This window comes from Ixodes scapularis, unplaced genomic scaffold (assembly GCF_016920785.2).
Source record: "Ixodes scapularis isolate PalLabHiFi unplaced genomic scaffold, ASM1692078v2 PGA_scaffold8__174_contigs__length_109621045, whole genome shotgun sequence".
NCBI lineage: Eukaryota > Metazoa > Arthropoda > Arachnida > Ixodida > Ixodidae > Ixodes > Ixodes scapularis.
The window spans coordinates 104,269,804-104,413,982 of record NW_024609883.1 but is presented as its reverse complement, the minus strand read 5'-3'; the positions used below and the strand labels follow the sequence as shown (position 1 = coordinate 104,413,982).

The following is a 144,179-nucleotide window of genomic DNA, read 5'->3' as shown; positions in this document are numbered from 1 at the left end:
CGCCGAAATTTTGTTGTAGTATATATTTAAAAAGCCGCTGACGCGCCAAAAATTGTATTTTTTTTTTTTATGCGGGGCGATTTTCGGGGGAATCAGGACACTACCCAATATATTTTTTATTGAGGGGCGTGTAGTTTTCTTTTTTTATTTCGTTTTTTTTTATGGAGCAAAAAGACGAATTTGAAACTAAAGCGCTGACGCGAGTTCACGCGGAACACTGAGGCGTCACGCGTTTTCGAAGTATATACGCGTATAATACCCAAGAGTGCACTGGCTAACACTCTGCCGGTGTCTACGCACGCCTTGACCCTGAAACAAGAGAAAAAAAAAAAAAAAGAAAACAACAACACCATGAGCCATTCCACCCTGTGAAGGTAGATGACCAGCGAAGCTGTTTAGCACACGACACAGACCCGCCCCGAAGAGCAGGAGGAAACTAGACACGCGCGACGGGACCGCCACCCGCGGAAAGTAGACACGCGCGACGGGACCGCCACATGGAGAGAACGGAAGGAAAGGAAACAAGGCACGCGAGCGCTTTCGTTACGTTTGAAAGACAACAAAGAGAGGGCGGTGCGAGCGTAGACATGATCGACGCGGGTCGCACAGCGGCAAATCTTTGAGAAACCTTTAATATCTACCCGAGAGTTTACTGATCTTGAGAATGGTGCCTATTGATAACTAACCTACTGAATAGACCTATTGCTAAATTAACCAACCATCAAGTAGAATGCAGGGAATGTCGTTCCATGCGCCGCACTTGTAGGCGTCTACAGTAGTAACTGTTCTAAAACAAGAGCCTAAAACAAACGGCATCTTGCATGCGCGTTCGTCAACGCTTTGTTTTGGCTATTCACTTCGAATCTTTTATACCGGGAAGGCGTGCGCGTACGGCACGTGCGGCGGTGCGAGCGCAAAGTTTTTGGTCACGACTCACGCACACGAAAAATCCAGGGAACCCTAGAAACAGCTTAGCTCTAAAAAAAGGAGGTAGGGGGCTGACAAACACAGTTTGAAACGCAGATGTGTTTGGAGCTTTGTGCATGTCAGTCCTTTTTTTTTAAACTTTGATATAAAAAATTACCATAAAAAATGAATAGATATAAACGTTGTACTTTGTCTTGTTCGCGTATAGTGCCTCATTTTAACCAATCATTAATTGGAACAATGAGGCATTTCGAAAATTGGCTTGTATAAGCTGTCGTTCTTGGGAAAGTGTAACATCGTCTCTGTCAACGTTAGAAACTAGATGTAGCGGTCCTTTAGAACGTACCGGCTTGGGGCTGCAGTACAAATTCTTCTTGGTATCTTCCGCGTTCTCGGAGTAAACTTTGTATCGGTGGATCGCCCAGTGATGTACCATGTGGTACTCTGCAAAGAGAACCTTACGTATCGCATCAACCACTTTTTATGAACGAGCGCTGGCCAAAGAAACGTGCTGACCGCCAATCCCCGTGCCACGGCAAGAACGAAGTGTCGTACACAAGCACGAGAAGACGTCAGGCGTGTCAAGGGGTGTCCAAACAGGACACTACAAAACGCACGACTCCGACAGATCGTGAAGGTTGAAGCGGAGGCGCCCGCTTCAATTTTCACGATTTGTCGGAGTCGTGCGTTTTGTAGTGTCCTGTTTGGACACCCCTTCACACGACACGCCGAAAAGATGGCCATGTCCATCCAATCACGGCGTCACGTGAACGACAGGAACACTGTGATTGACCAGCCACTGATCGGATTCCGACATCTTTCTCCACGCGTTGTACAAGCCGTTGGACAAGATGGCCGAAATTTGACTTTCGAGATTCCCGGTGCCGAAACAGCACACGTGTCAAACTGGTGAGCGAGTTTATACATGGCTTGCAATGACGTCACATCGGCAGCCATTGTGGTGGCGTTTCTGCTGAGCGCGTACCTCCTACACAGCACATGTTTCACACCATAAAACTTGGAGGACGTTTAAGTTTGGCTTTTGGAGTGGAACGCTAGAGATAAACATACAAGCCCCCCCTTGTGCCCGAGCCGCGTGCAAACATTGAAACGTTTTTGCGGGGTTTAGTCAGTAGCGTGTCTGGCCCGCAGCCCTGGGGTCGTGGGTTCGAAACCCGCCTGAAATTAATTTTTTTTGTTTAAGGCCGATTAATTACTTAGTACAGAGCAATCATTTGTTTCAAGCGCCTCGGTGGATCTGAGGCAAAGCACCGGCCTCCAGATCTCCAGATGGAGGGTTCGAATCCCGGCCGAGGTCCCCGCAATCCGACGGAGGCTTATTGCGAAGAAGGCGCCGCGTAACCGAGCTTTTGGTTACACATCGAAAGATCTCGAGGTGCATGGCTGAAATGAGTCCTCAGTCTTCCGCTGGGGCGTGCCAGATGCCCGTCATAGGTTTGGGGCGTAAAACCCCCAAATTTGTTTTGCATTTGAGATACTCTGCAACCTTTAATTCGCATTAAATTTTATGTTTTAATCGCTTTCATTCCACGCGAGACGTCACGTGAGCGTTTTGGATTGTTTTGAATGAGACCATGCAGGTTTTCCCCGTCACGACGCCACCGTCGCTGGCTTTCCTGCTACACGAGCTCCTTAACGCTATCGCTGTAAAATTTGTTTTTCTCTGCTAGGACAAGTAGCAATGACGACCAGTAGGTTCCGATGAGGTCACTTGCAAGCCATGTTTATGCTCAAGCACCGACAATCTTGGTAGGTTATGGCCAACATTACTACATCAATTCAGTTGTGGAACTCTCGCGTGAAGCGGGTGCCTGTAAACCTGTGTATCACATAGAGTACAATGTAGTTAAAATAGCAGCCGTTCCTAATACGGTGGTGCGTCAAACGACGTGAGCCTAATTTTTGGGTAGAGAGGAGGCGTACTGCTCATAGAAGCAATGCTCATGGGCAGTTCCGTAACTTAGTTGGTCTAATAACGCTAGCCCTGAGCACTTTTGAGACCGCGGTAAACAAACAGGTGTTCAATTACAGTGGTGTTTACCGCAGTGCCAATAATGACGTCGTAGAAGTGCTGGCTAACAGCTGGGATCGCGGCATTCGACGGCATGACGTGCCGGCTCGTGCGATGCAGTGTATTGCCACTTCGCAGCCACTTTCTATGCGTCGGTTCAACAGGACGGTGAATACACCCGGGCCGGTTTGCTGGTGAAGGCGGCAGTCTCAGCCGGCTGTTAAAACAACCGCAAAAGGAATTTCGAGGTCACGTGACAGGCTCCTTGAGAAGGAAGTACCCAACGTTCCGGCCGATTCCGCTCATCAGATGTGAGCCTCTTCTGTGGCTTTCTTCAATTGTTGCTTCACACGACCTTTCCCAGAAAAATACTTTACGGGCCGCTCTTAACCCTTTGACGGTCGTCGCCGTATACCTGTATCGCTGCGGAGAAGTGTCCAGCATTCATGACCGCCACTGTACACGTACGGCGGCGATTATATACATTGGAAGGTATTTGATCTAAATTTGTTTTATTCGCACCGTGCTTCGCTTTGCTGGCGCTATTTATTGTTTCGAAATTCGACAGTCCGCTCAAGTAATACGCCGGAAAAGACCACTTTGTGTGTCGGTTGCGCCTGCGGTATAGTGGCAAATTGGTGTGCTATAGCTGTTTCGATTAAGATTTCAAAACATTTCTCGGAATATAGATCAGTTGACGAGAACTTATCATGCAAGGCAGAGGATCTGTAAAGTACGTACGACTCAGACTCCGAGGCCGTCACAATGTTGATGGGAAGGGGAAAGGTGAAAATTAGACGAAATGAAAGGAAGGCGACAATTTTTCGTCCTCAACATTTCCTTCGGATGCTTTCTCAATCTACTGAACAGATTGAACAAAACCGTTCAGCAGATTTGGACAGCTTGCAGCATAGTACGCGCTCCCCCAAGATAATAATGAATAAAATAAATTGGTCGGTGCATAGGTGTAGTATGCTGCATACATTTCCGTAGAACTACGTGTGGGTGGCACAAGAAATGAGAGGGGGCGGGGTGGGGGGGTTAACGCTTCGCCGAGTCCCGCCTGAGAGTCGCGTGAACTGCCCGTGCAGCAGAAGACGTGAGCTCGGCCGCTATTCGGAGTGGTGAGCGAAGATTGTGGAATTACGGCTGCCGCAGTAGGCGTCTATCGCTGTTTCAATCAGGCGGGAGCACTTCACGTTGAAGCGAGCAAACGAGCAAGCCAGAAGACATTGCTGCAGAAACCGCTCTTCTTGCTTGTCTATGATTTGCGAGACCATTCGTCTAGGAGAACCTCAAAGACGACATTGAGGTCGACCCCTAGGACAACGTTTAGGGCAATCTTAATGACGATCACTAGGACGACGTCGAGGAGGACGTCTAGAACGACCTATCAGGCGATCTTAAGGGCGACCTCTAGGTCGACTGCAAGGACGACGTCGAGGATGATGTCCTAGAGGGCGACCTCTAGGATGACCTCTTGGACGACCTCGAGGACAACGTCAAGGACGACGTGAAGGTTGTCAGGTCCTGCGAAGGGTGCGAATGTGAAGGAGTGTGGGAATGTGTGCTGAAATGGTCTACTCACTACGAGGCCATAAAGTCCAAGAAATCCGGGAGAGCGGGAAGGGGCGGGGGGGGGGGGGGGTGTAGCCAAAGGATATATATATGCTGTCGCATCAAGAGGACGCGCGTGCGCACTGCGCGGTTCCCGGCAGCAGGCACGGTGCGCCGTCAGGGAACGCGGCGATGCAAACCGGTCGGCGCTCTTGTGTTATCTGTGTGACGTCACTTCCGGGCCCAAGGTTTTGTGACATCAATCTCCTAGTTTTGCACCCCTTTCCGAGTGATAAAAAACGTAGTAATACGTCAAATAAAAAAAAGAAAAACGATGTTCACTGACCTTTTTTTGTATAATGTAATCGTTTTCGACATAAAAAAGAAAACCATAAAATACGCCTTCTGAAAAAAAAAGAAAGAAATTAAAATAAAATCTTTACCTGGAAAGGCATAAGAACACCGAATACGGTTCACTCCACCAACATTTCAACCCTAGTCACAAAATGAGGACGGAGTTGCGGCATCTATTTGCCTGGAACGCTGGGATCCTTTAGTTTTCTCTTGTCGAAGCAGGTGGTCACGTGACCTAACAGTGTCTCTTGCTGCTGTTTTAAGCGCCGATAGGGATAGCCGCATTCACCAGCAAATTGGCCTGTCGAAGACGCATTCCAAGTACCACGGCTGGATCATTGTCTAAACCCCGAGACACCGATAAATAAGATAACAAACAAGACGATTTGGGGCGTTTATCGTCAATATCGTCACGTTACACCGTGGCGTCATAATCCCGTGACGTCACGGCGTCAGGTGACCTTTTTTGTTGTTTCCTTCCCCAGTGTCTCAGGGTTCAGACTGCCATCTTTCCTAACCACTTCAGCGGCTATATTAACGGCCTGAATGTATGTAGGCCCATTCACCAGCCAACCGGCCCTGTCGAAAGATATTGAGTTGGGCTAGTTGGATAAGCATGTTATAAAAATTAAATAGCACAAAGGTTAGACAAAGGACAGGGGACAGAACATGTAGACTGTACAAGAGCTAACTCACAACTGGCGCTTTAATAGAAAAGAAAAGAAGAGAAGGAAGCAGCATGTAAATACACCGAAAAAGGAAGAAAGAAGATTTATGAGAAGATAAATCTTCTTTCTTCCTTTTTCGGTGTATTTATATGCTGCCTCCTTTTGTTCTTTTCTATTAAAACGCCAGTTGTGAGTTAGCGCTTGCCCTGTCCACATGTTCTGTCCTTCGTCCTTTGTCTAACCTTTGCGCTATTTAATTTCTATAACGGCCCTATCCAAGACGCTCTCCAGGCGCCATAGCTGCTATAGCTCACCGGGTTTTCCGTAGATCGTGGTTGTGGTGCTGTTGAGTCTGGCGACGAACACGGCCGGTATGCGGACCGGGTTGCTTGCGCTCCCCTTCGTGGCCAGGGTACCCAGCTCCCTCAGGCCCGGTATGATCTGGAACTGGGCATCGCGGAACTGGGTGCCCCAGACCATTTCTCTCTGCACCGTCCTCGGCCAGTTCTTGGGGACGCTGATGACCACCTCTTTGAAGTAGAACCTGCCCCTGGTGGCTTCGAAGAGGAACTGAGAGGCCTTCCTAAATAACACCTGCGTACGCGTGAGACGAAAAAAAAAAAAACTTTGAAAAAAGGAGCAGTTGTGTGATCGATTCACAGTACAGTCGGAGCGAAAGCAGCGACACCTTTTCGCACACTAATGTACCGTTATGTGTCTTGCACTTATGTCATTTTCACCTTACGTGGGGGAGAAATCACCAATGTCTGGCGATGTCCCCGTCACCACCAAAGATGCTGTCTTTGGGCGACTTAGTAGCAATTAATCCATTCGATCAGTACAGTTCATTTATCTGCATATTTTCGACTATGAAAGTATTCAAACAGATGACATGACTACTAGCATAGTCACATGACATCACGATGTCATGTGGCACCATTTATTTTATTTATTTAGTACATACTGCAGACCCTTGAGGTCCAAGCAGGGTGGGCGGTAAACATAAATAACCGGCTACAAAAAACAATGGTTGCAGATAAAAGAAGAAAACAATGGTCGAAAAAACTGCTGCACAGAAATACAAGATATACAAAATATATATATATATATATCAAAATCTAGAAACTCACAAAGTTATAACAATGACCCATCAAAATATACAATGACAAAGATAACAATGAAACTACAAAGCTGAAAGCTCCATCAAAATATACTTTGACAAAAAGACTACAATGAAACTAAAAGCGGCGAGGGTAACTGGGATAGATAAACAAAAATTCCAATGAGGATGCAAAATCAGGTGGTGAAAATCATCATCATCATTTCATCATCATTTATTAAAAACCTTGAAGGCCATTGCTGGCATTACACAAGGTGGGTGTAACTGCTGAAGAAACATATAAAGGAACAAACAAAAAAGTGGGTTACATGCTGGAAAACATTGTTATATAAAGCAGCAAAAACAGAAAAGAAAAATAGTTCTAGGGGCGATAAATTGCACAACCTTTATTGCTCTTGGGAAATATAAAAACTTAAATGTACTTGTACGAGCGAAATAGGGCGGTTAAAGAGTAGCGGTGATTGTGTCTTGTTTGCTTGGTTGAAAGTGGACTAACATAAGAACAGGAATTTAGAGAAACCTTAGAATTGACAAGTGGGTGTACAAACTTTAAACAGGCAATCTTAAGTCGGTGTTGGAGGGTAGGTATATCGTTTGTCTGGGCATTAGTAATGATGGGGAATCGGTTCGTTTGAATTTACCATAAACAAAGCGAACAGCGCGTCTCTGAACTTTTTCTAGAATGTCGGAATGTTGTTTTTTAGATGGATCCCATATTATGGAGCAATATTCGAGTTTGGGTCGAACGAGAAAAGTGTAGTCTAACAATTTAACGTTTGGAAAAGGGGGGGGGGGGGGGGGGGGGGCGGGCGTTCTTAAGTTTATGCCGTACAAGACCAAGCTTGCGGAAGGCTCCCGAGGAAACATTATTCACGTGATCGGACCAACTCAGGGTTTTATTGATGGTAACACCAACGTATTTAAATTGATCAACTTCAGAAATGAGGAAGTCCCTAATTTAATAGGAAAACAAAAGAGGATTTGTTTTATTTGTAATACGTAAAAAAACGGTTTTGTCCAGATTTAACCTCTATACGCCAAAGGTCACACCAATCTTGAATCGCACAAAGACCTGAGTTAAGCAAGTCTTTATCAGATGATGAAGATATACTTTTAAATGACACACTTCGCGAATAACCTTATACTAAACGAAAGATCACCGGCGTTAACAATATCATTTGCATAGATTAAAAACAGTAATGGCCCCAATACGCTGCCCTGTGGTACCCCTGACGTTACATCCAGCGTTTCCGAACAACAACCCCCTATGCTGACGAATTGTTTGCGATGTAATAAGTGTGAGCAAACCCAGTTGAAGATCGGCGAAGGAAGACCATGGGAAACCCTGTAAAAAAATTTACTGAAGTCTAAGAAAAGAACATCTACCTGGCCTGCTTTATCCAGTATTTGTGCAAGCTCATGAATGGTAGTTAGTAATTGTATAGTGGTTGAAAGGCCTTTTCTAAATCCGTGTTGAAACTGGGTCACAAAATTATTTTCACATAAATGTTCTCTAATAACGTTACTAATGATGTGCTGAATTCGGTATGAATTCGGTATGCCATCTCGGCTGCACGACTTTTTTACATTTAGGTTTAACAACACTGAAAGTACGCCTTGATAAGATATAAAGTCAGCAGCCAAAAAAGAAAAGAGGTTGTCATACTCTGGAACGTCAGGGTCAGAAAAGACCGACTGAAAATACTTATTAAACTGCTGAGCAATTCCACCATGATCGGAAATCAAAACGTGATTTACTTTAATCTTATCAATTGACTTTTGTTTGTTGCCAAGGGAGCTCCAAAATTCATCTGGATCGTTTTTAATGAAGTAAGGGGCGTGAATGAAAAGTAACGTTGTCTCGCTTGTTGCACGCTCGTCCGTAATTCATTTTGAAGATCAGGAATTTTAGTTTTATTGCAATTCCCCTTTTTTCGGAGCCGCTTTATTCTACGTTTTAAGTGGATTATAGTTCGATCAATTCATTGGTCGCAACGCTTAAGGCGTTTACCTACATTAGGAACAAATGCATGAACGAAGTAATTACATGCTCGCTTAAACCTATTCCAGAGAATATTAACATCAGAGTCATTAAAATTGTCTAATGTGTCTTCTAAATGAATGATAATAAAATATTATCAGAACGAGAAAAATCTTTGACAATCTTAACTTCAGCTTTTTTGCTGGTTGACTGAATGAGTAATGAATGAGCAACGAAAGTGAACAAGTTTGTGGTCAAAAATACCCTTCTCAACCGAAACTGTATATTCTGTAATACTTCGACTAATAGAAACTAATAAAAAGTACAGAATAGAACCACAACATCCGTGTTCATGTCTTACCTCATTGACAACTTGCAAGAGGTCGAAATCAAACATGGTGTCAAAAACAATGTCAGTGTTTTCACGACAGCGAGGGCCCGTTTTCTCGAACACGAACCGTGGGTTAAAGTTAACCATTGTTTCTAGAAGGGGGAATTCTAGGTCACGTGACTGGGAGAGCAGGGGCGCCGAGGGAGGAGCAGTGCCTACAAGCAAAATGGCTGCGACGTCGCTTAATGAGGGCTAATAGTTCTTCTTGGTTCTGCTGAACATTCATTTCGATCCAGCTGTTATATTAATGACGCACCATCAACCTATTAGCAGGTCAAGAAAAGCGGTAGTTCAGAGGGACTACTAAACTAACCGACGGCAGCATTCCGCGAACGCATCACTCTTCAGCAGTCCGGGATCCAAGCCTTGCAAGTGTTTTTATGGTGAGTAAAAAAAATGTTTTTCGAACGAGTGTTGGCATATATTTTTACTAACACGTTTAATTTGTTACACTATGCACGCCAACTCGTAAGCAGCGATTACTTTGCGGAGAAAGGGGGTTATCCTCGATAAAGTCTTCGTTCCGGGTGAACAGTGTAATGGTCGCGTGGGGCCTTTATTAATGAGTGGAAAGAGACAGGAAAAGCTAGGACAAGGACAGCGCCCCGAAAGGCCTGTAGAGATGGTGAAAAGGCTTACATTGCCGGCGCGTGAGTCGCGGAGGTGCCGAGGTGCGGGGCCCAAGGCGGGAACCCCGACGAAAGAAAGAGACGTCACACCAGCTCGGAGTTTTTGCGAAGACTGTTCTATTTTCAATATGTACACATCAATCCCGAGACAGCGCGTGCCGCTGTCAAGCACGTGCACCGTCTCGTGCTAACGACACAAACCATGACTTCTTGCGCCATCTAGCTTGTTGATGGCACAATACAAACAGCTGGGACATTGTACTGTTTTTTGTTCGCAGTGCGCCAACAGTATGCCGACAGCATCGAGGTTTCTACATATCCCCGGTGGCCAGCAATTTCACGGTGACGAGAAGCTTAGCTTCTAGTCACCGGTGGATCGGTTGGGCAAACGGAAGAGAGGGCAAACAGTTGAGATCTGCAGGAATCGCAGAAACGTGCGTCGCAAGTACAGTGTTCTAGAGGGTGTAGTGGCAAGAGCGGCGCCCGCTTACAATGAAGCGCGTGAAGACGGTCGATGTAGATACCGCGAGCGGCGCTGGAGTTCTGTGCCCTAGGAGAATTAATGGCACGTGTGCAATGAACGAAGAAGACGACGAGTGTGACGCGGTATACGCTTCTCCGAAATGTAGCACCGTAGAACTTCTTTCGCAGCTATTAAGCCTGCAGCCCAAGTGATAGCGTTGGTGAACGATGTGTCAGTACTGGGGGGGGGGGGGGAGTCGATATCAATTAAATAATCTCCCTCCAAACACGGGAATATTTTAAGTAGAGGATAACACACACTCTAGAGGCATTAGTCTAAAGGCAGAACTACAATTTACTATACTTCGTTTCACCTTATGTTGTACCGCAGCGAAGGCTAGAAGCGCGAGCTCATAGCGTTGGCAGCGGCTCTTAATTCACGAGAGCGTGTGCCACCGAGATGTGCCCCAGAGCAAAGAGCTCGCGCTTGTAGTCTTTCCTGTGGTACATCATAAGGTGAAACAGAGTATACAGAACAACATCAGCAGTTGTTTCGCACCGCGAAAAGCTCCAGTCAAACCACAGTAGTAAGCGCCTAACAGCGCTGATGATGGGGCTGACGGGGGCGCGCTCCTAGGGCACAGAACAGCGGCGCCACGGTGTCGTCTACGCGCAAAATCTTCACAAAGCGGCCGCCGCTCTTGCCACTACCAGAGCCGTATATGTAGAAAGTTTGGTCAATGGGAGGCGCGGGCAGAGCCAGGGCGTGCGGCAGACTCGGAAAGGGGGCTTGGCATGCTCTCTTAACCAACCAGAAGCCGAAAAGAATCCCCTAGCGGTGGTAGCAAGAAACAGTTCTGATCAAAGGTCTATGTTCGTATATGGTTTTAATAAGCGCGTAAGAGTGAAGTGTAGTAACTCTTCGCGGTTGAATATAGGATGCACTTGTTGTTTTCATCACGATCATGCAGAAAGATGTAAGAAACGAATGCGCCGGTCAACTCTGGTTTGCGCGGACAGAGTGTGACCGCTCAGACGGCAGATTCCCGGCCCTCGGCGCTTGGCGTACGGATTATGTCTATCGTTCCGCTAGTCGCACTCGTCCACCATCATTTTGGATGAGCCTGATTGAAACATCACGTGTACCATATTTTCGGCCATCGAGAGTTACTTCAATGCAGTTATCAGGTTTTTTTTTCGCGACCACCGCCAGGGTATTATTTCCGGCTTCTGGTTGGTCACATTCGAATTTCTGAAGACGCCCTGGAACAGGCCCAGCCCGCTTTCAGCCAATGGCGCCTCCGCATTTGTCTCCTGTACTTCCCAACGAATGGCCAAACTCTCTACATATACGGCTCTGGCCACTACAACCCCCTCTAGAACACTGTAGTCGCAAGGAACAAAAGCGAGACTACAGCACCGGCGTTGCAAGACTGAAAGGCACACGGGGAAGTTATGCGTTGTTTATGGCGAAACATATTGAAGGAAATGTTTCTTACATTTTCGAATATTTGTCGACAAACTCTAGCATAGTAGCTAAAATTTCTTCGTACCATCTGAAGCAAATAAATTGGTCTTCAAGTACAAAATTACTATATTTTGACTTAAAATACCATACTAAATCGAGAACAACCCGCGGAAAAAGAGGATAAACAAAATGACTGGCTTGTTTCACCGATAGATGGCGCATCTTACTGCCCAATTAAAAATAATTATTGTTGTTCTATATCCAGCCGCTTATTACAGTACGGTATTTTTTCCTTCCTAGGCATCGTGGTTTACCAAAATGGATTTACCATCGCTTCGAGAAAACCGGCCCAGGTGACAGTTTCACCAAATGAACATTGGGTAGGTTAAAGTCACTAACAATTATTTTGTTATTGTTGCGGTGACATAATAAATGGTTGTACAATTTATGTAGAAATTCATGAGGAGAATTAGGAGGTCTGTATACAGCATCCAATATAAAAGTATTACCCCATATGCTAACTCTCAAACACAAGCTTTCATGTTCATCTGTGCGTCAGGCTCACAGAATGAATAAATAGAACACATGATCTCATCCTTTAGAATTAAAATAGAGTTCCAGAATTTAGTTGATGTAGTAATGTTGCTTGCTATGAACTCTGGTAGCAAATAATTGACACCAGGTCACGTGGCCGCTCGTTCTGGCTGCTAGTCAAGGGCTGAAGGCTGCTCGTTTTTTTCTCGAATCATTTACTTAGACTGCCGTTGCGTAGAGTGTAAGAAGTAACGCGTGTTCCGTAGGTTGTGAACGTCGAGGATTCATTCTAAGCCGTATCTACTGAAAATGAAAACATTGTTGCACAGCTTTCTTAAGAAACATTTACGCCTGTGATTTTCGGTGGCGTCGTATAAGGAGCTTAGAGGGGCGACCGGAAAAGTTTTGTAGTTTTAGCAAATACCTCTTAGAACTATTTCTTTACATTCGTACCCTGTGAAATACGCGTTAGTTTCTCTCCGGGCCATGGCAGTCGCAAACAAAATTCGAGAAAAATCTGCAGCTTTCACGTCTCCTCGATTCGCAGTCAGAACAAGTGGTGGCATAATCTGTAGCCGATTGTATTTCCTCCACTGTTTACCATAGCCACGCATGCTGGGGTTCGCAATACACATAACACACATTAAGTTCTATCCATTGTTAATTGTTAGGTTATTACCGTCATCGCAACGATTTGGCACGCCAATGTAAAGGAATTGATTGTCCCGAGCCCAAATCAATTCTCACGCTCTTATCGGGTTCGGTATGTGCCGAATTTAAATACACTCACCGCGAAGATGGCAAAGCTGGATGACAAAACCCTGGGGATCGGACATTTCACGACGCCAACAGTCTGATTCGCGCAACTTTGTCACCAAGTTTTGCGAAGGAGAGACTGAAGGAACAGCCGCCTCGGTGCCTCTGGTGCAAGGCGCCGGCCTACGGATACCTAGGTGGCGGGTTGGATCGCTGCCGAGGTGCCCGCAATCTGACGGTGGCTTACTCCGGAGAAGGCGTCGTGCTATCGAGATTTCGGTTTCACGCAAAAAGATCCCCCGATGGTCGAAATTAATTCTCAGTCCACGGCTGGGGCATGCCAGATGCCCTTCGTTGGTTTGACACGTAACCCCCCCCCCCCCCCCCCCCCCCCCCAGACACACACACAAACACACACGCACGCACGCACGCACGCACGCACTCGCACACGCACACGCACACGCACACGCACACAGTTAGTCTGATGGAAAACGTCCGATTTTATCTCTGAAATTACGCGGCCACAAAGCGTGTTTTTTGGTCAGTGGCTTTGCGTGCAAATATCCCTGGACTATTGGAACTTTGCACAAAGAGCTTGTGTAAAGTGAGGAACATTATCAGCCAATATTGTTGTTGCACGGCTCCTTTAAACGGCGGCGGAATGTCTGACGTACCCTCAGGTTGGTAAGAATGTCGATGTTGACGTTCACACTGCTGTCAATACCGACCAGGACCTGCATGTAGCCCCCGTCGGCTGGGTCTAGATGAATGGCGGTGCACGGCGACGCCATCACTGCTAGCACCAGGAATGGCAGGGCGTTCGTCATCCTCTGGAAGATTCATTTAGCTATCACAGCTTAAACAGCACTTGTTGCCTACTTTAATCAATACCCTAGAAAATTAAGGCCGGCATCTGACGTCGTCGTTGGTTTATCCCCAACCCGCCATAAGGTAAAAATATACTCTATATCTCGACGAGAGTGCTTCGCGAACAGGGAATTAAAAAGAGGCTGACAGGCCGAGAAAAATCTTTTTTTTCATTTATTGTCATTTGTTTTTTTAATGGTGTCCGGCCACTACTTAACCAATATTTTGCTGAAGAGTAAAGTATCACTTTTAATAAAGCCATAACACTCGCTGCTCCGAAACCGAAAACTGAGCACGGAGATTCATGGCCGACAACGCGCACCGAGGAGGAGGGGGAAACTTGAAGGTGCAGGAGGCAGTTGCCGGAAGTCACGTGGCTCTCGCTCCCCACCCAGTTTTTTTGTTTCTTCCGTTCCTCCGCTTCTCTGGCGTACAAAGTAGGCGGCGACGACAATGAAGTCAATTTTACCGTTTGTCGTGCAATTGTTTCGAACTTATGTCTCCTCCGCTCGCTGTTCTGTGCTTGAAGATCGATTGGCCGGTACCAAGGAGTGAACGACAGTTCCGAAGTAGCGTTCCCCCGTCCGTTGCAACGTTGGCCATCGTGCGTCGCCATCGCGTTGTCCAACACGCTGCACGTCCCCATATTGAGAATGACAAAGTACATGTACTTCCTGTGATAAGTGCATCATTTTTGTTTTTGAATCAACGTATTGGAAGTTTCTTCGAAGTCACGAAAATGTGGTTCATGTTCTTCTCCTGTTTAAATATGAATATGTGCCTTGATGGCCCGCGACTTTGAATACAATTGATACACTATAATGTAAACGCGACGTGACATTGGAATAGAGATTGAGCGCGCCCGAAACCGGCCAATTCTCGACCGGCGGTTTTTGGGCGGAAAGGAAATTAACTTCGAGCCACAAATTGTGTTCTCGGTATTTGGGCTCTTATAGATCACGTTTAAATAAAAACCTCGGCGAGCATAAGCAACTCTGTCAGTGTCCCTTTTGAAGACAGAAGCAGAATGCGGCAAATCGTAAGCGCTGACATCCTGGTCCCGAGAGAAAGAACGCGAAAGAGAGCGACAGCAAAGCGGAGAAAGAAGGCAGACGGGTAGATCAGGCGTGTTCGTTATGCTGCATCGAGTTAAAGTTGTTCGATTGCTTGTCAAATTAATTTTTATACAATGCGTAACACCAAAATTCTTTGGCATGAAAAAAAAAAAAAAGCCAGATCAACACAGAGACAGATGTCGCAAGTCTATACGTCGGCAGAAATGTGGCAGATGTCCGTGTCAATGCCACGCCGTTCCGAAACGATCGAAGTGCATGCGATCATTCCCTCTTGATCAGGGGTGCACAACATACGACCCGCGGGCACTTTCTGTGCGGCCGTGGCCCAGTAGAGCGAAGAAATTGCTCACCGTGTCATTCAATACTCCGTGGCCGTCCACTTGGCAGAAAGCATTCGAACCCGTTGACCTACTTTTCTGAAAGTCCTCCTTTCTGGTGGGGGGGGGGGGGTAACTCTGCGCCCTCAGTTTAAATATACGAAAAATATACCAGATTATTTTCGCGTCGAGAAAAGCTATAGTCGTGTTACGCTTGGAATATGAGTGCACTTCCAAAGGCGAGAAAAATTGACCAGGAAGGTCGGATATTCAGCCAAGAGTGGACATGAAGGTATTTTTAGAGCGCAGCTCTTAGGGGCCCGTTCCCGGATTGAGCAGCGTCGCCGTCGCCGTCGGCGTAACCAAGGTCAACCCAAGGTCACGCGACCCCCAAGGTCATCCCAAAGTCACGCAACCCCCAAGGTCACCGCAAGGTCACGTGACCCCCAAAGTGTGACCCCCAGAGGTCACGTGACCGTCCCAGGGTCACGTGACCCCAAGGTCACGTGACCCCCCTGAAGTCACGTGACACGCCCCCCGAGGTCACGTGACCACCCCCAGGGTCACGTGACCTCCCCAATGACGTCATCGTCACTGATGACGTCACCGGCATCCGCATCGTCATCGTCATCATCACTGATGACGTCATCAGTGACGTCACTGATGAAGTCACCGGCATCCGCACCGTCATCGTCATCGTCGCTGATGACGTCATCGGAGTCCGCATCGTCATCGTCACTGATGATGTCATCAGTGACGTCACTGATGACATCATCGGCATCGTCACGTGACCCCCAAGGTCACGTGACCATCCCCCCCCCCACGTCACTTCACCCCCCCAGTACCCTTCCCTCCTTCTCCTCAAGAGCTGCGCTCTAATTCGGTGTTACAGGGAGTTGTAAACGGCTTTCACTTTTTGCCCCATCGAGACAATACTTTTCCGGTTTTCGCACTTTCAGTGCGGAGGTGAAGTAGAACTCTAGCTTCTGCTCGGCTGAGACCACTTAGGAGGCAAGGTTGGTGCCCTGATTCTTTCGCTGGACCCAGTGATGAAATTTGTAGGTGAACTTGCTTTTGGAGCCAGCGGTCGTCTGTCGGACACTTGAGTGTCGGAGCGAAATCGTGGGCTCGAGAAGCGGGACGATCTGCTGTTTCCTTTCCGCTTACTCCCACGTGGAAGGGAACCCATTGGAAATGAACGGTGAAACCAGCGTCTTCTAGTGCATAAAGAGCTGTTCTTGTTGTTTCCACGGGTTCCCCTATTTGGGATTGCTTGCGTAGACAGAAAAGGGCTCCACGGGAGTCAGTTAGAATGACAGTAGGCTGAGGCGGATACGTCTATAGAGCCTTTAAGGCCTCAAGTATGGCACAAAGTTCGGCTGTCGTAGTGGAGACCATTCTTTCTAGCCGTCCAGCCCACTCTATGCCAAGGCTTGGATGCAGAAGGCAGAGGTGCTTCTTCTTTTGAAACGGTCAACCGATCCATCGGTATATACTCGAAGAAAATCTTTGAATTCGATCGCAACGTGTTCATCTGTACAAAATTTGAGACTCGGGGGATTTGAATTATTTTTCATTGAGAACGCATGGAAGGGCTTGTGTGTCGAGGGTCTCTGGCGGCTCCTAAAGGATACAACGTTCGACGCCACTATGAGACCAAACATGCCCGCGACTTCAGCGGTCTTTCGGATTCGGAGAGAAACACGAAGTCCGAGGACTTAAAGCTGAAGTCACAGTCTGAGCAAAGCATATTTACAAAAGCAAAAAACCCATCTGAAGCAGCCACGCGGGCGTCTTTTCGGATATCTCAACAGATCGCGCGTTTACTGATGGCGACTTCATCAAGGAATGTCTCATGGTTTATTCTGAAGAGATGGGCTCGAACAAGAAGTTGGTTTTCCGAAATTTGAGCATGTCAAGTATGACAGTATACAATAACGTGTGCATGACATTGCCGACGACCTATCAAATCAGCTGGAGAGGAGTTGCAGCTATTTTGTCTACTACTTTCTTGTTTTGGATGAGAACATATACATTGTAGTGACTGCTCAGCTGCTTGTTTGAACGAAAACTTTGAAGTAACTCAGGAGCTGGCGGACGAACTACGGGAGGAAAGGTCAGCAAGGACGTCAAAGACGTCATCGAGGAGCTCAAGTTATCATGGGAAAAACTCGCAGGTGTCTGCGCCGATGGAGTCTCAGCCATGATGGGAAAGAGAGACGGTGCCGTTGCCTTACTTCAAGCGTACAGTGTAGAATTAAAGCAATATCCCTGCGTTCAAAACCAGGAAGCCCACCGTGCCGAAGTGTGCTTCCTTGTCAACTTTATACGTGCTTGGGGATTAAAGCACACGAAGGTTCAAGAGTACATGAAAGAAATGGAGGGTGAACACTTGAACATCCATCCCGTATCACACTGAAGTTTGCTGGCTAAACCGTGAAAATGTTCTGAGTCGCTTCGTCGCGCTGAAGCACGACAACATGGCTTTCTTGCGAGAGGAAGGGGAAACACATACCAGAGCTGAAGGAAGAACAACGGTCGTGGGATTTGGCATTTCTCACCTATATTTCGAGCTATCTGAACACGCTTCAAACAGCTGTCCAAGCAAAGGTCCATTTCATTTCGGACATGGTGAGCGCAATTTTCGCGTTCACAGAGAAGCTCCGCCTGTTCAAATTGCAGCTTTGGGGGTGGAAGCATAGCTCGCTTTCTAACCCGCCGGAAGCTCTTTTCCACCGGCGAAAATCAGAAGACGATAGCTGCGACGTACGCTCCACAGGTAGAGAACCTGCTCTCAGAGTTCCAGCACCGACTCAAGGCATTCCGAAGTTAGAAGAGCAACTGCGATTTGTCCCGCGATTAGTTTTCTGTCGCACCGGAAGACAGAGATCTGACTGTGTAGCTAGAACTCATCGACCTCCAGTGCTCGCCAGGACTGAACACTATGAACCGTGAGTCTCAGCTGCTTGACTTCTACAGAAGCTTTGAAAGGAGCAAGGACGGAAATTTTGTGGAACACACATTGAAGCTTGCATCACTTTTTGGGAGCACGTATGTCTGTGAGCAGACGTTCTTACTGATGACCCTCAACAAGAACCGTCTTCGATATTCTATGGCGGACGTAACACTGCGAGATGTACTCAAGACGGCACACAGTGCGATGATGCCAGATATAGAAAACCTGTCTGCAGCAAAAAGGTGTAACGTGTCAGTCTAGGTGCGGCCCGCGCAGTTCCCAATAAATATTTTTTGGCTCGCATCATTTTTGAGTTGTGCATTCCTGCTCTAGATTATCAGATTAGCTCTATGACCGCAAGCGGTAAATGCGAGCGTCTGACGTGGCCCCGCCATGACGTCGCGTTCGTTATAAGAGACACTGCAAGACAGGCTGGCGGCGTCGCTGGCGCTAGCCATAGACGCTCCGTGGACCCACCAATGTTGACGTTTGCACGGGAAAGGCGGAGGCATTGTTTTTCCTGTGTGATGTGTGTTTACTTGGGTCTGTTATACAACAAGTTACAACCTGCCGCCGAACGCTCAGTGTTCGGCCAAATGTTGCGCTGGTAGTTCGTACCAGAGGCCAAACTCTCACAGCCTGCCTTTATCGGATACAAAAAGCTATTAGCAATATTTGAACACTTTCAGTGCAAAAATGGGGCCAGTATTTGAGTTAGCTGACGCCATTCATTTGTGTGTATTGGTGAATATCGTCTAGCGCCATTTTCTGCTCGGACATTTCTCAAAATCGCTTTTAGTTTTTGGAATCTGGTAACGGGAAGATGGGAAACTTTGTAACCTGGTTCTAACCGCTAAAGGCATATTTTGCCAGAGGCCCAGCGTTGGACAATGCGTAGTTGATAGTTGTGGTGAAAAACCAACCGTCAATCCACCTATTTTGAAATCGTGGTTGCAGAGGTCCCGCGGTAGTAAAACAGTGTTCGCATTCTATGTGGATTCACGAGCGACCATGACAGGCTTTCAAGTGGGAGGCTCGTGCTAGCGAGCATGGTGTGCGCGCACTTTCTACGTTAAAATACCTTGAAGAAAAAAAAAGTTGGACCTTTTTATTTTTACAGGGACGTCCGGTGGTTCCGTGTATTACGAGCTGTGAGCGGTGGCATGACTGGGCGAGTGGACTCTTGTGATCCGTATACGGATAGGCCATGCATAGCCGAATAACGATAGCAAGGGTTGAACTTGAAAAGCGTCAAGCTAGGAATAGATGATAACCCGCTATTCGAGCAGCATTTCAACACCCGAGAAGGTCCTTTAAAAGGGCAGTAATAAAGGGTAAAAGGCGACCTAAAGTCTACAGGACTTTTAGTTCCGCATCCCTTCGGGATTCCATGTGAACGTAGAGAACCCAAGTGTTCATTTGTGAACAAGAATCAGCTTACGTTGCTGGGGCTGGGAGTCGAGATGACCACGGCTCTGTCAGGCAGCAGATTAGAACAGCCCTGAACGAGCCGCCTCGAGACGATATGTAGAGCGTGCGCCCATGCCTTTGTACTAGTGACCTTCTTTTACCTCACCAGATGGCCAACCACAGAAATAGGCCATTACTATGTCGCACAATGCCTGCGTTGGGGACAAAAAAAAAAGTTTCAATCTTGTCGCTCCATCGCAGTGATGAATTGAAACCAACAAAAAAAAAGGAAACAAAAAGTGAGGGGCGGTGCATGCGACACCCCTGCACAGATGCTGAAAAGCCTATTTTGTACTCTGCTTAGCACGTTTTTGGAAAAATGGGAATGAGGGTATAGTATCTTCAAACTACAGTTGAAAATTTGTATTTCTTTTTGCTATCCTTGCAGTGTTGGCGGTAACGCGTTACAAGCAACGGCGTTACCGGGAACGCGTTACTTTTTTGGTACCATAGTCACGTATTACTAACCTTTTCAAAACAGTAACGAGTAATGTACTTACGTTACTTACTTTGAATTAGGTGTGACGGAATTATGTTACGTTACTTTATAGAACTAAAAAAATAAGATTTTAATTTTTTTTCGTGTTTTGAATTGCCCAGTTATAAATTGCTCAGCAAAAAAAAAAAAAAAATATGTTGCGCACCTTACATTTGTTTTACGGAAACCCCAACGCCAGGCCCATTTTCCCTGCTTCGACGAACGCTGTCGCAGTCAATGACAGGCACAATGAATAGAAGTTCCCCGAGCTCAAATCCTAATCCCCGAGGGCAGAGGGTTCAGTTTTTTCCACTGTACTTCTCTCTCTCCCTTTCGGGGTAACCCAGTGGCTTGTTTTTGTGCGAGGGTGAACCAGCAATCGTTCTGCGCCAGGGAGGGACTTCCTGGCGGTTTCTCCTGAACCGTGCTAGACGCGGATCTTCAAGGTGGCGCAGCAGTAGTAAGAGCTGAAGACGATAACCCCCAGCACCGCCCCCAGAAAAAAAAAAAAAAAGCCATTCGCAAGGAGTTGTCGTCACGTCTAGGATGGCTACGGCAAGTGCAGCTTCATCACCTTGGCCAGGACTTAATTTCGAATTGACAGAAGCCAAAGATGGCAATTTAATTTTTAAGTGCCTTCTGTGTCAGCCACAGCTAAAACCATTAAAGGAGCGCTGCAAGGACTTTTTTACTGGTTTTTAATTTGCACCGAACCTGAGCGCACTGAACGTAGTAACTTAATGATACTTTTCTTTTCTCAAATTTCGCTTTATTTTAAAAGTTATAGGCAAATTAAAATTACAAAAACAAGCAAAAAATATTTTCCTTCATGACGTCATGGGTCACTTGAGTGGCCGTGAACTGGAGGAGGGATAGTGAGCTCAGCGAACGCTCACGGCTGCCGCACTCCGTGTCGACGGCTCGAGATGGCGCCAGTAAATCATGTGCTGGATGGGCTCTATGAAGCGGGCGGCCAGTTCGGTTTTGCATTGCATTTGCTGAGCGATTAAACACTAATTTAGTGTGACACTTCATTGGCCACAAACGACAGCAAACACGGGGTAAAGATCAGTTCAGAACGGTAGCCACTTTGCGCGGCCATAACACCAGACTGCCAAACCGCAGGCCAAACCTGCTCTCCGAAGCCCTTCGGAACGCTCGGAACCGGTCGGATCGTCGAGCCCGCATACGACCGCAGCGCCGCTGTGTACATCTGGGACCTTTCTACGCTCGCCGCTCGTCGGTGCCTGATACCACCACCCCTTTCTAGTATGCGCCGCCTTTTCCACTACTTGGTGGCAAGTATGTCGACGAGTCATTTTCTATTTCCGTACTTTACAAACTGCATTTATTTCATTTCTGATCTAAAATACTGAACAAAAACTTTCATAAATAACTGAAACGGTTCGCACCACTTTTATTTTGTATATCGACTAAAAAGAAGCTTTTAGCGGCTCTGACCAGTTGTAAGGCCAGGACCAAAGACTTCACATATCGCGCGCTTTCGGCGCCGCGGGTCGCCCCCGTAAGTGGAGGAAGTTTCCGCGTCGTCCGGTTAAAATATGACACTTTCATATTTGATTACTCTCTCCATTCCGGCTGGCTTGCCCGAACCCCAAGCGATGTGGAAACCGGAAAAAATGTTGACACTTAAAGGAGCTGAGCATCGATTTTAACGTTGAAAGAATCGGCATCTTCTACTTTTGACATTGTTCATCATGTCACAAAGGACAGAAAACACATCTCCTCCCTTCGCAATGTTGCGATTCCGCCGCGTAATCGCGAGGCAAAAATCAGAATATCCCCCGACCTGCAGCCGCCAGCGGCGACCATGAGAACCACCTGGCATGACGTCAATGGGGGACTGGTAAAAAGATAGCGAGTTGTGCGAATACCTGCTCGATAAAAGGTAACTTTTTTATAAATCTCGTGGTCCCAACAGAAATATAAATTCGGCAAAAACCTGGTATCACCGACACAACTTTTATTATACGGAGTTTTTGGTGGCGCCATCTATCCTAGGTCCACAAAGCCGTCAGCTCTATCTGCTACCGCGGACAGCCGCCAGAAGCCAGACGGGGACGGGAGCAGAGTTGGACGGGGATGGCGGGACCCGGATGAGACTTTCCTCCTTTCACCATATTGTTTGAGGGGTGCGCCAGCACGTGGTCACGCGGTAGCAAGCGGATGAGTTCTCCCTGCTCACTGATGGCTCTAGAGAGAGAGAGAGAGCTTCACCAGAACCCCGCGCGACCCCCATTGACGTCACAGCGCATGTGACTCGGAAGATTGTGAAGGAGTTGAGAGGTGCGGAAACTCTCAATCTTTGTCTATTTTTAAAATAAAAACTAGGACATGCAGGCAAAAGCGGTCTTTTGTTCTTTACTTCATAAATATCGAGACACCAACTCTCAAATTATTTAAGCAAAGCACTGAATTATTTATTCTATAAGCATTTGCTATTATAAGCAAAGCACCCCCCCTATGTAATACCCTCTCACGAGGGCCTTTAGGGGTAATATGAATAAATAAATAAATAAATAAATTGTTGCACAGCTCCTTTAAGGCGGCGGTCCCACGGCCTAAACCATAATACCGGTGGCAGCAGTGCTAACGCTTCTGTTTGCGGTGCAAACGTCGTTCGTTTCGTTCTTTTTGCAAATAAATCGTTAATTCATCATCACTATTTCAGTGCAAAATATGATACGCATGTTTAAAAACGTAAAGCACAGTAAGAAAACAAAAAGTGCAAGTTTTGACAATTTTAAAGAGATACCTCTATGCATTCCAAGGTTCTAGACTTGTAATGCATCCATGACGCGTTCTTAATTTTTTATTGAACAGAAGAAGGACTTCTCTGGTTCCATGTATACGTATTTTTCTTCACGATAAGGAAAGAGGGACATTTAAGACAAACAGACAAGACAGGCTTTAGACTTTCAAGTGGTTGAAAGTCTAAAGCCTGTCTTGTCTGTTTGTCTTAAATGTCCCTCTTTCCTTATCGTGAATTATTAACCAACACGCTCAACCATCTACAGTATTTTTCTTAATTAGTCACATTTTTTTAATATTTATTCAAAAAGAGCCTTTTTTATGCGATTTTGAAACCTAGTAACTCAGTTTTACGTCGAAACGCAGCCACGAAATTTAAGTGCATGCTCTTGGTAAACATGAGAACGGAGCATATGAAATATTAGAAATGCAACGCCACCCATTTTTTTGTAAACACAACTTCATTGTGATAAAATTAAAAAAAAAAATCTCTTCACGCGTTCTTGGTTTTCTCAGACAGCGTTCTGGCATCTGATCTAATTTTTTTTCAGTTGTGTGCCAGAGGAACTGAGCCGGTTTACTATAAGCGTGATTTCTTTGTATTCATATTCAGATTTGTTTAAAATAATTTTAAATCATGGGACCTTTTTGAAGCTCGACTCAGTAAGCAAGAAACCGATTTCAAAGAAGAGGACAGCTATTTAAACAACGATTCTTTAATTAGAGGTTTCATCGTTTTAATTAAAATCACTTTCTATGATCGTAATTTTTTTGAAGCATACTAATTGTCTTGAATAATAAAAATAACCTATGTTTTAGCAGACGACGAGCACTTGCGCCATCTTTTGAAAGGTGGATGAAATTCGAGGTTGAGAACTTCAGGCAAAGTGGCGCTGATTCTGTCCCTGACGCAGAGAATTCTTCTAAATATTTCCTCGCGCTACTTTCTCGTTCTTGCAGTGAGTCACAGTTTATCTTAAAAAAAAAAAAAAACAACAGAAGCGCGTCACAAGGGTCACGAGCAAGTTCTAAAAAACACCTAGTGCCTATAAATAAGCTATTCAATGCTGCCTGCCATGTTCCGACACCACAAAAGGTGCAAATATTGAACTCCATATGATGGGGACTACGAAGGGAAATTTCTTTCCCTTCACTCCAAGATTTTTAACACACATTTTTTGTAAGGTTCCAGCTTTCCAACCGCGCTGGTTCTGTTTTGTTCGCCATCGTGGAGGGATTTAGGACTTTCAGTTTCAACGTTACTCTACTCGTAGGCAACTCAGGGAGTGTGTTATGTGCAAACTGCAGTGACTGGTCCTCATGGTAAGGCAACAAACAGTCAGTCATCGTGGCTCAAATCTGTGGCTCAGGAAAAGGGTCTGATAAACCCCCTTTGCATGAAGTGCCCCATCAAAAGCGTTGCACATGTGCGAAACCCTCACTAGGTCGTCTTTTGTTTGGATTCATTTTTATTTCATTTATTTCAATAAAAACAATGTCAGATAATCAACTTTCATGGTGTTGGTTTAATAATGCAACGACTCAAAGCTTCCTCTTTGCGTTTTACACCAACCATGGCTCTTGTCCTTTGCAACTTATTATAAGCAGCCAGGTCCGACTTGCTAGAAACAGCGTCTCAGTTGAGACAGTGGGAAAGAAATCAATGCCAAAGCCAGCGCTCGAGCTGTGCGGGACTTAAGCCGCGTCTCAAGACAGTCGCGCGCCCCACCGTTTGCACTGCTTTCTTTCACTCAGTCTCAGCTGAGACTGAGTGAAAAAAAGCAGAGCAAAGTTTGGGGCGCGCGACTGTCTTGAGACGCTGTTCTAGCAAGCCGGCCCAGGATCACAACTCGTAATGTTTCCCTGCGCTCCCCTTTCGTTTTTGGGAACCCCGCAATGAGTGTCGCGAAATAAAATCAAGCGAAATGCTCAGTGCTGCCCTGACATGTTCTTCCATGACCGGGCTAGAGAGCGGTTTCCTTGTGGCCTTCACTCTCGCCAAGGAGCAATGGGACTTCTCGAGCCGCGTGGGGGTGCGACCACACAGCCATGTCCAACGCAACCTGAGCCATTCTGAACAACTGTTCCCCGACAACTGCGATCAAAAATGTGTGGAATTATACTTGTTTGAAATAACTGTAGTGAGCCGTTTGAAATAAGTGTCGGCTTACAATAATTAAACACTTGTCAATACAAACTTGTTTCTTAAGGAGACAAAGAGAAAGACGTGTTCCGCACAAGTCCCTGAAGGCAGCCGGCCTCATGACCTGTAGGTCTGATTACTCTAGAAACTTATCCAACTCAACCCCGGAGCAAAGAGGACAGCACGGTGAGGAGGACGTGTCTCTCAGAAGGAATTAAAGCTTTGTAGGAGCGGTAGGGTTACAGCGACTCTTCCAAGCTGCCGCCGCAGAGGGCAACTACTCCCGGTGCAAGGGCCGTTAGAGATCGCGCCTGTTCACTCTAGCCGGGCCATTTCTCTTCAAACTGTTGATGGAGGCTATGTCCACTCACACAAAGATATTTGCTCATGTTTTCCTACGTTGCGTTATAGCTAGGTCTGGGCACTTGATCTAATAACCTACCAATGAATCAATTAATTATTTAATCGCGATTAAATGTTTAACCACTTAATCCTTTAAATGTTGACAAACAAAAAAGTAAACATTTAACGCTTGCACCGTACGCAGATGTGTACGAGTCCACCTGTATGAAGGCAAAATTTAGGTGAAAATTTGACTTAAAGTAAACTGTAGGGGCAAGATGTGTGACTCGAACGAAGTGGAGAAGGTTATATGTGCCTAGCCACTTCAACGCCATGCGATTGTCCGTTTAGCGCAGGTGAGCCTTTTATCGGCGAGATGTTTCGGTGGCGCCCTCGTTTGGTTACCTTTCGTGACGTCATTACCTTGTGAACAACAAGTTCAATGGTGTTTGTAATGAGCAGGTGGAAGCTTGAAATCATAGCGCTCTCAAAGCAACAGTGCCAACACCGTCAAAATTGTTCTTACATCCCTCTTATTTCCGACAATGAGACATCCTTTGCTGACTTCATAATCCGCAATCGGCCAATTGTGCCGGGCCGACTACAGCGGCGCTTTTGATCGCTCACTTCGCCAATCGATCAATTACTAAACTACCCAGCCATCAAGGAGAATGCAAGGAATGGTGTTCCAAGCGCCGCACGTGCTGGCGTCTGCGGCAGTAACTGTCCTTAAGAAAAAACCTAAAACAAATGGCACTATGCACGCGCTTTCATTAATGATTTATTTTGGTTATTTACTTCAAATCTTTTTTACGGGGAAGGCGTGCACGTGCGGTTCGTGGAACACCATTTCCTGCATTCTCCTTGATGCTTGGGTAATTTAGCAATAGGTCTATTGTGAACAATCAGAGGAGTTCCCTATTTCTGGAAAATATTAACGAACCTGTTTGCTTCTGTGGCTGAAGTAATAATTTGTGAGTGTGGCTGTCTTTCGACTGTTCTCAAAAACATATCAAATACACATCAAAAATGACGCACAGAGTAGGCACACCTTAGTCAACCAGGACCGTGAAGCTGTGTTGTCGGGGAAGCGTGCCCGCCTCGCCCCCCTGAGGCCCGGGTTTGATTCCCACCCAGACCGAAATGTACCAAAGTTTTTTTTCCAAAGCCATTCATTTACTTTGTTTGTGGGAACCTTCGTGAAAACTGTGACGTCAATCCGAGCACTTCGAACGTGTCTTTACTCTTTGCGGCGTCGGCCATTTTTGGTAACCATCGCTCGGTCATGGCGCCGACGCCGCCGCCATATTTTTGCTTAATGGGGCAAATAATCTTTTCGCATCAAAAAGTCTTCTGACCAGGCCCCAGCGTCAGCATAAAAAGCAAATATACATAAAGTAACCAAATTGACATTAGCTGAGCATCGTAGTCACAACAGTTAATGTCAACATCATCAAAGGTTTCAAAAAGAAATCATTCACATCGACATCATTTAGATCACATTCATTATAGTCGGTTGCAAGCTAAGAAAAAACCGGAAATGCCTCTCAGAGGAAAATGTAATCCTACGCCGAGAAACGCCAGCCAATCGTTTTCATGACGTCACGATTCCGTGGACCAATCGCGATCCTTTTGAAAAAAAAAAAAAGAAGCTCAACATGGCTGCTGGCTTTAGCAACGCGACGCTAGTTTCTCGTGACAATTATTCTGCTTTTTTGCACCGTGTTTTACGTGCCCGAGGTTACGCCACGAAATCTTAATGGTATCGGCTTGCGTTTGCAGCAGTGTTTGCGCGACTACGTGAAAATCCAGCGACGCTATCGCCAACGAAAATTTCGAAGCGGGCGCATGGCTTAGCACTGCTGAGAGCTGGAAGACGGTATGTTAGACAGTATCTTGGACAGAAAATGAATTGGGAAGACGGTACATTGGACATGACTTTCTTTCTTTACTAAAAAGCTATTTCGTTGACAAAAACGTATTCTAACCTATTTAAATGTCCTGAATGAATTAAATAAATATTGTAGTAGTTTAAGACACGTTTCTTGGAGGAAGAAAAAGCAACGTGGCTAGCGAACTACTTTCTCGACGGCGGAGGCACTTCAGATGGGCGCAATGCGCTTTTGGGTGGAGCTAAAAGATTGTTCTCAGGTTGCATCCGACTATAACATACAATGTCAGCGTTACTGTACAATTCTCCATTTTTGCTGCATTCAAACAGAAAATATATATATAAAGATATATGTAAGACGTTGGTATATTTCTTTAAACCTCAAATTATGAATCGACATAATTATTCATGAAAAAACTTAAAAGCACTACAAATCTGCTACCCACTCGCCTAACAAATTTTAAGTTGAGGTCACTGGGGCTAAAAAAAACGCTTTACTCTTTTCTTGAACATGCAGAATATTCGACCTCGGCGTACTATTTCAACAATATTGGGGTAGTTATTTTAAGGTCAGATAATGGTAATCAAGTTTAATCAAACTATCATCAAAATGATAAGTTATAAGAGCACCCTTCTTAACACCCGTCTTGAAAAAAAAGTCTGCTATTGCTTGTTTTATCATGAATCAAAATGCAGTCAAAGACATGAGGTACACAAGCAGAAACACGCCTACTAAAAGCGCAAGGCCATGGTGCATGGTGTCCTCGATTGCTTTGACCGGTAACAACAAACGCACTATAAGACGTTAAGCTCCGTGACATAGTGTTTTCTGGCTCTGCTTGATTGGCCTCATTGACCTATTATATCGGCTGCGCTCTGAATTACAGCGAAAATGAATTTAAAAGTTTATGTCGTGCAAAAGCTTTCATTAACGAAATGCTGACAAGGCATGTATTATATATGTTCTTTAACATTTGATAACATTCTTCACAGATTGATTGACTATGTTTTTAATTCTTGAATAGTTAAAACGATAGCTACTGTCTTGTGAGCCTCTAACGAAATCGCTTTGCCAACCCTGCAGCGCGGAACAAAGCCAGTATCATAGAACAAATTTTGCCCAGCTAGGCACTTTCAATAGGGGCGATGAGATAGCTGGGCTCCGCTTCTGTGCAAACTGGGCACTGCTAGCACCACTGGCACGTTTACTGGCATTTCTGTCAGCGGGAGTACGCGCTGACCGCTGAACGTGCAAGGACGAGCAGCAGAAAGGAAAAAAATTAAGAGTAGAGGAGAAACATCACTGCCGCGAGCCTGTTTTCTGGCCACACGGATGAGTGCCGCCATCTAGTGGTTGAACTAATGGCTTGTTCAAGATGGCCGTCGTGGGACCGCTAGGGTGAGGAGTTTTAGAATAGCGCACGCTAAAGCTTTGCGTGCGCAAGGAATAGCGTCGTCGCCACTGCGCATGCTCCGAACGCAAACCAGATTTTGCGCTTTGCGTGCGCAAATTTAGCGTGCGCTATTTCTCGGAAATAGCGTGCGTACGCAAAGATTTTTTGCGCTTCTCCAAGGAGGATTCGTGATGAGAAGTTGGCTAAAGCCAAGACGAGCAGAGTTGAAAAAAGATGGCGGCTTCCAGGATTATGTCAGCGGCTGCTTTGGCGACGTCGTGAGTGCGACGTCGGCGGCATCCTCGCGGCTGCGATTTTCAACACGGGACGGCATTGTACTCGGTTTGCTAACGATCACCGACAGCTTGATGCTTGTGACGCGCGAACATTTCTCGGCGAAGGTACGATGTGCGAAGGTCAGTACACGAGACCTCTCTTGCCGAGGCGACGCAAGCGGACACGACCGGTCAACCGCTCGCGTCGCATTCTCACGTTTAAATAAATCTAAAATATTACTCTGGACCATTGTGTCTTGGTGGCGTTGCAAGCGCGAGATGCTTGGGCTTTTGCGTCGCGACCGGAGAAACGCTATTCTAAAACTCTTTCGCGTCGCGTGCGCTAATACAAGCGCTAAATTTAGCGCTAGCGTGCGCTAAAATTGCGTACGTTATTCTAAAACTCCCTAGTATTAGCTCCGAGATGTACCGGTGGTGCCCTATGGTTTCCGTTCGTGACGTCACGACCAGGATTTGCCTCGCCGTGAATCGGCAATGGGGAAGGCACTGTCAGTGTACAAAAAGCTATGGTTTGGCCAATCCCGAATGCCGACCACAGCAACGCTTTTGGTCGCGCGTGCCGCTAATAGGTGGTGTTGAGCAGACGGAGTAGGCGGGATATCCTGCACGACCACCACATCCGCGCAATGAATAGCAAGGCGGGACAATGCGTACCGCCTGATGTTTATCCAGGCGGCAGAGACAAGGCCGGTGGGGCAAAATAATTGACAGCAATCGTTTACAGTTTTTCTATGTTAGAGCACACAATTTATTTGAGCAAACCCGATATAAAGGGGAAAGCCGCAACATAATCACCATCGTCATATTGCGAATACCCTGAAACCAACAGCAATGTCTGTGAGGATGCGCGCGCTTTAAAAAAAATAGACGAGATATGCGTCCGTATGTACCTCGCATCCTGTTAATTTATTTAAACTCTACAGACACCTACTGCGTTGTCAAGTGTAATGGCAAACTCCGCAGGTAGATGTAGAGTGGTTAAGGAGCGCCAGCAAGGAATGGTTTTGGATCACTCCAAATCTGTCTGCAAAAGTTACCACGCGACGGTAGATTCGTCGTCTTCCGATTCAGCATCGTCGTGAGAACCCGCCGCTCCCACAACACCACTTTGACTCATCAGCGCGTAGAGGGCAACCGCCACAACGACCGCCACCACGGCAACGAGGACGGCGCCCAGCAGCAGTCCACTCGAGGACTTTTCGTCTTGGCCCTTGAGTTCAGCTGGAGGCGTGGAGGGTGTGTATGGTGTGGTCGCTGCGGGTGCTACAGTGCGAGGTGAGGCCGTAGTGCGGACGGCTGGTGGCGGGTGCGCTTCGGTGGGGTCGACAACGGAGCCCCCCGACGAGGTGTCCCAGTCCAGTTGGACAAAGTTGGAGACTGCTGAGACTTGTAAGCGAGAATTGTTCGTGCGTAGCGCCAGAAAGACGCTACCTGGCGTCCCGCCCGTCCGGGAGACGAGTTCTTGAGGAATCCTGATCCGGACCGTCTGAATCCTGTGGTGGTGAAGAACACAAGAGTAACGAATAATAAAAAAATAAAGAATATTCTTTGGCACCACTTGCTGAAAACTTTATATGTTCTGAAACTGCTAACTAGTGGTCTGTGTTGTAAATTTGCGCGATGCTAGGGCGAAAACCAGTGGCAGATGGAAGCAGCAGGGATCGTGTGACCTTTAGAAACTGCGCTGTGTCGCCGGCCATGACTTGTCACCATGTTCAGTGCCACAGCGCCAACAGTTTTTAATGTCCAAACTTATTTTTAACTTGGTCTTTGGTCGGATACCCTTTGTAGGTTGCAGCGATTGATACCAACTGCTTCCAGGCTTCTCGGAGAGTGAGATTGAGGGTAAAGAAAGCGAACATATTGAAGCACTGTCGCACTCTGAAATTGCATTCATGCGATGTAAAAGATATATATATATAAAATCTTTTTATATTTGTTTCCTTGCGTTGCCTTCTAAGCACCCCCTCCCCCTTTCCCGTTTTTCTTTGTTCATGGCGCGTCCAAACTGAGTGTATTTTCCGGAAAAGGCTGCGCATTCCTTATTTCTCTATAAATCGGTGGAATTTTTAATAGTTTTCAATTATGCCCGCCATGTTTGTAATTAAATGGTACCTTTAAATTTATTAAATAGGAAGTTAATCAATAAATGTAATTATTAACCTAATTATATTCAGCACCATTTGGTTTACTAAATCTTCCCTTCGGCAGGAATCAATATTACATTAACCCTTTTTCTGTGCGACGCGTACTTTTCACAGGAGTGATTTGGCCCACGTTTCGTAAAACACACTCTGATATAGCTGAGTCATGCCCCAAGGACATGACTCATATAGAATATATTTAACAGAAATATAGACAGTGTGACCCTGCCCGTCACTGTATCAACTGTCGTGGAAACAGCCAACAACAAAAGCCCCGGGGTTATCAAGTTCTACCTGTATTCCATTGTGTACGCATGGATACATAGAAAGGGTAAGGTGGTTTGTTTGTCGCCACACGATGTTGATAAGATACCGGCTCTCCAAATATTACTTCCCTCGCCTTGTTTTTCGGGGTGATAGACCTTCCTCGTGTGAGGGCTTTGGTATTCAGAGTGATGTGCTGTGCACACAGTTCTCAACTGCCGGCAGCAGTGGCGTCAGTCGACGGCCCTTCGTGTGCTCATGGCCCGTGACGGGGATGTCTGTCTGTCGTTCTCTCTGTGTGTGCTCGTGTGTGTGCGCGTGTGTGCGCGTGTGCGTGCGTGTGTGTGTGCGTGTGTGGGTGGGTGGGTGGATGTGTGTGTGTGGGTGGATGGGAAAAGGGGAGGGGTGGGGGGTTAAAAGGCAACACATGAAAACAAATATAACACTACGCTAGGGACAGCAGGACTTTCTATTTGGATCTCCAGCCCGCCGCTCGCCCCCTCGCGGATGAACGAAGAACCAGAGGAGCGGGGATGGCGGCGGAGACGGTGGCAGGAACTACCGGCTTTGGTTCTGCTGTTATCTTATGGTTCTGGTCGGCGTGTTCGTGTGCACCATGCAGATTTAACGGAAAAGAAACGAGTGCGTTCAAATAGGGATTGTTGTTTTCCGCTTCGCAACTTTTATAAATCAACATGCTCATTTTATTAAGTCACGTAGACATCTGCGTCACCTGATATGCTCCTGCCATGACCGCTTCGTGTTTATAGTCGAATAAATTAATTTTAGCGCACTGACCAGCGTCAGCAAGCAGGCGCACGGGAAATCCCGGAGAACCTATCTCCGTCTCTTCCGCCATCTTGGCTAATATTGGCACGACTGCCCCGCCATCTATAGGACGTTGGAGTTGCAAATACTCAAACGACGCGCGGTAGAGCCCCCAAACCAGGAGAAGCTAGCTTAATTTGAGTGTAGGTTTGTTGTCGTTTCTTTCTTAAGGAGATCATAGGCCACTCAATGTTTTGCCAACACAAGTTAATTAATGTCACTGTAAACGGTTAAGGAAACTGAAAGTTGAGTTTTTCTTTTTTAAATATTGATGTGCAATATTAACAAAATGGGAAAAAATGAGTTGCTTTTCTATACTAATACTAGAATTGCAATAACGGCTAAGCAGGTTTTCCCTCTTACCTATTCGTAAAGTGCATTGAAACATGACCATTTTTATGCACTTTGCGTCGTTTTTATACGAAGTAGTTCGTTGGTAAATAATGTGTGAATCCATCTCTAAACGTGTTTTATTCGACGTGTTTCATAGATTTTTTTGTTGCATAAAACACTTTTATAGTAATCTTCAATAGTCGGCGTACTTGTCGTGAATCTTTCATAAAATGAGTAGAAAACCTTCTTACTACGTGCATGCTTCGGGGTGAGAAATCTTGGCAATCTCCACGCCTCAAGCTTCGAAATTTTTTTCTCTTAGCAAGAAACTTAACTACGGCGTTTGCTTATACCTGAATGCTCCTACCAAGAACATGAATTTAACGTATATTTGTTCACATTAATTTTTAGAAACATATCACCCGGACCATCATTGCACGATCTGACGTGGAAACATCCTGTAATCACCGAGAGCATGATCACGGTTTTTTGCTTTGGGATTTGGATCCGAGTCCTCTCCGAACGCTGACGTAGTCCTCGTGTCCAATCAGTGCTCGGAGCACGTGATCAAAAAATGGCGGACAGGCGATGGCGCGGACTTATGAAAAATGGCCTATCGGTTTGCACAAAAGCAGCATCTCGAAACCGAGTAATGATAAAGAACAATGCTAAACTTTGTTTCACCTTAGTGTCCAGACGAGCTGATGGGACCAATCAGAAAGCATCAAAAGTGCATCGTCATGTTGTTCTCCATGTTCATGTACGTACTCTATCATCGCTGACCGAATCGTAAACAGAAAAGGCCCAGTGACTTGCACTTTTGACTCTTCTTGATTGGTCCCATTTTCTCGTAGAGCATCGACTGCGTCTGTGGACTTACGCTGAAACGAAGTATAGACCAACACAAGTCGCTGACGTCACGCTTCTGCGGTGGCACTGCTGTCGGTACTGCGCATGCGCAAAAAGCGCTTCACTCCTCGTGACTTTTGGTTTGTGCGCACGCGCAGCTAGTGCCCACACCTGGTGTGGGCAAAGAGGGCCTGTTTGGAAACACTGTGTTGGTGTATACACTACCAGCGTAAGATCTCCGCGTACTTACTTTAAGGGATCCAAAGGGACCAGGGTTCCTTCCAAAAGGTTCTCCGTCGATATTTGAGTCGCCTTCTCGAATTTGCGCAGCAATACGCGTGGATCCGAGCTTGCTCTTAAATCGGTGTGATCGGCTGCAAGGAAGAAGTGCTCATTCAATACTTTGTGCAGAGACGACGTGGTGGAGTTTTGTGAGGAGTACGTGCACGAAACCAGACGGAATGATGCGTCGAAGGTTTCACGCGTCGACTTTTTCTTGACTAAAGAATATCTAATGTCGCCTTGTCGTTTACGTTGACCTACACAGCTCCGAAAATAATCGGTATTCTCTAGACTTTGTTTTCGTGTTCGGCTACTAATGTCTGGGTTTTGGACGAAACATGGAGTATATTTAAAAGAATCAAACACGGGACAATATTTCTAGCGATGGAAACAGTTTTAAAATTTGGGGGTTTTACGTGCCAAACCTACGACGGGCATCTGGCACGCCCCAGCGGAGGACTGAGGATTAATTTCGACCACCTGGGGATCTTTTGACGTGCAACCGAAAGCTCGGTTACACGGCGCCTTCTCCGCAATAAGCCCCCGTCATATTGCGGGCACCTCGGTCGGGATTCGAACCCGCCACCTGGGGATCCGTAGGGAAACAGTTTTGCGAACCTAGAAAATTGTACAGGCGTAGATACCAGTGGGAAAATTCACTGCCAATCGGAAATGTGTGAATCGTGTATCATTAACATACTTGAGCGAGCCTTGAACAAGAAGGGATAGTTATGAGTTCTTACTCATCCGAAGTTATTCATAAAATATTTGAAAGAATATCTCGCGCATGGTGGGTCTCATTTGTAAGGTCAAATGGAAATCTAAGATTCCTATATGGTAATTAGTTTTTAACATCGTGGCGGAAATGAAACATAATAGAGAGTTCTAGTGATACAATGAAGTGTGGTCACGAAACGTTTGAGAAACAAAACACGCTAAAATTAGCACTCGTTTTATATATATTATCAGTATATCAAAATATTGGAAGAGAACGTTCACCATTTTCTTAAAACACTCGAGACTGGGTGAAGATATGTGAAGCCATTAAAAGTGAAAGAAGCAGGAATAGAACAAATGAACGCAAGGTCCAAAACCTAGCTTGAGCTGAGTTTGAGACGTTGACTTCAGGCGTTCTTTCCGTGTTTCGTTTTTACCTTTGCTTGCTTTGTGTATTCTCATTTAGTCGTAAGTCTACTTTCTTAGGACCTGCGCTTACCCCGCCCACTGTCCAGATGGGCACCCATGCATGTCCACGATAGCGTGGCAGTTATATTCTTGCCATCTACTGTCACGCTGTCCACTCTCAAGTCCCGAACGTCGGCAGGGTTCAGGTCTTTTTGGGTGATGTTTCGTAGTATGTTGACTGCTCCGGCGTACACCACCATGTTAATGTCCGCTCCCTCAGGTTGCTCCTGGAACGAGACCGTCGTGGTTCATCGAATAGCGACCGTCCCGTAATCTTGGCCACAAAGCCTTCAAAACGACCGGAGGCTGGATGAATGGACAGGCATCTCAACAGAAGTCAGAAGTCAATATGAGATCGACTGAAATGTATACCCCATGCGCCACATTCTAATCTCATCTTCGGCCAACTGGAGCTGTCTTCCACAAGCATTATCGGTTGGGAAACGTGGTAGAGCTGGAGGGCTACTAGGTTGGAAATTTACATGTACATTTTAAAAGGTAACGGATGTAACGTATTAGCGTCTGATTGGTGCAGGCAATTGCCTCCACCAAGCAGACGCCAACACGCCACTCCTGTGACCTTATAAAACCTATACGTGATGTCCAACTTCGGTGCCCAGAAGCATAAAGGGAAATAGAATTGGTTTATTAGCCAGATTTTTCTTTACGTGTCTGCGACCAGTGTTTGGTGGTACATAGTCAATACTGACAGCTCAAGGTACCCGGGACGTAGCTTGTTAAGTTAATGAATCTACGGCCGCAACCTGGCGTCACGATGGTGCTCCGGTACGCGTCGCCCAGTGTTTCCTGACTGAAAGCTAATCCGCTTCTCACCCGCTAAAGAGCAGCTGATGAAATCTTTCAAATCGGTTTTAGTGGAGTATGCGGCTTCCCTTTGACGTAATATTTCGTTTCTGATCATACTTCCTGCCATTAAAGCGATGTACCTGTCATTTATTTTGGTTTCGTTTTCCACCGGAGTTGCCCTTCAGTAAAAGCAAAGCCTTGTATTGCTTTGCTTAGCAATACCACCCCAGATACAAAGCGATAAAATGAAAAGAGGTAAAACGATAGACTCTTCTGCCGTTTTATTTTCTTCTTGTTTATAGTCGGCGACATATGAAAAATGTCCAGAGCGGATTCTCTGCAATCATTCGTTACTTTTCCGTTGCACAATTGCTGCGCATGCTCCTAGGAACACAGCGTAGAGCTTTACAAGGTAGAAAACTCGGAGAGAAGGCCGAACTTGTTCTGCGTTTTGAGATACTGAGGCCTCCAAGCTTTAATGTCTGATATCTGTGGGCGGAAACTGTCATTCGGGTCTCTCATAGTCGCGAGTCCTGAACGGGTGAACTTACCGCAGAGATTTCCTGAACCGCTTGCTCAGGCTCCTCACCTGCAAGTTCGATTGGTCGCTTTTCACACTGTTCAGACTAACCCGATGATTTACACATCTTATCGTCCCTCGTTTTCTACAAAAAATAAATAGCTAAAAAGAGAACTTAAGACTATATGACGATAAATAACCTCGATCGAGGATATGCGTGCTGTAATAATTTGAACTTCTTTATATTTATTTTAGAGCGCAGCTCTTAGGGGCCCGTTTCCAGCCTGAGCGGCGTCGGCGTAACCGGGGGGGGAGGTCACGCGACCCCCCCCCCCCCCGAGGTCACCTGACCCCCCCCCCCCCCGAGCTTACGTGACCCCCCCCCCCCCCCCCCGAGATCACGTGACCCCCCCCCCCCCCCGAGGTCAGGTGACCCCCCCCCCCCCCGAGATCACGTGACCCCCCCCCCCCCCCGAGGTCACGTGACTACCCGCAGGTGACGTGATCCCCCTCAGTACCCTTCCCTACTCCTCCTCAAGAGCTGCGCTCCTATTCGTTGTTACAGGGATTTGTAAACGGCTTTCATTTTTTTTTTCAATTTTGCGTTTGATGTTTTTGAAATAAAAATGTTGAATTGCTGCAGAAATATATATATATTCGTGAGACACAAAAATGTAATTTTGATATAGATGTCTTACCGCTTGAAAGATAATGTTAGTGTAAACAATAAAGATTATTATCGCGCATACGAACTTGCAGCTTCTGATTTCAATAAACGTTGCTCAGGTTTGTCTAAAGTCAATATAAAACATAATAGCACGTTCTTTAAGAGATTTAATGGCGGGTAGTGCAATCTGTTGAGTTGTGACCAATATTGAAGAACTTTTTTTTTTTACTAAATTAAGTTACTTTTCAGTTACCGACAGCTCGTACGCTTAGTAAGAGCACCTCACGATTTTATTTTAGGTGCCGCCTTTTTGGTGCTTATTGTAAATCGGGCGCCATTTGCGATGCATGAGATATGGAAATGCGACTTTCTGGGCTATGGATAACGTGTCGAAAAACTCAAACGATAAGGCTTTTTTTTTTAATTCATGAAATGCTTTTAACGCTACTTTCCAATCCCAAAATTTTGTCCGTCCATCCGTCCCTTTAATTTATGCTCAAATTAGCTAGAAAAATGGCGTCACGTGAGGTCAAGTGACATATACACCTTGCGGAAATTGACGGCACGTGACGTCTACCTTAGCTCAGTTTCCCGGCTAGCGTTTTCGGGAAAATTAATGTCTTCTGGCCCAAACATCAATTCAGTTTTCCATTAAATTTAGCGGAATTTTGACGTCTCTTCAGCGAGACATAAATCTAATTTCCCACCTAAATTTAGCGGGAGAAGTCTCGTCACGTGCACGTGGCCTGACGTCACATGACCTACACCACCATTGTTTCCCCGCTAAACTTAGCGGGAAAATAGACTTCACGCGACGCAGCAATTCTCTCACCCCAGCCCTCTCCTCCCCTCTCCTTTTTTCTCCCCTTTCCGTTCCTAGCAACACCTTATATAGACCCTTTCTGCAAGTGCGCCGCCATCTTGAATTGACGTCACTTCCAGTATGGGTGAAAACATTGTTTTGCCTTTGCTATGCCAATAGAAGGCATTTAGGATATAAGCCTAACCGTCACACTTTGTCGTTTTGCCTCCCCTTAATTTTTTTACCATTTGCAGGTTGAAACGTTGGATTATTTTTTCGTAGCCCATAGCGGATACGCCTATTAGGTGGCTGGTGACAAGAGTACACAGAAAAGGTCTATAGACCGTTCCATTAGGGTCATAGCAGAGAGGGTAAAAAAAGGAAAAAAAAAATGCCCTCCCTTCTCGCCCGAATGTCGTCTGCTCCGCCGAGTGGGCAGTACCGAGCATCCGGCTGGCGTACAAACTCTGTTTAAAATCGCGTCATTTTGGGAATTTCAAGCGCAGATGCGCAGATTTTGGTATGCCAGTTATCGTGTATTACTATGCTAAATAAAAAAGACTAACAGAGTCCAATTGCGCTGTTATCTGCGTGCAAATAAAAAAAAAATAGGAAAAACTGTGCCAGACTGGCCGGTCTCTCCGGCGAAAAGTGAATCCGGTGGCTGTACCTTTTTTACTATACAAAGTTCGTACTGGTGTAGGCCTTTAGCGACCATGAGTGGATCTCTGAAATAATAAATAAAAACGTGCTCTCCTGCCGCAATACACGCAGTAGTTGAGGGTAGTACTGCCGGCTGACTCAACTGCTATTTAAGTAAGGGAAAAAAGATGTCGGTTGATCATTTACCGAAGTAGAACAACAGAGAGCTCTAGGCTGATTTTGGAGTAGCCTTAACTATTCTAAGAACGCGAACCACTTCACAACGGCAGCCACGAGCGAGAGTTCGATGTTCCTTACAGCCCGCCGATACAGCCCAAAGATGGAGAATGGCAACCTCCCGCTTTGTCGTCTGCTACCGGAGTCGGGCGCGTGCCCTCTTTCTCGTTTTACCCCGCCGAACCCGCTGAATTTCCCGGATGTATGGAGAGGGCGCTGCTCTCGCAAAAATGGTGCCGCCCAGAGAGCGCTAAATGGAATGGTCTATATAACCCTGGGTGTAAAAGTACTTGTTGGGCTAGTCGGTGATGACTGTTTTGAACCAAAGAGTAAAGACAAACAGAGCCCGTGATCGTCTTTTTAGCGCTTTTAACCTTGGTTTAAAAGAATCCTGGGTGATGTGGCTCCCAGGGTGCTACACAGCAATTCATCCATTAACTTTAATTGTAAAAGTCGTTCCCAATTATTTGGTCTCGAGTTTTTTATAACACTTTTAGTGGAAGAAAAAGCGTTCCTATCGCTTCCAGATAGAAATTCAGGTAAATGGCAACAATGATTGTAAGCACCAATATGGCTGAAGCATAAGAAAGGTCATGCGTTTTTTCAGTGACTATATGGCTCAGGGCGGTATATTAAGGCATATTCAGTTTCACAGTCAGCACTGCTAACACCACCTAGAATAATCGAGGCCTGCGAACACCCTCTTCTTCTACCGGACGTCACCACGCTGGAATGGCGCCAATTCAGCAATCGGACCGGAGCCGGACGCTGAGCGTCCTTCAGCACGTTGATCGAACAAAAGACCCAGCTGAACACTGACGAACTACCGGTGACTCTGTGTCCGCACTCTATCTCACTGCGATGACGTCCAAATTCTAGCGCTCACGCTTTGGTTACTTATCCTAGGTGGCGTTGACTCTGCCGCCTGGAGTGACGTCAGAAACGGGAGGCGGTGTACGGATTGGATCGCCGTTCGCTTACAAATGTTCCCCACACGCAGACGCACAAGACATCGTCATCGACACTAGTAACGTACCGGGCTCAAGCAGGCCGGCGCGAAGTCTGCCAGGCATGGCTGTAGATCTCGGGGGGGTCAGCAGCGTGTCCTCCTTGGTCGTGACGTCGGTCCTGACGCTGTACCGTCCTTGGCCGACGAGGTGCGAAAAGTAAGCCGAGTACTCGCCGTCGTTTCTCGTCTCGTCAGCTCCTGCCACAGAAAGAGAGAGTGAAACAGGAAAAAAAAAAAGAAACGCCCCATTCATTCGCGATCAGCCCCGCTTCGATGCTCAGCTCACACTTTTCGGGTGCGGTAGGCGCAGAATTACACATTATATACACCAAGGTGAGGCCCTGACGTCATGCCGCTGCGGTGGCGTTGCTGTCGAACGGCGCATGTGGAGACACTTCACTCGAAGTGAATCTGGTCTCTGCGCAATCGCAGTGGCCCCACCTGGTGTGGGAAAGCGCTGACTTGTTTGGAAACAGCGTGTCGATCTATAGACGTTTGCAAGTACGGCCTCAGGGTGCCGCCATTTTGATGCTGGTATAGGTAGATCGTCTGATAGTCAAGCATTGCAGAGGCAGTGGGTACGCCTCAACAATGCTTGACTATCAGACGATCTACCCATACCAGCAGCAATATGGCGGCGCCCAGAGGCCGTACTTACGGGACTTGGCCTATAGATGCCTTGCACTGACGGTCATATCATCCATTTCGCACCACCACGGAAGAGAGAGAGAGGGGAAAGTTGCTTATGTACGCATTTTGAGTGACGGCTTAATATTCTACTATTCGCTAGAGGGAGAATAGTGACGTCTGGGCAAGTCTGGGACACAAGAAGACTGCTAACGTGTCGGAATGCGAAAACATTCGTAAACGTAGCGTATTCCTCCAAGCTGCGCATCGCGCTGAGCCCGGCCGGGAGACCTCTCCGGATGTTGCCCGGGCTGGCTCCGCGGCCGGCCGCTCCGCAGAGCCCGGCCACCCTTTGCCTCTTACCGGCGGCAGGGCCTCTGCGCCAAGACAGTGGGGTGGCGTTCCTTAGAACTATGCCGGACGCCTGCCAATGGGAGTCTACCAATTCGCTTTTACAGACTACTGGCTTCGGTCCATCGGACAGGGGAATTTAGGCGCCGTTTGGCGCGGCTTCTAAAGCTGATGACGCCGGTTCGCTCCGTGAGACAGTTAATGATTTGGCATTAAAAGATAACCCAAATGAATGGGAAGTTCCATCCTTCCCCTCTTCTCTGCTGGTAGCCGGAGAGCTGATGGGATGATGACAAGTGCAAGGTATGTATTGTGTTTTGATAAACTTACCATTTCAGCGAGGTTACAAGGAAAGGATGTCTACTTGAACGAGCAATTTAGTTACATATCGATTCAGCCTGACATATTTTCATAAAAGACGTGTCCTCTTAGAATAGCGGAGTAAGTTTCATTCAAAGGCATTGCCTCTTGAGCTAAGCATCGTATGGCAAATCCTCGGCGGCCGTTTTGAAACCATCGAGGAATTATTCAAAGTTAATCCCACGAAGAGGCCTTTTGCAAAGCGTGCAGCGCCGTCCACGGCACCGAAAGAAATGCCGGGAACTCAAGGTAGTATCGCGGACAATTTGAGCTGAAACAGCGCTCCGGCCGGCGCACGGTACTACGTACGCCGCTTACCGCCTTGCTCCGCACATAAAGCGCACCTTGAGGCCGAGATAAATTATCCCTTGCGCTCGCTGCGGCGTTGCGCTCTTCCGGCCGTCTGCTAAAGAGACGGCGTGTGCGACAGCGGGCGTGTGCGTGGTAGGGCGGCAGGGGGACAGAAGATGACGGTTGTCGTTCCTTTTTAGAGCGCAGCTCTTAGGCGCCCGTTGAGGGGCGTCGGCGTCGCCGTCGCCATCGGCGTAACCGTGAAGTCATTTGACCCCCCCCCCCCCCCCCCCCCACCCCGAGAATACGTGACCTCAGTACCCTTTCCTCCTCCTCCTCAAGAGCTGCGCTCTAATTCGGCGTTACAGGGAGTTGTAAACGGCTTTCATTTTTTTTGCAACTGATTTACTTCAATCTATCGCGTAGAATCAAGTAGAAAAAACGCTGACTGGTGAAGAAAAAATGTTGCGCTATCTTAAATTGCAGCTGCGATTGTCGTTTCGCGAAGTCCCATCAAATTACGTTGCTGGTTGTTTTTATTTGATTAAGTGCATCTACAAAATAGGACATCGTAAAATGTAAACCAAAATCTTTTTACCGGATTTAGGCCGGCTCCAATGTGTTTCCTTCTTTTTCTTTTTCGTTGAGCACAGCTGTTTAAAAACAACGCTAGCCATGCAGGTTACTGCGAAGGTTTTGTAACCTTAATTGGAATAAAAAAGTTCAAAAAATGAAAGCCGTTTACAACTCCCTGTAACGCCGAATTTGAGCGCAGCTCTTGAGGAGGAGGAGGGAAGGGTACTGGGGGTATCAGTTGACCTCGGAAGGGGGGGGTCACGTGACCTCGGGGGTTACGTGACCCGGGAGATCACGTGACCTGGCGGTCACGTGACGATGACGTCATCAGTGATGATGACGATGCGGATGCCGATTACGTCATTGGCATCCGCATCGCCATTGTCATCATGACTGATGACGTCATCAGTGACGTCACTGATGACATCATCGGCATCGTCATCGTCATCGGGAGGACCTCGGAAGGACCTCGGGTTCCTTCGGGAGGGCCTCGGGAGGACCTCGGGCTCCTTCGGGAGGGCCTCGGGAGGACCTCGGGTTCCTTCGGGAGGACCTAGGGGGGGTCACGTGACGATGACGTCATCAGTGATGATGACGATGACGATGCGGATGCCGATGACGTCATCAGTGATGTCACTGATGACTTCATGAGTGACGATGACGATGGCGATGCGGATGCCAATGACTTCATCGGCATCCGCATCGTCATCGTCATCATCACTGATGACGTCATCGTCACGTGACCCCCCCCAGGACCTCGGGTTCCTTCGGGAGGACCTCGGAAGCACCTCGGGTTTCTTCGGGAGGACCTCGGAAGGACCTCGGGTTCCTTCGGGAGGACTTCGGAAGGACCTCGGGTTCGTTCGGGAGGACCTCGGGAGGACCTCGGGAGGACCTCGGTTCCTTCGGGAGGACCTAGGGGGGTCACGTGACCTGGGGGGTCACGTGACGATGACGTCATCAGTGATGATGACGATGACGATGCGGATTCCGATGAAGTCAATGGCATCCGCATCGCCATCGTCATCGTCACTGACGTCATCAGAAGAATCATAGCGCGCGGCCACGAAGTCTGGCTCGGCCCGAAGCCTCTCCCACTCATTCACGTCTAACCGCTTCCCACAATTCGTCTGCAGCAGCGTGGTAGAGGGGACGCAGTGACAAGGCCACCTTGATGCGCCTCCAAACGTGTTCAATGATACTCAAATCGGCTCCTTTTGGGAACCAAGGCAGCTCCGTCAGGCAGCGCTCCTCAAGGAGATACGAGCGCGACAACTCATTTTCTACTTCGGCGCTTTCTTGAAATGCACTGAAATGCAAGTTAGCTGAAAACGTGAACATTGGGCTGCACGGAACAGGCATTGTGATGGTGGTTCCGTCGGCCAATTTTTTCGCTAGCAGATGGCCGGAAGAGCGGAGCGGCGCAGGGAGCGAAATGAGAACTTATCTCGGCCTCAGGGTGCGGCGTGTTAGCGGAGCGATACGATAGGCGGCGCAAGAAGTACCGTGCATAGAGCGGAGCGCTGTTTCAGCTCATATTGTCCGCGATAGTACAAACGGCTGCAGCAGACAACAGTGGCGACCATAAAGCGGAAGGCGAGCGGGCAAACGCAGGCCAGCGACTGCGCTACCTTTTCGCTCTCTCCAGTGTCACGTGGGGCCGGCAACAAGCCGCGTACTGGAGTTCACGCGTGGCCTTCTGGAATTTTTTTTTTTAAAAAAGGCCTATTTCCAAGTTTCGACAAGGTTAAGGAGTTACACCGTGGTTGAGGCGTACCAAGCCCGTTGTCCTTGAGGTGGAGGAAGGTCGTCCCGCTCAATCCTGGCAGGGTAACGGTGGCGATGACGACCGCCCTCAGGACACCGCGGTCTCCTTTGGAAACCCTGCTGTAGATTGTGACCTGGTTTTTACTTTTGTCTTCCTTAACGAAGCTCTGGGCTCTGATTGGATGGACGCTGGGATCTCGCTGCGTCGACTGCACTGTAACAGTGACGTTGGAGACGGTACCCGCCTGTGGTATCAAAACCAGTGTCCAGAGGGTTGTCTGGAACGGGATGACGCAATATAAGCGTTTCGCTTCTGTTGAATCTTTTTGTTTTTTCTTATAAGGAGATTAGCACCTTTCTGTAAAAAAAGAAAATACTCCGTTTCGCATTAAGTCCGACCTCAGTCAAAGCTACAAGCTCACGGAGCCAACCAATCACTACTCGTGATTGGTTTAACCGGTAACGACGAGCGCCATGACAACGTAATTTTGGCGATGCTTGATTATGTCTGCCTGATTGTAGCTTCGACGTTTTTCGTTTCCTTTCGTTATCAGTCACGTGGTTCACACATCTGTCATTTTGGACAAAAAAAAAAAAAGCATGAAGACATTTCAACCTGGAATATGCGAGAAAATATGGGCGAGGAGGAATGTGTGACAATTACGCATTTTTCGTGAACACCTTCAAGCGGCGTGGAGATATCGGAACGATGTTTTAACACATATTCCACAAATGACGACGTTCAAGATTGCGGCGCCCTTGTGGAAAAGTTAGCTACGAGGGACGTGCGAATAGTAGTTGGAATCGAACAGCGCAGCGTCATCTCTACCTTGTGCACTGTTGAAACAACCGGCCTTCTTGGCTTTCCCTTCCATTGTCAAAGCTATGAATGACGCAGCGCTATTCGATTCGAACCACTAATCGCACAACCTTAGTACCTACATTCTTTGAAGCGCCAACGGCGTGACAGTGCAGGTTGTAGGAAGCGAATGGGCGGCGCACACCAGAAGACTGAACTGAATTACGCAATTTTGGTCTAGCGGAATGCGCTTCGTCATTCGTATTGGTTGTCCTTACTTGTAAAAAAGGAGTGTCGAGGGACTTTAGACGGTCTTAATGTTAAACCGAGTATGGCAGTAGCACTGCTGCAGTTTCAAGCTGTGTAAATAGTAATATCGGCAAAGGAGACTCGATATAAGGGCGAACCGTATACCGCTTCAGTCTCCGGGATGTGGATTATCTCGAGCTGGTCTCCGATCTCCTTGTTGCAGTCAGTGCAGTTCTGGCCGTTGGCGTCCTTCACATAAAAGTCGAACTTTTGAACGGATAACGATGTAATGGATATCTTTGTGTTAGCGCCGAGCTCTTGCGGGACCGTGAACGGGAATTCCTCGGCGGTCCTAAAAGACGCCGTCTTGTCCAGCAACTGGAAAAAAGAAAAGGTCGGATCGTAATTGGAGCTGTGCTGTAGAGCTTCCGTTCACCCCGCCCTCCGTCAAGCGTTGTTTTTAGAATCATCTTACATATCATCACTGTAGAGCATGACGTGAAGGTAGGGATTCCCCATTGCAGCACCTCCACTTTTAATTCCTCTTTTCTATCCCAGACTTCCATCGATTGGAATCGCCCTACCACCCCCCACATATAGTCTCAATAACTAACACTGTTGATTTTAAAAATGTTATTACCAACTTTTTAACAGATGTGTAGCGCGTTTTTTTGTTTTGCGTCACTGAATTATGTTACCCTTATCTTAACCGCCCGCTCCCCTCTTTAATGCCTTCGGGCCCTGAGGGAATAATAAATGAAATGAAATGAAATTAATTAATAAACCGTAGACTTTCCGATTCATACTTTTGAAAAAATGGGATTTGTTGTTGGTGTTTATTTGTTTTTCAAATATATGTGCATGTCGGTGATTTGTTTCGGACGGACGGAAAAGCAATAATTAGGCTATCAGTGAAAAGCAAATCATGAAGAACTCAAAGATTAGGTCAAAGAGGAAAGGGTTTAGAAAAAAAACAAAAACAACAGCCATAGCTGATGTAAAACGTTTCATAAATCGGTGTTTCTAGGTTTTAACCTATTTGATATTTTTTACACCAAGGGTCGTTTATCGGTGTTTTTCGGTTAAAACGGGAAGGTCTCTGGGTATAAAAGAAACTGAAGCGTTATTTCGTCGAACAAGACCTGTACAATTGTCCCTACGCACACTTGAAAAGTTATTAAACCTGAATGAGGGTAAAGTTTTAACCTAACCCCGGCATTTATCTTGACCTCCACAGAGCAGATTAAGCTACGTTTATGCTCAAATTAAGTTTGTGTATATGAATATATTAGAAAAATGTTCTTAAAAAGAGGTGAAAGGAATTTTCTAGATTATCCTTCCACCATTTTCCTAATGTAGTCTAGAACCTCGAACACTTTACGCGGTAGTTACTGAAAGTGCGCACTTTCGAAAAAAAAGGGACTACTTGGCGCAAGTCACCGCTCGATTCAATGGGAACAGCCTCCATGTCTGCGTCCACCCATCCACTTACTCATCCGTTTATTTAATGAACGCACCAGGTGAAGGAGTATTGATGGAGAGGACAAATTGAAGTTGAGGCTCCAGGCAGCCGGAGTTACGCTGAACCGGGATAAGTGCAAGTTTGCAGCCTCAAGGATTCGGTTCTTGGGCATGGTCTTAGATGAAAAAGGAATGTACACGGACCCAGAGGAGGTGCGAGCCATCAAGAACCTGCCCCAGCCGAAGACTACGTCGGAAGTCAGAGGATTCCTGGGGATGATCAACCACGTAGCAAGGTTCCTCCCAGAAGCCTCCGCGACGTTGGAACCTCTACGTCAACTTCTACAGAAGAACAGAGAGGTCATCTGGGACAAGCCCCAGGAAGAAGCATTCAAGAAGCTCGAAGAAGCCCTCAGCTCGGATACCTGCTTGGCAAGGTACAACCCGGAATACCCGACCATCGTATCGGCAGGCACTTCTTGTACGGAATCGGTGCAGTCATCATTCAAGACCAACCCTCGGGAGGGCGCAAGGCAGTAGCCTACGCGTCATGGGCATTGACGAAACCCGAGGTGATGTACTCGCAAATAGAAAACGAAGCTCTCCCACTAACATGGGCAGCGGAGCGCTTCGACGAGTACCTGAGAGGACTAACATTTCTTTTCGAGACCGATCACAAGCCATTGCTTCCTCTCCTGGGCCGCGATCAGATAGGCTCATTGCCACCCATAATTCAACGCTTTCGATTGCGACTTATGCGGTATTCCTTTAACATGACGCCTGTTCTAGGGAAAAGTATCGCTACGGCGTACACCTTATCCAAGTCAAGGCTCACGGATGCGGGCCACCGGGACTCCACCCTGAGAGACGCCGAAGTTTCGTCGTTCTTCGTGGGTTCTTTGCAAGCACTCTAAGCGACCGGGTCTCTGCTGGAAAAGCTGCGGCTGGAGCAGAAGGCGGATCCGGAGTTCGCGGCCCTGTTCAACGTATGCCAGGCGACGTGTCCGCCCAAAGATAAGTTCCCTTTTCTTCTCAAGCCTTATTGGCCAGAGAGGGGCGACATAACGGTCTGCGATGGACTCTTACTGAACGGCGTTAGACTGATCACCCCAAGAAGCCTCCGAAAAAAGATGCTAGGGCGCGTTCACGAGGGACATCAGGGAATCGTCCGTTGGCGCGTGAAAGCAAGGGAGTCTATCTGGTGGCCAGGCGTTAGCGCCGTTTTGGGGGAAGTTGTCGCGAAGTGCTCAAAGTGCGCCGAAGTAACAGTGCAATTTCACGAGCCCATGCTTCCGACGGCCACACCCGAACTTCCATGGCAGGAAGTGGGCGTTGACTTATTTGAACTCAAAGGCTCTCAAAACCTTTTCGTTGTTGACTACTATTCCAGATACCCCGAGCTCGCTCTGCTGGATAAAGACACAACATCAGCTCGAGTCATCGAGCGCCTCAAAAGCTTCTTCGCAAGGCACGGAATACCAGGGATCGTCTGGTCCGACAACGGGCCGCAGTTCTCCTCTTCCGCCTTCGAAGGGTTCTCGAAAGCGTACGGCTTCCGCCACGTAACGAGCAGTCCTTGATACCCTCAGTCCAACGGAGAAGCTGAGCGCGCGGTAAGGACACTGAAGACCTTACTAACGAAAACCGACGATCCTTATCTTGCCCTACTGAACTATCGAAACACACCGGGCCCGTCCGGTTACAGTTCTGCCCAGTTGTCGATGAAGAGATGTCTACGCAGTAGAGTTCCTTGTCACTCAAGTTTGCTCGGGCCTAGAACTGAGGACCATGCAGACTGGAGACTGCGTGATGAAAGAAATCCGAGAAAACAAAAAGCGGACTTCGATAAGCGCCATTCAGCGAGGTATCTGCCTAGCCTTTATGCAGGTCAGCAGGTATGGCTTCCGGAAACAAGCACCGAGGCGAGGGTGGTCCAGGCATCCTCGACCCCAAGGTCCTACTGGGTTGAGAAGGACGACAACCTTCTGCGCAGAAACCGACGCCAACTGGTTGCGGTACCAGGGGAAACAGCCGGCCAGAACGTCTTAGAGCCCCGGGTTCCTGACAAGCCATCAGGGATGGTCAAGAGAGAAGTCTTCCGTCGGCTCCATCAGAAAATCAAGTTCTCGAACATACCAGACGACTCTGGAGAGTCGGGGGTGACGCCTGTCCAGAGTCCCCAACGCCAGAGGCCGGTACCAGCCAACGCGACGCCGCCTCCGCAACGACGGCAGTCTCGCTTCGGTCGCCTAATCAAAACTCCGAAAAGGCTCGGAATTAATGATTTATTTTTTTGCGTAAGCTAACTGACTGTAAGAACGTACGTTGTTGTGAAAAGGAAAGATGTAGTGACATGATGCGGCCGCGCCGCTATCACTCTGATAACGCGACCGCGCCTATGTTTGTATTCTTTGTTTGGTTGACACGCGACTGTATAGAAGGAACGCTTGTCGAATAAAAAGGGCTTTTTTCGCCACCAACAAGACAATCCATTGGGTAACCGTGGAACGTTTGAGATTTCCTTATATGTACATTTCTTCGCTTTAATTCTTTCTTTATTGGCTTAAAAACAATGTCATAAGCGAACATGTTTCATAGAGTACGCAAATTTGATCTCCCAAACACCTTCGCTCTACTAAAATGCAATTTGAGGGCCGCCTCACAGATGGCACCACTTGCCGGTGTGAATGCTCGTCGCCAGAGATCACAACAACTTGGTCGTAAGCAAACGCAAGTGTGTGAACCGACCTTAAATATATCGTTGTAATAAAAAAAAAAACGATAAAAGGCACGACAAGGCTATCACTGAATCCAGGAGACGAAACAGAGGATGGCGACTTACAATGATCGGATGGTTTATAGTGTCCAGGTGCGACGTCACCGACACCAGAAAGGCCGAGCCCAAGGCAGCGATCGTGTTGTTCTGGAAGTCGCCGAAGTAGTAGGCCGTGCCATCCGTTTCGTCCGCGATCTGCTCCAGCTTCGTGGAGGCTTCAGGTCCGAGAGCGTACGTGTGCACTTTGATCGATTTTCTTGTGAGGCCGGGCAGGACGTCGTCAATACTGGGATCGCGGTTCTCTTCGCCGTCGGTGACCAGAATAATCGTGCTTCCGACGGAACTCGTGTTGTTGAATTCGAGCTCCTGTTAAGAAGATATTAGGGAGTTTTCGTAGATCGTTTTTGCCGTCCCGCAAGGCCCTCCGCAATCCGCTACGATAGCGGGAACTCCACAGTCAAGCCTATCGGCGCTCAGGCACAGTAGCGACTTCTTCGTTGCGGAACGCTTAGCGGAGGGGGTAGCGCGGTCTACGAAAACTCCCTATTGGTCGGTGTTCAAGGGTCTAGGACATACAGATTAAACCGATAGATTATTCTTGAAATTGGATGCTTATAGCCACTTAGTATAACACACCAACTTTCGCGATTCTTAGAGCTCTAGTAATTGCAATAATCGAACACAGGAGCTTCTGCAGCGCAAGCTTTCGCTCCACGCTACGATCTGAGACGCGTCAGCCCACCCGGCCACCGATCCCCCCGGGGGCATGTTTAAGGGTTGAAGCTGACTTTATAACGATCGCAACGTCTGTTACAGCACCTGGTGGAAGCCAGCGCTGCTGCGAGCGCGGCCATCACTGATGCACTTTTAACCGCTGTCCTGACATTCTTCCCGTTTGCATTCATTGGAAGCGTTTATATTTTCGTTTCGGTATTAACTGGGATGAAAATAACCACGTAGCACGCGCTAAAAACGTTTCCAAATAGAAGAAAGGTTTTTAGAGAGCAGATCTTAGGCCCCCGTTTCCGGCTTGAGCGGCGTCGGCGTCGGCGTAACCGCGCGGTGCATGATGGGAAACGTTCCATAATGCAACGCTCGGACCCGTCGTGACGTCACTCGTGATGTCACGAGGGTCACCGTTGACGTCACAAGGGAGACGTTTCATCAACGTGCCGCAACGTCACCGCGGTGCATAATGGGACGTTTCCCAAAATGCACCGCGCGGACGTTTCGGCATGATGACGTTTCGGCACCGCGCGGTGCATTATGAGAAACGTTCCATACTGTACCGCGGTGACGCGCACGTTGCATTATGGGACCTTTCCCATAATGCACCGCGCGGGAGGGAGGAGGAAGACGAGGGAGGAGGGGAGGGGGATAAAGAGGGAGGAGGAGAAAGGAGGAGTGGGAGGAGAAGGAAGAAGAGGGGGCGGCGAGGAGCACAGGAGGAGTAGATGAGGAGAAAGGAGGAGAGGGTACGGATAACGAGGAGGGGCATATCATCCCGTCCGTACACTCCTCCCCTCCTCCTCAAGAGCTGCGCTCTAATTCGGTATTACAGGGAGTTGTAAACATCTTTCTTTTTTCTCTTATTCGTGTTTTCTTTAAAGGGGCGATGCAACAATTTTTGTACTTTGCTCAAATACCGCTTAGAGCAGATCCCTGACGTTAATGACCTTTAAAACAAGGTTTCGTTTTTCACCCCACGCAATAGAAGTCCCAGAAAAAAAAACAAAAAAAGAAACAGCGTTTACCCCCTCAACTCGCAGCCACAACAAGCGGCCACGTGATGTGGAGCCGATGATATGCTGCCAATGTAGACCATAGCCACACGCTGGGTTTGGCAAAGCACAGGAGACGCGCTGAGTTCCGGACATTGTTATGGCTCGGCTATTGTCGCCGTTGCAGCGATTGAATACGGGCCACTATCCGAATGCTTCTCGAGCTATCAATTATCACGAGCCCAAATCGGGTGCACACGCAATGCTCGGGTCCAGTCTATGAACCGCATTCAAATATCGTCATCGGGGTGTACCGCGATCCCCACGTTACGTCATCAAATTTTGCAGGGGAGAGATTGAATGAAAATGATCACTTCTGTTCTCAAAATTACACCGCAACAAAGGAGTTTCTTGGCCAGTGGCGTTGCGTGCGAGTATCCTTGAGTCCCACTGGTGCCAGTAAACTCGTGCAAAGTGAAAAGCATTCCAATTGAATATCGTTGCACCGCCCCTTTAAAATATGTTTCTCTTTCACAAGAACCGGTTGGCAACATTGTACGACAAGCACGTTGGGTCCAGTCGGAGTTCGCGAGACGCTCATTTCTGCGATCTGAATCTGCCGCTTTGCCGTGTGTCGTGTGCTGTTCTTGTGTTCCCGTGCTGGCGTGCATAGTTATTGTTCATGCGCTGGACTCTGTGCGTGGACGTGGACTGCTCCGAGGATAGCTCCAACGAGCCGGTAATGAGCGGGCCACTCGTCACCGGATCCGCCGCTCGACGGGATGATTCGGCCGGTTCAGCGGCATGGGTTTCGCCGTCCAAGAAGCTTCGCTGCTTCGCTTCTACTTGACACTGAGAACGTCCTCTTCGCCGTCTGTTTGCGCTCGGTGGTTGAATGATTGTGACTGAGCTGTCTTTGTTCACGGCAGTGCACTGATACGACCGTTGATGGGCGACGTAAATAGTGTATCTATACAACGTGGGCAAAATGGATTGAACGCACTTCAACCCTACCACTAAAATTGGCTTCTTAACTTATTGCGCCGGGATACACTACGAAGTGCCTGAAGGTGGTGGAAGCTTTCGCTAAAATTGTGGAAAGATTGGCTCACCAGAGTAAATCAAGAAAAATTAAAATCTATGTTTTCCCAATACCTAGCACGTACGCTAAAAGAAAGTATTACATTTCTCTGGCGTTTAATTTGGCGGAATGAAGTGAAGAATAGGTAAGCTAATTCTATTTTCTTTCCCCTTTACAATTTTTTCAATCGTAGTAAACGCCAGAATAGCCCACAATGATTTTCTGACGATTTTGAGATACAAGAATTGGCGATAACTTTTCCATAAACAAAATCAGATTATTTTCTTTTTTGCGGCGAAGTTGTTGATGGTTAGGGTACTGTGGATTTTTTGTGTGCGACAACAGAAATGACGTCACGACTTCGGGTCACCTAAAGTCAGTTTCCACTCTAAACTTAGTGTAAAAATATTTCTGCTAAATTTAGCGGGGAAATTGGCGTCACGTGACCTCGACACCAATTTAGTTTCCCCACTAAAGTTAGCGGGCAAATGACATCACGACTTCGTGTCACATCACCCATTAAAAAAGTCAGCGGCAGTAGGAGAGGAGGAGGAGGAGGAGGGAAGCGCACCGCCCCCTTTTTGTCGTCGTTCCAAACCCGCTTGCGTGACTAGTTTCCTTTCCTTCCGCCAGGCGGCGGTTCCGTCACGCTTATCTAGTCAGGCTAGGTGGTGTAAGCTACCGCCCGATCCAAAGGGCTCAGCCGGATTCATCCATCCATCCATCTAGTTTCCTCCGGCTCCTCGGGGCGGCGATCGTCCTCGACATGTGTGTGCGTACCCTTCGTCACGACGATCACCGATCAAGACAATAAATGTGTTCTATACCCTTGTTCAAAATTCTGTGCCGCGTCTGTGTCGTGTTCTAAACAGCTTCGCTGGTCTTCCTCCTTCAAAGGGTGAAATGGCGCATCATTTTTTTTTTACTCCAAAGGTGTTATGTATTCATACTCTCAGTTAGTGAATGTGCCAGCTCCAAGCACCTCTGTAGTGAATCCCAGTGCGATAAGTTAATAAACCGATTTATGCGGTCAGTTTAAAGCGCGTTCAATCCATTTTGCCCACGCTGTAGTTTTAGGACTAATGAAAAAAAAAGTTTTGGCATTCTACGAGTTTTTTTTTAAAGATTTGCTTATATCTTGTCCAGAAACTCGAGCATTCGTCAGTGAACTACACATAAGGTGCGAGCAGCATGCGGTATTAACTTTGCATGCATTTTTGTCGCGCAACGCGCGGATGGATTGCAGCTGGCATCGTACTGAAATATCAAAGACAGCCTTCGTTCGCCGTGGGTCACGACAAGAAAGCAATCTCTTGCGGACGGCGACCAGAGTCCTTTGAATTCTCGATTACCGTAAGCGAGGAGAAAGCTGGTTCGCGGCTGCTATGCGGGGAAGCGAAGACATAGATGCTGTGAACCGATGTGGGAGGTTGTTTTATCGACTGTCGCAAATTGTTTTCGTGTTTACCTTTGTTTTCTACTAGGAGATAGAAGCCTTGATTCATTTGAAAACGTTCTTGAAGCTGGATCTTGGGACGAAAAGAGCACTGTATTTGCAACATTATTCTCTGACGTGTAGATACACGACAAGTTTGCGCACTAAGGTGGTCAGTATAAAAGACTCATGGGCAGTCAAAGGATTTCGCTGTTAGAGTGATTAGAGTAAACGCGTCAGGTGTGTTCGTCGTATTTGTATGCGATTTGTTTTGAATGCAAAGCATCAATTGTGTGCTGAAAATTTGCATGCAAGATGTCTATCTATGATGAATATACGATTAATGCAAGGATGCAAGCAAGCTGGACAAGAATGACAATAATAATCCCTGGAGATGGGGACCAAGGGGGACAAAGGACAAACACAAATATCCAAAGACAGCTAGGTCACCGGAGCGCGACCGAAATATCCACCTGGTCCTGGTATCGAACCAGGGATTTCTTCATTTCTAGTGGAGCACTCCACCAACTGAGCTAACCAGGAGTTAGACTTTAGTAGAGCAAACGGGTTTTATCAAGTCTGAACTCACTCACATTTAGCAGCAGTTGAGGGTACGTGCCCGTCTACCTGGAGTATAGTTGGCAGTGACCATTAGCCACACTTAAGCGTAACAGCGGTGTAAGATGCCCGCCGGACAAACCTCAACCTTAAGGGCCTTCTTCCTCTCGGCTGTTGCCGTGATATCACTGGGTATGGAGCTGTGATAAAATCTTCGGGATGCGCGGTTACGCCCTGCGTTTCGTAAACTGTCAATGACAATGGCGGCCAAAACAAGTGCCACCGTTCACTGTAGGATCATTCGCGATACCGCTTAAACTTCTCATTTGCTAAGCCTAATAAAATTAACAGCGACCATTATTTCCAAAGTCCTATAAGGCATGAAATCCAGTATTTGAGGAGCAATTGTTTAGATTTGTTTAGAAGGCATGGAATACTCGTTTCGGGTTTTGATGAACCTGCGATTTTATGAATTTCCCCGCTAAAATTGGCAGTGATACCGCCTCGGTACAAAGGTGACGTGACATCAATGTTCCCGCTAAATCTAGCGGGAAACTAGATTGATATAGTAGGCCACGCGACGTCAGGCTATCTTGACACCAATTTTCCCGCTAAATTCAGCGAAAAAATTGAATCGGTATATAGGTCACACGAAGTCAATGTCGCCGCTAAATTTAGCGCACAATGCACGAATGGACAGAAGTTTGGGATTGGGAATTTGCGTTAAGAAGCATTTCGTGCTTCGAAATTAAACGAATAACGTGCGTTTCACGAGGCCGTACACATGCATAAGAGCCTCTGAAAGTGTATTTCTGAAATTTACCCGGTGGAAAACATAGTTCGTGTTTTACCGATTTCTTGTACTGTTTCCTGCTTTTGCTTGTTTCATCCGATGCAAACTCTGTCAGCCGATCAGCTTAACCGCAGGGTCAGCCTGTTTGTATGTTCCCACTTCTACACGATGTGTACCCACTGGACGCCATATTTAAATGCACTGCTCACTGCACACGCTTAAACCAGCGCACATTTATAGGCTTCTAAGGGCCGGTTGCACCAACGTCGCTTAGCGCAAAGCGGAGCTTAGCCGGGAACTTAAGCTAAGTTTCGGTTTCGTTCGGTTGCACCAAACTCGCTTATCGCTAAAACTAGCACTAAACTACGCTTAACTTAAGCGCCCAACATTGGGCGCTTTGCTTCTTGTTGTTTCTTAATCCTGGATTAAAAACATGGCGGCTGGTTTGTCACGGTCGACGCGGTGGACGAAATTGGTTGTGCAAAGTGTTTTAGGCTACATCAGCGTGAAAGTCTCGACAAAATGACTTTCGATTGTGACAAGGATGCAAAATATTGTCGTGTGAAGTGTTTATCGACCCCTGTTTTCAAGTTGGCTCTCCACTTTCAGGGCGTGCTAGCCCTAACCGAGAAACGTACGGAGCTGTGGGGCTCACGTCTGTATTCCCGTTGGTTCTTCTGTCAACGAGCTTATTCGTATGTACTTACTTATTTTTGCATAGCTGTAACGTATTGTTATTTACCACCTTGTTTATTTACACTTGCAGCGCGTATCCTTCAATCTGATCAGTGCGTTGAATAGTGGCAGACATGATCTCGGCGATCAGCTGATTGTCGACACCTCTGCCGTTTGCATTAGATTGCGGCGCTTTTAAGTAGTAAAACAGCGAAAATTCAATTTCTTTCGTTTTCTGAGTTTTGAGACGATCTTCAGTGAATTCTCCTTATCTCGCGAGTAGAATCTTGGCTTCAGAAAACTGTATCGTTCCATAACTTTAACTTTTTTGGTGATCGCATTTTTTTTTTTATATACTTTGCTTCATATCTTTCATTCGTTTCCCGAGAACGAGATACTGTTGTTTCCGAGTTGTGCTCTGTGATGGTGTTTTCCCTTTACTTTTGTCGTTTGTTGTCATTGTGACGATGGTTGAGACTATATACCGGAACACGTTTTCAATAAAATTCAGTTGAAAGTTGCGCCTTGTTGTGTCCTCCGTAACTTTTTTGGTGATCGCGATTTTTTAGGAATATTGTGCTTTATACCTTTCATTCGTGGTGACGACAAATCGTAACGACTACTATCTTAGATTCGTTCATTGCTGTATCGGGGCAGGCTGGGGCAGGTGATGCGAAGAGACGACCGTTCTTATCGGCACGATGTGATGTACTAGTGGGAGTTTTTTTGTTTTTTTTTCTGAACTCGACAGTGTGAAACTGAAGTCCGTTTGAGGCTGCAGCGGATGTTCAACGACGGTACATTGCAGTTCTGTCACCTTGCTGATAGCAACGAGTACCGTCGATGCAAGGACTCTTGACCTGACCTCTCGACGACTTCTATTCGAAGATTTCCGGGCATTTTCGCAGCTGCCGTGGCGAGTTCGTCACTGTTTTGAACTTCATCGGTCTCAGGCTTGACTTTGTTTTAGTAGTCATCTTACCTGCCTACTTATATCCATGATGTTTTGTCTTCAGCGATGTAGCGAGTAGAGTGTCCTCGCGTTCGGTGAGATTTGGGGCCCCCGATGGCTCCTTCACCTCAAAATGTGAGCACGGAAACTACTACCACTGTCAAAATATCCTGTTATCAACCGATATTAAACACATAATCAAAGATGTAAAGAGCATTCGTGTTTATTTGAAGCTTTGACTTCTGTTATTAAAAGTTAAACGAAAAAATGATTGAATTTGGAGGCCTTTAATTTGTTACTCACCGAAGAAATACAGCGAAAAGCAGACGCCGACGACGACTACTACGGCAGTTTTTCTTTTTTTTTTTTTGTTTACATCACGTGATTCCTCTCCGCCAATCGTATTCGTCGCTCTTAGCGTTCCCTAGTTTGCTCTGTTTGTCCCTAGATTCCCTACGCAAATCCAGCGTTTAGCTAGGGGCGCGTCTGTAGAGCCGGCTTAACGTTGGTGCAACCGGAATTTAAACCCGTGCTTACCTAAGCTCGGTTTAGGGCGCTAAGCCGGCTTAGAAAAGCGCCGCTTTGGGTTAAGGTAAGCGGCGTTGGTGCAACCGGCCCTAAGAGCGGCAATCTCGATGGTGTGCAATGCACTTTGCAACAGAACTGTGGAAGCTCGCTGTTAGCCATCGCGGTCGTGGCTATGACCGCCGGCGAATACTTTCTGCAAGATAATCGATCAAGAAATGCTCTCACCTTAACGGCCAGCTGGAGTCCGCAACCGATGGACGTTCCTGCGCCATACTTCAGTTCCCTGACGGCAGCCGCTAGAGCATCTCTGGTGTTGTTGTTCAGCGAGGCCAGCGGATGCTCGACTTTGCATGCTGCGTGGAAGCTGACGAGCCCCACGATCTCACCGTCATAGATAGAATAACGGATAATGTTTTGCACCGCGCTTTTCAGGTAGTCCATGCGCCCAAACTGCTGCAAACAAAAACATTGCTTTCATGTACACCACGCCGATATGTGGGTGCGCAGTGGAAAATTGAAGCTAAAGAAAAGCAAACACTTTACTATTCGCAACTCCAACGCCCTATTCACCGATGTTTGTTTGCAAACAAGCTCACTACCACCCCCTATCGGCGGACCCCTGCGCGCTTCCGGTTTTCCTCTTCTTTTCCATTTGTCTCTCATCCTTTTGTTATTTGCATTACTTTGTACAATGCACTGATGTTCTTACAAACCTACTACAAAAACTTTTCTGAAGGAAACTCTTCTTACCCGACAGCTCTGCGTTGACGAAGAATAAATAAATATATTACCGGAAGTCTACTGAGGCACCAAATACTGTGGCGCCCTCGTGGTATCAACTCCCACCGAATGTGGTGAATAGATGGCGGGGTGGTAGTTCCAGGATGGCGGAAAAGACGGGGATAGATTCTCCAAACTTTCCCGTGCGCCTGCTCGCTGACGCATGGTCGGTGCGCTAGAAATGATTTATTTGTCTGCAAACGCGAAGTGGTTAGAGCAGGATCATATATTACAGGGGACGGAGATGTTGATGCGCGTTAGCAAAATGAGCAAGCTGATATTTAAAAGTGTCCGAAACCTCGACTTGCGCAGCTTTGTGGTGGGCGAGCGCGTTTGACGCACCGGCCACGTCACTGTTTGTGGCGGAATATTTTTGAGGGTGATGAGGATATCGTGTTTGCGCCTTGCCTGGGCATTAGTGCTCTAGAAAATGAACCGCGCACGGTAGCCGTCAAGCTTCGGAAGAGCAGCGTTCACAGTATTGGTGTTTTCGCGTCACAAGCTCGCAACTCGCTGCTCACCGCCTCGCTTTTAGTGTATTGCAACACGTGACCAAACTGCTCTATGGTTATTGATAGGAAGTTTGTTACCGGAGGCTAGTGCGCGGTGTAGCATTACAATGGGAGGCTCGCGCTGCGCATTTGAAGCACAATTTTCAGCGCGTGCCAGGAGTGTTGCCTCGCTCATGCACGTCCGGGTTGGAAGCGCGCGCTCAGAAAGAGAGCGCGCGCTTCCAGTCTGGCCGTGGCTCATGGTAGCCAACGGTAGCCTGCGGTAACGCTATGCTAAAACTGCCTATTACCATAATCGGCGTGTTTAGGGGTTTACGGTTTTTATTCATTGCGCTACCAAAAATGCATATTTTAATATACCGTACTTTTTTTTCGTACCGTGTTATTGGCAACGTTGTGGTCCCTCTTCCCAAAAACTGCCCGTTCCAAGCTCTCGTCACGAACGGCTGGCTAACACAGACGCGCTGAAAACGTTTCGGGCATTTTTTTTACTCATTTTGTAATTAGCTGAAAGCAAGTACGCATATTATATCTTTTAAAAGTGCTTGGAATAAATGTCCTGTTTCCATGGCCTTAAAACGCAAACCCATTCCCAACGTGTATTGCTCGACATATCGTTGCGCGACCAGCTTTTTGGGGCAAAGAATAGACTTTTCATATACAGAACGTTAGAGCTCTACATTATCTGTGCTCAACGTGACGTTTGCCGTCACGTTGAGCACAGATCGAGCTGGCGGTCATGCACACGACCAGCAATCCGCAGCGTGTGAGATATACCAAAAGTCCCTAATAAAATTAGACAACCCCGTCCTTCCTGCAAGGCTGTTGCGAGGTGTAGCACAAGAATTCCTATCTTAACGCGCTCACTTTTTTTGTTACAGCGGCTTCACGCATCAAGGCGGACAGCCCCTGCCACCTTTTCCGCGCCGCCGCCGCCGCTGCCGTCCCCGCTCCTCTAGTTCTTCCATCGTACGCGGGAGGGAGAGCGGCGCGCTGGAGTTGCGAATACTCTGTTTCAATACAAGTTGGACCGCACAGATACGATGAGCGCGGGGGTGATGCGCTTTTGGTGCTGCTTGAATGACCATATGGGATTGTCGCATAGGCTGGGGTAGGAATTGCGGAGTACGGAGAAAAGGTCTTACTCCTCGAAAATGCAATGGCCTTGCAGCCGACAGCTTTCGCGTTGTTACAACGGCTGGACGCGTGCACTCTCGTGGTTCTTTTCATTTTAATTTGGGATGGGAAACCGTCATCTATTGCCGTGAACATACTTCGAGACAGCTCGGTGCATGACAGCCGTTTTTGCAGTCTCGGCGACTCCGGTGTCTCGGTGCGTCGGTGGCAGCCCTCCCTCTCTCTCTTTAGCGCAGCACGAAAGCGCGACAGTGTGGACGGTGCGATGCGCTTGCGTTCTCTCTGAAGCGGGCTGTCCTCCCGCCATGGGAGGATTTGTGGCTGTACAGGTGCGCTATGCATACGGGTGGAGTAATGGACTGTATACTTTTTTAATAACTGACATTTTAGGAGACGCAGGGTGCGGCTTAGTATCTCCCCGCTGCTTACATCGTGAGTTGTCCTTCGACGACGTGTGTGGCCACGCATCTTCCTACCATGAACTTTCGTGCTCGTGTTTCGGTTTCGGTTTCGAACAGTTGTTTTTTTGTCTTTATAAAGATATACGTGTCTCTGAAGCTACATGTTGATTGGGTAGTGTCCTAACACTACATTAAATCGCCTAAAAAAAAAAAAACTTTTTTTTTTCTTGAGGGGGGGGGGGGGGGTGTTTCTTCTTTAAGTCCAGACGCATGCAGAGGACCGCTGCGTACGTACGCCAAAATCGGTAGCGAGCGCTCGCATACGTAAAGCTCGCGGCGTTGCGTACTCGTATGGAGCACGCGCTGTGCAAAGCAGCTAACGCTAACGAAAGCGCTCAGTGCTTGCGTTTACTTCCACGCGGAGCACCAGTTCGTCTGCTTTTTGCACAGTTGTTGCGATGCTGCCAGAACGCCGAAGTCTTATATTTGGCTGACTGAAAAAATATATTAGTTTGTAGACCTCGAGGAATCTAGCATTGAGGTCAATCACAGCCAATCAGAGCTCGGCGTTGTTCTGACGTCACCGAAACTCCTGTGCAAGAAACAGACGACTTGCTCTCCGAATACACAATATCTCTAATAAGTCGGACCGTAGCTGACGCGATGATCCGATGGTGTTAATTGTCAACTAAACAATAGTCCCTCTGGTACAAACTGCGCATGCGCTGCCGCAGAAAACTCGCACATGCGCAGTGCGTACCGGAGGGTCCATCGTTCCGTATTGGATCTGCAAAAACGGTTCCCTAAAACTCTCTATTCTTGGCTCTGCTTAATGAACACTATCGGATCATCACGTCAGCTACGGTCAGACTTATGAGAGGTATCGTGTGCACCGCAATTTCTACGCCACCGACAAAAGAAACAGCGTCGGGCACATGATCCGCGGCGCGTATCAGCGCCTTCGGATGAGGTTCGTGCACTGACTGAGTGAACGCGAATCTCTGCCGAACGCTGACGTGGCACTCGTCGCCAATCATTGTCCGGATCGCTGGTCCCTTGTCTGTCGGTCGTGCGGAATATTCGGCGCGTCTGCCGTCTAAACTCTGTTTCACTTTATGTTATACAATCCGACAGAGCCGATCAAGTGTAGTGGAGGAATACTCTCCTCGTCATGGCACTCGTCAACTTTGCGCGTTTGCCCCACCTTGTTGCAGCTGAAGTTCAGACCTAGGTGATGCAATAGCCACTGCTACCAATTAAGTAGCGTCAAAAGCTCGAGTCACTGAACCTTTTGTGTCTAATTTTGGTTCGACGATAATAGAATATCTAGTGGACACGACGAACACCATGGAGGTGTGTTTTTAACGCTGTCTACTTGGTTCGATTAGCTCGTGGCGGCTTCTGCGTCTGGATTTGAGGTGGAACGAAGTGCAGGGAGTTCTCCAGAAACGAGAACCGACTTTTTCTGCACTCGCATAGAAACTATGCATCGCAGAAAGCTCAAACTCGTGAGAATGTGACGCTAGCGGTTGGTATAGCACGCGAAAGATTGAAAATATGACGTTACCTAAATAAAAAGGTAATTACATTTTTTTTTCTTTACCAGCAGACTTTCACATAAGCCTAATATCGTCAAAACAAAACTAGACGTTGTGGGCGCTCGTGAGATCTATATCAGGGGAAAACACTTGCCGGCAAGAAATGGAATATTCATTTTCTTTCTTCCTGACAAGTTTTTCTTTTTCTGAAGTAGATGCTACAGGCACACGGAATGTCATTTTTTTTTTTTCATTTTGACCGCTCATATAAAAATTTTGTTTGTCTCAGTTATCTTTTTGATACAGGTAACGCCATGTTATCAAACTTTTCGAGTTCTATCCCAGCCGCTGTCGGCCCATTCTCAGAGAATTTGAGCTTTCTGCGATGCGGTTTATTTATCCCCCGGACTGAAAAACATGGGTCTCTTTTCTCGGGACCTTCATGTATTCGCGACTCCAGCAAACTATAGGGGGCGCGCTGGTCAGACAAAATGGCGGACAAAAGGAGGTCGGTTTCGTCATTCAGCAGGCGGAGCGCCATAAATTTCTTGCACTGCAGCGCAAAATAGGTGCTACTACATATGAAGGCAAAGCAAGCTCTCGACGGTGAAAAAACGTTTTCTATTCAGTGCGTAGGAATGACACGGCGGAAGCATACAAATAATTACTGGAAACGATGCTCGTTTCTATGTGATACGAGAACCAGACGGCGCTAGCAGACGATAGAGTCGAAACGACAATCCTCTCTTGAGCTACACGGCGTTATCGCTACGCGGCGTCGATTTCGCTTGAGTCGCCAATATCAGCGGCTAGATCATTAACGTGGACTAAGTGCAGCGTGACTCTGCGCTTTTTGATGTACCTGCTTGGTTCAGCCGGTGAAAGCAAGGGCACAAAAACGGCGAGTGCCGTGATATCTCCTTTTAGCGCTGCTTAATAGGCTACATAGGATTGCAGTGTTTGGGGAGGAACTCAATAAGGACATAGAGTATACAGAGCGCTGTAATAGTGTACGAAATTACTCTCATGCTGTGCGACACGTCCAAGACGAACACCATGCGTGATCCCGTGTCTTCAATCTCCTGCTGCTCGCGAAAAGTGGTATGAATGGTTCTGTTAGCCGGGAGTTTGGCCAATCTGCAGAGAAAGAAACATATATCACATACATATACGCAGGTTTAGGCAGAACGGTGTTCTTTTTAGACGAGCCGACCGGAAATATGGCTGCCAATCAACAAAGCAAAAAATGTAAAGCTCTAGACCATTCCACTGACAACCTAAGAAGTGCAGGGCAAGTCCTGATTATTTAACTATACTCTCTCGGAAATAGGGGGTGTAATACTTGTACCCTTTGTCCCATATATAACTCTGCAAAAACTACAATTCGACGTTCAATCCACTGACGTCCATGGAACCGACGATACCAACTTCCACGAGCGGCTTGATAGTCGAGTGATGCAACTTATTAAAGTAGTTAATGTACGCATTGAAGATTAGAAGAAAACACTAAAGCCACACTGCCTATGACCATGAAAAAGACAGTCTGCATCAGGGCTGCCAACACGGAAAGTCAAAATTTCCCTCGGGGACGTCTGAAATTTCCCTATTTCTGCCCAAATTTACCTTCCTTTTCCAAATAAATAAAATACTAAATATTCGTTGTTTTCTGCTACACTTGCATTTTTACAATGAAAGATATATTAGGTAACCTTCACACCGCAGGTGTGTTTTCCAAAAATAAGTTTGTCGGGCCAGAAGAGTGGTTGAAGCAATTCTGGAGAGGGGAAGAGTTATCGGGAGATTCAATCTGACGAATGAAACCCTATTTTCGCCTTAGATGTTATGCCCGTCATCTGCACATGGTAGTGCTTTAATACCTTCTTTAGCGCTTTTTATAACAGCCGGTCCAAAGCAAAAGGGTGTAGCCCAAGCTCGTGTTCTCAAAGTCGAACACATAGAACACGACACATAGTAAACACCATTTCGTGCACGGCACTTCACAAAATATTATTAGCCATGGTAAGTCTGTACCTTGGACATGGTGTCTGTTTCTCCAGACATCGCAGTATGTCTTGTTGTAGTGAAGCTTTTTCTTTTCCTTGTGTTGCGCTACAGTGTTGCGTGTTGCGCTAATGTACGCATTTTCACAACTGCGTCAAAATGTAAAATTTGCGATACAATCGACTTTCCTCGTTGCCATGCGGCATTCGAAGCACGGATTTCGCGGTGACTGGCGTTCCAATCTATATGCAGACTGCCTTTTGTATGACGTATAAGCAGTGTGACCCCGGCTTAAGTCAAAATTCCGCCGATGCTACAATCCAATAGAGCCAATCACACGACGCCAAAAGTGCACTGTCACGGCCCTCGCTCTCTTTGTGGTTTTGCTATTATCGACTCAAACAGGGGTCTCCGAACCCCGGCCCCCGCGGGCCAGATCCGGCCCGTGGAAGTCTTCCGACCGGACAGCGGCTGGCCGCGGTTCTTCCAAAGAAACCCGGCCCGAGGCCCGCTTTCAAGTGTTCCGCTGCAACCGGTCCCCAAAGATGTGCACTTAAGAAAACGGCGCTGTGCCGCGCTCTAAATGCACACAAGATGATGTCAGAAAATAGGGAAAAAGACTGCACCTCAATGAGGTTCTCTCGTAGTAACTGAAAATTGTCGTCATCGGCGTCACCATTCTTATAGTTCCCGGCTTCATGTTTCAATTTTGTGACTCGCGTAAGAAATCGTTGACGTTCTTGCGTGCCAGCGTTAGCTTTATCGTTCTCATCAGTCTAGCATTGCACCGCGCGAATCTGGCAAAGTTTCCATGTGCTTTGGTTTATGCTTGGCAAGATTTTGTGGCCGCAATTGTTGTGTAACGGCATAATTAGCTAAATATTACGTTTCGCATTGAAATACATGTATTCATCCAACTTAGCTTTCATTTTATTTTCCAATACTTACTCTGACCCTCATTTCTGCGTTTGAATTCGTAGCTACACACAGAAAGTGTGTTTACAAACAAGCGCGCTTTGCCCACACCAGGTTTGGTCTGGGCACTGCGCGTGCGCAGAGACCGAATTCGGGAGGAGTGAAACGTTTGCACATGCGCAGTAACGACAGGAGCGCCACCACAGGGCCGTGACGTCAATGAGTTGAGTTGTTCCGTGGCGTTGGTTGCGGTCGGACTTAGGGTGAGGTTAGGGCGTTAAATTATTTTTCGTTTAAAGCTCACAAGAACTACCGGGCGAATATTTCTGCTTCCCGTAACGTGCGACATGAGCGTTTATTTTTATTAGCCGTAATCTTGGCGTTATCATTCTTCGTATCCACAACACCTGGCGAATCTCTGGTATGCTAACACGAAAGTAGGCGGGGAAAAAACGAATGACGAGTAAAACTGGGATATACAAAGCATCTAGAGAGCCCGAGAATGGCAGTCGACGTTTTTCTTTAACGCTTTTATTCTGCAGTAAACGAAATAACGTGTAATGGCTTTTTATCGACACTTCTTTCCACTCTATGGCGAAAAGAAGGGATAATAGTGCGAACTGCAGCGTCTAAATCTTGCTGTTAATTTTAGATTTATCATGCCGTGTTAAACGCGTCCATAGATTCTACACCACGCAGTCAAGTAGTGATGGTCATCATGCCCAATATATGGGCCCATACATTGGGCATGATGACCATCACTACTTGACTGCACGGTATCAATCCTGTTCCGATAGATGCCGACTTTAATGAGCTTGGCACTAAATGCTTTTTAGAGTATCTTTGCCCATATAATACTTTACAAGACTAACCAATTTCGTTTGAATAAAAAGGAAACAAAACAGACCGTGTGGTATGGATGTTTGAATTTTTTATTCGGTAGGTATTTTTATATCCAACTCGAGGACCTTTGTTTACCGTAGAGCCATATTTCAGCAAAATGCTCACATCGTGATTTTAATTTTAGCTCATAGGTCTCTCTTAACCATAGCGCATTAGAAAATATTATGTTCTCAAGAGCAACTCTAGGGTTAAGCATGCAGCGTTTTGTGCGACGAGGCTGAGTATACGTACTTCAAATAGTCCTTGTGCTTCATGATGACTTCCCAGGTGGACAGTCCCTTATAAACCCTGTTGTGCTTATTGTTTCCCAAAGGGTTGTGGGTGTCCTGGTCACAAAATAGTTTTACCTAATATTGAAAAATAAAAATAAGAAAAAACGAGAAAAATTGGCGTATAAACCTCGCGTGAGGTGATTGTTTTCGATAATTGTCGGAAGACTCTAAGACCCTCGGGAATGAATGTCAATTTAGCGACGTTCACATCACGGCCTTAGAAGCTCGTGGTCGCAAAATGTGCAGCATGTTGCACCACGCGGCCCTTTTCAATGACGCACGAAGGAAAATGTCTGGAAAATTGAGCATATCCAGAAAAAGACGGGGGATGGTCTAAAAAAAGCGAGTTGATGAACCGTGCACTTCGCGTGACCTTGTTCGAAGAACGTGAGCGCCACATGCTTCATCAGGGGACCTCAGAAAAGAGTGGTTTCCACTTGAAATGTTGCTTAAGCCTATCATTGCAATTCAAATAGGGCGAATGTGTCGATAAATAACTTTTCTCTCGTGACTAAGGGAACCAACATCGCAATTCGCCAGCAAATTGTCACGTGAAATGTTTTGAAAATCTCGCGCGCTTTCTTTGAAACTTGAAAGAATTAGACACGCAAGGGCTACCATAATAAAAACGACAAGCTGGGATGTTTCTCAATATGGTCAACAAGTTTTGTATTGAGGGATTTGTGCACAAATTAATGAAGCATATGCCCCAAGCGTATCAATAAACGTAAGAAAAAAAAAATAAAACGACCCCCCCCCCCCCCCTTCCCCCCAAGAAACGATTGTTGTGACGTCATACTAAATGCTGACAACTGTCTTGAGCGCGCCGCTTGCGAGGAAACTCTTGCAGAGGTTTTTGACTGTCCGGGTAAAGCTTGCGGAAGGCGCGTAAATGTCGAGATCTCTGACGTCACAATTCCCTTCTCGCACCGAACGCGCCCCGAAGGAGGGTCTTCAGCGCTATTTTGAAAGCACAGTTGTAGCTATTTGGCAGGTCAATCTGAAATATATTTTTGATATTCGTGTTCCTAGAGGCCAAATGAAGACGGTATAAATGCTTTTTTCTTCTTTTCAATTACAGAACTGCTTCAGTTTCTCTTTATACACCCTGTCTACATTTGTCTTAAAATGAATGGCACAGGCTGCTGAGCAACGCAAAGGAACGGTGCAACGATATTCGGTAGGAATGCGTCACTTTAAACGAGCTTGCTGGCACTAGTGGGACCCAAGTATACTCGCACGAAACGCCACTGACCAAGGAACTCCTTTGTTGCGGTGTAATTTCAAGGATGAAAGCGAGCTTTTCTTCCAATTTCTCCTTTGCAAAACTTGATGACGTAGTTGAGAGGTCGCACTGTTGGCATATTCCCCCGACTCCCGAGTAACCATACATGAACGCGGCTCATAGATTGGAACCGAGCATCACGTGGGCACTATATTTCGGCTGGAGATAATCATGTAGTTCGACAAGCATTCGGATATTTGCTCGTGTCCAATCGCTGCAATGTTAACCATAGCCAGCAAATAGTAATAATAATAATAATAATATTAATAATCACCATCATCATCATCATCTACTTCATTTGCTCAAAAGAGCGGCAGCACCGTTGAAAGGCAACAACCCGCACCAGTGAGGTTCGGAACCGCTTCAGTCTCCCTTTAAGCAGCCCGTCTACATCTGTCTCAAAATGAATGATACAGATTGCTGAACAACACAAAGGAACGGTCCAACGATATTCGGTAGCAATGTTTTTCACTTTAAACGAGCTTGCTGGCACTAGTGGGACCCATGAATACTGGCACGAAATGCCACTGACCAAGGAACTTCTTTGTTGCGGCTTAATTTCAAGGATAAAAGCGAGCGCTCTCTTCCAATCTGCCCTTCGCAAAACTTGACGACGTAGTTCGGAGGTCGCAATGTTGGCGGAAAACCCCGAGTAACCAACAATACATGAACGCGGCTCATAGATTGGAAACGAGCATTCCGTGGGCACTCAATTTCGGCCGGAGATAATCATGTAGTTCGACAAGCGCTCGGATGTTGGCTCCGGTCCAATCGCTGCAACGATAACCAAAGCCAAAATAATAGTAATAATAATAATAGTAATGACGACGACGACACCGATAATAATAATAATAATAATAATAATAATAATAATCTTCATTTGCTCAAGAGAGCGGCGGCACCATAGAAAGGCAACAGTCCGTACTACCGGGTGATTCAAGAAGGCTCTTTAAATCGACCGGAAAATTCGGTTTCCTAACCTATCGCGCTACGATTTTGTGCAGCGTTGCCCACAGAGGGTGCATTTTTTTTTTGTAAAATTTGCAAAGAGCGAACTTACCTGAGGGAAAAGTAAAGAAAGAAAAAGGTTTAGGTCCTATGGAAACGCAGCGACGCCATCGGTCTTCAAGCAACACGGCGCCGTTTCGCACAGGTGACAAGCGATGGCGCAACGAACGCCGCCAACGAACGAGCATACGGCGCCGAGAGCCGGTGTCTTAACAGACGATCTTTTCAACTCAAAAGCGGTACGCGTTCCGCAGGCGGCGACAGTCGCAGAAACAAAAACGGGCGCGGTAACAACAAGGAACCGCAGTTCCTTGTCTGCTAAATACGCCGGCTCTCGGCGTCGTCTGCTCGTTCGTTGGCGGCAGTTGGCGTCGCAACCGCTTGCGCCATCTCTGGTCTCCCGAGCGAAACGGCGCCGTGTTGTTTGAAGACCGGTGGCGTCGCTGCGTTTCCATAGGAGCTAAGCCTTTTTTCTTTCTTTACTTTTTCCTCAGGTAAAATCGCTCTTTGCAAATTTTACAAAAAAAAAAAAAAATTGCACCATCTGTGGACAACGGTGCACAAAGTCGTTGCGCAATAGGTAAAGAAACCCAATTTTCCGGTCGATTTAAAGAGCCTGCCGTCTCCTTGAATCACCCGGCAGGGAGGTTCGTGGTTCCGCGTCTAGTGATGGTAATTATCAGATGACACTATAAGGAGTATTCACTGGGCGCCATATTTGTGGGTGATGTCTAGAGCGCATGCCCTGATTCGAGCCCACATTAATAGGCTGCTAAGACCGGCAATCTTGAGGGTGCGGAATGCACGTTAAAAAAGAACTGTGGAAGCTCGCCACCAGCACGCATTCAGCAGTCGTGCACACAGCTGTGGCCGCCAGTGAATACTTCCTATATACAAGATGAGGACGACATGACCTTCTGAATGATGAGAAAGCCGCTTCCTGAGTGTCGGTTACTCGGTGACGGTCCAGGCAAGTCACCCAGCGAGTCGAGGTGCCTTTCGGCTAGCTGGTTAACCGTAAAAATGTCTGACCCTAACCATAATAATTTCTAACCCTAAGCTCGCTGGCTAACCCTTACAATATACAGCGACCCTAAAGCTGTCTAACCCTAACAATATCTGGAAATAAGCGCGTGCCCACTGCTTTGCCGTCCCCAGAGCGTGCCTATTATATGCATTGGCGGCATGCAAGGGACTCCAGGTCACGTGGCCGCTTGTTCTGGCTGCGAGTTGAGGGGTCGAACGCTGCTCGTTTTTCTTTCACTTTTTTTGTGCGACTACCGTTGCACGGGGAGAAAAACTAACGCCTGATTCATGAGGTTAGAGACGCCAGGGATTAATCGTAAACGGTAATTGAGCAAATTACAAGAAATCGTTGCACCGCTCCTTTAGAACATTTCTTTTAAGACTCACCCCTTCAAGGTAGGGCAGAAACATGACGGACTCGGCAGCCCGGTCAGGGCCCTGGTAATATGTGACGTCACAGGAATAGGGGGACGTGGAGCAGGAGTTCATGTCCGGACACACGCCACCGGTTCCGTTCGTTACATTGTAGGATATCAGGTCACTACATCTCACCGCTTTCATCTCAGCGCCATTCTGAAAATGCACGAGACAATGGCCGGAAGTTTGTCGTTTACACTGCTAGAAATGTTGGGTTACAAATACCCGACGACGTTACTGGTTACGCGGTACTTTTTGCAGTAGCGTAGTAGCGTACTCGCTTAATTTCTAAATCACTAGCGAGTAAACTATTCTTGTCACTACCTACGTTATACTGCCTATGGCATTACGTCACTTGTTACTATTGATTAATAATGTTTGTTTTAGCTGAAAAAAATTAACTCGCATTCTTTAAACTTTGCCGGAAAGGGAGAATACCGTATTTTCTTCTCCGTGGCGTTGTTTCTCTAATTTTTTTAATAACAATAAAATATTCCGCAAATTCATTTTAAAAATAAAACAAACGCTCTGAAATCTTTCTATACAAGATGAACTGTTGTCGAAGTTCTTATCTTAGGCCTATCGCGGCCAATTATACTGAACTCGCAAGAAAGCAAAGGTAACATTTATTAGGTTTTTGGAGATAACGAAACTGTATTTCGTTATGTTTGGAAGGCAGTAATGAATCTTAGTAACGCGTAAATTCTCGACGAAGTAACGAGCAACGCTATTTCGCTATTCATTTTCGGCGACGGGCACAACAGCGTATACAGACGTATCTCGTTGGGGGGAAACGGACACCTCCGTTCCTCCCCAAAGACCGTTCCTATTGTGGATTGTCCATCATGAGGAGGAAAAAAAGAATGCGCGTACTTAACCCCTCACGAAGAACACCGAGAGACGAATTACGAAGCTATAGGGAAGCTTAAAGGGAGATTTCAACGAAATTTGAAATATGCACGTCGTGTTCAGAAATAGGTTGAATGTTATCCACTATATCCGTTAATGACAATCGCCCCTTTTTTTTTTTTTTTTTTTTACAGCGGAGCTATTAAGGGCTAGGTTCCCTAGGATCGTGTCCGTGTATGTCGACACAAACCTACCTGGACAGCTACCGCCATTTATAAGCGACGGCGGCAAGCACACAACCAGTATGGTTTCCGCCGTCGCTCGTAGATGGCGCCAACCTTTCCAGGTATAATAGAAGAATGGATAGTTGGGCGCGTTGGTGGCAATTACGCGTAGGAAACAGCGCGAAAAGCAGACGACGACGAAGAAGAAGCACACAGTGTATCGAGTACAGCTCCGCTGGTCTTCCTTCTTCACGAGAGTGGAAAGGCTGAACGATTTTATTTTGAGCCCGATGGCTGTATTTTTGTTATAAACGGCCCAGTCTGGCAAGCGCTCGGAGAGCAGCCAGCGGAGAGTACGCCAGGTCCGCAGCAATCGTGACGTAGATTGTCTCGGGACGAGCAAAGCTCCGGCGAGGCTGACGTCGAGGGGATGTCCTAGCTGTTCCAGCCACCGAAGCGGCCGAAGCCCACCAGCGATCGGGCCACCGCAACTAACCCCAAAGCTGCTTGCGTTCGAATTTTGAGTGAAGGGTTAATCTTTTATAATCTTGTGGATTGTCCCTATAGCAACGTTTCCGGGACACAAAGGGAAGTCTCGGGAAGAGGGGAGGTTCTACTTCCCCTTTTCTCTCGTGGTGGCCGGAGGCGAGACAGTTATAGTTACTACCTGCCAAGGTTCCTAAATGGGCATTACAAACGAGGCGTTAGCGACATCCACCAGGTGCTCTTTGCCAATCGTTTAATTACTTTTCAAATTCCTTTTCGTGTCTTTTTCATCAAGAGAGCACGAATAGACAAAGAAATAAGTGCCGAAATTTCGTTGTAGCATCCTTTTCAAAAAGCCACTGACACGCCCATAATTGTATTTTTCATGCAGGGCAATTGCTTTGGGAGTCAGGATGCACTACCCAATATATTGTTTACTTGAAGGACGCGTAGTTTTCCTCTTTTTTTGTTTTTTTGTTTTTTATAGAGCAAAAAGACGAATCTTAAACTAAGTCGCCGACGCGAGTTCACGCGGAACACTGAGGCGTCACGCGTTTTCGAAGTATATACGCGTATAATACCCATGAGTGCACTGGCTAACACTCTGCCGGTGTCTACGCACGCCTTGACCCTGAAGCAAGAGAAAACGAAAGAAAAACAAAAAAACATCATTAGCCACTCCACTCTGTGAAGGTGAATGACCAGCGAATATGTTTAGCACACGACACAGACCCGCCCCGAGAAGCCGGAGGAGACTAGACACGCGCGACCGGACCGCCACCCGCGGAAAGTAGACACGCGCAACGGGATCGCCACCCCGGAAGAGCGGAACGAAAGGAAACAAGGCAAGGAAGCGCTTTCGTTACTACTGGAGGGCAACAAAGAGGGGGCGGAGCGAGCGTAGACATGGACGACGCGGGTCGCACAGCGGCAAATCATTGACAAACCTTTATTATCTACCTGAGAATCTGCTGATCTTGAAAATGGTGCCTATTGATAACCAATCTACTGAATAGACCTATTGCTAAATTACACAAAGCATCAAGGACAATAGCGGGAATGGTGTTCCTCGCGCGGCACGTGCCGGCGTCTGAAAGTCTAAAACAAATGGCATCTTTAAAGATTTGAGCGTGTTGGTGATCTAGATTGACTTAAAACGAAAGGAACACACGAGGGGAGGAAACAGACAACACAGCTTTCGTGCATCTTGCACGCGCGTTCGTGAACGCTTTATTTTGGTTATTTACTTCGAATCTTTTATACGCGGAATGCTTGCGCGTGCGGCACGTGCGGCGGTGCGAGCGTTAAGTTTCTGGTCACGTACGCCAAAAATCCAAAAATTCGCTGAAAAAAAAAAAAAGAACAAAAAGAAAAGGGATCGGGGGGGGGGGGGGGGGGGGCAGACAAACACAGTTACAGTTTCAATCGCATCTGTGTTTGGAGTTTCGTGCATGTTCATGCCTTTTTTTAACCTTGATAAAAATAAGTTTAATAAATAAAAAAAACAAAAACAAAAAAAACGTCGTCCTTTGCATTGTTCGCGAGGTGTCTAACTTTAACCAATCCTTAATTGTGACAATGGGACATTTCGTAAATTGGCGTGTACAAGCTGTCGTTCTTACGAAGGTGTTACATCGTCTCTGTCAATGATAGAAACGAGATGTAGAGCTCCTTTAGAACGTACCGGCTTGGGGCTGCAGTAGAACTTCTTCCTGGGATCGTCCGCGCTCTCGGAGTAAACTTTGTATCGGTGGATTGCCCAGTGATGTACCAAGTGGTACTCTGCAAAGAGAACCACGGGTATCGCATCAACCACTTTTTATCCACGAGCACATGACAAAGAAGCGTGCAGACCGCCAATCCCCGTGCCACGGCAAGAACAGAGTGCCGAACACACGCACGACAAAAGGCCAGACGTGTCATACGACGCGCCGAAAAGATGGCCTCGTCCATCCAATCACGACATCACGTGAACGACAGTGACACCGTGATTGGCCAGCGCCTGATCGGATTCCGACATCTTTCCCCATGCGTTGTACAAGCCGTTAGGTAAGATGGCCGAAATGTAACATTCGAGATTCCCGGTTCGGAAACAGCATACAGGTCAAACCGGTGAGCGAGTTTAAACATGGCTTGAAATGACGTCACATCGGCAGCCATTGTGGCGGCCATTCTGCTGTGCGCGTATCTCCTACAACATACATTTTATATATACAATATATACTTGGACGATGTTTAAAGGGACGGTGCAACAATATTCAATTGGAATGTTTTTCACTTTACACGAGCTTACTCGCACTAGTGGAACTCAAGGTTACTCGCACGCAACGCCACTGGCCAAGAAACTCCTTTGTTGCGGTGCAATTTCAGAGACGAAAGCGATCATTCTCATTCAATCTCTCCTTTGCAAAATTTGACGACGTTTGATGACGTAAAGTGGGGATCGGAGTACACCCATATGACGATATTTGAATGCTGTTCATAGATTGGACCCTAGCATTGCGTGGGCACTCGATTTGGGCTCGTGATAATTGCTAGTTCGAGAAGCATTTGGGTAGTGGCCCATGTCCAATCGCTGCAACGACGACAATAGCCGAGCCATAACAATGTCTGGAACTCAGCGCGTGTCCTGTGCAGTGCCAACCCCAGCGCGTGGCTATGATCAACATTGGCGGCATATAATCGGCTCCATATCACGTGGCAGCTTGTTCTGGCTGCGAGTTGAGGGGGTGAACCTGCTTGGTTTTCTTTAATTTTTTACTGGGACTTCTATTGCGTGGGGTGAAAAACGAACGCGTGTTTTGTAGGTCATTAACGTCAGGGATCCCTTCTAAGCGGTATTTGCGCAAAGTACAAAAATTGTTGCATCGCCCCTTTAAGCTTCACCTTTTAGAGTGGAACGCGATCTCTAAACATATAAACACCCGCCCGTTCCCAAGCTTCGTGCAAGCGTCTCTGCGTGGCCTAGTCGTTAGCGTGTCTAGCTGGCTTGCAACCGAAAGGTCCTGGGTCCGAATCCCGCCTAAAGTTCTTCACATATCGCCGACGCAGGTTTTTCTGCTACACGAACTCCTTAACACTAATGCCTTAATATTTGTCTCTGCAAGGACAAGTAGAAACGACGAGCAGGAGGTTGCGATGAGGTCGCTTGCAAGTCACGCAAATGTTCAAGCACCGACAATTCTGGTAGGTTATGGCCTAAGTTACTACATCAATTCAGTTGTCGAACTCTCGTGGAGGGGGACAACATCTGCCACTCAAGTCTGTCATTCGTCGTTTGAAGCGCATACTCAGAGGCGGCGTTTCAAAAACTGTATATACTTCGAAGACGCTACAATGAAGCGCAATCTACTATAGGCGCTGTGCATCTAAACCTAGTATTACATAGAGTACAATGTATAGTAAGGATAGTAGCCGTCGCCTAAATGGCGGCGTGTCAAACGAAGAGAGCCGAACTTTTATGGGAAGGGGGGACGTACTGCTCATAGAAGCAATGTTATGGGCAGTTCAATGACTGAGTTGGTCTAATAACGCTAGCCTTGTACACTTTTAAGACCGCGGTAAAGAAACAGGTGTTCATTTACAGCGGTGTTTACCGATGTCCGAATAATGACGTCGCAGATGTGCTGCGATCGTGCGTGGTGGTCGCACACGGCAGACGTCTGTAGTGCTTTAACTCACTCTGCGGTGATGCAGTCGTCAGAAACAAATACAGCAGCGTGTTGGCACACGATGACACAGTCGAAAAAGGCAAATTGTCGCAGGGGTCGCTGTAAACTTGGCAACCCGTCGCCTGTTTCGATAGCATTTCGACAATAACCAACAGCTATATGATTGCACCATCCGACAGCGTGACGCACCGGCTGGTGCGACGCAGTCCTTTGCTACTTCGGAGCCACTTTCAATGCGTGGGTACGAGGACTGTGAACACACCCGGCCCGTTTGCAGGTGAAGGCGGCAGTCTCAGCCGGCTGTTAAAATAATCGCAAAAGGAGTTTTGAGGTCACGTGACTTGCTCCATGAGGCGAAAGTACCCAACGTTCCGGCCGATCCCGCTCATCAGATGTAAGACTTGTCTGTGGGTTTCTTCAATTGTTGCTTCACACGACCTTTCCCAGAAAAATACTTTACGGGCCGCTCTTAACCCTTTCACGGTCGTCGTCGTATACCTGTATCGCTGCGGAGAAGCGTTCAGCATTCATGACCGCCGCTGCACACGTACAGTGCGCTGCAATATGGAAGACCCCCTTGAAGCGCTCGGCCTGGGTCTTCCATATTGCAGCCCACTGTACGGCGGCGATTATATACATTTCCAATGTATATAATCGCCGCCGTACAGTGCGCTGCAATATGAAAGACCCAGGCCGAGACTCGACACAGCAGCCCGGGAGGTGTTGCTGTTCGTTATGTAAATGGGGAACTAAATTTGTTTTATTTGCACCATGCTTCGCTTTGCTGGCGCAAATTATTGTTTCAAAATTCGACACTCTGCTCAAGTGATACGCTGGAAGAGACCGCTTTGTGTGTCGGTTGCTCCGAAGGTAGTGGCACTCGGAGTGCTATAGCTGCTTAGATTAAGAATTCAGACACTTCTCGGAATAGAGATCAGTTCATGAGAACTTATCATGCAACGCAGAGACTCTGTAAAGTACCTCCGTGTCAGAGTCTGAGACCCTCACAATGTTGATTGGAAGAGGAAAGCTGAAAATTATATCCCATGAAAGGAAGGCGACAATTTTTCGTCCTCAACATTTCCTTCGATGCTTTCTAAATCTACTGAACAGGTTGAAAAATCGGTTCAGCGAATTTGGACAGCTTGCAAGAACAGTACGTGCTCCCGCAAGATAAAAATTAATAAAAAAAATGGTCGGTGCATAGGTGTACTATGTTGCATAAATTTCCGTAGAACTACGTGAGGGTGGCACAAAGAAATGAGAGGGGGGTTAACGCTTCGCCGAGTCCCGCTTGAGAGTCGCGTAAACTGCCAGTGCCGCAGAAGAGGCGACCTCGGCCGCTCGACTGCTGTACAGAACGATAAGCGAAGATTGTGGAATCACGGCTGCCGGAGTGGCGTCTATGGCCGCTTCAATCAGACAGGAGCACATCGTGTTGAAGCGAGCAAACGAGCAAGCCAGCAGATAAGAAATTGCTGCAGAAACCGCTCTGGTTGCTTGTCTATGATTTGCGAGACCATTCGCTTAGGATAACCTCAAAGACGACATCAAGGACGACGGCTAGGGCAATCTCATTGACGACCTCAAGGACAAAGTCTAGGACGACGTCGACGAGGACGTCTAGAACGACATTTAGGGCGATCTTAAGGGCGACCTCTAGGACGACGTCGAGGATGACGTCCTAGAGGACAACGTCAAGAACGACCTTTAGGACGACCTCTAGGACAACCTCGAGGACAACTTCAAGGACGACATCAAGGTTGCCGGGTCCTGCGAAGGGTGGGAATGTGAAAGAGTGTGAGAATGTGAGCTGAAATGCTCTACTCACTACGAGGCCAGAAAGTCCAAGTAATCCGGGGGAGGGGGGAGCAGACAAAGGATGCTATCGCATTAAAAGGACGCGGGTGCGCACTGCGCGGTTCTCTGCTGGAGGCACGGCCCACCGTCAGGGAGCGCGGCGATGCAAATCAGTCGGCGCTCTCATGTTTTCTGTGTGACGTCACTTCCGGGATCAAGGTTTTGTGACATCAATTTTATGACGAGAGGAAACAGAACGTAGTAATACGTAAAAAAAAAAAAAAGAGAAGAGACGTGCACTGACTTTTTTTTAGAATGCAATCCTTTTCGACATAAAAGAGACCCACAAAATAAGCCTCCTGAAAAAAAAATCTCCACTTTGAAAGGGATAAGAACATCGAATACGGTTCACTCTACCAACATTTCAACCCTCTAGTCACGAAATGAGGACGGACTTGCGGCATCAATTAGCCTGGAACGCTAGGATCCTCTAGTTTTCTCCACGAAGCCGGTCACGTGACTTCAAAGTGTGCCTCGCTGCTATTTTAACCGCAGGAAGAGATAGCCCGCATTCAGCAGAGTGTTGGCCCTGTCGAAGACGCATTCCAAGTACCACAGCTGGATCATTGTCTAAACCCCGAGACACTGATAAATAAAATAACAGACAGGACGATGGGGGGCGTCTGTCGTCAATATCGTCACGTGAAACCGTGGCGCCATAGTCCCGTGACGTCACGGTGACATGTGACTTGTTTGTCATTTCCATCCGCAATGTCTCAGGGTTCACATTGCGATGTTTCCTAACCACTTTAGCGACTATATTTTTAACGACCTGAAGATATGCAGGCACATTCCGCAGCCAACCGGCCCTGTCCAAGACGCGTTCTAGGCGCCATAGCTGCGAAAGCTCACCCGGTTTTCCGTATATCGTGGTTGTGGTGCCGTTGAGACTGGCGAGGAATACGGCCGGTATGCGGACCGGGGAGCTTGCGGTCGCCGTCGAGGCCAGGATACCCAGCTCCCTCAGGCGTGGGATGATCTGGAACTGGGCGTCGCGGAACTGGCTGCCCCAGACCAGTTCCCTCTGCACCGTCCTCGGCCAGTTCTTGGGGACGCTAATGAGCACCTCTTTGAAGTAGAACTTGCCCCTGGTGGCTTCGAAGAGGAACTGAGAGGCCTTCCTGAATAACACCTGCGTACGGAAGACGAAGGAAAAAAAAGAAAAAAAAGTAGAAAAAAAGGAGCAGTCCTTTGTTGATTCAGAGTACAGTCGGGAGCGAAAGCGGCGACACCTTATCGCACCCTACTGTCCCGTTGTGTGTCTTGCTCTTATGTAATTTGCACCTTACCTGGAGGAGACATCGCCAATGTCTGGCGATGTGTCCCGTCGCCAATAAATGTGCTGTCTTTGGGCGACTTCGTGGCAGTTAATCCATTCGATCAGTAAACTTCATTTATCTGCATATTTTCGACTATGAAAGTATTGAAACAGATGACATGACTACTAGCGTAGTTCACGTGACATCACGACTTCATGTTAAACCATGACGCGTCATGTAAGTCACTGTTCCTTTGTAAGTCAAGCTCACAGAATGAATAGATATAACACAGGATCTCATCATTTAGATCTAAAATAGAGTTTCACAATTAAGTTGATGTAGTAATGCTGCATGCCATGAACATTCATAGCATACAATTGACACCAGGTTACGTGGCCAATCGTTCTGGCTGCGAGTTGAAGGGTGAAGGCTGGTCGTTTTTTTTCTCGAATAGTTTACTTAGACTGCCGTTGCGTGGAGTGAAAGAAAAGTCACGCGTGTTTCTTAGGTTGTGAACGTCGAGAATTCATTCTAAGCGGTATGTACTGAAAGTGCAAACATCCTTGCACCACATTTTTAAGAAACATTTACGCATGAGGTTTTTTGTGGCGTCGTAGTGGAGGCACGATGCGAAAAGTTTTGCACTTTTAGTGAATACTTCTTCGAATAATTTTGTTACATTCGTGCCCTGTAAAATACGCGTTAGTTTTTCTCCGCGTGCAATGGCTGTCGCAGACGAAATTTGAGACAAATTTGCAGCTTTCACGTCCCCTCAAATCGCAGTCAGAACAAGTGGTCGCATAATCTGCAGCCGATTATATTGCCTCCACTGTTTATCATAGCCACGCGCTGGGGCTCGCAATACACATGACACGAATTAAGCTCAATCGATTGTTAATTGTTTGGTTACTACCGCCATCGCAGCGATTTGGCACTCGAACGTCGAGGCATTGATTGTCCCCGAGCTCAAATCCAATTTTCACGCTCTAGTCGCGTCCACCGCATGTGCCGAATTTAAATACAGTCACCACGAGGATCGCAAAGCTGGATGACAAGACCCTGGGGATCGGACATTTCACGGCGTCAACAATGCGATTCCCACAACTTTGTCATCAAGTTTTGCGACGGAGAGACTGAAGGAACAGAAGCCTTGGTTCCTCCGAGGCAAGTGCAGGCCTACGGATACCCAGCTTCTTGATCAGTGTCTTTGGGTGGAAATATCTGGTACCACGAGCGCCAGAGAGCTTGTGCAAAGTGAGAAACATTATCAGCTAATATTGTTGTTAAGGCCCGTTCACACTCTTGCGACCTCTTAAACCTGGGTTCCTTAAAACTTCTTAAACCAGAGAGCACACTGGCGCCATCTATTGGGAAGCAGTGTAAACTCGGTGGTCCGGCATATTTTTTTTTTATTTCTCGCGCATTATCCTTTCTTTCTTGGCTTGAAACACTTTTGTCAATGATATAAACGAGCCTTTCCATTGGTATTACGCACATTTGACCTCGGAAATCCCGCAAAAGCTTCGCTCTTCTGAAATGCAGTTCCAGGGTCACCGCATAGATGGCGCCACAATGCCAGTGTGTTCCCTCATTCTAAAAACATTTAAGAAATTTTAAGAGATCTCGTCTCTCTCAGTCGTACTCGGTCGCAAGAGTGATAACGGGCCTTTACACGGCTCCTTTAAACTTTGACTGAATGTCTGACGTACCCTCAGGTTGTTAAGGATGTCGATATTGACGCTCACACTGCTGTCAATACCGACGAGGACCTGCATGTAGCCCCCGTCGGCTGGGTCCAGATGAATGGAGGTGCACATCGACGCCATCACTGCTAGCACCAGGAATGGCAGGGCGTTTGTCATCCTGTGGAATATTTATTTCCTTATCACAGCACAAACAGCACTTGTTGCCTACTCTAACCGATACCCTTGAAGATTAAGGCCTGCATCTAACGCCGTCGTTGGTTTATATCCAACCCGCCATAAGGGGAAAATTTATTCTATATCTCGACTAGAGTGCTCCGCGAACAGGGAATTAAAAAAACACTGACACGCCGAAAAAATTCTTTTTTTTAAATTTATTAATATTTGGTTTTTAGTGGTGTCACACTACTCAATCAATATTTTTCTGAAGAGCAAAGTATCACTTTTAATAAAGCCATAAAACTCGCTGCTCCGAAACCGAAGACTGAGCACGGGGATGCATGGCCAACTACGCGTACCGAGGAGGAGGGGGAAAACGTGAAGGGGGAGGAGGGAGTTGCCGGAAGTCACCTGGCTCTCGCTCCCCACCCAGTTTTTTTGTTTCTTCCGTTCCTCCGCTTGTCTGGCGTAGAAAGTAGGCGGCGACGACAATGAAGTCGATTGTACCGTTTGTCGTGCAATTGTTTCGAACTTAGGTCCCCTCCGCTCGCTGTTCTGCGCTTGAAGATCGATTGGCCGGTAACACGAAACGAACGACAGTTCCGAAGTAGCGTTCCCCCGTCCGTCGCAACGTTGGTCCGTCGTGCGCCGCCATCGCGTTGTCCAGCCCCCTGTACGTCGCCATATTGAGAATGGCGTAGTACATGTACTTCCTGTCATATGTGCAACATTTTTTTAATTAACATATTTACAGTTATTTTTTGGAAGCCATAAAAATTAAGTTGGTGTACTTCACCGGTTTATATATTGAATATGTGTCTTAGATGACCCACGACTTTGAATACATTTTTACACTATGCTTTGAACGCCACGTGGCCATGAAATAGAGGGTGAGCGCGCCTGAAACCGGCCCATTCTCGACTGGCGGTTTTCGGGCAGAAAGAAAACGAATTTCGAGCCGCAAATTTGTTCTCGGTATTTGGACTCTTATAGGTCATGTGCAAATAAAACCCTCGGTGAGCAGACGCAACCCTGTCGGTGTCCCTTTAAAGAAAGAAGCAGAACGCGCCAAATCGTAAGCGCTGACATCCGGGTCACGCGAGAAAGAACGCCAAAGAGAGCGATAGCAAAGCGGAGAAAGAGAGCGGACGGGTAGGTCAAGTGTGTTCGTTATGCTGCAACGAGTTAAAGTTTTTTGAGTGCTTGTCATAATTAGTTTTACACAATGCGCGACACAAAACGTTTCTTGCAAAAAAAAATATAAAAAAAAACATAACACAGAGACAGACTTCGCACGTCGAAGCGTCGCCACAAGTATGGCCCCATCGAGACCATAGATGTCCGTGGCTATGTCAAGCCATTCCGAAGCGATTGCAGTGCATCGGACCATTCCCTTTAGATTATCCGATTAGCTAGCTCTATGACCGCAAGCGGCAAATGCGAGTGTCTGACGTCGCCCCGTTATAGCGTCGCGTGTTTGTTATACCTGTATCAGACACTGCGAGACACCCTGGCGGCGTCGCTGATGCCAGGCGTAGACGCTCCGTGGACCCACCAATGTTGACGTTTACGTGGGAGAGGCGGAGGCACTGTTTTTGCTAGGTAATATTGCTTTACTTGGGTCTTATATATCGAGTTACAACTTGTTGCTGAGCGGTTAGTGTTCGGTCAAATCAAGCGCTGGTGGATCCTACCAGATGCCGACTCTCACAGCTTGCCTCTATCGGATTCAAAAACCTTTAGCAAAATTAGAAAACTTTCAATAAGAGAATGAGGCCCGTCTCCGGGCTAGCCGACGCCATTTGGTTCTATGTATTCGTGGGTTTCGTCGAACACCATTTTCTCCTCGGACATTTCTGAAAATCGCTTATAAATGTTGGAACCCGGCAACGGCAAGCTGTAAAACTCTGTAATCTAGTTGCAACCGCTAGAGTCATATTTTGTCAGAGACCGAGCGTTGGACAATGCGTAGTTGATAGTTTTGGTGAAAAACAGACCGTCAATCCACCTATCTTGAAATCATGGTTCCCGAGGTTCCGGGGTAATAAAACTGATGTTCGCATTCTATGTGGATTCACGAGTGACCATGACATGCTTTCAAGCGGGAGGCTCGTGCCAGCGATCGTGGTGTGCACGAGCTTTCTCTGTTGAAATTCCCTTGAGATGAAAAATAGTAAAACTTTTTATTTTTATTTTTACAGGGACGTCCAGGGGTTTCGTGCGTTACAAGCTGCGGGCGAAGGCATGACTGGGCGAGCGGACTCCTGTGATCCGTATGGAACAGGCCATGCATAGCCGAATAACGGTAGCAAGGGTTGAACTTGAAAAGCTTCAAGCTAGGAATAGGTGATGACCCGAAATTCGAACCGCATTTCAAAACCCCAGAAGGTCGTTTAAAAAGAAAGTAATAAAGGTCAAGAGACGACTCAAGGTCTGCAAAACCTTGAGTTCCGCGTCCCTCTGGGGTTCCCTGTGCACGTAGAAAATCCAAGTGTTAATTTGTGAACAAGAATCAGCTTACGTTGTTGGGGCTGGGAGTCGAGATGACCACGGTTCTGTCAGACAGCAGATTAGAACAGCCCAGAACGAGCCGCCTCGAGACGATATGTGGAGCGTGCGTCCGTGCCTTTGTGCTGCACGCCACTGGCTTCCCACGCCAAAATCCTGCAGTCTTCTTTTTTGTCATCCCGTCGGTAATAAGGTAAACACCTCAGATTAACCACACTTGTTGTTTCCGAAAGTTTTTTTTTTGGAGGGAACTTATTCAAAAGCGGAACAGGGAAATAATCTTAAGAGTAAGATTACGTATTATTCTGTTTTGCTAATTCTTACGTTTGTGTGCTGACCCTTTTCGCGCGCGTCAGACTTGATCTGCCACTACTGACCTTCTTTTACCTCATCAGATGCCCACCACAGAAATTGGTAAATACGATGTCGTACAAAGCCTGCGTTGGGGACAAGAGAAGTTAAAATTTTGTAGCGCTATCGCAGTGATGAAGTGAAACGAACAAAATAAAAGGAAACGTAAAGTGAAGGGCAGTGCTTGCCACACCCATGCACAGCTGCTGAATAACCTGTATGCTTTTGTACTCTGTTGAGCACGTTTTTGGAGTCACCGGTGATAAGGGTAACGTATCTTCAAAATGAAGTTACGAATTTATGTTTGCTATTCTCACGAGACGTTTCGCTCCTCGACTTCAAAATCGCGAGGTTTTTGAGCAATGGATTACCGGCCGAGCAATGAAGGGACGATGATGATGAAAACGTTGTCTATTTGCGTGAAAAGGAATACACACCGGTTCTCTTGACCAAAGTCATTTGAACCCTAAGGGGGGGGGGGGGGGGGGGATAAAATAGGTGAAAAGATGGGTGACAAGATGTACAGAGCGGGATCGGCCCCTCACATGTAAAAAAGCAGAGTCCAGGATCTGCTCGCGGTGGTCGGGAGGTTTAGCGGGGTGGAGGTTTTTCCATTCAGTGTAACTTTGAGAGAGGTACTCCGGGGCACTGGTCCCGATCTCGAATGTCCAAGTGCCCTGCCGAAATGTGACCAAGCGCTGGTACGTCCAATTGTTCGGTGGCATGTCTTGCCCAAAGTTGGCCCTTTTCGGCCATTAGCTGCGCTGACCAGCAGCCAGCTGTCCGAGGCGCCCTCTGTTCACTGCAGTGAAGTTATACAGCTACATACCAAATCGCGGTTCTGACGTCACACAGCGGCGGTGGCGCTACTGTCGTCGCGGCGCATGCGCAAATGCGTCAGCAAATCTGCTCTTTGCGCATGCGCAGTGCCCCCACCTGGTGTGGGCAAACGCGAACTTGTTTGTAACGAGTGTGTTGGTCTATGGACCATTAAAATAATCTCCTTCTGCACGCTGTTATCTTCGTTTGCTATGCTGTGGAACGCGTTCTGGGCATGCGCAGTTGCTCTCTTCTGAGCAACACTAGATGCCACACGATACGCCCACGGTCCAGTGACTCGGCATTTTTCGTCCAAGTGGTAATCGCCGAAAACTTTCATACCATGACACTAAACGCGGCTCCTCGATCGAACTAAAAAATTTTCGACGTGCATATTTGCCCTCCCTGTCGAACGGGCTATTCGTTATCAGTCCACGTCGGGGACACGTTACATAACCGTCGTGTATGGCATCATGGAAATGCAGCAATCGATAGCAGGAGCGCGATTGCCACGGTTATGGCATCACTAGGGTGAGACACTTCTTTATCGACGACCTCCAAAGCATCGACGTATACGGCACTTGATCTGCGTCGACGTGCGGCTGATACGGAAAAGAGGCTATCTGCGGATTTATCGTATCTTCGTCTACAAGTTGCAAAGCTGTCATTTATCGCCAGGCTCTCCGAAGAGGCAACGGAATATGGGTGAGACAAAAACCTCTTCTAAATTTCGTTAGCACACGCAATTAATCAACAAATAACTATGAGGAGCGCAAGTTCGTCTGTTTCTTGCACAGGGGTTACGATGACGGAAGAACGCCGAGCCAATCAGAACTCGGCGGTCGTTCTGACGTCACCGCAACCCCCGCGCGAGTAGCAGACGACTTCCTCTCCGCATAGAGTGAAGCACTGTGTAGTAAGTAATCTGACCGAAATCTGTTTTCGTTCGGCAAACTTTTACGCTCATGACTAAACTGCCAACACATCCTACAAAAGACAGTCTGCAAACAACAGTGTCTTAGACGTGTTATCTTCTTTCATGTGTAATGTCCCGTCACATTGGCCGTACATATAAGTGTCTGCTGACATGATGGAAGTGTACATATATACATGAAGCCAACATGCACGTCCAACATGCTTGCTTGAGACGTGCCGAACGATAATTTTCTCATCATATCTGCAGCGAACACTCTGTCTCTTGTATGATGTATGGACAGTGCGACTGTTGCTTTAAAGATTCTATACCAGATGTCTTATTCGAAATGTCTACGCGGAGCGCAAATTCGTCCGTTTCTTGGCACATTGATATTTTAAACCCATGTTGTTGTAATAACAAATAAAAAAAAAAACTCTAAAATTTAGTATAAAAACTTCCTTTTCGTGTGGGGCTTGTCAAATTATGAGGGGGTCCTTATTTCTAACTCTTTTTGTTCGCGTTCCACCTATTGAAAAGCACGCGGGAAGGGCCTCAGCACGCACCTCGTATCGCTGGGCCGCAGAGTTCTTCCGCAGCATAAAGGCCGTCTGCTTTCATCGCCGTCACCATGGCAACGAACGCCGATTTTCCGAACGCCGTCTGCCAGCCAAAGTTTACTAGTTTTGTAATGAGCAGCCGCAGACGCAACCGCAGCCGCAGACGCAAGCGGGGCGGTGAGTGGAAGCAGGGAACACATGAGCGACAAAAACGGGCACCGCGCGGCAGTTTCTATGGCAACTTGCACGCACGTTGTGACGTGGCGGCTTGGCATAGGTCCACGTCACAACGTCCTGGCCTGTTGCTATGGGAATCAGCGCGCCGCGCCCGTTTCTGCTGCTCATGTGTTCCCTGCTTCACACGGTCGTCAGTGATACACGCGCCGTCTGAAAAGGTCATTCGGCGTTCGTTGCCGTGGTGACGGCAATGAAAGGAGACGGCCCTTTTACCGCGGAAGAACACTGCGACGCAGGGTCTAAAGTATCAAACTGTCCACTTCTTTTGTGGAGGATGTGGTGACGTCATAACGACGCTGAGCTCCGATTGGTTCTGATTGAAGGATGGCGTGTACGCCTCAAAGCAAGCTGCCTTGAGGTTTAGCCACTATCCTTCCATTCGGAGCCAGTCAAAGCTCGGTGCCGTTCTGACGTCATCACAACGCCTGCAAAAGAAGCGGACCAACTTGTGCTCCTCGTGGTCGTACATAGCTTAAAGGGACAATGAAATGATCTCTTTTACTTTTGCCAAGTAACTTTTACATTAAACCGTCAATGTTCACTGAACGCCAAAGAGGCATCCGTCTTCGTTTCGGTTTATTAACTTCTACACGAAAAATTATTGAAACATCGAGTTTTTTTTCCTCTCCAACTCACCGTGAAACAAGCCGCGGCGTAATTTTGACGGTCGTGACGTGCGCTGTCAACGGAACCGAAAGTTCGCTGGGCAGTTAGAGAATAGACCGATCTCACCAGACAGTTTGAGTACGCCACCGCTGCCGTAGTGCATCGAGGGGACTTTAGTTTTTCTGCGCGTGCGACAACCTCGCTGGAGCTCTGCATGTGTGGAGCATGAGGCGGCACGAGCCGTCTTGTGCGCTCCTGCCTACCCCTCTGAACTAAAGTTATGGCTGCCTCACGCATGCGCCAAAAACTTGGTAAGATCGGTCTATTAGCGCCGAGATGTTTCGGTGGCGCCCTCTTATGGTTTCCATCTGTGACGTCACGACTGGGATTTGCCTCGCCGTGACGTCACCAGTTGTTATCCTGGCTACTTACCATCAGGCGCGAGGACGAGTTCGGTGGTGTGTTTAAAAAGCACAGTGGAAGCTGGGAGCCATCGCAATCCGAAACTAACACCGTCAAAGTTGACAATCTTACAATGCTCATATGCCCATGGTTTGGCCAATCGTGGAAACCTGACCGCATCACTGATCTCTACTAGAGGGGGCTGGGTGGCGCATTGAGCAAACAAGTATGAAGCCACCGGAAATAAGCGGCTTGTCCTGGAAGTGAGCGCTTGGCAGGCTTTGTAACCCTTCCAAGCGCTGGTTCAAAAAACGTCGAGGGCGCTGGATTTTCGCTTGTCACCTCAAGAGAGCCTGCTTGTTGCGCAGTAAGAGCGCCATGCAGACCCTAGAAGTATCATGGGAAGCCATTGAATGTAAACATTTCGAGATTCTAGTTGAGCAAGTGTGCATATGTCTCAGGTCCAATTGCCTCATTTTCGGGATTTAATTCGGAGCATGATTAGTAAAAACCTCTAAAAAACACCGGAAAGTACGTACTAAAACATCGATTGAATGCACTAGGAAGCCCAGCAGACGCCCGACTTCCGGGATAAGTATCAAACTTCCGGTGGCTTCACTTGCGCCCTGCTCGGAGAGCGGCTATGCGCCATCCAGCCCCCTATATTAGAGATCAGTGGACCGCAGCGACGCTTTCGGTCGCACGCATCGCTAATAGGAGCGTTAGTGGCGAGCTGGCGGGTGTGCCTGCAGGTTTTGCAAGAGCACTATATAGCTCCTATGGAGCAAAGTAGCGCAATCCTTTGATCCGAGTGTTTTTCCGACAACGTGGCCGACAGGGCAGCTTGGCGCGTGTCACGTGGTACTCAGGGTTCCAGGACGCGGCCTGCCCTATGGGAGAACACATAGAGATCGACGCAACACGGCTCATTAAAAAATAAACACCGAGCTCACACTTTTCGAATCTAGTCTGTTGGGAAGTTGGTAAAGCACTAAACACTTTATCAAAGTTTTCATAATATTGGATGTGTGTGGAATTTTCGAGAAGGCGATTTCCAAGGCAATGTCGTTTGAAGCAGAAGATTTTTTTACGCAGCGGAGATGGGCTTTTTGGGTTGGCCGGACCAGGTCACGTGATCGATGTGACGTCGCCGCGTCGTCCGCTGCATATTGCCGCTCAGGCAATTAAAAAAAAAAGTTACGTCCTTACGTGGCACACAACTTAGCTCAAATTATTCAAAAATGTTCCTTTATTATGTAACAAACTATTGTCGTTCCATGCCTCCGCACAATATTGAAGAAACAACAATTTTTTCATGATCCCCATGGATTTCTGACAGGAATTGGAACCTCCGGGCGTTCGCGGCTACTTGGCGAGAGATGGCGTTACACTGCATTTGTTTGTTAATACACTTACAAATACAGAGGACTACTTGCAAGAGCACCACGCCCATCTCCGCCAAGCAGCCACCAGAGGAACCGGCATTGTCCGTAGACGGAATCTCTGGAGCTGTAATAAATTCGTTGTGACCTGGGAGCTGTGGAAGGCGGTGGTGGTACCAGGACTGACTTTTGCTAACGCTGTGGTGTGCGTCCCTAGAGATATCCGAGCTCGCATAGTACTTAGGCAGAGGGAGGTCGGGCGCCAAGCGCAAGGGTGTCATGGTACAGTAGCAAATGAGGCTGTCCAGTGTGATTTGGGATGGTCCTCTTTTGAAGCAAGTGAAGCTACCAGTAAAATCGCCTACGACGGACGTCTCCGACGTATGGACACCTGCCGGTGGGCCAAAAGGCTGTTCAGGTACACTCAACTGACATGGCTGTGGACCCGCTGGCAGAAACGCCTATACCAGCTCAAAAGCAAGTACGGCTTCTTTGCCGACCCTGTCCAAGCGTCGTCGGCCACGGAATGGGAGAGAGAGGTTCGGAAAAAGGTTCGCGACCAGGAACACTGCAGTGGCTCAAAGATGCCCCATCAAAGACTACACTCGATGTATACGTTGCACGCAAGAGGACCATCGGTCCGGAGGCTAGGCTAAACGATAATAGCCTGGGTAGTCGTCTGCTATTTGAGGAACGAGCCGGGGCACTAAGGACGCTGTCTCACAGACGACACTTCGATTCCACCGTGACCACGAGCGTGTGGCGGGTGTGCGTGGCCCACGACGAAACAGTTGCACACATTGTACTGGAATGTACAGGACTCCGGCCATCCCGGTCACGAGACAACGACCGAAACTCTCAAAGCCCCCTGAAGCTTTGCCGAAGTATTGTGCTTCACTGTTTCTCTAGATGAACACCAAACCATCGAGGTTAGGCCAGCCGCATCAGCGGACAGGCCTGCCTCGAACGAGACTACGGCCTCCAGTGGCCCGCATAGGCCTTCTGTAGAGGCAACAAAGAAACGATTAGAGGACTGGTGGAAAAAGATCTACGTTAAGAGGAAATAACACGCAAATGCCCCAGGCTTGGGCAGGAGTATTGTTCGAGCCCGCCCGATCTAAAGGGAACAGCCACATCATCATCATCATCATCTCTGCTCCGATGGAGCTATATAGTGCTCTAGGTTTTACCTTTAGTTTTACCACAGGGTTTTACTGCGCTGATGGTGCCGATGCCACTGACATGTTTTCTGAATCGGCGCCTCTCATCACCGCGATATAGTCCGTTTCACCTTATGTTGTACCGCAGAGAAGGCTAGAAGCGCGAGCTCATAGCGTTGGGAGCTGCTCTTAAAGGGGCACTGACACATCAAAATCATATTTTTTTTTATTATCCGAAACGATTAAAAACGATGCCGGGACATTATCCTCAAAATTTGAGATTTGGGAATTCAGTATTCGTGAAGTAAAAAAACAATTTCCAAATGCCGAATTCGAAGTTCCCGCGCGATCGGCGCCGGTACCTTGACGTCAAAAAACGCGGAGACCTGAGAGTCCCCTTTCCTGTCACCACTCCCTGCTGTTGCCATGGCGACCCAAAGCGAGGAGGAAAGGATTAGCGCCGGCTCGTTGCGGCGGACCGGTTTTGAGCGGTGTCGCCTGTTTTCCGTTGGAGGATACAAATCCAGGAGACGGCACCACAACGAACTCCCGATTTTTGGTATTTCAAAAAGAAGGGCCGTAGTGCGTTCGCAATTGCGTTAAAAAACATGTTTTAGGATTGCCGTAATTAAATGTTATAGAGATGTCGCCTACAAAGCTTCTAAATTTCCTGATTTTTGACGTCACCGATCAAAAGAAGCGAGGAGGCGAGACGCGGGAAAATCAAACGCCAAAAATAAAAAGGCGCGCGCGCGCGCGGGAAAATTTTTTTTCGCGATGCGGTTTTTTTTGCGTGTCTATGACTGCAACTTGCATCGTTTTAGACAATAAAAATAAATACGACCTTTGGGGTGTCAGTGCCCCTTTAACGCACGAGAGCTTGTGCCACCGAGATGTGCCTAGAGCAAGGAGCTCGCGCTGGTAGCCTTTTTGCGGTACATCATAAGGTGAAACAGAGTATAGTCACGGACACATCGCAGCTGAGCGAAATTTAATTATATATGTTGCGGTACAGCGACAGCATGGGACTGGTCCTATACGCCGGTACGAAGCGCAGCAGGTCTTCAGCACGGCAGCCACTTCTTTACCGCCGTCAACCGTTTCCGCGGCATCTCTAAAAAGAGGACACGCTATCACTCACTGGCTCAGCAGAAAATGCACAGGGTTTTTCATGGGCTCAAGCTTTATAAACCTTTATTTTATGAGGATATAGGCTCGCAGGGCAGAGTGGATGAAAAAAGAAAAGAAAACGATGCGGTACGCCGTCTTCGACAATCACGACTTTAAAACATGACTTCACTGATACTACGAATCTCGTCGCGCGAATTTTCTACGATAGACGCTGCGATCGTTTGAGAAATGCTAACACTAATCACTTTCTTCAAGTGATAAAAACGCGTCAAAATACGCATTCTTCATACACGCCTTTAAATACAGCACGCAACAGTAATATCTTGAGCTTGATCCCGCGCATGGAATGCGTAAAATAAGAAATCCGAGCGACGTTCGAGGAGACAAATGCTAAGAAAGCACCACTGTAGTCGAAGTATATAAACAAAGACGACGGCACGAGCGTTTCTACTATATCGAAGGTGCCGCCACAACATCACCGCACGAGTAGATGAATCTACCGTTCTAGGACGTGCTGGGTTATCGTGGCGACACGGGACGAGAATTCAATCAAGGATAGCGCTCTACGCAGAACGATGAGCGTCCACCACGCCGGCCACGTCGATCATCACCACCGACGCCACTTTTTTCAACAAAGAGCAGGAATCGCGAAACAGCGCAGGCGCAGTCCGATTTTTCTCTTGCTTCGTTTACCACACGATAGATAACGCATAGCTCGGAGCATCATAAAATTCGGCAATATCCGTCACATCGCTAATTATTCAACAAAATGTGGATCAGAATATTCTTTAACAAATTTTTTGTGAAACATTTGCCGGCAATTTACTGTTTATGATCGCGGCGCTGGTGAGGTAGGGTCTTATGCAATAGGCGTTGTGGATTTGGCGTGCAGTGGCACCACGCATGCGTCGCAGTGAAAAGACTGTGCTTTTGAAGAAGATATAAAATATATCGCTTTCTTTTAAAAGTTTTTAGCGAAAATTTTTTTAGCTCTTTATTTTTGTGTTTTGGTTTTCTTTTCACGCCTTTTACGACGTGCAGTAGATGAAATTCTATTTCAAAATTCTTTCATGGTCTTTCAAAGCAATGCGTGTCGTGAATCGTTGTGTTCACGCCCTTAGCCCTGTGATTTGTTCTTTTGCAGTTCTTATCGACGAATGCCCCGATCTGATTAGCTGCAGAGCGATAATGATAAAATCGGTTCTCGATCGACACGCCCCGCTATTCTTAAGCTCTTAGAGACTACAAATAGAGCAAGAAAAAAGGGGCGAACGAAGTATTTGTTTACTTCTCTGATTGCGTTGTTGTCACAAAGCATTTCTTTTTAACCACGTGCTAATGAAGAAACGGTCGTTTGCGTCCGTTAGTTTCTTTTTTCATCACTTGTACTCTCCTCACATATAACTTTACTCTTACCAACGTTAATACCACTTTTTTTTCGCTTCAAATGTTAGGCTTGCTGCCTCATTTGTCGTCGTATGATTTATATGAGCAAGGGACTCTCCTCGATGAAATGCTACGCCTGATTTTTGTCTCCATGATCTAGCGGGTGTTAATATGCGCGTCTAGTCTCCGAGAGGGATTTCATAATAATTTTATAGGAATGCAGAGTAACATTTCACCAACGTTTTGGTTAATTCGTAACAAGAAACAAAAATAAATAAATACTGGATAATAAGTGTATCCAGGACGCCTGAATTACGGAAGGAAAGTTTTGTAGTGAAGTGTGATAAAGGTGATGACAGGATAAGATTAGACAAAGTTAAGACGAGTAATACTACTATGACGTCTGATAAAGCTTTATGGCATCATTCTAGAGCGCAGCTCTTAGGCGCCCGCTTCCGGCTTGGGCGGCGTCGGCGTAATTGCGCGGTGCGTTATGGGAAATGTCCCATAATGCACCGCGCGACCCCCCCCCCCCCCCCCCCCCCCGAGGTCGCGTGACCCCCCCCCCCCCCCCCCCCGAAGTCACGTGACCCCACCCCCCCCGGAGGACATTGAAGAATGAGGGGAGGAGGAGGAGAAGGAGGAGGAGGGGTATACCCTCCCCTCAGTACCCTCCCTCCTCCTCCTCAAGAGCTGCGCTCTAATCCGGCGTTACAGGGAGTTGTAAACGGCTTTCACTTTTTTTTTATTTGAAGTGTTTGGTATTGCAGAGGTAACTGAAATTTACAAAGTTAGCAGAGTACTAACATTTTGTACGCTTGCAAGCATTAACGCAATTGCTTCATTATTTATATCTTCAGCGCTTTTGAAACACCGATAAAAATGTATAACTCAAAATACATCTTTTATTATGTTTAACTTTCAAATTTTATTTTTCACAAAATTTTTTCGTTAAAGGACACATGCAAAGGAAAAAAACATTTTTTTTAGACAGCTTAGATGGAAAAAGGATGTCATAAAACGATTTTACAACGAAGAAAAAAATTTTTTAGAGCTATATTTACGGCGCTATACGAATTTGTAGTTGGCGCTCGCGGGAGCCGCCGCTGGTCACGTGGTAGGCCCGCGCGCCGCCGCGCTGCGTCGCCGCCGCACGCTGAGCGTTGTGCGAACGCCGCTTCAACGCGTTTCTCCACGCCGCCGTCGCCGCCGCCGCACAAGTCTGTCTGCTTCGGGGCGCCGCCGCCGTCGTCTGACCGGCGCACAGGTCTATCACGTCTGCTTGCGCTTTTTCAGGAGTTTCCTTTGGGCTCTAAAAGTTACTTATTCATCTTAGTTTTTTGTTATACTTCAAACAAAGATGAATAAGTTACTTTTAGAGGCCATAGGAAGCTTCCGAAAGAACGCAAGCACCGCGTGATAAATAAAGACCAGTCACGTGATAAATACAGACCACTTTTCCGCGGTGCCCGCGGGCGCCAACTACAAATTCGTATAGCGCCGTAAATATAGCTCTAAAAATTTTTTTTCTTCGTTGTAAAATCTTTTTATGGCGTCTTTTTTCCATCTAAGCCGTTTAAAAAAAAATTTTTTTCCTTTGCATGTGTCCTTTAAAGGGAAGCTGAAACGCTTCTTGAAAAAAACGAGTTAGAGGTGAATTCTGGCGTATTTTTATCCCGTGAATCTGAATATCACATTCGTTTTCCCTGAAGATGCAAGTAAAAGCGAGAAAACGCGAAAAACCTCCGACCAGTCGTGACGTCATACTAGGATAATTGGGCCGCCAAGCGCGTGTCGCTCGTGTGGGCAGTGCGTGCAATGGCAAGCTTGCCAGGTATATTTTTCCGCAATGACAGCAGTCGTGGCGTCTCTTTCTAACCTTTTTTGAAAATAGCAAGTATGCGCGTGCATAGCTTTGACAGGCGCTGAAGATGCGCGTGAGCAGAGATTCCGAAAACACCTAGTGTGACGTCACGCCCCGGGAAGGAGGGGCTTCGGCGGTACTTTGAAAATTAATTTCTGAAGCCTCCGTGCACCAAATTGAAAAATAATCTCGATATTCCTGATCCTGGAGGTAGAATGAAGGTCATTGAAGTGTTTTTTCTCAAATACAGAACCGCTTCAGTTTCCCTTTAATAACAATAATAGTAATAATGATAATAATAAAACTGTGATAGTTTTTTCAAGATACACCCTCATCCTGGTTGCCTGGAGCGTGGCGCTGACTGCAGGCCAGACGAACCCATGTCCTCCACCAGGAACAATGAGCCCCTGCACATGCGATTATTCCGGAATCAACTGCATGAAAGCCAAGACAACCGAATCCCTGCAAAAGGCCTTCGGAGTCGGCGGACCCAGTGAGCACAGGGGACTCTGGATACAAAGGACTCCAGTTCCATCACTTCCTGTTGGAGTATTTGGGAACTTCAAGTTTGTCAAAGCCTACATTGACCTCAACAAGAACCTGACTTCCTTCAGTCTAGAGGCCCTGGTTAACTCGAAGGACACTCTGGAAGAACTGAGCCTTTTCGGTAACGACCTATCCAGGATTGACTACGACAGGTGAGGGAATCTAAACACCCGTTCATACATTTCCGTTCGCTTACGACCGAATACTTGTGATCTCTTACGACGAGAGAACACTCTTAGAGCGCTGGATGGATTTTATGAACAAGTACCGTCAAGCTGGTGCATGCTGGAACGCACTTGAGCCAAAAATGGCGGAACGTCGCTGCCAACCTACAGGGTGTCTCAAACATCGGCCAGGCTCTTTAAATCAACCGCAAAATTCGGTTTCTTAACATATCGTGCTAAGATTTTGTGCCACGTTGCCCACGGGCAGATTTGAGAAGTAATCCGTTACTAGTAACAAATTACATGTAATCCGTTACTTTTTCAAGTAATTGTGTAATTGCCACGATAGTTTTTTTTGCGGCTGTAATTCATAATATAATTTCGTTACTAAATATTGGTAACAGATAACTCTAATTACTCATTAATTTAAAACAAACAGACCATAATACAGAAACTGCAGAAATATGTGCAGACAATTCAGCAGCAGAAAACTATAAAGTTCAAGAGAATAGAAAGCACCGTGAAGAGGAGAATAACCGAAAATGAAGCACTATTTTATGGATGACTGGTCACTAGAATCACGAGAAAGAATGAAAGCCGTTTATAACTCCCTGTAACGCCGGATTAGAGCGCAGCTCTTGAGGAGGAGGAGGGAAGGGTACTGAGGGGAGGGTATACCCTTTCTCCCTCCTCTTCACCTCGTGAACCTGTCTGCTATTCCTCCTCCCGTTCTCCCTCCTCCTCCTCCTCCCCTCCTCCCCCTCCTTCCCGGTGTCACGTGACCTCGGGGGAGGGGTCACGTGACCTTGGGGAGGGGTCACGTGACCCTGGGGGGAGGTCACGTGACCTCGGGAGGGGGGTCACGTGACTTTGGGGGGGTCACGTGACCTCACGATTACGCCGACGCCGACGGCGACGCCGACGCCGCTTAAGCCGGAAACGGGCGCCTAAGAGCTGCGCTCTAAAATGTGCAAGACATACAAATGTGCGCATAACAAAGATCAAGAAGATAACGCCGAGCAGGCTCTTCCATCTTCTCCCATCGTGTTTTTCTTGTTCGCCTGGGAAGTAGAAAGCTCTTCGTATTTATTTGTTTTTCATTTTTACACTGCTTGAAGGGCCGTTTCAAAAGGAAGTTTGCGTGGATCGGTTCCTTACCTCTGAATTCCCTAGCGGAAGTAGACGCTGATACTGAGCATGCGGACCACTAGCTTTGTCTGCTGAGATTCCAGGGATCATTTCCCGTCGCCGTAAGCTAGCGGGATGGCGGCTTTGGTTGTAGCTTTTACTGCCTTGTCAGCTTACACGTGAAAGGAGTGCACCTATGCTTCGTCTCACTAAAACCGTGCAGTACAGTTAAAGCTACAGGGGAGAGAGTTTATCCCAAACTTTTCAAGAGTAGGAAAAGGAGGAAGAGGAGAGGGAGGCTGGGATCCCAGCCTTCCTCTATGTTCCTCCCTTCCTTCACCTTGAACATGTTGGGGCACGCTTTCTCTCCCGTAACTTTGACTGTACTGCACGGTTTTAGTGAGACGGAATATGCATTATTTCTCCTAAATACATTATTTTATTTTTACAAGGCCGCCATAGTGCAGGCGTATGGGAAATGGAAAGTAGTGTTGCGCAAAATATTTGATAACATCAAAATTGTTTCTTTTTTTTTCTCGATAAGTGTACGATGGGAGTGACGCGGAAGTAATTTGTGACGTAACGAGTAAAGTTATCCGTTACTGTTCAGTGAACGCAATTGGTAGCGGTAATCCATTACATCTGAGGCTCGGGAGTTTGTAATTGTAATACATTCCATTTGTCAAGTATCGGGCACAAGTTTGCCCAAAGGTGGTGCATATTTTCTATAAAATTTGCAAAGAGCGGACTTACCTGAGGAAAAAGTAAAAGAAATGGAAAAGGCTTAACTCAGATGGAAACACAGCGAAGCCGCCGGTGTTCAAACAATAGGGCGGCCTATTGTTTAAAGACCGTCGGCTTCGCTAACGGTATTTACGAGATGAAACATACGTACTATCTCTGAGAAATCTCAGTTTAAATAGCAACACACAAAATAAAGAATAATGCGCAAAGGAAGAAAATATACGAAAATTTACACTACTACCCAATCTATGACGCCAGTGTGCTTTCTCGTCGGAAGAGATTTTAAGTGGTTTTAAGGTACAACGGTGTGAGCAGTCACGCGCAAAAACGGCGGGTAGGGTACACCGTAGAAAACGCGTACAGTCTCCGCCAATATGAAAGACCCATTCGACGAGGAAATATCGGGTGACTGTGCAGGATTCGTTTTCGCCAGGCACAGATCGCTTGGGATACGAAAATAAATTAATTTTTGTTCTCTTCCCTCTTTCACCCTCTTCTCTGAAAATAAACCTCTGGAATAAGTACACTTAGCAGCGCCGCATAAACTGCCTCGGTTAACGGCTCTTTCATATTGTGGGACAGTGTACATACGCTTATTGCATACTCTCATGTATTGTAACGAGTTTTAGGTTTGTCGAACACTCGATTTCGCCGAACACTTGATTTTGCCACAGCTTCAGTGTTTGCTACCATTCACGACATAGATTTCTGCTTGAAACAGCGCGGCTCTAAACGGACGAAGAGAAAGGCTGGACAACAATGATGTTCAGATAACATTCGTTCGGATTTTCGTTTGAAGGACGCGAATTATCGCACTAGCTTCCCTGAATCCGACAGACGTACAATCTCACCGTCTGCTTTTGACTCGTGCAAATGATATCCGCTGTCGCGTTTTATCGTTCGAATCAAAGGTGGCGCGTATCGGGTGATTTTTCTCATACATACGGCTGTGAGCCACTCGGCAGTTAAGCAGGTGCGGAAACTGACAAGTGCTCTTTATCAACCATTCGTGGGATTTCAACACGACAAGGAAATTAGGAGAGTGCCGGAGGTGGCGTCCTATAATAAAATATTGATCGTGGAAAGGCTTATCGGTTTGACGTTGTGCGTTCTAACGGGCTCAGCTAATATAAGTCGGTCTTATCGCTCATTGAGAGCCGATAAGGACGGACTTGATGCGATCATAAGGTCGTAATAAAGGGAAGACCGTATCGAATCGCAGACAGTGCACCATATCTGCCTCATTGGCCAAACACTTTAATGAAGTTGCAGACACTAGAAACGACAGTCTGCATGAAACTGTCTGAGGCGCCTTTCTTTCTGGTATGACGTCACATTGGTCGTGAAAAAACTGTCTGCAGCCGGTTTCAAAGCATGTATAAAGCTAACGTCCATCGAAAATGCCTGTCCGCAGAGGATTCTATCATAACGTCTGCAGCAAACGCCATGTCTTTGTATCATGCATACGATCAACGTAACAGCGGATTTAGTTTAACGCAAAGATGGCGCGGGATTGTACATTTGTGGGTTGTAAATTCCAACAAACCAAATATGACTGCATTACGAAATCGTTCAGCCTTTCCACTCTCGTGAAGAAGGAAGACCAGCGGAGTTGTACTCGATACACTGTGTGCTTCTTCTTCGTCGTCGTCTGTTTTTCGCACTGTTTCCTACGATGAATCCCCACCAACGCGCTCAACTATCCATTCATCTGTTATAGCTGGAAAGGTTGCCGCCATCTACGAGCGACGGCGGGAACCATACTGGTTGTGTGCTTGCCGCCGTCGCTTATAGATGGCGGTAGCTGTCCAGGTAGGTTTGTGTCGACATACACGGACACGATCCTGGGGAACCTAGCCCTTAACAGCTCTGCTGTAAAAAAAAAAAAAAAAAGATTTGTCTTAAGATGTGTGAGCAAGCTCATGCACTACATGCAAGTGCAGTGGGTATTGTAGACGTTTGATTTCCCAAGCGGTAAGCGGCGGCAAAGTCAGTAGTATTATCCACCGTCCCATTTTCTTTGTTTAAATTAAATACGCTGTTACTCAACCTTTCAATTTAGTACGATGAACAAAATTGTATCTATTAAAAAAGATCGTTGAGAGCAGAAAAATGCGCCACTTAAAATTTTGTAAAAAAAAAACAAAAAACTAGTTTGTTTTATTGAGTTAAGGGCAGGTACCGCAAGGTCGCGCAACGGCTGCCGATAGATGGCGCAAGGAGTGTCGGCGCGCTCGTGTTTCGGAATCTTGAGTATGAATCACTTAGCTTATTGCTGATTGGTTCGGCATGTCCAGGTTCAGCAGCTACACAACTTTGACTCCATCTACCATTCAGTAACAAGCAAAGCATGCCAATCTTTAAACGGAAATTCTAATCTTCTAGTGTAATACCCTAGTTGCAGTAGCGCTCTTAACTGTCATTAAGCCAACGACAGTTGACTTAATCACGATCGGCGACGCGGCAGTGCCAACTGTCATTGAAGCCGCTAACGATCATTGAGTTCAACCGAGCTGGCCTACCTCAATTAACCGATTGGGATTCGTCCCAATAAAACTAAAGATGGCGGCGTCCACCCATGGTCAGCGCCAGCGAAGCACTTACTATTGCGGAAGATTGGGGGAGGTTTCCAGAAAGTATCGTAGCAGCAAGTATTGTCGGAAGAGGGATGACTCAGGGGCGGAATTTTGGGTCAGGCCAGGGAGGGGAGGTAGGCGTTCGGCTGGCGAAGGAGGGGGGGGGGGAGTATGCTGAGATATGACGTTACGGTGGAAACGTTGCCTAGATTAATTTTGTTAAGCCAATATTTGCTATGTCAACAAAAACTAAACTTTTGACTGGTGTATATAAATGATTTTATTAAAACAAAGTTGACTTTGGGGAGCTTAAAAAAAGGGGGCGGGGGGGATGGGGGAGAGGCGGTCGTTCTCCCTTGCCCCCTAAATCCACCCCTGGTATTGGGGAATTGTAGTAGACCGTTTCCGCAGCCCGCTAAGCACCCGTATAGCGCTCCGTAATCCGCCACAAGACCTTGAACTATGCAGAGAAGGCTGGCGGCGCGCAGGCGCAGCTGCGGCGTTTTCTTCAGGTATACCGTAGCGGAGGAGAAAAACGGTCTACTACAATTCCTTATTATTCGGGGCCAGAGCTGCCGCTACAACGATCACGGCATGTCGCGGAAGCCAAAGCTTGACGAGGGCGGCCATTGTGATGTCGGTGCCGATGAGACTTTCATTATGCCTCTCTTGCTTGAATTCGTGTGAAGCGTTCTGATTATCGGGGGGTCGGTGGCCGAGTGGGCTATTTTGTCTCACCCCACTCACCTTAGCATGAACTATTGTTAGCCGCGTATGCTAAAAGCGCGAGGTAGTTGCTTTGGATGAAGCCTCAGCGGCTGCACGAGCGCTCGTGCAGCGAGTGCTCCAGTCAAGGCAGTCAAAGCTAGCCGCTCGCGCTTATACAGTCTTTGCAGTCAGTTTCTGCTAAGCTGAGACGAAGCACTAGAGCTCCACGTGCTCCAAACTGGTAGACTAAACTCCTGCTGTATAAACAACGAACGAGTATTTTTTCCCCTTTTAAGGGCACAGGGTAAGTCCTATACTCCCCATGCATTTGAGGCCATGTTGAGGAACATTTTTCTCGGTGACTATTAGGAGTATTCTTGTCATGTAAATATCATTTTGTTTGAAATATTGTGTTTTATCCACTGAACTAGAATTATTTGAACCAATCTAAAATAAGTTTTTTTTTTATTTTTTTTATTCTAGTACTGAAATTTTAGTTGTTTTCATCTATTAAAAACTTCGTAACTCAAAAACTGCTAGGTGCACATTTTTAATTTTAGTTCAGTATTTTTGAACACCCATGTATGTGGTAGGAATACAAAATCAACCCTCCATAATGTCAGGTTAAGGAAAAAATGGTACCTATGTACTAAAAAACACTGTTTTGAGATAATTGAGTTTAAAGTAAAAAAAACTGGTGAATAACGAATTTCTATTGGCACCAACAGCCTCAGAGTCATTTTTTCAATAGCCTCCAGCTTGAAAGGCATTGCTAAAGTCATGTCTTCGCCTTTAGGCTTATCGCCTTGCTTGCCGGGCCTCTTTTGTGACCTGCCATGTCGCTTGGTCCGTAAAGTATATTAGAGTGACGTCAACTTCCCTCAGCCACTTGATGGCTTTCCAAACAGGGTTCCATCCACAAAACTTCAAAACATTGGCTTGTGCAATGCTGCCACCATTGAATCAAGGAACAGCATTCAATGGCGCCATTTTGTCGTTACGAAAACACAAACGCTTGAATGTACACACGGTACACACCTGGGAGAAACGTGCACAGCGTCTCGTGATTGTCTTGGTTGAAAAAAAGCTATGCAATAGTTGCGAAATAATTTTTTGAGATTATCTGTTACTGGACAAGCTTTTAGGTCTTGTGTTGATTTTGTTTTGTTGGAGAATTCATCGATAAACAGGGAGTGTATCCCAAAAGGAGGCGTGGTTACCTGCTACTTGCTTTCGGAAGAAGTGATTTTCAGCCCGAAATATAGCTTTCTAAAAACACCGGGACAATGGAAAATGTGCAGAAAGAACTAAACTTTTCAAATTACGAAAAAAACTAAAATCGAATTCTTTTTCAATTTTACCTTACCCTGTGCCCTTAATGAACGTTTCTTTACCCCCCCCCCCCCCCCCCCCCCAAAAAAAAAAAAAAAAAAAAAAAAAAACATTTCTTTTTTTGTTTTAAACGTTTGTAGGGAATAAAAATCGGGTATATATTTCATTTGCATCACTTTTTAAGAAAAGGTAATCTGACATCAGTTTTGGCTTCGTTTCGGTTTCATTTCTGTCCCTTGACGCGCATCTCAACAAGGGTGGTTAGGCACTTGTACCGCGTAACATTTGACAACTTAATTGAGCTCAATGAAAGTTGGGTGGTGCCAACTACCGCTGGCTTAATGATAGTTGAGAGCACTAGTGTAACTAGGGGGTAAGTTGGTACGCAGACGACCACACTCTGTGTTGAAAGAGTGGGATTGTCCGCGTACGTCTTTTATGTTTTTATTGTTTCGTTTTTAGGTATTTAATATAACAACGCGCTCGAATTGACTAGTGAGTTCAGAAACTTGAGTATCACCAAGGAACCATGCATTGGAGAGCCCTGGTGCCGTTCCACGGCATACAAAAAGCAACGGCCAATTGTGCGATAAGGTGAGTCCATTTACTCGCCAGCATCTGTACAGGTTTACATGCATCCACATTCCAGATGTTTGTCCGGCCACTGTGGGCGGAAAACACTTCTTTGAAGCACCAGTCTGGCAACCGTGGACACGACTTTGGCAAGGCCCGACTATCAGGCAATCTGCATGCACACACCTGCATGGGTAATAAAAGCACCTTTCCGGTGCTTTTATTGCCCATGCAGAAACAAAGTGCCGAGTTACGGGCTATGGACAGATGCGCGGCTTCTGTATTCCGCAGAAGAGAGCTAATGAGCATGGGCAGTACGCGTTAGCCTAGAATACAATAGATGACAGCGTACAGAAGACGGTTAACGGAATGGTATCTCTCTAGAGTGGCAGCTACAGCGGAAGCCCTATTCTTGTACGGCTTATATACAGTAAAGCCGCAGTCAAACTGCCTATATGTACATCCTATTACAAAAGACACGGTCACATAATGACAGTTATCTGCATCCACGCCTCAAACATGTTCGAATGATGTTTACTTCGTGCTCATGCATATATGCTTTGTGGTTCGAATGCCGCGTACCAAGTTTTCTCCTTGAGCTCGTTGCCACGCGGCATTCGAAGCACGGATCTCGCCTTGATTCGCGAGTGGCGAACAGTGCGAGTAACTTGTGCCAGACTAGGACCAGTACGCTTCTGCGAAATCATGAAATCGTTTCATGACCCCTTTAAGGCTTTGTAGCTGATGGTAAAGACCTTGATTGCGATTGTTTTACAGCCTCGCCATGTTTGAAAGCCTGGAGACGCTCAACCTTGCGCAGAACAAGATAACCGCCATCCCGATGGACGCTTTCAAGAACGCGAATCTGGGAACGCTGGTGCTCTCCAAGAACCCCATTGAGAAGATCGGAGCGTTCGCCTTCGCGGGCCTGCCCAGTCTGGACACCCTCAAGATGAAGGAAACGCGCATCAAGAGCCTCGACGCAAACTCCATGTCCATTTTCCCTCACAACCCGGAGCTCAAGGTGCCAGGAGCTTCTCGGAAATCATATAGCAGGCCGGCACGGTTAAAGCCACGAGTCATGTTCGCAGCATTGTGGGATTCGCCGATAAGAACGTCGAAAAAGAAATAACGAAGCAAAGAACTTGAACGCTTAAACAATAAGCCTGGCTTATTAGGAGGATCTCAGATCGCCAGGAAGGGGTGGGGTGGGGGGGGGGGGGGGGGGGGGGGGCGTCAAAGCGTTGAGTTCTGTTTGAAATGATTAGTGAGTAGAGATGCACAGCTTACTGACTTTCCTCTATTCACTGCTCGAACGCGAATGCCCAAAGTCGGTGCCGGGCGTTCGGCATTCGGGTAGGGGAGAAAATAAATGTCGCGTGACCTCAATTTTCACGCTAAATATAGAGAAGTAGAAGTAACATAACCGCGCGTCATGGGACCTCGTCACTTGATGTCAAACTTTTCGCTAAATTTAACAGGGAAATTGATGTGATGTGAACTCAAGTCGCGATGTTAATTTCTCCGCTAAATTTAGCGGAGAAATCGCTGTCACGGGACGTTACCACGTCATGTGAGCCCAAGTCGAGGGACGTAAATTTCATCGAGGTGGTTCTGCGAGGTTGTAGTTCGCGTTAACCGCACATTCTGAGCTCCACGGACTTTGTTAGCCTGATCAAGCTTGAGTAACTTTGCATTTTTTCTTCTTTTTGTTTCTCTAATAGATCCAGATTGATTTGGGTCGCATTGAGAGCATCCACCCCAAGGCCTTTGAGAAGACCTTCCCGCTCGAACTAACACTCAGCTATAACGACTTGACCTCTTTTCCCAAAGACGTTTTTCATCCTATAATCATCGGCGCGCTTCAAAATGTCCAAAAGGGCCTTGTCTCCATTCTGCCCAAAGTGCTCACCCGAGGTGAGTTCCTTTTAAGACCGTGTCTTAAATTTTGGTTGTAAATACTACATGGCGTGCAAGTTCTTCTGCTTGTCCGCTCCTTGCGCATATGGAGCTTTTCTTATTAGGTAATCAATCTTTGATGGCAATTTTAGTACAGAAATAAGCCGCGTATCAATGTAATGCTTGTAAGGGACACAGGGGCGTGCCATATATGCTTACAATTTACGCTTGAAATGTCCAAAAAACGCAATGGCCATGACATGACGTTGAGGATCTGAGTTCGTGTATATGCAAAACACCCGGTGAACATAGAGCTCCGCATATTAAACTTTTCATGTGACTTTTGGTTTCAGGTAACCGGTTCACCTGTCGCGGCTGCGATTACAAGTGGCTCCTTCCCTTTGCCAGTAACACGGCGATGCAGAGGGTTTTCAGCGACTTCTCTTGCGAGGACGGCACGCGCCTCTACAACCTCACCTCCTCCGTTATCGGCTGCTGAATCCGCCGTGCTGAACCGTTCCAATCTCCAATTCTTAATTCTGCGAAACGCGTGAAATAAAATGGCTTGCGCACGAGGCGCGCGAAGGCGTTGGTTGATTCCTCGAGAAATCAGAGATGTCGCACAATAAAGGCCTCAAAGTACAAAGATGCAGCCACGTATTGTGAGAAACCACCTCTTTCGTTCTTTGTTTTGTTGGCTATGGCTGAGCAAACGTGCGTTATACTTCAAGTTTTCGACTCGCTTGCAATCTAAAAAGCGGCACCAAAAGTTGGTCTGTGCCTCACTTGCGTATGGTATAGTCGAGCGTTGCGCAAGAACATAAAGTAATGTCTCGGTAATATGGACACCTCCGCAGTTCCTTCTAAATGCGTTCATAATATGAGTTTTTCATAATAACGATACAAAAATACATGTATTTACACAGTCTGTCCCCGAAAATGTTGTCTACATAACGGGTTATTCATATTGACGGGGTCCATGCTAAGTAGTTCAAGTAGGCTCCTTTTTCTTTTTACTTGTAAGACCCTAGGTCTGCAGATCACAAAGAAAATGGTATTTTAATTGAACGAATTCCCGATGGTGAAAATCTCTATCACGGAAATTAGTACAGAAAAGCTTTACTTGGGATGTTTGCTAAATAATGCTCAAATATTGGGTTGTGTGTATGTTTATACACCTTAGAACTTGGTCTGCCTCAACGGACGACGAGTCTCCCAGCTGTAGATGAGAAATTTCTCCAGTGCAGTACAACCGCTAGCCTGGGGTCTTTAACGTGCATCACGCAGTAGTGATACACGACCGCACGCCGGTACGATGCTCATCCAGATCGAAACGGGCAGGGGTGGGGCTCGAACCCAGGATCCCTGGGTTCTGCAGCGCGAGCTTTTGCTCCGCGTGCTCCGAGCTGGTGTGCGCTAACCCAACCGGCCACCGATCCCCCGATTGTTTAGCATTGTTTCCTCTTGTCGTTTGTCAACTTAGGTTATTTTATGTTTTTCTTATCTAAACAAAGGGGGATGTATCATACCGATATCGTACCGCATGCCACTTTTATCATGCTGTTTATGCTATGTCGTCTATAGCACTGAGTCATGCGTCGGTACCGCCCCCCGGTTTTCGGCTATACAAACGATGCTAAATAAACCCTGGTTGTTGTTGCGTTCACCAAGCCAGCAGTGTCGGACTAACTTTCTTATCGGCCGAGAGCCGGCAGATACAGTGTCGATTAAAATTTTAACGCAATTATTCGCCACCATTTGTTCGATTAATTAATCGATTAATCGGTTTTGTTCATCCTCTTGCATGATAACTAAAAAAAGTAAAAATTAGATGGTTTGCCTTTGCTGAATATGTGATAAACGTCACAATGTACAATTTCGAAGTTTAAATTAACCTTTAAGTGTAGTTGAGAAGAGTCAAAGGACACCCACACTCACAATTCATTACTTCAGCCGCAGAAGTAAAGATGTTCGTTGATATTCTCCGGCAACAGCGAACTCCCTTGATTGTTCACAGTAGTCTCTGCTGCGCCAAACGGACACTCGGACGGCATTGAATTGGCTGAGAGACGTATAACTTTATATACTTATTTGGAGTTACAAACTTCGCCTCTAAATTTATTTTAGGTCAAAATTTCACCCAAAGTTTTCTTTCATGGAGGTGTATTCGTCTATGCCTGTGTGGTAGATGCGTTAAATGTTAACGTTTCTTTTGTTAGCCAGAATTTAACAGATTAACCGGTGAAAACAATCAGGAATAAAGCATTAATTGATTAATCGGTAGGTTAATCGAATAAAGGGGTCATGAAACGATATCGGGTAGGAGTGTCCATGCCTTTACAACGACGTAATGGCCTGGCCCAAGTATACTCGCACAGACCACCACTGACTCAGGAGCTGGTTCGTCGCGGTGAAATTGAGAGAATAAAAAGGGACAATTTGTTTCAGACTTTCCTTCGAAAAGCTTGATGACGTAATTGTGGGATCGAAACAACCCGTCTGACGACAGTCGAGCGCGGCTCATGAATTGGATACGAGAAGTGCGTAAGCACCCGACTTCGGCATGTAACAATATATGCCTCGGTGGACACTCCGGCACGTTCTCGCCTCCAACCACTGCGGTGATGAGATAATAGCCGAACTCTAACAATGCCTGGAGCTCAGCACGCATTTCCTACTTTGCCGATCTCAGCACGGGGGTACGATGAACGTTGGCGGCATAGGATAGGCGCCAGCCACGTGGTCGCTTGTTCTGGCTCCGAGTTGAGGGGATGAACAGTGCTCCTATTCGTTGAATTTTCTTGGCGACTGTCTTTGCCTAAAAAGAAAGAAAAGGCAAATTCATTTTGTTATTAGCGTTAGGTAGTGATTCTAAGTAATATTTAGCTAAAGTAGTAAAATCATTTCATGGATCCTTTAAGTGCCCAGCCCTATTCGTGATACATAATACCATGTCCTCAAAGATTCTTCCCGTGCTCCGCTCCAGCTTTTCCGAACGCCAATGCGCCCAGCAGAAACAGCGAGCTCAGTCAGTTCTCTAGGCCTTCGCATGCGGCGCTTATAACCAACCCAGAAATAGAAAAAAGAATCGCCCTAAATCACGCTGTCAAGTGTGAGCCCGCGGTATGAAGCTTGTATCCTCATTGTTCTCACCACCAGAACAGAGAAAAGTAAGTCGGTCCCTGTTGATTCGTAATTTTTATTTGCTGTTCCGGTCTTTGCGATGTTTCGCTGGTGATACCTTGTAATGCAAGATCGGAAGAGAAAGTCGGCTGGGCGAAAGACATGTTTTCACCATCGTCAAAGACATACGGTCCAGTGGCACACACCATGTCTTCGATTGGCAGGGCGGTCGCACTGCTCGGTTGCAAGCTCGACCGCAAGTTGGGAGACTTCAGAGCCCGCTTTCGCGAATCTTGCCGCCCGGCCAACACCGGCGCCAACGCCTGCAGGAGCCCCACCACCTGGGATCTGGACTCTCTGCGTTGCCGGACATTTGAGCGGCTCTTCTGCAAGCCGTGCACGCAGGGAGGCCTCGCCAGGCGCTCGAGACCGGCCTACTAAAAGTCATCAGCCTGGCGGCTCCACGAAGACCACTGCCGTGAAGACCGCTGCGAGCCTAACGTTTTTCACCCTATTCAACCGCCACATCAGCCTCTCACCCTCGTCCACGAGCTCAATTAACACCATCATTACCATTTCTTTTAAAATTTAATCGGTGCAATATACCATCTCATCATTGTTGGACTTCGGCGCCTTGGGCGGTATGGGCAGCATAGCATGCCTTTCTGCGGCGCCGCGGTTCTTCTGAGCCGAAATACATCACTATCATTATTTAGTGCGAATCTATATTTTGACTCGCCTTCCTGATCTTGATTGGCTCAACTTCCTGTTTTTCACTCAAATGACTAAACGCGCAGTTTGTTCAAAAAGAACATCGCGGGCATATGTTCTACACCTTTCGCAATTCGAAAAGGTGAACCTTCAAATTTCAATCAAGTTCTTCCTTGCCCAAAGGTCTGTGTGTTGCGGCCATTTCGCACTGTTCCAAAGTTCCATAGGCCGACGATAATGGTGATGATGATAATTCGCCGCTATTTCGTTGTTTGGTTTAATGTAACTGCATATATGCTCCGCTTGCGTAGCAGAGTATCGCAATGGTTCTCCCGGGGCGGCCATGCTGGAGCCAAGGCCGCACTGCGGGATGCGACCGTCACTGCTTCAGGAGATCTGGAGGCGCGGATGGCGTGTCTTTGAGGGTGCGTGCTGCGGTGTGCGGAGCACAGAAAATATAGTGCGGCGGCTCACCGCCGCACTTTGTTTGTTTCACTACGAGAACAAGCTTGCCAGCTCAGCCGTATAGTTCTCCGGTACCTTTGATCTGTTTTAATCGGCGTTCGAACGTTTGACAAATACCGATTTGATCTCCAAACACCCGACATAAGGATCGCAGCACACCATAAAATACTCGTTTCCGAGAACAGCGTACATGCTTCAATATTCTTACTTTTCTGCCTTTCTCCCACAGACTTGCGTGTATTACCTGGTGTCAAGCAATGGCCGCCGGTGGCGACACCAACGGGCTCCCGATCCGCGATCCAGCCTATACTACAATACAGATCAGTGGTTAAACACATTGGAGTAGAACCTACAGCCTGGCAGCGCGCTACTCTCCAACCCGCACTTTTCTTTTTTTTTTTTTTTTTTTTCAGTTTTTAGAGGCCCCGGAGGCGCAGCTATAGACCGACACGCGCAGCGGCTCTGTTTACCAACACGACCGGAAGGCCGCGCATGCGCGGTAGCTATGTGGGCAAAAGCGACTCGGCCCTCCGTGTTTTCGCCATTGCGTTGTGTGGCGTGCGCTCGCTGTTGACGTTGTAGGGACGCTTCTAGCTTTATTTGTGAATCGTATTTCCTGGCAACGTATGTTGCATGCTCTGTCCGACTATTTGAGCTCGCTACCCGAGCCTGAACGGCGGCGGTATCGAAACAAACTGTGCGTGGACGGCGTTGCCTACGAGGATCCGTACGCCGTAAACAAGGCCTGCTGGACTTCCGACGTGAAGTTGCTGCCACCGAAGTCGACGGCTCATGTCGTAGTTTATTTAGTTTTTTTTCGCCAAGCCAGTTCACGGCCCACACGGAGCAGGCGTACAAGTCTCTCGAGGCCTACGATTACTTCGAGTCCGTTTCCGCACCGCCGGCGGGATCAGCAGACCGTGGGTCTGCGGAAGTGTATTTATTAATTAAATAAATACACACAGCGTCTTCGAGTCAAGGTATGCTATTTTTCCTAGTCTCATGACCACAAGCCATGACAAGCAGGAACGCTTTGTCCATTCTGCAGTCTTGGTGGTAACACGTTACAAGTAACGGCGTTACCAGGAACGCGTTACTTTTTTCAGTAACGTAGTAACCTACTCGTTACTTTTTCGACACAGTCACGGGTAACGTACTTACGTTACCATTTCAAGTAACATAGTTAGGTTATTCGTTACTAATTACACTTCAAGTTTTTCGGTGTTTGAGGCGTCAAGCCATGTTTTTCTTTGCGTTTTTTCTCGTCAGTATTTAAGTGAAACCGCAAAAAGAGATAAAGTAATTATGTTCTGTTTCTGCATAAACATAATATTTCTTGATATATGAGCTTATGCATACCTGTATCGTCAAAATCATAAAACTTGTTAAATCATAATTTAAAAAAAGTAACGCAGTAGTAACGTGCCTTACTTTTTATCGGTAGCGGTAACGCGTTCCTTTTATTTTTAGGCAACGTAGCTCAGTAACGCGTACCTTTGATTTGCAAGTAACGAGTAACGTACTTCGTTACTTTTTTTTTTTTTTTTTTTTGGCGACGCCTACAACATTGGCGTTCTGTCGCCGATTTCCTTCTGCTTGGTAGCACGGGCGTAGCGAGCCTCCGATAAGCGCTTGGCCGGTGCTTTGTGCACGAACACCGTGGGAACAAAATCCGGGTGGTCTCGATCAGAGGACGGTTTCCCTGTACATAAGCAAGCCTCGGGACGGAGATTGAAATGGAAGCCGCACTTGCCTCCAAGAAAGTTCTTGCCGCACAAACGCGCGAGGCGACCATAATTTTCGATACACGGATATTATCCACCTTCAATGGCTTTCAGAGTCTGCCGGGAACTTGTAGAACCTCACTCCGCTACTTTTCTTGTACATTTCGGTGAGATGAACGGCAACACAGCTTCGCGGCATGCTGAAACACTATGACGCCCATGCGAAACGTGCGCTCTTTTGCCCACACCCCTCGGCTCCGGCGCGATCGCAGCGCCGCCGCAGCGCCGTGACGTCAAGCCCGCGTGTCGGTGTATAGACGATTGCAAGCTAGGCGACTGGCCGCCGCCATGTCTCTGCTCGAGCAGGCACGCCCGCTCGATTACGAGCTTGCCAAAGCTACGTTCACCCGCGCGTTGCACGCGCTTGCACGCATGGGGCACCACTTGTGGCGCCATGCTTGCAATTGTCTATAGGCTCAGCATGTTAAACGGCATGTCCCGACGGCCACGCGCTCCGCTGTTCGCATTCCATTCGAACATAAAAGTTTAGCAGCCCTGTGTTAATCTACAGTACAGTCACAGCGACAGTTCCGACATGCCACGGCGAAGTCGGGCAGCTTAATTTTAAATCGAATTTTTTTTTTTTTATAACAAAAGAGTATGGCGGTTACATGAATTCCATCTCTTCCCTGCGTGTTTTGGGGCTTGAAGGACCTTAAAACAGGGGATTAATCGTCGTGCTAATTGAATAGTTAACTAAAATCTAATAAATCCTATCGCCTATGATAGGAATCAGCGTCAATACTCTATTACTAACATAAACCAGCAAGTTCCTATAAAAGGTAATTAATAGATTTTAGTTAATTAATCTGCCACGGCGTTTCTGAAGGCGCTGGATTAAGAGATATAAACTATTGACTGTTAAAATGTAAAAAAAAAAAATACTAAATAGGAGTAGTATGTAGTCAGCCTCTGCGTGTTTTTGTGACAAATGTCGCAGTCATCGGCCAAGTCGAATTTAAAAATAAGACTTCACCTATTGGGGAGGAGGACTGACCGTGACGCCTCAAGTGGTTAACTTTAGAACTGCACGAATGGGGACAACAAATACAATGACTCAGCGCTCGGCGGACTTAACCGAACGCGACGTCAGCGTTCGGCTGGAGTTCGTGTTCTCCGGTGAGGCAGTGGAGGGGCTCCTTTGTTACCACACCTGCCTGCATGAACAATGCAGCATGCACGGTGCCAGCTCGGCACAAAAGCCTTAAGCGCGATCCAAACCAACGCTTCTTTTTGCGCCTGTAGGTCGTGCGGCTGCGGATGTGACGCATTTTCGTGACGTCGCGCCGCTTCTTCGCTCCTTCCGGGCGCGCACAAGAAAGTTGGTTGATTTCAACTTCTTTCTCAACGCGCACAAAAACGCGCGGTGACGTAGTAGGGCGCTCCTGTGTCCCGGCCAATCGGTGGAGGGCAAGCTAGTTCCGGCTCCGCGTTTCTCGCCGTCTGGCTGCCCTCTCCTCCCCCCCCCCCCCTTTTTATTCTCTTCCAACATGACAACGCGATCTCTCTCTCTCTCTCTCTTTCTCTCGCCGTCTGGCGCAGTTGCACTTTGCTTGTGCGCTCGTGCCGAAGTTTCGCCCGTCCAAACCAAAGCGCACGGTTCTGACTCAGAAAGCGCGCCCGGAAACAGCAAAAACGCCACGAAATGCGTCACATCCGCAGCCGCACGACCTACAGGCGCAAAAAGAAGCGTTGGTTTGGATCGCGCTTTAGTGGGTCAAGCTCGCATTCTCGGACGACTGCTTTCGGGAGAGATCCGGCACCTACCGTCACTTCGTCGATTGTTAGTATTTTTTTGCATTACACTGTGCCCCGCGCTCTATTTTAGAAGATGACATGGACATGCCCATAAAGCCCGTCGGCATGTGCACAGGCCTTGTGTTGAGTAAACGCCGAGGTGTGGGGAAACATACGGGTCAGAGCGTCCCCTATTGTTTGATCTCCTACCCAATAGCGATCAGATGAACGTAATATTCCGTATTGGAGGTTCCGTGAATGGTTTAGCTCTTGTGTTGGTGTTATTTGTGTCTTCTGTTTGTATATATGAGGTCATCGTATCGTATTCTCCCGCTTTTTTGTGTATTTAGCGCTTCAAGGGCGAGGTAAACACAAACGACACAGTGCGCTGTAAAACCTTTCTGGCAACCTGGACAAACCGAGACTGTTTTTCAGACACTTCCAGAGCAAAACCCCTTTTTTTCTTTTTTCAAAAACTCCGTTGTTTCTAAAAACAGAAACTGGGTTTTACAAGTTCTAGAACAGAAACCCGCTTTTTTTGTGAAAACTGCTATTTCTAAGAACATAAAGGGTTTTTTGGCGAGGCTGGGCAACATGAATTTCGTTATTGTACAGAAAGAAGGAGAACCGGCCAAAATTATGGAAACAAAGAAACAGACGAGAACAGATAATTTGTGGCAAAAGAGCTGTCAAGCATTTTCTGTTTTTTCACACAGTTATTTTTTTGGTGTACGCAATGTTTAACGTTAGTGGTAGTATTTTGCGTTTAAATCTAGGTCTGAACAACGTTTATAGTGTGTTTCACTTCCGAACTCATTGTCTCGGCATTTACAATAATAATAATAAGGTTAATATTCGTGCGCTCAGTACCAACTGGAATGCAGACTTTATGTTACAAGTAGAAGTATGCAAAAAAAACCATTTCGCCAGAATAGCGGTCCTGAAACCAAAAATGCTCAAACAAATTGAGCGTGAGAATCGTATGATTTGTCTCCCAACTGCTTTCGGGAATGAGATAAGTCGTTTACTTCGTCGATATAGAGCAAGCCTAAGAAACGTCAAGGTTTAATACTGTTCGAAGAATGATTTCCCATTCGCTTGCATATAGCGTCCTTCGCTACTCCATCACCGTTTTCGGCCATTCTTGTGACTATTGGAAAACCAAGGTGGACTGCATCCTGAAAGCTATCCTGAAAAGTATCTCTTATAAACTTAAAATACCTGACAGCGCTAATCTTTTCGAATATTTGCAACTACCCAACTTCCAAACCCTTTATGTTCATTCAGTGGTATTGCGGCACTTTTGGAATTCTGATTTCAAAATCTTAAGCCCACCCACACGTGATCTTCGACATACTCACCCTTTTCACCATATCTTTTTCCCGCACTCGTTATGGCGAAAGTACGCGTGCGTTTTATGTGCCATATATTTTTTCTCACTTACCACCTGAACTTCTAAACCAAACATCCCTGAGCAAAGTTAAAAAAGATGCTTAGAGATATTTCGTTTTAATAGCGAACTATTGGTTTCGTTTTAGTAGCGAAATATCGCAGACTCATTTTGGTTAGTAATGTGTGCCAATTTTAAGCACCTGCCTTTCTGGAACATTAATGAATATTCTGCTGTGTGTAGGACATTTTAACAGAAGACCTTCCGTGAATTTTGTTTTTCGCATATTTTCCAGTTTTGTGGTATTTCATTTTGCTGTGACATTGCTATTGATTTCCGTTTTAGTCTGTACATAATATCTTTTCGCGTAAAATCTTCAAGTTATAACTAGCGTGACTAACTTCATGGAATTATGTTTACATTTTTTTGTCTGCTTTATATTATTGTATTTTCAGTAACTACCCATGCTACATATCGTTTTTTTTTATTGGAGAATGGCGTCGCACAAGCCACGTGTTGGCTTTGATGCATCCGCAATACCAAACTTTTCTATGCTGGTAGAAATAAACAATTATTATTATTATTGTCATTGGTCTGACATAAAAAAGAAGTCCAAGGCCTCGATAAACGAGAGTAAAAGTCAGTGCCACCATAGGTTGCTTATTACGACTCTGTTGAGTAGTTGGTGCGAAAACAACATAAACAACTAAATTACTCCCCTCTTTCTTAGCGGACACCAGACTAAGTAAGACTGCACAAGAGCGAAATTGATTTTAATAAGTGGCTATAGCCTCCGCCATCATTCTCTTTACTATTTTGGAATGATTGTTGTACGATTGAAGTTATCATTCACAAGTTGCGTTCGCAACCTGTAAAGAGGGCGCCCTGGCGTCGTATACCCACTGGCTGTAGAACCGCGTCTTCAAAGCGGTTACAATTTTACGCGCGTTTGATGATGAAAATGAGAGGGTCCGCTTCGTGGTTGCGATTCGAATGCGAGTTCGAATCGCAGCCGCGAAGCGAATTCGTTCGGCTTCTTAATTTAAGCAACCGTGTTCGCAGCTGCTGTTGGGCCATCAGTAGGAATACAGCGTTACGAGGTGCTTCAAACTCGTTCTTTCAAGTGTTTTATTAGCTCAGAAAGTTAATTATACTTATGACACGATTAAGTTTGTTCATGTCGTGCAATACTGGGAATATTGTTTCTGATAGCATGATTCAGTAAGTAGGTTATCATAATGTCTCCCATAACAAAAAGTTTGCCCATGTTGCAATAACATCGAAATTGCTTCCTTGCTTCTCATCCCATGTTCCGATAACCTGGCAAACTATAAGCAGACGTTCCGGCAAATTAAAGAATAAACGAAACCATTTCAAGTAATTATACATGAAACGTGTTAAAACTCGTGTTTGCAGTTAGCTCTAGCCTTGGGTATATAAAAATTCCAAAGCTTTCCGCGTAAAGAGCGTTTGCGTAGCCAGGAAGGGGGGGGGGGGGGGGGGGGGTTGCCTCCCCCAAACTCTAGCCGACCCTATAATCTACACATGCATCCCCCAATCTTTTCATAAAAAAAAAGAAGATAAATGCCTGCCTATGCTACTGGTAAATTTTCTTCCCAGAAGATAAAGAACTAGCCCGGACCAGGCGGATTTTTTCGGTAGCGCACCAGTCACCTAGCTGTGTTTCGAGATTTGTGTTTGTCCTTTGTCCTCTTGTTCCCCTTCTCCAGGGATTATTTTCATCATTCTTGTCCAGCTCGCTTGCACCTTTGCATGGCTGAGAGGCGAGAGCGCCGGCTTGCGGATCCCCAGGTGGCGGGTTCGAATCCCGACCGAGGTGCCCGCAATATGACGGAGGCTTATTGCGGATAAGGCGCCGTGTAACCGAGCTTTCGGTTGCACGTCAAAAGATCCCCAGGTGGTCGAAATTAATCCTCAGTCCTTCGCTGGGGCGTGCCAGATGCCCGTCGTAGGTTTGGCACGTAAAACTCCCAAATTTGTCTTTTGCACCTTTGCAATTAATTGCATTATAATCATATCGACTTTTACTTTCTTGCCTGACCTGATGAAATTATCGCGGATAAGGCCGAAAGTGTATGTACACGGCTGAGAACCGCGCAATATCTTATCCCGTGAAGCGCTATCTCAGCAAACACGAAAGATTCCAGTAATCTTTCCGCCCCTCATTGTGCAGAAGGTATTGACTCAGCAGCACATCTGACAGAAACACCTGACTTGATCCACTATCTATAAAAATGAGGGAAATCTTTCCCCAGCACCCCAGTCGCTGATCTGTCCGAAAGCACCGCCATGGGTAGGTAAAGGTTTTGCATACCTTGGGTTGTTCGTCGCCGTACCACGCCTCGTTTGACAATACTCTAAGACCTCTCGCGGTTTTCAATTACGCAAATTCTCGGAGCAGCAATTTTCAAATATGCATCTAAAAGATTGTTAAAGTAATTTCTGACGGCACTAATTATGTTATCGCCAATTTGAATTGTTCGTAATATAGTTAATGAAAACCAAATGGAATGGAGAATTAGTGCGCACTCTCTATCATAATTGTAAGTTCAAGCAACACAGAACATTAACTACGCCAAAAAATTAACTTAAAAAAAAACAAAAAAAACTTTCGAAAGCTAGCAAACGAGAGCCGAACCCTCAGGTAAAAGGTTTGGAAGAATGTTTGCGTTGTAAGCAAAAACACGGCAAGAATTTCGACACTCTAATGGGCTTCCAGCTGAAATCATAGCTCACATCTTCTGTTTGCATGGTTTGTTGAACTAACTGCTTAAGTGACAAAAGAAATATTTAGCTTATAGTTAAGGATGGACACATGTTCCTACAACATACTTAGCACCATCGGTATTCACCGGTTATATGAACGAAAGTAAGGTTTTACGCGTGCAGGTTATGTTAGCGAAAAGCTTCCACATGTAAAGCTTATGTCTTCGCCACAGCTTCTATCATTGTTGTTTTTAACATATCTAACATGCAGGGCTCAGAGTTCAAGAACATCAGTTTATGCCCATATCCTTGCACGCCTATGGCAATGGCTGTAAACACGTCTAAAACAGTGATCTTGCTGTGGTGTTTTAAATTAAATGTGCCGAATGGTTATTTTATCTAGATGAGCGAGCGCTTAAATTTAATAATTTGTAATCTATACACTTTCTCAGCGATAGTTGTGGCTCCTCTAATTTTAAACGCAATCTCTATGCTTTATATATTTTTAAATATTTTTAGGACGGTCCTTATAATTTTCTAGAATACGAGCTTGTATGCAAAAAAATCTCACTATAACGTGTTTAGAGGCCTATTCGTGCGACCCAGTTTTGGTCGCCAAATGTTTCTTTCGCATTTCGTAGTTCAAAATGCGAGCTTCTCCAACAATAATAATAAAAAAGTTCTTGTCACAATTTAAGTTAAAATATTTTATTTCGGACATATTCCAGCACTGTAGGATATCAAGGATTGATTATCTCATTTGTTTGTCTCAGCTCTGACTTGCACCAGAGTTGTTAGAAACGTGGGAGTTAGCACCTTGGCAGTTCACCGTGTGCCTGAAACGCATCTGTTCAGATTAAGAAGTGGACATATGATCACGGTGATAACCTTTTCTTGCTGTTTTCTGTACATTGATGCGGGACAAAATTTTAATTGATAAACAGCACACTTTTTTAAGTGGCTTTGTTCTATTCGTTCAGTCCTACTGAAGCGTGAATCTGCAATGGTGCAGGTGATTTATAAAATTTTCTTAGTAGTTAAGGTATATAATGATGTACATGCTTCATGCTTTTCTAAGAGCCCGGGTGTGTATTCATGCATAAGATTCTTTATAGCAGAACCCCCTACACACTAAAAATTCTCCGCCAGTGCATACATTTTGCCGCTAAATACAGCGGGGAAATTTAATTGGTATTATAGTACAACGATTCAGATCGCTTCACGCGTTGTCGCTCACGCGGGACGCGTTTCCGCTCAACACTTAGCGGGGAATTTTACGTGACGCGACAATAGGAAGTGAAACAGTGACCCTAGGTCACGCGAGATGGAGTAATATACAATACGTTCTTTGGGGGGGGGGGGGGAGGGGGGGGGGTGTTGGTGACTGAACTAGGACATGAAAAAGAAATGGCATGAACAACCATACGGACGACACTTTCGCCGTCATTGCCTGGCGTATTCCCCTTTCGTTTTCGTAACGCTCTTCATCAATCCCCGAAAGGACTGTCTCAAGTATTCTAAACAAATTTAAATGACTGCTCGTTAAATACCGCATTTCCTGCAGTATGTGACTTTGGAAATTGGGGTTTCTGCAAATTTTTAACACATTTACGCAACGAACGCAGGGATTTCACGCTTGGTGGCTCTTCTACTCTGCTGGAACATTTTGCTCGCTGCATCGGAAGCCGCCCACTGTCCAGACGGCGCAGCACTCCGTCCATGCACCTGCGACCACGAAGGCATCAACTGCATGAAGGCCAATTCCACCCAAGAGCTTAGAAAGGCTTTCCGAGCAACAGGCGCCAACGAGCACGAGTCCCTCTGGATTCAGAAGACTCCGATTCAGTCGTTTCCCGCCGGTGTCCTCGGAGACTTTAAATTCCGCCACGTACACGTCGAGATTAATGCAAACTTAACGGCGTTTGATCTGGGCTCCCTGAATAACACGAAGAAATTCCTCGTGTCGATAAGTTTGTTCAAAAACGCTTTGTCGTCCTTCGACTTTAAGGGGTAAGTCACGATGATTTGTGTGTCTTATATACCGGTTGTATAGCGGTTGTTTTAGCGAAAACTTCAGAAAATCTTGAAAAACGGGGTGATTGAGGAAAAAAAAGAAACTATTATACGGGTACAAACTTCCAGCTACAGTGGACGTCAAGGAATAAATAAAACATACAAATTAGCCTAATAACTAACTAACATTTACTAACTTTTTAATTAGATATATTATCGCATGCTTTCATTTAGAAACTTGCTTAGCATCATAGAAAAGCACTACATCAACCTATTTAAAAAAAGAATATACATATAAAGCGTTCAAAAAAAAAAAAAGCTAAATTTAAACGCGTTTTTAGGTTTCTGTTTCCTACCGGAACGCTTCTTTGAGCCATCGGTTCTGCCTCCTCGTCTTTCCATCCTACGAGGGAGGCGAAGTGGTAGCTGGGTCGCTGACGCAAACGTACGATCCGGTAGAAACAAAAAAACTAAAAACGCGTCCAAAGTTTAGCCTTTTTTTTTTTGGAACGCCGTAAAATGTTGTACGTGCTTCACCTCTTTCTAAAATGAGCTGATTTAAAGGTTTTCGATGATGCTCAGCAAGTCTCTAATTGAAACCATATATTTATTTTACCGACTAAAAAGTTAATTGTACCTTTTTGTTAATCACTGAGGTAATTATTACATTTTAAATCAATAAAGTCCACCGCGGATGGAACTTTGTTTCCGTAAAGAGGCAAAGATGAAAGAGCGTGTTGGTGAAAATACGGGAGTCAAAGAAAGAATAAAAACACTTAAGGACAAGGACAGACAGCACAGTTCTGAAAAAACTGTGCTGTCTGTCCTTGTCCTTAAGTGTTTTTATTCTTTCTTTGACTCCCGTAAAGAGGTTCTCCTTTTTGATCTCATCCACTTTATTTTTAGGGAAATGCCGTGGAACACTTGATATTTTAGTAAATTTAGAATTTCTTTGCGCATCACTCTCTTTTTGGCTTGAAAAAACTGCTAACAACGTTATTAATTACCCTTTCTTTTATTAATTACCCTTCCTTTTAAATAGTAGCGTAAATTTTATCTCGTAAATAGCGCAAAACCTTCGCTTTGAGGAAACGCAGTTCTAAGGTCACCTGATAGATGGCGGCAGCGAACCAGTGTATTCACAGTCGTTTATACTGAGAGTTTGGCCTTCTTAAGGAGATTTTGACAGTCTCGAAACCACAGCAACGTGGTATGACAACCGGGAGATGACCACTTCCGTTCGCCATTTTGGGGCTCTGACTCACAGGAATTTTATGCGATTTCTCAGGAATAAAGGAGAAAAAGAAGTAACGCCACTTTGAGTTATTGCGAAATACGCTGGTTCTAGCAAGCAACAAGCTCCGCCCATTGACCAAACTCTGTCAGTATATATATATATATATAAATGGCTCTGAGCGTGTTCCCTAGTCATAAGAGATCACAAGAGCTCGGTCGTTAGCAAATGCAAGTTTTGTGAACGGGCATTTGTTTTGAAACGAAGTATAGATTACACGAATTTAATTCGCCTTGTTTTTTATGTACAGGATCAGCTCTTTTCCGAAACTCCTCACCCTCAACCTCGGAAAGAACAACTTGCGGACGATTCCAGCGCAGGCTTTCAGCCACCCGACACTCGAAGCGCTGGTGCTTTCTGAAAACCCAATCGTATCTGTAGGTGCCAAGGCATTTGCAGGCCTGCGAGAATTAAAAGAATTATTTTTGAGTGGCACAAGGCTGACGACCCTTGGGGACAATTCCATGAAGATACTCAGCATCCAGCCAGGGCTCACGGTAAAAGAATAGTCAATACCTGATTACAAGGGTCTTTCTATAGTGACTAAGAACATATATTTTTTAGTCCATATATATCCAGGCAGCGCGTCAGAGAAACGCTTAACTTAACCCATATTTGGCAGTCCGGGGGACCAAACTTGAACCTAATAAGGTTTTGCTCCAAGGCGTTAGGGGGGGAGGGGTGCCAAAGCGCGTTTTCTATGTCATTTCTCTGGCCCTTTACATAATTGCCAAAGTGCCAGACTTCAACGAGAAATGCCACTGATCAACCGGACAAACACCAGTGAAGCCTAGTTCTTGCGCATGTTTGGCCATTTTGGCCCAAAGTTGCCAGGTGAAAACCGAACAACCATACGTAAAGGTCGTATGTCTAAGTAAAAAAAAACAAAAAACTAACGTGTCAATCAAACAATCATGCAGTGAAGCCTGGCTGTTTTGCACTTGTTTGGGAATTTAGGAACAAGACACCCAGACGCTGGCCATAGAATATCAAGTTCGGTCATGATTTAACTTTTTTATGGCTCTCGGAACCCTAAATTGTTATTAAAAAGGAGTTGGCTCCAATATTTGATTTTTAAATACGGACACAAACAGTTGCCGGATGTATTTCTGGGACTTTCGTTTTAAAATTTATTATTAGAAAACAGGAAGAAAAAAAAGTAGAAATAGGTAATTGATTTTTACAAGTAAACTCGCGACTATAAAAACTAAAGAAGGGGGACAACACACTGAGTGTGTTGACACTATTTCTGATTTGTTTTTGTATAGTCTCCGGTTCTTGTAACGACAAACAGTAAAGAGCACGCTGTATCTTATAAGTATTTTTTCCGGGCGATTAATTGCAGGTTTCTTCTTTTAGACTCACTTTGCGCTTAAAAAAAAAAAAAGAGACGTCGCATTCTTTGTAATTTTTCATTGTTAATTTCCAAGTTTTGCTCATATTGAAACGCAACAGAGGAGCAGGCTAGTAGAAAATTTCACGGCAAATAAAAAGAGCATAAAAAACGCACAATGTAAACGGTCCCATGAAAAAAAAGGAAGCAAAACTGCACATAACAAAACAGCAATCTATCAAAACAACATAGAAACAAAGCAGCATATGTTGCAATATATGTTCATTGTTGTAACCCTTTGCTTGCCTAGATAATAATTAAGACAAAACTTCTTAGAGCGAGTAGTTTTCTGACGGGATAGCTGAATCTTCCTATGAAATGTGTGTAATAAGTGGTGCATTCTTTCATTCTCACCTACTAAAATTACGATGAAAACTCAAAAAGTACGAAGGCGACAAGTGGTGGAACATGACCGGATTATGCGCTTACTATCAACTGACGTTTCAATGCATTAGTTAATGCCTACACCCACAAAATATCATACCACTTGAAAAGGGTAGCTAACAAGTTTGCCATCCAAGTAGTACACTCTGCACCGGACAATCTTAAATTGCTTTGCCCTAAAATCAACTCCCAGAAATAGTGAACTGACCAATGCACGGTACATGAATACAAATGTGTCAAATGCAGAGTAGGTGACGCAAATGAGATACCATTCACCTGTGGCAGAGTGTATGTGGGCCAAACTGCCGGGTGTGTGAATGTGAGACTGCTGGAGCACACCCTTTCACTCAGGTAGACAGCCGCTGGACACCTGTCTATACACGTCAGAGACTGCGAATGCACCGCAGCGTTTAAACAGACTACAAGTCCTCAAGCGATACTATTACCGGAACACAAGAGCGATTTATGAGCCTCTAATCATCAAACTCAAAGGGGATACATGCATTAGTGCACCGTATATAGGGCTATATGAGAAAGAAATGAACTACCTCAACTACTTCCATAAAAATATTTCTTGGAGATTGTTTTAAGAATTTTTTTTTTAAGCATTCATGTTCTATTTCATTTATGAAATTTGCGAACACTTTCCGTTTCACACTTTATTTTAAATGATTATTATCTGTTTTTCTCTGTTTAATTATCACATCCCTCACTTCCTGCTTGTCTTTCACTACTAATACATTGAAACGTCAATTGATAGTGACCGCTTGTCCAGTTCTCACTACTACGTGATGCCCGTTAAAGACCTCAGGCTAGCAGTTGTACTACACTAGCTAAATGTCTCGTCTACAGCGGATAACGATGTTGCCATGTTCTGGCAGAAACCTCCTGCTCTCTAAACAACTACCGACTAATTAATTTTGACCTGTCCTGTTCTACCACTTGACCTTGGCCTTTGCATGTTTTTTTTTGTTTTGTTTTTTATTTTCGTTATGTGTATAGCCGAACAGCTAATTTTATTAAAATTATGAAACATACGTTTTATCACAAGCCGTTGAGAACATTTGTTTTGTCTTATAGATCAACTTAGCCGACAGCTTGATTTCGTCGATAAGCCGAACGGCGTTCGCCGGGACTGCACCTCAACGCCTGGATCTCAGCGGCAACAACCTGACCACGCTTTCCGAAGACGTGTTTAGGCCATTGCTTTATAGGATGCTGCGCAGTCCCAGGAAGTTCGGTGAAGTGCCCATGATCGGGCTAGGAAGTAAGTTGAACCATGCTCAATCAACGGTAAAAAGAGTAGAACCTTCGGGGCACTTACCCTGCCACCACAGATGTTCCTGTGGACATCGAGAGGACATTTGTGGGTCATTGCGACTTCGTATGAACGTTCACAACATAGCCTTGCTTGCTTTGAAGGTATACGCTTGAAATCAAGCAAGATTTTCACCGAAATGTATCCATTTACAGACCGTTTACAAACAACAAACAACCCTTCGTTTGCCTGCGCCCAGTGTGGTCTCTGCGCTTGCAAAGGTAGAAAATTAGTGTTAAGTGAAGTGTCAGCTCCACGCTGACAGCTGTGCCTCCGGAGAGGCACGACGTCTGAGCCGCTGGTTGGTGTGTATATTGTAGAGATGAGTAAAAACGTAATAGGGGGGGGGGGGGGGGGGGCGGGGGGGGGGGGGCGCGTTGGTTTGCTTCATTTACGAGTAAGCTAACGAATTTTCTTATGACCCCAGGATAAATAAATAAACATAGGGTTACGCGTTTTCAGTATTTACTGATAAACCCCGAGAACGAACCTCTCTAGCGGGCTCTATCAAAATCATGGAAATCCGAAATCTCGAACAAAAATTGTAATTCGATGAAAAAAAAAACAAAAAAAAAACAACTTTAACTGCATTTGTTTTTTGTTTGTGTTGACCGAGAAAATAGTCTGCACTGAACTGTTCTCGTGGTTGCTTTTTGGTCTTCAGAATAACGTACAATTATCTCATTTTATATCTGATTGATACCGGGGCGATTTGAAAGTATTCGAGTCACAGGCATATGTTCCCTCGAGTTTGGAAAATCCTATGCTCATTTTCTTCAAACATGAGCCCCAATAAACCCCATTTTGTTTTTATGACACCCAAAATTAATATCGAAAAACAAAATCTATAGCACATCTAAATTAAAAAAAAAAAAATTAAACACCGGACACAAAATCTTTAATTATACATGATCAGTCAACCCCGCCAAAACATGTGATGTTGTATTTTCACCGATGTTTCAGATAATCCTCTGTCGTGCCACGGCTGCTCTTTCCGCTGGCTGGTACCTCTGAGGACGAGCCGAGGGTATAACTCGATGTTGAACGGCTTTGCCTGCCGGGATGGGACGCCGTTTCACAGGCTCACCTACAGCAAGATTCGCTGCGACCAGAACGGACCGTTCTAGAATCGAGTGAATTCGGCTGTCATATCGGTGCAATATAAGAGCTTTCGCGTCTTTAGAAAAAAAACATACCTTCGATGCTGTCCAATAGAATACGCCACTCGTGATATCATTATGTTCCGCTCTAATGCTATCTCCAGGCCCCTACAACGAGAGATGTGACCACCGGGTACCATGAACTCTTGAGGCGGACCAAAGGTGACAGCGGAGAAAGCACTTACACGGCCCTCATACATAAATATTTCAGGTCAGAGTGACACTTAGACGGTCGTCCTACTTGGCCCTTGTGTAACCCTAAGTCCAGTCTTAGCTGGGACCTTAGTAAGTTCTGCGGAAGGTGTGGCGACGAATGCATTCTTTCTTCCCACATGCCGAAAACGCAGAATCGGAGAATTCGCGAACTCACACCAGAGAGAGGGACGCGGAACGTGGCAGATCGTCGTAACAACGGCTTCACCAACAACGCTTCAGGTCGATGAAAAGAGCCGAATGATAATAAAACAAAAACTGAAACTCTGAATATTGTTAGTCTTAATTTTAGTCGAATAGGTAGGTTCCCATATACATAGCGCGATAGAAGCATGCAGCGTGAACAGAACTTAGTACATCAGGCTCTGTGTTTAAATTCAACTTAAAAAAAAGAACTGTCATTATAAAATAATATGAAACTCACATTTTGGAACTACACGTTAAGATATTTTACACCCTTAATTTTGCACTTTCTTCAACCAGCATTCCTAAAGACGCAGTACTCGGTGTTTCCTGCAGACATGGTAAACATTTTGCGCGAACGCGCATCAGAGCATATTTGAAGCATATTTGATTTATACATATGCACGCCTTAAACATATCTGCAGACAGTGTTTGTATGGATGACCAATGTGACAGGACCATCGCATTTATAGATGGATGTTAATGGCATATATCCTTTGTAACGAGAGGTAGCTTGCGACACCTAGCCTAAGTCATACACTTCTCAGACAGTGTCCGCGCACTGTCTTTTGTACGACGTATTAGCAAACCTTAAGGGCGTTTATAGTGCGCTGTTGTCTTGGGGCAAGCTGATGTGTGACACCTCTTTGTACATGCATGCTGCACACTCGCTAAGGAGCTTCTCAGTCTGTGTGAGTGCAAGCGTTCTCAGTGCTTGGTCTCAAGAGACGAAGATCATGCGAACAGTGAATGCAACACACTGTCAAAGTGAGCCAACGCCATCGCCAGTAAACGTTGCGAAAAAATGGAAAGCACACCTGCTTCCAAAACTGACGCAAAATACAAAGAAAAATACAGCGACAACAAAAGAAAAAAAAAAACGCACATACTAACGATGCCATTGCAGTCTCTTCCGATAGAGGCTCGAGCGAATGACGTGAAAAGATGATGTATGCATATACATGTGCAGCAATGAAGTTGCAAAACTGAAACTGGTCTAGCCTACTGTAACAGACTAGAAAGAATTTTCGCATATAGAGTAACAGTTTATGATTTGATATATATAAATATGTTGAATATTAACGTTATAATAAACACCTCAAAAACGGTAGCGCCCGCCAAGAATAATTTGTCGATGCGTTTTCCAATTCCGCGGTTTTGCCGCACTTGTGCCCCATTTACGCGATTAGTCCGCCAAAATATAGTTTCTCCAAATCCCCACCATCTGGCGCCATATCCTCCAGTCGAAAGAGGCTAGGCCCACCCGCTATTGTTTACATACTCCAGATACTTCTATACTTCGTGCCACCCTACGATGGACTAAAGGCCAAAGCCACGGACCGCCAGATCAAATCACGATCCACTTAGAAATTGAGCGGTATTTCGCTTCTATGACCGTATCGGTGCCCGCGTCTCGGATCACTGATGAGGGGACGGGTGAACAGTGGTTTGAATCGAAGAGCATTGAGTGATTCAACAATTTTACATCTCAAATAAAGCCACGACATATAGGCTCTTTGTGGCGTCGAAGCTCTTTAGAAATGATGCGGCGCTTTTTGGACTCGAGCATCATTCGTCCACCCCTAATTAATGTTAAGCGTGTCATAGTATTGCGTGGAACGTGATTGGACCTGGCGGCCCGTGGCTTTGGCCTTTAGTCCATCGTAGGATGAGACAAAGTATAGCGTACCACTGACAAAGAACAAATGCGTTTTCCTATCGGTAATAATCATTTCTCCTACGAAAACAAAATTTGCACGGATATCTATCGTTTAACGTTTGTAGACATTAACACCGCGACATTAAATCCAACACCTTTTGGTCCGCTGGTAGCGTCGCATCTGACATTGTTACTGTGCCAAGAAAGTGGCGGTTCCAAAATACAGCCCGGACGAGGAGGAGTAAACTGTATTGATTGCAAGGGCCTTTTGGTCTATGTGGGGCCCTTAGTCCAGGGCTCGTGTGCTCTCTGCCGCAGCCTTCGCCCTTTGTAACACCTTCTGAGCGTTTTGACCACACGCACACTCCGGAAGATAGCATAGACGCAGGCCACGGTCACCTCCTTGCTTTCTCGCTTCACCACCGATGACATTTCGCTGACGTAGGCGACATTTGATAGTCTCTGAAACTTCCTGGCACCGGAAGTTTCCCGGTGTGCTGCACAGGCTGTCAAGGCAGTTGCACCTCACGTTTGCTATCATCGGAGTTGTCTTGGTCGAATCCACATCGACTTTTTTGGTGAAAGTGCACATTGCTCGGTCGCCAATATTGCTCGAGGACACAGTGGGATCGCAATTACCCGCAAAAAAGATCGAACCTGCGCTGCAAGCAAGCAGAGTGCAACAGGAAAAGGCGACCTGTGGCGGCGAGGTCACTCTTTGTGGACTACGTATGAAAGATGCGAGTCGAGAAAAACATCTTGTCGCATATACATATTTGAGCGTGCTCGCACCATTACGTCACTGCCGCTGTAGCCAATAGGAGCGCTGGAGCGAGAGAAGCCCGAATAAAGAAGAATGAATGCCGCCGTATATAAGCATCGAATTTTTAGTTAAAACGCGTGTAAATACCTGTAATGTTATATTCTCCGGGAAACCAAGACGCAACTCTTTGTTCCACTTTGATTGATATGACCTTTTCGCACGGTTCAACTCAGATAGTGAAATTGTACACACGAGCGCAGGGTGAATGCAAATCTGTTCCTGCTCAGTTCTTTCTAACTGAAAGTGTTACTTTGTGCCCGTACGACTACTGGGAATTACTAGGCATTTCCGATCACTTCATGGTTTTACTGTCCTTATCGCTTGGTGAGCAACCTAGCGCGCGTAGCGATGTGACAACATACAAAGATTTTGATCCTGCAGATGACGTTCGCGTTTAGACAAACTGGAATCTTGTTATCCCTGTTTTAGGCAATTGAGCCTTGACCCAACAAACGATGTTAGCATTCTGTGGCTGAAATTTAAGGAAATATTGATCGAATGCATTCACCAGTACATTCCCACCAAAACAAAAAGAGGCATAACAACACCCCCTGGATTACGAAAAATATAGTCCATCAAAAGCGAAAAATCTCTAGATGTAGAGCAAACCTCCGCAAAACTCAGAGGCAAGGCATGCGTGAAACTATTAGAATTCTGAGGGCACACCTAAAAAATTGCCATAAAAAGAGACTAAACACAAATTCTATAACATCACAATGTCTAGTTTTCTACTGACTGCTCCCAGACATTTTGGCGGTATCTTTCACGTAGGACGAATGACATTTCCAAATTGGTTAATGATGGTGAGCCAATAGTTGAAAAAGTTGATATAGCCACCACGTTTAATCATTTTTTATGGTATTTTTGAGCGATGATGGTGTGCCACCAGTGTTCAATGAACACTCTGATACTCCAGCGGTCGATGATGTACCCTTGTCTTATGAAGGAATTTTTTCGCCAGTACTTATCACTGACCCTTCCAAGTCAGAAGAACCTGACGAAGTCCCAAACTCATTTTCGAAGAGATACGCTGAATCGTCTGCCAAATATCTCTTCATTATTTTTCAGGCATCATTGCTTTCTGCTTCTATTCCAGACGATTGGAAAATGACAAGTTATTCCAATCCTAAATCAGGTGATGCGTTCGATGTATCGAACTATCGGCCGATTTCACTAACCTCAAGCTGCTGCAAGCTTCTTGATCACATAATTTCGAAGCATATTAACACATTTTAGGTGTGGAATGCACTGCCCGAAACCCTCGTGTCTTGCAGCCGACCTGAGGAACTTTTTTTATACATTGAGCGCGCTTCCTGAAATTTAGATGTGTATGTACGAAATGCAAGTGACTGTTGCTTGACCCCTGCATATTTTTGTTTGAAGTATTTTTTCCCACTCCTATAGGAGTCCTAAACACAGGACTAGTAGTATGTGAACGCAATAAATAAATAAATAAATAAAACGAAATCACCACTTTCCCGTGACGTAACCAAGCGGTCGGTGAATCGTGTTTTACGCATGGAAAGAGAAGAAAAATTTATAACCGAACTTCCAGAAGCTCTGGAAAACTCAAGGGCACGAAAGACAAGTTGAAAATTGTTTATTTCTGAATTTTGTTTTCCCCTGTCTGCGTCTAGCGTGAGCGGTAAAACAGGTTCGGTCTCACTGAATCTTACGCTGACGATTTTCGCATTTGTAACTCTTGTCTGGCAAGGTGGGTTGTAACTTGTTTGTTTCAAAGTGTCGAACACACCCGGACGTGGACGTCAAGGTCACGTACATTCGTAAATGCGACGAGTTTTGCTGCACTACGACTCATCGCGATGTTCTGCACGGATCTCGCTTTCCGTTGCAACCATGTCGTCGAAAGCAGTGGTTAGCAGTCATAATGCGCTAGATCACACCCAAGCGCACATGTATGATCCAGCCTTTAGTCTTATACCCCTGTCAGACGGGCTAGTTTAGTGTCACTACAAGCGAGTGCACTTCAGCCCGTCGAAACACACTCCAAGTGTGTTGGTGCTACACGGGAAAACTTAGTGTCACTCCAAAATGATGGCAATAACTATGGGTAAGTAATGGGCTCGCAAAATATTACAGTGCATACGCATTTTTTCATAAATAACTTCACCGTCTTATAAACACGTTACCACACACTGTTGCGCTAAGTCACGAGCTTTATTCCAAATTTAAATCTAATTTGATCATTACGATCAGCCATTACAAGCCAGTAATACACGTTCGCACGCCGGAAGTAGGGTTTGAATCCAGGATTCCTGTGTTCTGCAGCGCGAGCTTTCGCCCCGCGTGCTCCGAGCTGCTGTGCGCGAGCCCACTCGGCCACTCGCCACTCGCCACAACGAAACATCATGGGGTGTGTGGAGGACGAGCTAGAGACCGATATCCGCGATGTTGGACAGTGAAAGCGCGTGTTTGATGCACTTTTCTCCGTGAGAGCCGAACGCCTTTCAGATGAGAGGCAGCTGGACCTGGATGCCGACGCACAGGCAAGAATTTCAAGGGCATCGACCAGCAGCTGCAGACCAATACCTTCACCATAGCCGCTCTCGTGACCGACAACCTACCCGTGATCAGTCGAGAACGGTGGACTTTCCGGAGGAACGAACGGTGGTTCGAAGGCTCCTTGCCCCATTTGGGCGAGTTCTATTTCAAGCAAGCCTTTCGCGACTCTCCTGCTACCTTCAGATTCCTGGTTGAGTCTTGCAGGTGCCTCCTGACCGTCGCTGACCGTCGCGAAGGGGCCGAGGATGGAAACTAGATTAGGCGCTTGTTTTTCTACAATGTACTACTTTCCTGCCAACAGAAAACAAGTGCGAATCTAATTTTATTCCTATCAAAATAATAATAATTTTACGCAGCTTTAATACCTTCTATTATTTTTATTCCTTGAACACTGCTATTGAGATTACACACTCGGTCTACCGGAGCGAGCGTAGTGTCACGGCCACTCGATTAGGGTAGTGTGTTCCCCGAACTCACTTCATTGGAAGTGCGTTCTTCGGGCAGGGCTGGGGATTGAGCTCAGGATCACTGGGTTCTCCAGCGAGAGCTTTCTCTCCACGTACTCCGATCTGGTGGGCGCTAGCCCACTCGACCACCGATACCCCTTAATAAAGACACGTTAAAAAATTAGACTTTTACAATTCTCTGTAATGCCGAATTGGAGGGCAGCTCTTGAGGAGGAGGGAGGAAGGGTACGAAGGGGAGGGTATGCCAGCTGCTCCCCCTCCGTACCCTCCATCCTCCTCTCCTGTTCCCATCCCACTTAGCGTAAAAATTTCGCTAAATTTAGCCGGGGAAAGTTCCCGCTGAATTGATGTGGGACGTCACATGACACGTCATCTAAAATTTTAAGTGTGACGTCACGTGACGTCACACGGGTAAAATGTTTTCTCTAAATTTAGCAAAAAAATTTTTCGCCAAACTTAGCAAAAACTTTTACCGCAAAATTTAGCGGGAAAATTTTACTCTCGTGACGTCACACGTGACGTCACGTGTGACGTCATTTTGGGAAACGCGCCGGCGCCGCTCAACTCAGAAACAGGTGCCTAGGAGCTGTGCTCTAACACTACGTTACATTAATTAAGATACGAAGCATATCCAACTTTGGCGTTCCGCTTCGTTCCACTGAAGTCTACGAGGAGGCCCTGACACTGCCTAATCAGATCATAACTATCGTGTTGTCTCGAGTAGTTACATGCTGAAACAAAGGTAGGCTCTATCATTCTCTTCTAACCAAGATAGCCATGAATGACTGACTTTGGCGTCGTCTTTTATCAATTCACCGCTGCGCAAATCTTGATTCAGATCAGCCTAAACTCCAAGTCCACCCCACTATTTTTCTGCAATGCCACTCTTCTACATGTCGTCTCTTTGACGAATTTCTTTTTCTTTATAAAATAAAACTTACTCCACGCTTTTGGTTTCTGTGTTGTTATGTTCTACTGTTGAAACACTCCTATTGATGCCACGCACTCGATCGAGCGAAATGAGTTCGTCAAACGCACTCCAAGCCAAGTGTGTTCCTCAGCAAGGAGCCGTGTGGCACACTACAGAAATGACACTAAAGGCGAAGTGCACTAGCTTGTAGTGACACTAAACTAGCCCGCCTGACAGTGGCATTAATTTCTAGGCAGGTTCAGCCAAGTATCTCCGTCGGCATGTCCATATAGCTTCGGTGTGGTGAGGTATCTATTGCCGTTATCTTGGGTATGCACCAACTCATGTTCACAACCAAACCGGAGCGCCCCTAGCGGACGTCACCGGCGCCGCACATGCGCGATGGGGGTGTGGGCCAGGAGCTCGCCGTCGCCCATAAACAAACCATTGAAAAGTGATCTTGTCGGCGTCGGTGTGAGTCCCCCTGGCCTTTTTCGCGTTCGAATTGTTGGTTCTATGTCTTCCTGGAAATATCTGACTATTTAAGCGGCGTCAGCGAAATTACTGAGGCTCGTTACGCCGCAAAACTTCGCGTGAATAATGTGACATCTGGCGATTCATTCCGCGTGAACGCCGCAGTATGTACGCTAAAGCCTGATTCGCACGATGAGATTTCGCTCGCAAATTTCAGTCGCGGCGCCGCTCGGGCTGCAAAAGCGTGAACCGTAAGCTGAGATGGGTCGGCGTCGATACTGAAAGTCGCAAGTAGAATCGGACCAAGTGAATTAGGCATAACAAGTAGGTGATGACCACTGGTAACAATGATCAACATCTCCTTGTATCTACCGTTTACATTGAGCCTGCTTACCAAAATTCAAACTTAAGTCTTTTGAGGCCTGCACTTATTTCTTATCGCAAGTACCGGGCCAACCTTTGGTCTACGGGCCGGCGTCGTCTAAGAGAGCAGACGGCAAGCAGAAACGTTTGAAAGAGCAGACGACAGTTCGAACAATCAGGCGCCCGCTTGAACTTCAAGACGCGCTGAACGTAGTCCGCAGGTGGTCCCTACAACCTGACGGTTTTCTGGCGTTCATGTTGGAACAAAACAAATAAATCTGATGACCTCAAGTATCCTTGAATTAAACCCAAAGGTCTTCGCGCCCAAGCAATCGTGGTCCGACGGTGTCTGCTTTTCCCCTTTCACGGCTCATATCCTAATTCTCGGACGAACCGAGCACGTGAAAGCTGACCTTCGAACCTTTCTCGACTCTTTTGGTACGGCCCCAGTCGCGACGTTTTGACGAGAATGCAAGTTTTCGTCTGGTTCCTTTCAAAACAACGCAGGAATACACGTCTGGCATGGGGACTTCTGCACACAGCCCCAGACCGAAAGTGCGACCGACGCGCCACCACCGCGCCGTGACGTCACAGAGTTGAGTTCGTGTTTAAACCCGACTGTGTTTGAGATCTTGTGTCGTGCTTTTGTTATTTTATAGCAAAAAGTTTCTTAGCAGTTCCAACATAATGAGTGTAGTTTCATCTGTTCCTCTAGTACAAGCGCTCCTGATTTCATGAGTCAATAACGTTTCTTGCTTGAATTCAACATTTTTAGGTAGTCGTGAGGAATTTCGACACATATTTGGGGTCCGTCCTCTTTAGACAGGGATGTACGGTCTGATGCACTCACTGATGTGGAAGTAACATTGATGACAACGGTTACTTTAGCATAGTCTTTTGTCGGCCGTGTTAGATGAGCTACTATATGTACATGTAATATTGCGTACACCGCTGAACCACCTTTTCGACAAAAACCGAATAATTGCGATATTATTCGGATTTCTGTTTTGTGCAAAAAAAATGTTATCTAAGGTTTTGCTAAATTTTTAAACATCAAGCAATTTATCATTTTGGCATTTATGCCTGACGCAAAAGAAAATCTTACGATGGATAGCATAAAAAGCAGATAATAGTTAAATTTTATTTTCCATCATAATTTCCACAAGTTATCACATTGTCGAGGCAAAGACATTGTTTGAAAACATTTGCCTTTTACCTCTTGCACATACCCTTTGTGTGTCACCAACAGACCAAAATATTAAGAGTTATCGATGAAAAATATGTTACCTCTATAAAATTACAAGGAATATTTACTGTTAATGGGAGCTACTAGAAATATTTAACTTTGAATCTAAAATCTATAAAGTGAACGAATAGTTGTTAGAATAGAACAGCGCGGTATTGCGCCTAAACTTAACACCATTAAGAAAACCAGCTGTGGTGGCTTTGCATTGCGTTGTGAAGGCTATGAATGACACAGAACTATTCGATGCGAACCACTATTCGCACATCCTAAATTTATTATTTAATGCAATGATTCAATGAGATCTGTTACATTTCATACCATTCCAGCTTCAACGGAAGGAGTGCCCAACTTGTCCAGTTCTTTTCAAGCCTAGAAGTGCTCCTGCACTTCGGTTGATGGCACAGACGCAGGCCACGGTCACCTCCTTGCTTTGTCGCCTCACCACCGATGACGTTTCGTTAACGAAGGCGACTTTGATGGTCTCCGTCACTTCCTGGCACCGGAAGTCTCCGAGTTTGCTGCACAGGCTGTCGCGGCAGTTGCACTTGACGCTTGCTATCTCCGGAGGGATCCTCGTCGAGTCCACGTCCACGTGCCTGGTGAAGGTGCAGGTTGCCCGGTCACCGATGTCTTGAGATTTGGCGTCCGGTTCACAGTTCTCCGTTGAGACGCGCGGGCGGTCGTTGAAGTCGAAGACTGAGATACCTGTGCTGTAGGCAGCCAGGAGAACGCCGAAGAAGGCGACTTGTGTCCGCGACATCGCTGTTGTGGACTGCGCATGAAAGACGCGAGTCGAGAAAAAACCTGTTGTCGGATATAAATATTTGAAGGGTGATCATACCACTACGTCACTGCCGCTGTAGCCAATAGGAGCGCTGGAGCGAGAGGAGTCTAAAGAAAGAAGAAGGAGTGCTGCCGTATATAAGCACTGGTGCGAAACGAAATTACCACTTTCCCGTGACGAAACCAACCGGTCGGTGTATCGTGTTTTACGTATGGAAAGAAAAGAAAAATTTACAACCGAACATTTAGAAGCTCTGGAAACCTCAAGGGCGCGAAAGACAAGAAAGAGATTTGTTTATTTCGGATTTTTTGTTTTCTCTTGTCTGCGTATAGCGCGAGCGGTGAAACAGGTTCGGCCGCACTGTATCTTAGGCTGACGATTTTCGAATTTGTAAATATAGTCCGGCAAGGTGGGTTGGAACTTGTTTGTTTCGAAGTGTCGAACACACCCGGGCGTGGGCGTCAAAGTCGCGTAAGTTTGTAAATGAAACGAGTCTTTTCTGTATGTTTCTTTTTATAGATCAATCTGGCTAGATCTCGTCGATAAGCGGAACAGCGTTTGACGGAGAGCATCCAATGTCTGCAGTTCGACGACGACACAGGGCAAGTCCCAGGCATCCAATAATCGCACCGCATGCGGCGTTCTCATCGCCTCCCATGAGTCGAGAAGAAAGCAGTACTGCGAACCAGGAAAAAAAGAAGCGGGTTGATGACAAGGCACCTTCTGCATTTCTTGAGTCGAGTCAGTGATGGTAGGGAGTACGATTCACAGTCCACGTCTCTTTTTTAGGATAAAAGTTGAGCCAAGCTCGTTCTACAACAAGGAACCTATACAAAATTCAGGACGCACGCCATACATTTATGCGACGCTCTAACATCACCAGGATGTCTAGAGAACCGCGTGTGCTGTATCGGTACAAGCTGGAACTCAAGTGAGCAAAGAAGATGAATATGCACACTTCGGGAACGGCATGCAGGACATTTAATTTTGTTTCTTCATTTACACACCAGCTCCGAGCACGTGGAGCGAAATCTCGCGCTGCAGAACCCAAGAATCAAGGACACAATCCCCACCTCTGTCCGTTTTGATCTGGATGAGCATCGTACCGGCGAGCGGTCGCCTATCCCCATTGCGTGATGCACGTTAAAGACCCCAGGCTAGCAGTTGTCCCACACTGGCAAAATCGCACATCTACACTGAGAGAGAAGTCGCCAGTTGGGTCAGACTAACTTCTTGCTGTATAAATATACGCACGCCAATTTTTTTTTTGCAAGAAATATTTAAATAATGCTTTTTTGAACTAAGAATAATTAAGTTATATCTATACTATTCCTAATTTCTGCAAAATGATGATATCGTAATCTTGGCGAACACGAAATCCATGTCGTGGCTTGACGGCTCCTAAACCACGGTCACTGTCAGGTAAGAAAGCATAGGGTCTGGAGGGTCCAGAGAATATTACTGGCCAGTAGTCAATGATATTGCCGTGTTAGCAGATAAAACACAGAAGAACGAATCACAAAGCGAGATGAAGCTCATAAACCAGGCCTTGTGTTTAATGACATACTACCCCCCCCCCCCCTCTCCGATTTTAAAAAAAGAAATTTGCCAGGCTATTTAATATGGTGTCAAAAGACTACCCAATCAATATTTTCGTACAGCAGTCTCCTATATTTTTAATACCCCCCCCCCAAAAAAAAAAAAAAAACTGTTGCAAACCGAAATTGGGACAGAGCACGGAAGCTCATGGCCGGAAGTCACGTGGCTACAACCGACCGCGTTTTTTCTTCTCCGCTTCTCCGGCGTGTCAAGCAGACGACGAATTTGCGTGCGGTGTTTGTCGTGCGATTGTTTTGCACTTATATCCCTATCCGCTCGATGTTCTGCGCTTGAAGATCCATTGGCCGATACCACGAACGACAGTTCCGAAGCAGCGGCCCCCCGTCCGTCGTAATATTGGTTCGTCGTGCCCCGCCAGCGCGTCGTCGCCATACTGAGAATGGCGTGTACATATACTTCCTGTGATCTGTGCAACATTTTTTTTTTATCAACATCATGATGAGCTATTCTGCGCTGCGATGTTACACTGAAGACATAAATTATATAAACTATAGTTTACATGTTTATGTGCGAGCGAAAAATTTTAACGTTAGCGGCAACTATAGATTACGTGTTTTCGTGTTCAGTGTTAGTTTTCAGCGCAGCATACCTTCTAAAGTCAAACCAACTAGCCCAAATCCAAGCATTGCTAATAAACTTATTCGCAGTTTGTTGGAGGCCGCAAAAATGGGGTTCCTATTCTTTTTCTAATTTTAATATTGAATGTGTTCCTTGGATGACCCACGACTTTGAATAGATTTGGTACGCATATTTTGAACGCCATGTGACCACGGAAGAGAGTGAGCGCGACTGGGACCAGCCAATTCTCGACCGGCTGTTTCCCGAGGTAAAGAAAACGACTTTCGAGCCGCAAATTATGTTCTGGGTAGTTGAGCGTTTGCAGGTCATGTTCAAATAAAAACCTCCGCGAGCATAAACACCCTGCCAGTGACCCTTCCTGACGACAAGGGTCACTGGCAGGGTGTTTAGGCTCGCTGAGGTTTTTATGAGGTTATGGGATAATGGGATCTGAAAAATTTACGAAAATATTTCCTGCCGACAATTACGCGCTGTCATCAAAACCGATTAATTAATCTGTCGTTGGTGTAACCTAACATATTTATAGTCCTTAAAACGATGTCCTCGACACTATGTAGGCATACATCACTCGAGATGCCATTTTATTAGGCAGTAATTCCGTCTACAGGCGCATGTAACCTGATATCTGACCGTTGGTTGCCTACCGAAAAATCCGGTATAACTTTTCGCTATCCGGATTATGGAACCGGAAATTTATCTGGAATCTATCTGGAATCTATCTGGAATTTAGGTTTTCCGAAATAATTCCTTTGTCTGCAATCTGGATTTCGGGTTTCCAGTAACAAATTTCCGGTTCCATAATCCGGATAGTGAAAAGTTATATCGGATTTTTCGGCATGGATGGATGAAACGGATTTTAAAAAAATCATGGGGGCAGGGCGACATCCGTAAGCCTTAATTCTCAAAACTAAAACTCTCTTCAGATTTGCGAAGGACGAATAAGCCGGGAGCTCACACCACAAGAAGAAACTGAGCCAGCGGTAATATGGCTAGAACATACTTCATCAATCTGACTGCATGGTAAATAAAAAGCGAAATTAATAACTTCGTAGACATTTTTTTTTCTTGCTTTATCAAGATAATATATTTGGCTTGCAAAAAATACAAGCTTACAGGCCAGTTGGTTTAGAAATATCCCCATGTAATCCCCGATCGAAAAACAAAGTAACGAATAACATAGTTTCAAGTAGTGAAAACCGCTGATATTATTATCAAGAAAACGGCGGTAAATACCCATCAAAAAAAAATAATAACGAAATTGAGAAACCGTCGCCAAGGAGTGAAAGAATATGGCCAGAACGACAAACTTCGCCCAAAGTTAGACAAACTTCCAAGAACGGACGACCACTGAGGACTCGACAAGGTAACCTCCTGCAACGTGCATTCATGTCAATCGATCGCCTTTTTATTTATTTATTTATTTATTTATTCATTTATTTATACATACTACTGGACCGCGGGCCGTGGCAGGGTGAAACGACATATATAACATAATGACAGTTCATACCTCAAAAAAAAAAAAAAAAAAAAAACTTGAACTTCATATAAACTTGGCGAATATGATATATCTTGTTCTTACTGGGTTATCAGTGGCGCTATCCGTTATCGGTGGTGTGCCTAACTTTGGAGAGCACACGGCTAAGAACTTGCATTTGAATTTGACCAACTACGTTAGTATTCCTTACGATGTGCTGCAAGGATCTCGCTTGCCATTGCAACCATGTCGTCGGAAGCAGTGGTTAGCAGTCATAATGGAGTCTATCACACCCAAGCGTTCATATCTGATCCAGCCTTTAGTTTTTCTAGGCCGGTTCGGCCAAGTCTTTGCGTCGGCATGTCTTTTGCTTCGGTGTGTGCGCGTGTGTGTGTGTGTGTGCGTGTGTGTGTGTGTGTGAGGGGGGTATCTATTGCCGTTATCGTGGGAATCAACCCGGCTGTGTTTGAGAGTTTGTGTCGGGTTGTTTGTTATTTTATTTGTCTTGTCTTAGCAGTTCCACCATGACATTAAGTGTAGTTTCATGTGTTTTTCTGGTACAAGCGTTTCTATTTGGGCATGGAAGTACAGCGAAAATGCAGCAACATCAAACACCCTTCCGTTTCATTGTGCAGATTTTGACCATCTTCGCCGGGTGCTGCAGCCAATTTTCCGGCACCGTGACTCTGCAACTGCTACTGCCACGGCAATCACAAGAAAAGACCGACGGCTGCCGGATGCCACCTGCAGCAGACCTACGTTGTCCGGCGCCACTACCTTTCTTCGAGCAAGGCTTTTCTGTACTCGCCACACAACAGGCATCAGCATCGACTGACGCATCGCCAGAACGCTTCATAAGCAGTTGGCGGTCCGTGCGTCCCTTCAGTGGGCATGGAAGTACAGCGACAATGCAGCAACATCAAACACCCTTCCGTTTCATTGTGCAGGTGAGTTCAGAAACTTATCGGTTTTGCAAAAAATCAAAAGACGTTTACGTGCTGCTACTTCCATGCCCAAAAGCTTTGTTTTCTTTGATTTGTGACTATGTGCATGTTATGAGGCTATTGTTTATGTCTGGAGATGTAGAACTAAACCCCGGGCCCCCAAAAGAAGACATTGGAAAGCAATACAATGAGTTGGTTTCCTTAATAAGATCACTTCACGCCAAAATGGATACAAAGCACGAAGAAGTCATGGCTTCCCTTGCCGAGGTAAAACAGGCCCAACTTTCACTAGAGCAACAGATCTTTGAGATTGACAATAGACTTTGCGCGGTCGAAAAGAGCATCGGGTTGTCTGAAGGGCAGACGGGAGAGAGTCGTAACCCTCAAGTAACAGTCTTGAACCAACGCCTCGACGATTTTGAAGATCGTTCGCGTCGAGATAATTTAATTTTTCACGGTATTCCTGACAGCTCTACTGAAACATGGACTCAGTCTGAAGAAAAGCTTTGCGCAGCTCTGAACGTCGCACTAAAGTTAGATCTCGGTAGGACTGATGACCGCATATCTCGTGCCCACAAGCTGGGCAGTTTCGTCCCCGGGAAGTGCAGGCCGGTTATAGCTCGCTTTTTGTCGTTTAAGTTCCGAGACGAAATTCTAGCATCGAGGAAGACGCTTAAGGCCTCTGGGGTGTTCGTCAATGAAGATTTTTGCATGGCGACGAGAACCGTGCGAAAGAAATTGTATGAATTTGGAAAAGAAAGTGGCCACCAGTTTTCGATTCGTTACAACAAACTATACATAAACAAAAAATGCTATGTCTATTCGCCTGATACGGACTGCGTGTGTGAACTAGGCCGTACAAGCAATAACACGTCCCCAGCAGTAGCCCAGTCTGCTTCTACGAGTGCTGACGCTGACAGGTCATTATCTTAGCAAGAATAGCGCGCGGTAATACTGGCTGTCGTGATTTATCTGTTTTGTTGTCTAATGTCAGAAGCATGGTTAATAAACGTGATGCTTTGTCATCTGTCCTTGATGACTGCTCGGCTGACGTTGTTGTTCTGACGGAAACTTGGCTTTCTGCAAAAATAGAAGATTCTGAACTTTTTGAGTGTGAAAGAAATTATGCTATTTACCGATCTGACCGCGATGTTAAAACAGGTGGCGGTGTGCTTATTGCTGTAGCGACTGATATAATTTCTAGTATTGTTATGCTCAGCACCCCTTTGGAGTTTCTTTGCGTTTGTGTTCAGTTAAATCAGCAAAAAATACTGTTTTGCGCATGCTACAGATCCCCGAGCGAAACATCGACTTTTTCTAATCAGCTACATGTCATTCTAAATTGCTTAGTTTTAAGGTACCCATCAACTCCTTTATTTTTAATGGGCGACTTTAATTTCCCTAAAATAAATTGGTCAGGTTCCTGCCCAACTCTCACTACAACGTCAGCAGAGTCTCTGTCTTTTATAAACGTTTGTTTGGACTACAATTTTACGCAGCTTGTTACTCAACCTACTAGGACTGATCCTACTTCAGCTAATGTACTTGACCTAGTCCTTACGACAACGCCAGATCTCGTTCACTCTCTGTCATATTTTCCTGGCTTAAGTGACCACTGTTTTATTCATTTCAGTATAACCAGGCACGTTGCTCGACAAGTGTCTGGTGCGAAAATAATTAGAGATTACAAAAGGGGAGATTATATTTCAATTAACAAACAGCTTGAATTATTTCTTGAAAGCTATTTGCCTGGGTTCTTTGTTCGCTCTGTCGAACACAATTGGGATCTTTTCAAAAACAAAGTCGCGTCTTTGATTCGTAAATATATACCACTTCGTGTAATTTCGGGCAAACAACGTTCCCCCTGGTTTACTACAGTTCTTAAAAGACTACAAAACAAGAAAAAAAGGTTGTTCCGTCAAGCAAAAATCGCGAACAATGCCGCTTGATGGTCCGCCTACCGGGACACGCTTTCTGCTTACCGTATCCTTATCAAAGAAGCCAAGCGCGTCTTTCTTAACAATACGCTCCCATCAATCTTATCTTGTAACCCCTCTCAGTTTTGGAAGATCGTAAAACCTACTAAGAAAGGCACTATATCGCTAGCTTCTGATGGCCAGGTAATGCGCAGCGAGGAATGTTGTAATGTGTTAAATAATGTTTTTGCTGGGTCGTTTTCAGTTTTATCTTCTAGTACTGTAGCGCATCTGTGTAATCGTGATTTTTTTCCAATGGATCCTATTGTTTTTGATTTTGTGGGAATTGCGAACCTTATTCGCAAGTTGAAACTTTCATCCTCCTGTGGTGTGGACGAAATCAACTCAAAGTTTTTGAAAAACACAGAAGTATACTCCTCTATAATTTTATCTTATATCTTCACGCAATCTATTGAGTGTTCGACGGTACCACGCGACTGGAAGGTGGCGAAGGTGGTCCCTCTTTTCAAGTCTGGCAATGCACAGTCCGTTCTTAATTACAGACCAATTTCGATAACAAGTATTCCATGTAAACTTTTGGAACATGTAATCTATTCAAACCTCGTATCATTTCTAGAATCAAATTCATTTTTTAACCCCTCCCAGCACGGTTTTCGTAGACACTATTCCTGTGAAACGCAACTGCTCTCTTTTACAAATGACATAACGTCGGGCCTGGATCGTGGTCAGTTTTTCGACTGTATCTTTCTTGACTTTGCAAAAGCATTCGACAAAGTTCCACATCACTTGCTCCTTCTCAAAATTGCAACCTTAAATATTGACTCTAATATCTTAAAATGGATTGAATGTTTTTTGACTAACCGCACACAATTTGTAATAGCGAATGATTGTACTTCATCTCCTTCTTTGGTAAAATCTGGTGTTCCTCAAGGTTCCGTTTTAGGCCCTTTGCTCTTCCTAATATATATTAATGACCTTCCTAACTGTATTCAGTCCTCTATAAAGTTATTCGCTGACGACTGCCTTCTTTACAGTCAAATAAATGACCTATCCGATCAATCTATTCTCCAATCTGACCTCGATCACATCTCTAACTGGTGTAATATATGGCTGATGACCCTCAACATTAAAAAATGTAAAAGCATGACATTCTCACGGCACCCTAACCCCTCCGTATCATATGATTACAAGATTAACGATATTTCCCTTGAATACGTCAAATCGTACAAGTACCTTGGAGTCCACATAACTAATGACTTCTCATGGCAAACCCACGTTAACTATGTTATTAATGATTCTAATCGCACCCTCGGCTACTTACGTCGAAATTTTCCTCAAGCCCCTTTTTCTCTTAAAGTTCTTTTTTACCGTACACTCATCCGCCCAAAGCTCGAATATGCTTCTGCGATATGGGATCCAGCACAACGTTATCTTATTGATGACATTGAATCTGTTCAGAATCGATCAGCCCGTTTTATTAACTCTAATTATTACCGCCTTGCTAGCGTGTCACTAATGAAGTCTAATGCTGGTATTACTGAACTAATACTTCGAAGAAAAAATTGCGCGTCTTTCTCTTTTTCATAAAATATATTTTCATAACCCAGCGCTCAAACAGGAACTCTTTTTACAGCCTTCATACCTTTCATCCCGGGTTGATCACCAATACAAGGTTGCCATACCTCATTGCAGCACTAACATCTTTTTTGATTCTTTCTTGCCAAAGACTTGTTCAGAGTGGAACCACCTTCCCCCACACATCGCCGCTATTGAAGATGTTTCTGCTTTCAAGGCAGCCATAATAGAATACTTTTCTGCAATTTGTTGATTATGCTTTTTCTTCTGTTTTCTTGTTGTTGTATATTTTTTGTACCCTGAAGTGATCATTGTACTTTGTAAACCCATTCTTGGTTGAATAGAACATTGCTAGGCTGTCACGAAGAATCTCGCCGCATAGTTTGGGTCCATCCTCTTTAGACAGGGATGTACCGCCTGATGCACTCACTGATGTGCAAGGGACATTGATAACTGGATTCGCCGATCAACTAACTTTTCGGAAATAATCGAAGAATTAAAATATTATTATAGTGAGGTTCGGGTTTCTGTTTTCCGCATTAAAAGTGCTATCTATTTTTTGTTATATTTTAAACTTCAAACAAATTATCATTTTTGGGATTTATGCCCGTCGCAAAAGAAAATGATACGATAATAATAATAATAATAATAATAATAAAATGTATTCAGTAGTGCAGGTATAGCCAGTTGAGTATCGGGTCCGATCAAAGCCATCAGGGACTTGTGGGACCAGACCCTTCACTGGAAAATACAAAAAAGGAAGTTCGCACGGAATAACATCACGTGCAGGAAAAAAAAGCAAATAACATACAGATGATTCACTTGACAGGATGTAGTCGGAATGCTTGTGTCAGTGACTTGGGTGAAGCTGTGAAGATGAAACTATAGCAAACGTTGTCTTGATCCCTGTGTCAATTACAATCATTAAAGTGATAAAAATAAAAAGAAAACACTCAGGCATGAGTATTTTTAAACACTGTAAGAGTACATTCGAAGACACAGTCCTTGAATTCATGAGTCTTTCTCTCAAATATTTCACATGTTCAGTAAGAGAAAAAAAAAAAAAAACACTTATTACTAGAAAGAAAATCATTCAGTCAACGGGTCGAAGAGAAAAAAAACTTCACGCAATAAATGCAGTCGTCATTTGACATGTCCAGCGATTACCACAAAAAGCACGTACAGGACCGTACTACAAAAGAAAAGGAAAATAAAATGGGAAAACGTCACTATCTAGCCACATCGGCGAACATGTTTCTGAGAGAGGTCTTCAGCATTTTTTTTTTGAGGTAATGGCAAGCAGAGCAGCTGAAACGTCGTTAAAAACCTTTGGCACATAAAAGGAACGCATGCTTTCGCCATAGTGAGTTCTCACTCGAGGAGATTGAAAACGCAGAACAGATCTAAGCTCGCGAGATGGACTGGCCGAGACCTTAAACTCACTATCCCAGAAGTGTCGCCAAATTACTGTTTGAAGAAAGAGTGAATGAAAACACGGTAGCTTAAGTGAAGCAAACAAGCTCGTACTAGATGACATGTGTGTGTTGTATGCTACACTCTTCAGAATTCCCTTTAACGTGCGATCAATCCTTGAGTGCCAAAAGAGGGGACAGTTAAAAAATACGCTTATGCCATACCTTAGTGTACTATAGGCTAACGCGTGCATAATGCTCTTTCTAATTGACAAAGGTAGAAACGATTTGATATTGTAAAGCAGACATGAGACAGTTCTTAATCGTTGGCATATATATGACATGTGAGAGTTCCATGAGAGATCACTGTCGAAGTGAAGACCTAAATACTTTACGGAGCTAACATATTCAACTGGTGTACAGCTAGAGCATGAGCAATTGGTGTAGTGGAGAAATAGCTGAGAAGTCAAGCTTATATTTTTTAAAGGGCTATGAAAGCACACCAGCTTCGTTTTTGAAGCGTTTACCCGAAGCTTGTTGGCAAAAAACCAGTCCATTATTTTAGCGACATCGATCTGAAGCATTTCAATTGCGCGCTCGTACACTAGATGTCGAGAAAGTATAAGGGTGTCATCGGCATATTGAAATACTTTAGAAGTTGTGATTGACGTTGAAATATCATTTACGTAGATGTTAAAAAATAATGGAGACAAAATAGAGCCTTGTGGAACTCCGGAAGTTAGGAAAGCGAGGGAGCTGTGTACGTTACCAACTGAAACAACTTGGGTACGATTTATTAGAAAACTTTTTAACAATGCATGAAATGGGCCACGAAAGCCCACTCTGCAGAGCTTGTCTAAGAGGATATTATGGTTTACGGAATCGAACGCCTTGGCAACGTCGATAAAGAGCGCGCACACAAACATGTTATTGTCAAAGGAAGAGTGTAGAATGTCCGAAAATTCTTCAAGAAGATTAATGGTACCACGACCAGTGACGAAACCGTATTGATGTGGCGAAATTATACTATATTTCTCAAGAAACCCAGACATAGCAATAAATATATGTTTCTCCAAGATTTGTGAGATGCAGGACAATATAGAGATAGGCCTGTAGGATGAAACATGGTTTGGTACTCCACCCTTAAAGAGTGGAATAACCATGGCTTGCTTTAAGTCGTTTGGAATTTCTCCAGTTTCGAGAAAGTTATTTATCATCACGAGGAGAACATTCTTCAAAGATTCATAATTTCGGCATAAGTCACGCACTGTTATTCCATCGACACCGGCCGACCTAAAGTGCTTGAAGGCAAATAGGTATGACCGCAGTTCTGGCTCTGAGAGAGGTGGAAGAAAAGCGGAATCGGAGATAGATGAAGTGCCGTCTGCAGGATCCTCATCACTGTCTACCGAGAGTGCGACTGAATTCGCGAAGAACACATTAAAGGCATTAACAATAGAGGTCAAGTCCGACCCGAAATGTTTTTGCAATGTATCAGTCGAGTCCTTTTTTTCATGTCCACGAAGCTCATTGACAATTGACCAAGTTTTTCTGGAATCAGCACGTGCGTTTGCAATCCTTTTAGCATAATATTTTCTTTTTGCTGATCGAATAAGGGCATTCACCCTATTTCTTTGTATTTTACATTCTATTTTAAGATTGGCATTGTTGGGAGAGCGCCGAAACTTCTTCCACAATTGTTCTTTCTGCGTTATACTGTTAATAATATCTGAAGTAAGCCAAGGCAGTGAGGGTTTACGTTTTTTAACATATATAACGGTCATCGATAACTCCCGAAAATTTCTAATGATGTCCACAAACACTGTGTACAAGTTTGTGCTGTTAACCGAGGATAGGAATTCATTCCAATCATATTCTTTAATTAATCGATCAAAAGAGTTTAAGTCAACCCGCTCTAAACGGCACGGACTCTCGAAATTATAACCTTTTTTGGAGGGAAAAACACATTTACATGCGACAAAAAAATGATCTGCAAGCTTTTGTAAAATGACAGCGGAGTGTATGGAAGCATCTGGAGCTCGGACGTTTATATGATCTACGCAGGATGATACAATATTTTCATTTAATACTTCTTCACGGGTCGCACTCTGAACGGTAGGTATGATTCCATGCTCTGCAAGTGGTGATAAATAATCACAAACACATTTTTTTTTAAGTTTTGAGGGTGTCAATGTTGATATCTCCCACCACACATAAATGTGCTTCAGTAGACAATTCTTCCAAATTTTCCCTCAGCTCCTCTAAAAAGCCAGAGCAGTTAGACGAAGGAGGTCTGTAAAGTGCAAGCAAGCAAACCATATAGTTAGAATTAGAAACCTTTAGCATCAAGCTCTCTGAGTGTTGAAATTTGGCATCAGTTTTAGTTGTTGACCATGAGTTCCTTATAAATACGCCGATTCCTCCTCCTCGAGTAATTGGCCGTGTATAAAAGAAATTTTGAAACCCTAAAATCGTAAACTGTGACAGATGATCGGCACTGACATTAATTTCTGTTAGCACAATTGCATCAATTTGGTCCCTTATTTGATCAATAACTGTCTTAAATTCATGCCAGTATTTTTGAATACTGCGAATGTTTATGTGTAAGACCATGAAAGAGTCGGTTGAAGAAGAGGAGAACGAACTATTAAACGCAATAAAATCGGGGTACTGCAAAAAACTAGCCATGTTGGTTATGTGATTAGGTCCAGGTCACTTCTCTGTTGAATCCGTACCGGAGAAGCGCCCTCATCTTTTCTGGCAAAAATTTGAGCATTTTTGACCCACACAAATTTGTAACCGCGTTCTTTTCCAAGAGCACGTGCTTGCCAGAAAAGTTCTCTGTTGGTCTGAGTTAAGCTGTCGTTGAAATACAGTCTTTCGGGTGGATTGTCACGAGACAATTGCCTGAGCTTAGTACGAGCTTGCATCCATTTGTCTTTAGTGGCTACAGATGTAAACTTGACCAAAATAGGTGGTTTTATAGCTCGTTTGCCTGGTAGCCTGAAGACCGAGACGACATCAGCTGGTTGATGTCCCGGAATTCCTAGCTTGTCTGCCAGCCCCGCTAAGATGGAAGGGAGCGCCTCGTCGGGTTTGACGGTCATTCCATGAATTTCCATAATATGTTGGCGACCGCGTTGGTCAGCGTCGTTCAGCTCGGTCTGGAGGCTTTGGATAGTATGTGCCTGTTCGCAAACCGTGTCCTTCAGAGAAGTCACTTCCGTACGCAGCTCGTTCATGTCGGTCGCATGAGCAGACACCGTGGCGAGGAGGCTATCGTATTTCGTTCCAAGGAAAGAAATGGATGTTTGAACCTCCTCCACCGTCACTTTCATAAAATCTATGGTAGGCTTGAGGAGCAAAAGCTCATTCACCTTTGCGGGAAGCTCGAGAAGTAAATTTACACTAGCCTTCAGAGAAAGTAATGAATCTAGCTTTTCGTTGATGGTCAGAATTTGCGCCGCGAGTGTCGTGGATTCGCAGGACGAAATCGAGGCAGAGCTAGCATCTACCCCGTCTAGATCAGCACGATTGTTCTTAGAACGGCAAACTTTACATCTCCATTTTTCTTTTTTGTCGGGGCTCATGGCAGTAAACGTGGACTCGGCAATGCCTGAGCACATTTTCCCCAGATGACAGTTATGC

General features: G+C 46.0%; 5 protein-coding genes across 5 annotated transcripts in view; 2 read left to right on the top strand and 3 right to left on the bottom strand.

The window, feature by feature from the left end:
* Positions 1-29,320: 29,320 nt before the first annotated feature.
* LOC8023262 (calcium-activated chloride channel regulator 1) lies at positions 29,321-84,117 on the bottom strand. The gene is made up of 16 exons (XM_040219280.2): positions 84,014-84,117; positions 78,704-78,857; positions 76,588-76,867; positions 71,889-71,986; positions 68,616-68,801; positions 64,869-64,984; positions 61,841-61,955; positions 56,676-56,903; positions 48,774-49,073; positions 44,636-44,848; positions 43,433-43,700; positions 39,478-39,648; positions 36,125-36,162; positions 34,798-34,993; positions 33,550-33,673; positions 29,321-30,374 (listed from the first exon to the last, which is right to left on the bottom strand). Exons 2-16 carry the CDS (start codon positions 78,854-78,856, stop codon positions 29,915-29,917), a joined length of 2,946 nt encoding a protein of 981 aa, XP_040075214.1. The 5' UTR covers position 78,857; positions 84,014-84,117; the 3' UTR covers positions 29,321-29,914.
* LOC8023261 (oplophorus-luciferin 2-monooxygenase non-catalytic subunit) lies at positions 82,873-102,518 on the top strand. Its single transcript, XM_040219287.3, has 5 exons — positions 82,873-83,239; positions 92,489-92,873; positions 100,724-100,970; positions 101,671-101,863; positions 102,199-102,518. Exons 1-5 carry the CDS (start codon positions 83,236-83,238, stop codon positions 102,342-102,344), a joined length of 975 nt encoding a protein of 324 aa, XP_040075221.2. The 5' UTR covers positions 82,873-83,235; the 3' UTR covers positions 102,345-102,518.
* A 10,722-nt stretch (positions 102,519-113,240) lies between these two features.
* Positions 113,241-121,828, top strand: LOC115317184 (leucine-rich repeat transmembrane protein FLRT1). Its single transcript, XM_029976776.4, has 5 exons — positions 113,241-113,369; positions 115,408-115,792; positions 117,340-117,586; positions 119,947-120,133; positions 121,148-121,828. Exons 1-5 carry the CDS (start codon positions 113,366-113,368, stop codon positions 121,309-121,311), a joined length of 987 nt encoding a protein of 328 aa, XP_029832636.3. The 5' UTR covers positions 113,241-113,365; the 3' UTR covers positions 121,312-121,828.
* Positions 121,829-130,453: 8,625 nt separating this feature from the next.
* LOC8023263 lies at positions 130,454-130,987 on the bottom strand. Its single transcript, XM_002399719.5, has one exon. It carries the CDS (start codon positions 130,964-130,966, stop codon positions 130,535-130,537), a length of 432 nt encoding a protein of 143 aa, XP_002399762.2. The 5' UTR covers positions 130,967-130,987; the 3' UTR covers positions 130,454-130,534.
* A 9,275-nt stretch (positions 130,988-140,262) lies between these two features.
* Positions 140,263-144,179, bottom strand: part of LOC121833645 — a 5,244-nt gene continuing 1,327 nt past the window's right edge. Inside the window, exons 1-2 of the mRNA XM_042287082.1 lie at positions 143,361-144,179; positions 140,263-140,311 (exon numbers count right to left, since the gene is read on the bottom strand). The exon at positions 143,361-144,179 is cut by the window's right edge and continues 1,327 nt beyond it. Of these exons, the coding sequence (XP_042143016.1) occupies positions 140,263-140,311; positions 143,361-144,157 (846 nt within the window). The 5' untranslated portion in view covers positions 144,158-144,179. The remainder of the gene's footprint in view (positions 140,312-143,360) is intronic.

Coding starts and splice junctions, on each gene's coding strand:
- LOC8023263 (XM_002399719.5), bottom strand. CDS start 130,966: ATGTCGCGGACACAAGTCGCCTTCTTCGGCGTTCTCCTGGCTGCCTAC.
- LOC8023262 (XM_040219280.2), bottom strand. CDS start 78,856: ATGACAAACGCCCTGCCATTCCTGGTGCTAGCAGTGATGGCGTCGATG. Junction 34,994..36,124: donor CGGTTCAGGAAATCTCTGCG/GTAAGTTCACCC, acceptor GTCTCGTTCCAG/GAGCAACCTGAGGGAGCGGA. Junction 33,674..34,797: donor CCATCTGGACAGTGGGCGGG/GTAAGCGCAGGT, acceptor TCTTCCTTGCAG/CCGATCACACCGATTTAAGA.
- LOC8023261 (XM_040219287.3), top strand. Junction 100,971..101,670: donor CTCACAACCCGGAGCTCAAG/GTGCCAGGAGCT, acceptor TTTCTCTAATAG/ATCCAGATTGATTTGGGTCG. Junction 101,864..102,198: donor GCCCAAAGTGCTCACCCGAG/GTGAGTTCCTTT, acceptor TTTTGGTTTCAG/GTAACCGGTTCACCTGTCGC.
- LOC115317184 (XM_029976776.4), top strand. Junction 115,793..117,339: donor TCGTCCTTCGACTTTAAGGG/GTAAGTCACGAT, acceptor TTTTATGTACAG/GATCAGCTCTTTTCCGAAAC. Junction 120,134..121,147: donor GCCCATGATCGGGCTAGGAA/GTAAGTTGAACC, acceptor CCGATGTTTCAG/ATAATCCTCTGTCGTGCCAC.